The sequence below is a fragment of the Pseudophryne corroboree genome, chromosome 5 (genome assembly GCF_028390025.1).
Source record: "Pseudophryne corroboree isolate aPseCor3 chromosome 5, aPseCor3.hap2, whole genome shotgun sequence".
Taxonomy (NCBI): domain Eukaryota; kingdom Metazoa; phylum Chordata; class Amphibia; order Anura; family Myobatrachidae; genus Pseudophryne; species Pseudophryne corroboree.
Window position 1 is genome coordinate 331,961,879 of NC_086448.1, and position 144,179 is coordinate 332,106,057.

Consider the following 144,179-nt stretch of genomic DNA (forward strand, 5'->3'; position numbering starts at 1 on the left):
GTCCGTGATCCTGCCGATTACGCCAAATATGAGAGTGGTGGTGCGGTGTAGTGCTTTCTGCTGTGCAGCTGCAGACTCACTACTTACCAGGCGCCACACCCTCTCACCTTAAGGTCGTGGAAACTCTGACAGACCTGGAACTCCAAATGGACCCGGACACGATGACCTTGGGGGAAGGAGATTGCTGAGTGCTGTTCCTCCTAACTGCGGACCTAAACACCCTCCGACAAGAGAAAAAAAATTTTCAGGCTAGGTGAAGGTCATCCTCAGAGCCCGAATTTCTGTACTCTCGCACCAGGTGTAAATTCACCGTTCGCCCTGAAGGAAAGGAGAAGGATAGGGACAAACACACACAGAAAGGGACACACGGACAGAGATGTTTCTCACCGTCACAAATCTTGCACTCAGATCTTCTCCACTTACAGGTCCCTGTAGAGAAAACAACTCCCTTTTTACACTGGGCCTAATGCCCCCTAATTACGCACAGGCCAGGGGCCTGACATCACCCACGGGCCTAGCGCCTGCCTAACAGAGGTCAGATGGGTGACCTGGGCCTAATGCCCAGGGTCACCTTATTCCCTAATCGGACACACTTTGAACTAGGGCCTAATGCCCTCTAAATGTAGCTACAGGCCTAATGCCTGATATTACCCCACAGGCCTAGTACCCGCCTGCTGCACCACAGGCCTGTGGCCTGACTGTCCCCACGGGCCTAATGTCTGAACCCTGATGGTCTAGGGAGGGGGGTAGGTGACAGGTGCCCTCACTGAGGGCCTACCTGTCTGTTGGGAGAGGCACCAGGGGGGAGCTTCATTAGCTCTTTTGCATATCTCCTCTGGTGGCCCCTCCGGGTCCTTAGCCGTGCTCTTCTGCCGCTGGCCCATCCTGGCCAGCAGCGCCGCCACCTCGTCTCGGTGTCCAGCTGCCGCTGGACATCTTCTTTCAGGAGCCCGGCATCTTCTGGCCTCTTCCGCGGCCTCTGGAACTCCTTCCGCGGCGTCCTCTTCAATCCGGCGCCACCCGACTCTTTACCGTTCTTCGGAGCGGCATCCCGTCTTCTTCTGGTCTCGGCGGCGTCTGACGTCACTTGCCGGGGGCAGGGTCTGTGGCGAGCTCCGATTGGCTCACCACGGCCGCCCGTGATTGGCCAGCGCCCCTCGAGCCATGATTGGCTCACTGAGGGCGCCGGATTTGAAAAGACATGGCCACCGCTTCTCATTGGCAGCCAAATTGGCGCCAAGTTTAAAGCGCCACTGCAGCGGCGCTCCGTTGCCGCTGTAAGTCTGGTACAGGGAAACAACCGGTCCCTGCACCGGACACCCGCCGCTGCCACTCACTGACAAGCACTGGGGACAGACACACTGTCCCAGCGCCGTCTGACATGTTGTCCCTCAGGAGACACAGATCCCCTGCGTGCTGCTGCTGGGATGTGTCCTGTGGTACAGGGGCACATCTCCACAGATGTACATCACGGAAGGGCTTTGTATTGGCATTCGCATAAAGTCACAGAAGTGTGACGTACAAAAGACGCAGCCCCAACCACATCTGCATCCCCAAAGTGTTATACTGTATATCCATTCGTTATGAATGCTAATGTATTATAGTCCAAGTGTAATATCTCTATAAAGTGGTTGGTACCTGAAGCTCGGTCGTCTTCGTGGTCGGCAATACCCACTCTTCAACGATGTCGAGACCAGCGACTATCCTTCTCGTCACCTGTGAGGCTGGGGCAGAAGGACAAGGAGAACCCCGGACAGGCAACCCAAACGCACTATACCCAAGAACCACTACACGTGGAGGCGGTGACAACCATTTATTGCACTGAAGATATCAGTCACCGCTATAACGCAATTCTCATAAAACACAGTGGCATAGGTTGAACATTATTACAATATCCTGCTTCTTTCCCTGCCTCTAACAATGCTCACAGTTTAGCTATCTCAAAAGTATAACTACGGCTGGATCAAACAATCAGATACATTACATGTAGGAACATTCATTTAGACGGCAACAGTGACAGATCCAGGGGGGGCACTCGGGCCCGTGCCCCCCCTGTCATTTGTGGCCTCCGTCCCCCCCAGTGCCGGCACCGCACAGGGAGATGACGGGCGCCCACTGAGATTGTGTTACCAGCGGGCGCCCGTCTCCCTGCACAGCGGCAGCCGAAGGCAGGAGCTCAGTACTGAGCTCCGGCTTCCGGCGCTGTCACTGTGCGGCGTGCGCTATGGGAGAGACGTCAGTCATGACGTCTCTCTCATAGTGCTGACTGAGGAGCGGACGCCCAGGGAGGAGGAGGATTGCAGCGGTCTGGAAGCGGGAACGGGGCTTGGTAAGTATGTTCTGTTTTCTCTTCCTCATTGAAGCGGGGGCATCTACTGGGGCAAACTACGGGGGGGGGACATTACTACTGAGGGGCATCAACAAGGGACATTACTACTGGGTGGGGGGGCATTACTACTGGGGGCATTGTTACTGGGCGAGCATCTACTGGGGGCATTACTACTGGGGGGCATCAACAAGGGGCATTACTACTGGGGGGCATCAACAAGGGGCATTACTACTGGGGGGCATTACTACTGGGGACAAACTACTGGGGGCATTATTACTGGGGGGCATCTACTGGGGGCAATACTACTGGGGGGGCATTACTACTGGGGGCATTATTACTGGAGGCAGTGGCGGAACTAGAGAATGGTGGGCCCAGGTGCAACAATATGCATTGGGCCCCCTCCCATATTAAAAACAGGGAAATGGCGTCGCCCAAAATATGGTGTTTTATCTAACTAACAAGGGGTGTTGCCACACAGTAGTACTCCCAATTCACAGTAGAGAGCCTTATACACAGTACACCACACAGTAGAGAAGCTTATACACAGTACACCACACAGAAAAGAGCCTTATACACGTTGCGCCACACAGTAGAGCGCCTTATACACGTTGCGCCACACAGTAGAGAAGCTTATACACGGTACGTCACACAGTAGAGAGCCTTATACAGGGTTCGCCACACAGTAAAGAGCCTTATACACGTTGCACCACACAGTAGAGAGCCTTATACAGGGTACGCCACACAGTAGAGAGCCTTATACAGGGTACGCAACACAGTACAGAGCCTTATACAGGGTACGCCACACAGTAGAGAGCCTTATACAGGGTACGCCACACAGTAGAGAGCCTTACACAGGGTGCGCCACACAGTAGAGATCCTTATACAGGGTGCGCCACACAGTAGAGAAGCTTATACATGTTACAACACATAGGGGGGTATTCAATTATTGCCGGATTTTTCATCCAGTCTAAAAATCGTCAATTATTGGTAATTTTTAGGGCGAATGACATTCCCCCTATTCAATGCCTGTGCAGGATTTTTCAACTGGTCAAAAAATCCAGCACTAACGAAAACCACGTGGATCTGTGAATTTCCTGGTGAGCCATGTGTTTTGACGAATTTGCAGGCATTTTCACCCGTTTTTTGGGTCTGTTTTCTCCCATGCCAATTCAACAAAAAAAGTAAAAAGTCATGGGTGAAAAGGGATTCAAAAATGGGCGAAAACACCCGCAATTAAATACCCATGGTCGAATTATACAGTTTTTTCGGCTAGCCGAAATTGAATACCCCACATAATAGAGAAGCTTATACACGTTACGCCACACAGTAGAGAGGCTTATACACATTACACCACACAGTAGAGAGGCTTATACATGTTACGCCACACAGTAGAGAGGCTTATACACGTTGCGCCAAACAGTAGAGAAGCTTATACACGGTACGCCACACAGTAGAGAGGCTTATACACGGTAAGCCACACAGTAGAGAGGCTTATACACGTTACGCCACATAGTAGAGAGGCTTATACACGTTACGCCACACAGTAGAGAGGCTTATACACGTTGCGCCACACAGTAGAGAGGCTTATACATGGTACGCCACACAGTAGAGAGGCTTATACACGTTGCACCACACAGTAGAGAGGCTTATACACGGTACGCCACACAGTAGAGAGGCTTATACACGGTACGCCACACAGTAGAGAGCCTTATACACGGTACGCCACACAGTAGAGAGGCTTATACACGGTACGCCACACAGTAGAGAGCCTTATACATGGTACGCCACACAGTAGAGAGCCTAATACATGGTACGCCACATAGTAGAGAGCCTTATACATGGTACGCCACATAGTAGAGCGACGCACACGTCAACATTTACAACCAGGAATGTGAGACAGATACAGATGAAGACAGCCTTATCGTTGCCGCGATGTGTTGGAACTGGCGTACGCATCACAGCAAGCTGCAGTGAACGCCGTGCTGTGGCTAGTCGCTGCCTCCGTTCACTCCATAGAAGTCTATGGCTTGCATGCGTACACATACACGCACTTCATAGACATGGGCACACTAGTCGCGCCATCCATGCCGTGATGTGAACTCATTGCGGGTTGGATGAGTGTGGCTACATCTATAGATATGGATATACACACACACACACACACACACACACACATAGTAAAACATACGCAAAGCAAGACACATATACACAGACACATCCACAGAAAACACACACACACACACACACACACACACACACACACAACAGATAAATACAGCTAAACACACATAGCAAAATACATATACAGTATTTACACAAAAACACACACACCCATAGCTAAACACACACACACACACACCTAAACAGACATAGCAAAATACACAGTATATACAGACACACACACACACACACACACACACACACACACACACACACACAGCAAAATACATATACAGTATATACAGAGACACACACGCACACAGCAAAACAGACATAGGAAAATACATATAGAGTATACACTGAAACACACACACACACCCATAGCTAAACACACACATTGCCAGCAAAACACACACTCTTTACTTTACAAATGTTTTCATTTTCCACAAGTTGCACACTTTCCACCTCCCAGGCTAGTTCTGGCTCCGGCAATGCTCCTCACTGTGCAGGGGCTGAGTGCACTGACGTGACGTCTCCTCAGTCCTCACTCTTCTGTATAGACACACTGCTGCCGTGACTCCCCTCTCCCTCCCCCTCCCTCCCTCTCCCCCCCTGTCCAGTATGCAGTGACTCCAGTCAGTCCAGGAAGCTGAGAGCTGCAGCCGAGATGAAGGGTGATGAGATCACCCTTCTCACATCACTGGTGCCGGGGACCGCGTACAGGCTTCCTCAGCAGCAGCAGCTCAGCGGTGGCAGCGTGTAATGAGTCAGTCTGACTCATTACACGCTGCCGGCTATGGGCCCCTTCACAGCGCTGGGCCCCAGCGCACTGCACCGCTTGCACTGGCGCAAGTTCCGCCTCTGACTGGAGGGCATCTACTGGGGGCATTACTACTGGGGGGTCATCTATTGGGGGCATTACTACTGGTGGCAGCTACGGGGGGACATTTTTACTGGGGGGAATCTACTGGGGGCAAACTACTGGGGGACATTATTACTGGTGGCATCTACTGGGTGTGTTACAACTGGGGGCATTATTACTGGGGGGCATCTACTGGGGGCATTACTACTGGGGAGGTCATCTATTGGGGGCAAACTCCTAGGGGGCATTACTACTGGGTGACATTATTACTGGGGGTCATCTACTGGGGCACACTAATGGGGGACATTATTACTGGGGGCCAACTACAAAGGGGCTAACTACTGGGGGCAAACTACAGGAGAGCATTACTACTGGCGGTGTAACTACAGGGGCATTACTACTTGGGGGCTAAACTACAGGGGACAAACTACTGGGGGATAACTACAGGGGCCAACTACTGGGGGCTAAACTACAAGGGGGGCATAACTACAGGGGCTAAACTACAATGGGGCAAACTACAGGGGGGCATTACTACTGGTGGCTAAACTACAAACAGGCAAACTACTGGGGGCATTACCACTGGGAGGCTAAACTAAAGGGGGGGGGTAAACTGCTGGGGTCATAACTGCAGGGGCAATACCACTGGGGGCATAACTACTAGGGCGCTAAATGACTGGGGGCATTACTACAGGCAACATTACAACTGGGGGCAATACGGGCATTGCATAAAGGGGCACCACTACTATGGGGTCTATATAAGGGGCACTACCAGTACAGTAGACATTGCATAATGAGCGCTACAACTGTGGGCATTGTATAAGAAGCGCCACCTCACATGCACCGAAGCCGCGCGCAAATGTACTTGCCCCTTCCATGGTGCCTCCCCTATCATTTTCTTCTGGATCCGCCCCTGGATGGCAATAATACCTGAGGGTAAGAAATATCTTGACAGTGATCTGAAAGCACTTCCTAAACTGTCCATAAGATGGCGTTGTACGCCAAGCACTTATGTTCAGTTCCTGCCTCAGTGGGCGTTTGCGGTCAATGTCTCTTTTATAAGGCGCTTGCACTCCAGCAGAGAACTCCTGGGAGACGTCAGTGGACGTAAGGTAGGTATTCAGAGAACAGTGTGCGGAACTAACTGTAGGTGATATAACGTAGCAGCAATGGTTAACGGTACTAACCGTATTTGTATCCACATAAAGGTAAGTCCATAAACTGGATTATCTCCAATAAGAACTCAGCATAAGTAAAGCTATCTCTCTCCAAGGCTTATGACATTGTCACTTCTAACATGCAGCCTCATTATAGAAGCTGGTGGGATGAACAATAGCTCTAGCTGGCAGGAGGCAAACGGGGGAGTTTAAAACAACTGTGCCTGAAATATTTAAGACCAGGGGCGTCCCCCTTCTTACTCAGGGGACCCTGTTGGTGACAGGCCCCACAACATATAAATCAGTGGAAATAGAGGGGAGACCTGGTACCTGCTCTGGTGGTGAGTGTCCTTATTGCCTCTGGACTGTTGTTGCAGCAGCAGCCTCTCCAAACTGCTGGCCGCGGTTATTCTCCTCCCTGGTTCTCCCCCTGTCTGTGGTGGATATCAGCGCAGCGGTTTGGGCACCGGGGCGGCTGCCGGGAGGCTTCGGCTTCTCCGTCCGTGAATGCAGCTGTGATGGGTGGCTGTACGCTGCCGCCAGCCGCGTCTCCGCTCCTTCACACACCCGGCTGCTGTCAGCTCCACGCTCACCGCGGCTCTCTTCTCCCTGCCCGGCGGCTCTCAACAGCTGGCGACCTCGGGCTCTCCCGTGGCTCCCTCTCCAACCGCGCTCAGACACGCTTCTCCTCTGCTCCTCCTTCTCCCCTTTTGGCGCGCAGCTTCCTCTCGGCCAATCCCCGTCCCCGAGGGCTTCCCGCTCTCAGGAAGGATGGCCAGACTGCCCTGGGTCCCAGTGCCCGACTCCCAGGGGGGGGGGGGGAATTAACCCTGTCAGTGTCAGTTATTCCCCAGTCTCTTCAGGCAGCACTCGCTACCCTTATGGCCACAATAGCATACAGCAGGGGTACCCCGAACGCGGGTACCACACCTGCTGATCATAAATCTGAAATGCAGTTCAGTATGATTGACAGTCACACACGTCAGAGCACTGTGTAACTGGTGAAGTGACTATTACAGTTTAACCACAACTACATGAAGACTTTAGGGGAAATCAAATGTTTGAAAAGTCGGTTGGGTGTCTGGTTTTTACTGACTTTTCAAACAATTGAATATCCCCTTTTGAGTTTTAATCCTAACAATCTAATCTGAGATATCAACCCAAAAAAACAGAAATCTGCTTTAGATGTGTAGATTCCTGCACTCTGCCTGATTATGTCATCTTCCTTAGTCCAATCAGTAATTGAGCACTATGAATACCTCCTCAGTCGTAAGTCTTACACGCCCATAACTACACATCCTGTTGAAAGGCTTAACAAGTTTATTATTTCAAGTTGTTCTTCTTACTGCTGTAGTGTACCGACTTCAATTCATGTCAAAGAGTCTCAGTTCCATATGCTACCTTGCATGAGGAAATCGCTTCTAAGTTTACATATACAGGCCAGTTTTGACATCTGGCACCTTAAATCCTTTTAGCCACTTGCTTTGAATCTAATTAGAAATATTCCTTAATCACATTTCACTAACGCAGCTTTAACATTGGTGTTCTACAGGCTGCATACTACAGTATGCCTGATACAAATGAACGTATTAGGGAATACAGTAGGCAATACTTTGCAGCTTCTGAGTAGGTTTACCCCAATTAAACAAGATAAATATGAAATAGAAATTTATTGTGAATTTTATTTAATATCATTTTTTGTATAAATAATGGTGCAGAAATGCTATTAAATCTTATTTATTTTTTCTGTGCTTCTCAGACAATTTCCCTGATTGGCACATCCAATCTGAAAAAGTAAGCAAAAAATTATGTTTTAACTGACATTAGAAATGACTATTAATTAATATTTTGTAAAAAAAAAAATTAATACCGAATGCTCCTCCGACATATGCAGTGAGAGAAAGGAGAGTGCTGATGCTTATTATCTGTAACCCTACTTGACCCTGTTGAGCCCAGCAAACAGCAGCATGTGCTGGGCTGGGGAGAGAAGAGCCTGGGCCAAGGGAAAGAGTGTCCCCTCCTCGCCCTTTCGGCACCACTGTGCACTACAATGTTAGATCACTTACAGTGGAAAAAAAAATGTATGCCATAACTGTCACCCTTAGTTATTTTTTAGCTAACCCATAGATTTTTTTTTATGGGGATCCCTATAACAAGTCTTTGTTACTTGGATGTCCCATATTTTGTTTTGTTTGTTTCAACCTCTGTGCACAGGCAGCAATGGGGTCAGTGACACACAGAGCAGCAAATATTCCTCCTCACGCTTAAGAGGCACACATGCCAAAAAAAGGGGAGTGGTCTCACTGAGAGGAGCCGTCATTTTGGAGTCACCCCTAGGAGGATGGGATCCTGGTGCGTTCGACATCTCTGCACTCTACTGGTGCTGCCTCTGACTTTATTTATCTCCTGTTCTTGAGAGTCTTAACTTACCTATATGTATATGGTGGTTTCTCAGCAATGGGGAACTTGTGAAAAAATTGAGCCTCCCTGGGCAGACAGTGGGGTATATTTACTAAGCTCCCGATTTTGACCGAGATGCCGTTTTTACTTCAAAGTGTCATCTCGGGCATTTACTAAGCACAAATTACGGTAGTGATGAGGTAATTCGTATTTTTTTGGAAGTTCAAGTAAAAAAATACGAATAAATACACCATCGGTCAAACGCGGCTGTTTAGGTATGAATCTCAGTAATTTACTAACCATTCGTATTTGTATTGTGTACCGTGAAAATGCCTTTGCGGTCGTGAAAAATTACAAATCGTAAAAAAGTGCTAAAAAAAAGTAGACCTGCTTTTGATAAGCGTGTTTACATGTGTATTCAATTATCCATTAGTCACACCTGAATGTTTGGCCCTATAAAACAGTCCCAGGCACATTTTGAAAATCTCTCACTCTGAAATGGCTGCTGTTGTGTGTGCTACAGATTTTCTGGTTGCTGGTGGATACCTGAGACTGCTCCATGAGTCTTCAAGTAATCTGGGCCAGGTAAGTCAACATGGTCAGCAGGTTTAACAGGTGCCGCGGAGGCTGCGCCAGCCACGTTTTTTTAGGGGGCGTTTAAACTTAAACGCATTGTCTGATGATAGGGTCATACAGATGTTTCGGCTAAATAGGAACAACATTTTCCGTCTGTATGACCTTGTCAAACTGGGCCTAGACCCTGAGACAGCACGCTCTCGCTCTGTCTCAGGCCTGCACAAACTCCTGGCTGTGTTGCACTTTATGGCTACTGGGAGCTTCCAGGCTGTGACAGGCGACGTCATTGGTATCTCCCAGCCCACCTTTTCCAAATATTTGACTCAGGTGATTTGAAATATACATACACGTCTATGTCTAAGTGTTGCTTCTGTTAGGTCTTACAACACAGTATTGTATTGATTACAGATCATGACACTCACCTTATATTTATTAATGTCCACTCAGGTTTTGGATGTCTTGGAACCCCATATAGATGCCTCTATCTGCTTCCCTACCCAGGAGTCGGAGTGGCATGCAGTCAGGGTAGCTTTCTATGAGCTTGCTGGCATGCCCAATGTGCTGGGTGCCATAGATTGCACACACGTTGAGCTGAGACCACCTAGGGGCAGGCAATATATATTTACCAATCGGCATTCTAGGCAATCAACTAATGTCCAGGTGGTTTGTGATGCAAATCTAAAAATTATGAGTGTGGTTGCAGGTTACCCTGGCGGCTGCCATGACTCCTTCATCCTCAGTCAGTCATCCCTCTTTGATAAATTTGAAGACGGATAAATGCCTGATGGCTGGCTGCTGGGTATGTTCCAAGTGTGTTGTGTGTATGTGTGTTAACTTCAAACTCCTGTTTTTTATTTAGGTAATTAATCATCATACACATGTACTAATGTTGCCTATATCTGTATTTCAGGTGATGGTGGTTATGGCTGCTACTCTTGGCTCCTTACTCCATTGTCCCAACCTGATTCTCCTGCTGAACACAGTTACAATCATGCACATAAGTCTACGCGGAATGTGATAGAAAGATGTTTTGGGGTGCTGAAATCTAGGTTTCGGTGTCTGGATAAATCTGCTGGGCTTTTGTTGTATAGTCCCTCAAAGGTGACTAGGATTGTGTTCTGCTGCTGTTTTCTTCATAATTTGTGTTTGAACCAACATCTTCCACATGTTGCTGAAGAAAACAGCCAGCAAGCAGAGGAGTTAGAAACATCTGGTGACAGTGTGAGTACAGATGTAGGGAGGCAGGTAAGGCAAGAAGTTATTTTGCGTTATTTTTCCGGTAAGTATTTTTTTTTTAAACTAACCTTGAATAACCACTTTTATTAAATGTATTGTATTTGTGAATGTTTGTTTTGTTGCGTTACTGTTTTTTCTTTATACTGGTCTGCACATTTATACTGTAATTTGAATTACTTACAGTGTCACTCATTACCCCATTAAACCATACATTGCGTCTTTTAAAATGATTTGCACGGACACAGGGATTTCTGGGAATACAATTGCTTAAAATTTATTGTGTTCCAAACATTTCATGCAGCCTTCCTTATTTTTTTTTGTGTGTGCTGGGTGCAGAGGTTTGACCAGGGTCGTTGGCCCGTGTTCTGCTTGAGCGTCGAACAGGGGAGGTAACTGGGGTCTGGCTTGGGGTAGTCGTTCCGGAGCTTGAGCTGACTTGTTGGGCTGCCATCACAGTAATACTTTGGCTGAGGTTATGTATGCTCGCATTAAGTTGGATATTTGTGGCAGTGTGGCTGGCAATAATTTGCGACAAACTTTCGTTCACCACTTGGTTATGCTGTATTACTTGTATTAGGGTTTGTTGCTGCCGCTGTTGCTCATCGATTATTCTTGTCAAATTTGCAAGCATTTGAGTGTTGTCCGCCCAGATCTGCTCCATTGAAGTTGCTATTCTGCCAACCTGAACAATCAGTCTGCCCGAGTTCCGACTAATGCGAGGAAGATGATGGGGCAGACTAACAAGGTGTTGTGTGTGTGTGTTCAGGTAGGCAGAATTTTGTACTTGTTTTGTGGCCCAACTGTTCCAAAAGTCAGGGGACATTTCTTGCTGCGGTGGAGTTGGAATTAATTGGGGACTAACGGATGCTTGTGGTATATCCTGCTGCGGGGTTGGCTGGGTAGGATCAACGGGCTGCAGGTGTAGTGTGAAGGTAGGCTGTTGGTCAGGTTCCTGCTGGGCGTCCTCGGCCATGATGGGTGGTTCTGTATGGGGTTGAGAGCAGCCACTATTTAGTATAAGTAACAGTTTTTTGCTTGTCCTAAACATGGCTTACTTAATAATACTCATGTTGAAAATGTGTCCGATTTTGTGTGTTCAAATTAACTAGGAATCTTTCCAATAGAAACACATATGTGCATTCACAGGCGTGCGCAGAGACTGACTGGCGGGTTCCGCTCCGAACTTCCCCCCCTCCACAGCATTATAGTGTTCTCTCACCTCCCCTGTCCTGGATATAGACTGCTCACCTGGACGGGCCAGAGGTGCGGACCAGGTGAGCAGTCTTTATCCAGGACAGGGGAGGTGAGAGAACACTATAATGCCATGGAGGGGGGGGAAGTCCTGTGCGGTTCCCGCAATTCAGTTTCTGTGCACGCCTGTGTGTGCCTTCTAAATTTCAAAACTGATTTTTTTTTTTAAATTTGTTTGTTCACAGACTCTAAGCCATAATGATATGGGAAACACGAATTTCTTTCGCCATTTTACATTAATGCATTTCAAGATTGTGTATGCCCCTTCCTTTTGAGAAACACACACAATGCATTAAATGTGGTTTGTTACACACTCATTAATTGATTAAGCCAGTCAGTGTTTTTTTTAAAATATTAGTAAACAATATTTTAATTTAGTAATCTTCAAGAACCATGCAAATGTCTTAAGGTGGCCTATGTTTCTAAATGGAGATGTTGGCCATGGCAAACATTTGTATTAAACATTACATTTTTTTTTTCTTGTGGATTTCATTTTTAAAGCACAAAATGGTTTCTATGGCGAACATCACATCTGAAAATGGTTTACCAAATTTATTTATAAAAAAACATGTGCTTGTTGTTTGACATTATGGGCAGGAATAATAAATTACACAAATATAATTGTATTGACACTACACAAACAGTGGTGCAGCAGAAATAACCAGGAGAAGACCTAAGGATTTGAAAAGACAATCATATGTGCAAGGTGATAAAGGCACAAGACAAACAGAGACGTTTTACATTTCTAAAGATTAATATTATTCTTTTTATGCATATAACACCTTGCACATATAATTGTATTTCAAAAGCATTATGCCTTATCCAGGTTCATTCATAGACCACACTGTGTAAAACTTATATTTTTTTTTTACATTTTGTATACTCACCAGACAGCTGATGTGATTGTGGCTCATCTCTTTGCGGACTTGCCAAAATTGCCTGTGGTGGCTGGGGCAACACTGAGGAGATGCGCCGCCGGGGTGGTGATGATGGAGCCGCAGACTCAGGCTCAACGCGACGTGTCTTGCTTGGCCTCCTAGGCACACTCACCGAGCCCTGTGATGGTCGCCTTAATGGAGGGCGGCTTGCAGAAGAAGAACCTATGTGAAAAGAGAAACATTAATATTTGGAACTTCTATGTGTTTGCTGAATATGTGATTTCAGTGACTTCTTACCTGCTTCGCCAGCATCTGCATCACTTGGCAGTGTTGGCTGGGGCCTGGCTGTGGTGCTTCTCTGGCGTACTGTTGAAAAATGTGACAAAACCAAATCAACATACTTTGAATACTCATTGTTATCTGAAAATCCTTATTGTGATGTAAACATCTGGAACATAATGATAAGTAAACTATTTTATGTTTAAACTATTCTGGATTACTTAATTGGATGTGTATTATTAAAATAAGATTGTATTGCACTAAATAATCCATATTCAAACCCAAAATCAGCACAATATTGTGTTTTAATTTTGTTTAAAAAATAGCATTAAAAAAAAAAACATTTCCAAAAAAAAACAGTTATGGACAAGCAGGAAGTATGATTATGTATTAGAACTACACATACCAGCATGCACTGCAACAGATGTAGCATTCACTATTTACAAAACTGAGGCAATGCATGATGGGACTTGTAGTTTGGCAACACCTTTAGAGCTACAGGTTGCACAGGCCTGCACGACATCACCAACACAATGTAACAATTTAAAAAATGACAATCACAACTAGCAGGATTAAATGTAATTTAAAATAACAAAAAAAACAAAAAAAATTTAAAAAATAAACTCACCATCCTGCCTTGGCTGGTCAGAATCCCGCACATGAGTGGCACCAACCACTTCGGGTGGAATAAGAGAACGCACAGGCTCCTCCCAATCCCGATAAGAAGCACGGAAGGGGTGTCCACCCACGGTTTGGCGGGCTGATTTGGCCTCCTTGGCCATCTTGGCCTTGACACGGCGCTTTATGTCATAAAAGCGCTTGCGACATGTGTCCTCAGTCCGCCTCACCACACCCTCACTATTAACTGCCGCAATCACTTTACCCCACAGCACAGACTTACTACGTGTGGACACCTTGGCAGCCTCCTGCCCAAACAATTGCCGATGATGCCTCATCAGCTCCCGCACCAAAGCCATGTTTTCAGCATAGCTGAACTTCACATTGCGCCCAGTCTTGGTAGTGGTGCGTGGCTGCGGAGCCACAACACCATCACTATCACTGAAAAACGCAACAGGCACCCCCTCCTCCTCACTAACCTCCTCCACATCACTCACCTCCTCCCTCTCACTAACCCCCTCCACCTCACTCACCTCCTCCCTCTCACTAACCTCCTCCACCTCACTCACCTCCTCCCTCTCACTCACCTCCTCCACAACACTGACCTCTGACTGAGACATAATCCAAACAAACGACAAATAACACAGAGAAAAAAAAACAGAAAACACACTCCTCCACTACCACTACACACCACACACCCAGCACACACACACACACACACACACACACACACACACACACACACACACACACTCACTCACAAACAATGACAATAGACTTTGAAAAAAAAAACAAGGACAAAAAAGTATACAAACTTTGAAAAAACTACACAACAAGTATGACAAGACTACTTACACACACAGTACAGCACTCAACAATCGCAATGATCCGCACAAAATCCACCAAAAACTCCACCAAACTCACCAACTCCTAATACACTTCCTCTCTCCTCTCCACTAGCTAAACCCACGAGGTGCGGACGGTTTGGGGCGTTTTTATAGTAATGTGCACAGACACTCCTCCATCACGAATACAACCAATCACGGACGAGTGACAAAAACGAAACTTAGGAAAAAAAATGCGGCCGGGAACGGACAAACACTGCCGTAACCGACATGTGACGCAGTCGTAACAAAAAGCTCAGAACACGGCCGACAAACCACAAAATCGGCCGCATTCTACCTTACAAAACCACGAATGACATCGACATCGGAACAAAATAAAAATACAAATACGACAGCTTAGTAAATTAGTCGTACTAAATTCAAAAAGTTGCACCTTTACACTTTCGATGTCATTCGTGATGGTACTTTGACCACAAACGGAAAATTACGAATCTTAGTAAATTTACCCCAGTGTCTTGAGTCTTTATTCACTATGCATATGGGAGATCACATGGTACAGAGCTAGCTGTTTTGTGTCATAATATAACAATGTCATCATCATACAACAGAGTTTCAACAAGATAATATATAGTAACACAAGTTTTGGGAAAGGGCAAAATGTAAACTTGCCTGATCAATTTTATATTTATAAATCATATTTGCTAATTTCATGCCATTCACATTAAAAATATGATTTGTGTAGAATTGATATAATTTTTTTACAAGCAACGCTGCTCAGCACCCAAAATAAAATACAAAGATGGTGAACAATCACAATATAATAAATATAAATCACATATTGCAGTATGGATCACACAAATAAGCAACAGTCACATAAAAAAATGCAACAAAAGTATTACATTCAAAGAATACCAGAGTCTAAATGGCAAGTCAGGCACTTATCATACTGTATACTGTAAAGCACTCTTGTAAATATCAAACATGATATACTCTTTTAAATTTGTTCATATTTAGAGCGCCATGCTCCACATAGATATGAGATATGATGGCCGTACGAATACACGATATTGGGGGTCATTCCGAGTTGTTCGCTCGTTATTTTTTTGTCGCAACGGAGCGATTAGTCGCTAATGCGCATGCGCAATGTCCGCAGTGCGACTGCGCCAAGTAAATTTGCTATGCAGTTAGGTATTTTACTCACGGCATTACGAGGTTTTTTCTTCGTTCTGGTGATCGTAATGTGATTGACAAGAAGTGGGTGTTTCTGGGCGGAAACTGGCCGTTTTATGGGTGTGTGCGAAAAAACGCTACCGTTTCTGGGAAAAACGCGGGAGTGGCTGGAGAAACGGAGGAGTGTCTGGGCGAACGCTGGGTGTGTTTGTGACGTCAAACCAGGAACCAAACTGACTGAACTGATCGCAGTTGCCGAGTAAGTGTGGAGCTACTCAGAAACTGCTAAGAAGTTTCTATTCGCAATTTTGCTAATCTTTCGTTCGCAATTTTGATAAGCTAAGATTCACTCCCAGTAGGCGGCGGCTTAGCGTGTGCAAAGCTGCTAAAAGCAGCTTGCGAGCGAACAACTCGGAATGAGGGCCATTGATGCATCCATTGATGCATTGTGTGCACATCGTGCATGTTTTATGCATGATTACGATGCGCACGTTCCAACAAATCATCATACGTGCAGCCCATATTATCTGTCATAATCATATGCACATCTTACCATGTTCTATGTACATACTGTATGATGCATCCTACGATTTTGAGTGACATTTCCCTAAATGTTTTTGGGGGGTGAGGCAAACCATCGATACTTAGATAGATAGATAGATAGATAGATAGATAGATAGATAGATAGATAGATAGATAGATAGATATTATTTATTTATTTATTAACAGTTTCTTATATAGCGCAGCATATTCTGTTGTGCTTTACAATTAGAACAGTATTAGAACAAAACTGGGTAAAAACAGACAGAGATAGGAAGGCCCTGCTCGCAAACTTACAATAGATAGATAGATAGATAGATAGATAGATAGATAGATAGATAGATAGATAGATTGGACACTGCAAGGAGCAACCACTTTGCTTGCTACTATTACTGATTACTGTCATTTCTGGGATGCTGGCTCCCATACCCCGAATTTGTTACAGCCGGCAAATTAAATGGATCCCATGCCCAGATACTGTATATTAAGGCAAACCCTGATATTGTCCTTTCAGGGTTAGAAATATAGTTGCTGATAGTCTAATATAAACTTCCTCATAGAGGTAAGAGTAGAATTCATCTTACTACACATGTACTCCAGGGCCAGTATTTACTAAAAATCCGAGTTTGGTCGATTTGTGTTTTTTTTTCTAAGTCCCAATCCGGGAATTCACTAAGCACCAATCTCGGCAGTGTCTGGTCTATTCGTAATGGTTTGACTGACAACGTCCCGAAATACGAATGAATAGACCATCGGTCAAACGCGGCTGTTATTTCATAGAATACGGGAATTCACTATTCAATCGTATTTGGGTGTTAGTCTCTGAGGGCTCAAATGCGGTCGTATTTTTTTGCGATTCGTTAAAAAAAGCGGCAAAAAAATAGACCTGCTTTTTTCAGTCGTGTTTACATGTGTTGGCAATAAAAAATCACTCACACCTGAATTAGGATGCCTATAAAAGGATGTTAGGCCCATTTCAATACACCTACACTCAGAAATGTTAGCAGGACTGTGGGCCAGTGATATTTTGTGTGCTGTGGGATTCCTCAGACTCAGACATCAGCCTGTAAGTACCCAGGGCCAAGAAAATGAACATGGTCAGCAGGTTGTACCGGTTCCGCGGAGGCTGCGCAGGCCTCGTTTTTTTAGGGGGCGTTTAAACTTGAACGCATTGTCCGATGATAAGGTCATACAGATGTTCCGTCTAAATCGTAACAACATTTTCTGTCTGTATGATCTTGTCAAACTGGGCCCAGACCCTGAGACAGCACGCTCTCGCCCTGTCTCAGGCCTGCACAAACTCCTGGCTGTGTTGCACTTTATGGCTACTGGCAGCTTTCAGGCTGTGTCTGGGGATGTCATAGGAATCTCACAGCCCTCATTTTCAAGAATCTTAATACAGGTGATGTATACCTAACAACCTCTTCTGTTTTGTGTTTGTTTTCATTTCTCGGTGGCCAGTTCTGTCATAAAATATCAAGTTTATTGTTCGTTAAAATGTTCACACAGGTTTTGGCTGTTTTGCAGCCACACATCGAGACCTCAATCTGCTTCCCTACCCAGGAGTCTCAGTGGCATGCCGTCAGGGTAGATTTCTATGAGCTGGCTGGCATACCCACTGTGCTTGGAGCCATAGATTGCACACACATTCAGCTGAGATTAGGGGCAGGCAGCACATATATACTAGCCGCCATTTTCAACACTCCACAAATGTGCAGGTGGTTTGTGATGCAAATCTCAAAATAATGAGTGTTGTTGCTGGTTACCCTGGGGGCTGCCATGACTCCTTCATCCTCAGTCAGTCATCCCTCTTTGATAAGTTTGAGGATGGACAAATGCCAGATGGATGGCTGCTGGGTATGTAATTGGATATGTGTAGGCCTGCGTATACTTGGTCCAAATACAGGGGCAGATGTATTAACCTGTAGAAGGCATAAGGAAGTGAGAAACCAGTGATCTGTGCAAGGTGATAAAGGCACCTGCCAATCTGCTCCAATATGTAAATTAACATTTAGGAACAGATTGTCTGCTGCCTTTTTTAGCTTGCACATATCACTTGTTTTTCACTTCCTTATGCCTTCTACAGGTTAATACATCTGCCCCACAGTGTGCTACTTATGTGTTGCTGTATCTTAACATGATTCACGTTACTATATCTGTCTTTTAGGTGATGGAGGATATGGCTGTTACTCTTGGCTTCTAACTCCATTGTCCCGACCTGATACCCCTGCTGAACACAATTACAATAATGCACATAAGTCCACGCGGAATGTGATAGAAAGATGTTTTGGTGTGCTGAAATCTAGGTTTTGGTGTCTGGATAAGTCTGGTGGACTTTTGTTGTATAGTCCCTCCAAGGTGACTCAAATTGTGTTCTGCTGCTGCTTTCTTCATAACATGTGTTTGCAACAACATCTGCCACACATTGAGGAGGAGGAGGAGGAGGAGGAAGAAAGCAGCCAGCAAGCAGAGGAATTAGAGACATCTGGTGATACTTGGAGTACTGATGTAGGGAGGCAGGTTAGGCAACAGATCATAAATTGCTATTTCTAAGGGATGCTTGGTTTGCTTATTTCATTTGTTGTGTCTTCATAAATAGATGTTTTGTGTTTTTTGCCAAAATCCATTACTCTGAATGTGTCTGTCTCCTTGACACATACAAACATACCTTCGCTATATGCTTAAAAAAAGTTGCCAGTGTATTGTGTGTTTTTTTAATATCAAAACAACAGATTATGAGTGGCATGCATTAAGTCTGGATAAGTGTTCAAAATCTTGCAGTGCTAATTTCTTACAAGCCAACATCAACCATTTAGTATTTTACTTTATCATTGTGTGTAATGTCCTAATGCACAGGTTCACAAACTCGGCCCTCAGGACCACACACAGTGCATGTTTTTCAAGTAACTCAGTAGAAGCACAGGTGTATGAATTACTCACAGACATATGTTAAAAGGTTCACAGGTGGAGCTAATTATGTCACTTGTGATTCTGTGAGTAGACCTGCAAAACATGCACTGTGTGGGTTCCTGATGGCCGAGTTTGAGAACCTGTGTTCCCAAAAAACACTCCTCAACATATAATATGTTAGCCTTGAGGAAAACATGTGTCCCTATGTGTGATGCACCATCATATTTAAGACTCACAAACTTACTGTAATCTTGAATATTTTTTTTACTCATGTTTGATGCTGTAAACTTGATGATGTGTAAGTAAATACACAGTTTTCCACACATATACATTATTGTTCAATTTTTTTTTAAAAAGTAAAAGTACATATTTGTTTGTTTATGCATCATGTGTAAAAACATGCTTAATAATTTTTAACACACACAAACATGTCCCAACAATACCGACATTCATTTGGACAATGTTTTATAAACAAAACAAAGGCAACATATTACAAGCTTTTTACGCCACTCAATTGAGTTCATCTTGTAATGTTGTTTAGATAAGATAGCTAAGATATGTATCACTAACATTGTAATTTGGATTATCTGCAGGCAAAGAGAATGATTGGAATCTAGAAAGAGTAATGATTAGAAAAAAATCAAGTGGTCAGTTTACTTCCTGCTAAAGACATTCAGCCTGGCAGGCAATTATTGTATCTGCAGGCAAAGAGAATGATTGGAATCTAGAAAGAGTAATGATTAGAAAAAAAATCAAGTGGTCAGTTTACTTCCTGCTAAAGACATTCAGCCTGGCAGGCAATTATTGTATCTGCAGGCAAAGAGAATGATTGGAATCTAGAAAGAGTAATGATTAGAAAAAATTCAAGTGGTTAATTTACTTCCAGCTAACATGTATGTGTGGCTACATCAATTTTTTCCTCCTCCAATACCCTAAAAAAAAGAAAAGGAATAAATGTGCGTAATATTTTTTTCTATTATTTTGGCCCACTTATAATTAATTATGTTAAAAAAAGGGTCAAGGAGCTAAGTGTGATATTTTGAAAACCATAAAAAACACTTGCAAACTATTTTGTGTTAATTATCACAAATGTCTAACTTGTTTTTTTACGTTTTTTTGGGTGGCTACTTGTCCTGGCCTTTTCCTTTAGCACTGTCATGTTGGTGTGCTCTGGTGGACCGTCTTGGTGGTGATGAGACTGGCGTGATATTTGGAGTAGTCGTACCAGAACTGCTGGTTGTTTGCTGTTGGTGCATGCATCTGAGAGTTTCATTCAGGTTAGTGAGGGTGGCATTGAGTTCACGTGTAGCAGCATTTTGATTGTCTACTATTCTGATTAAACTTTCATTAATCTTTTGACTGTTTGGAAAATGTTCATATAACTTTGCTGTTGTCTGTGCTGTTCTTCCATTAGTCTGTGCTGTTCTTCCATTATGCGCTGTAAGTTGCCCATGACCTGTGTAATATCTGTACTCATGACTTCCATGGTATTGCCTATTCTGGTTGTTTGCTCATTTTGTCGCCTCAGATTTCTTGAGATTCTTCTGAGGTGAGATGGTAGGCTTGCAAACATTTGTGTCTGCTTACGCAGGCAATCTTCATTAGTGGCCTGCTGTCTAGCCCAAATGGTCCAAAACACCTGATCAGGACCTTGTGTTCCTGGTGTTGTTGGGCTGTGTTGTGGTGGTGGTGTGGTTTGCTGTGGTGGTGTACTCACAGGTGCTGGGGGGCTCATTCCTTGCATTAATGGCAGCATTTCTAAGATGTTTGTCTCCTCCATGCCACTGTGTTGGTGTTGTTGCGGAGGGATGCTGGTCCCAGGACTCGAAGCTGAAATATTAAACATATCTACGTTAGCTATCCATATGTTTGTGAAATGATTAAAAAACACTACACATGGAACACATATCATTCACTGTTGCTTACAACTATTCTGCCTAGCAACATCATCACTCATAGCTTAAATGCATACATATGCCTGTTTGTGGCAAATGTGTCTGGTTACTTAATTGTGAAAGCAAACACTTTAGTTTTATTGGAGCTCACACATACTCCACCATAAAAAAAAACATTGGAATACATAATGTGTTACCTTATAGCTTTGTTCCAACAAACATAGTAATGTTTTTGAATGTATTTTGCAATGCTACCTCATGCACACATGAGAGTTTCTGAACAAAAAAAAACTTGTTAAAAAAAAACATGCTTTTTTGTTGCAGCATCTTATACCCAATGTCATACTGTATGACTCAAGTGGACATACATATCTTTACTGGATGTGGACAAGGACATTTAGTTTGGATTCCATTTCAGCTTTTACTTACTACGGTAAGTATTTTTGTTTTGGAAGTGTTTTGACTTAATGCGGTTATGACTGATTATGATTATGTTGTGACATTTTTCACTTTGATTCCAGTTTGATACTCACAATCAAGATGAGGGGAGTGTGGATGACGTCTTGGAGGTGTGTCCATAATTTGGAGTGGAGGCACCGAACATACGGACGATAATCTTCGTGGCGGGGTAGCCTGCTGTGTTTGTGCCGGGACAGACGACCTTGCTTTCTTTTCCGCCACAGGTTTCTGGTGGTGATGTCTTCCAGAAGAGCCACTTCTGCTGCTCCATACTTCTTTTGATGGACCTTTTAATGAAAGTGCAATTTTGTTATGGCCATTCCTTTACAAGCATACCCTATACTACAATGGATACTTTACCTGCTTCCGCAGCGTCATCATCATCAGATGTGTTAGGATTTACTGGCCGACGAGTAGTACTGCTTTTTTCAGACACTGTATAAAATGAGATATATTCATAAATCATGCTATTGTGTATACATCCACCCATTATGCTTATAAACAGTTTTACATTTAGTAATGCTTGGTTTTGAATTCAAACAAACATTAGGACCAGAAAGCCAAAAATTAAACACAAAAAACACCCAAAACACATATGCACTATGGCAACATCAAGACAGCCAAACATGTACAGGACACTGACATAGGCCACAAGTTCAAGGAAAGGTTTTGTTTTGCTCTTTAAAAAAAACAACTTCATTTTGTATTCATTTAAAAAATATTACAGATGCAATATCTAATTTGCTCTGTGATGTGGCACTCCAAAGACACATTACCAGTATATGTTCCAAAAAATTTTAAAACTAATTTTTTGCCAAAAAAATATGCAGTATGGTGTCACGGTACAAATACAAGCCAAATAAAAAAAATAAAAAATAAAACATTCTCTAAAGATGACATTACACATGTAAGTGGTTTAAAAACAACTTTCCAGTACTCCAGCCTCTAACATGACAACGAATTTGTAAACGTAAAAAAAACATGGAACACATATATAAAACATAGTTATAATGTTTTAAAAATAAAAAAACCCAAAAGGAACACATTATTGCAAGACAAATCAGAGACACACCAAGTCCAAACTACACATGGAAAATATCTGTTTGAAAAACACATGACATACAATAAAGTAAGATGTTACATTGGCTTTAAGCTAACAAATGACCCAAAACAATGAATTTGCAGACACACACTTGAAGATGGGAGTAATATGCAACGTCACATGACACAGATTACCAAATTAAACATTTTAACACAAAAAAAATGCTCACCATTCTTCCTTGGCCTATCTGAATCCCGGACATGGGTTGCAGAGACAACTTCAGGAGGTATTACACTCCGCATGGTCTCCTCATACTCCAGATAACTTACTATATAGGCTGGCCACCACCGGTTTTCCGAGCAGACTTGGCCTCCTTGGCCATTTTGGACTTGACACGTCGCTTTATGTCATATTACCGTTTGACGTGTGTCCTCCGTCCGCTTGACCACCCCCTCACTATTGACAGCAGCAACTACTTTCGACCACAACACCGTCTTCATCCGTGTTGGCACCTTGGCAGACTCAGGGCCAAATAGCTGCCTCTGATACTTCATCAGCTCACGCACCAATGCCACATTTTCTGCAAAACTAAACTTAACATTCCGCCCAGTCTTAGTAGTGGTGCGTGGCTGCGGAGCACTCTGACTGTCACTGTCACTTGAGGCTGCTGCAGCAACCTCACCCACCTCCTCCACCTCTCTAACCTCACTAACACTCACCTCCTCCACCTGACCGACCTCCTCCCCCTCACTCACATCCTCCACCTCTGAGTCACACATAATTGTGTGTCTACACAGTTAACACAGGGAAAAAAAACAAAAAACAACACACTCCTCCACTACCACTACACAACTCACACACACACACACACACACACACACACACACACACACAAACAGTGACAAGGGACTGTAAAGAAAAATAACTTGGACTAAAAATGAGACAAAACCACAAAATACAAGACAACAAGAATGACAAGACGACTTTCAAACACAATACCACACTCAGAAATCGCTACCAACACTCCTCAACAAACCACAAATTCACCTACCTCCACAGCACAACCTCCCTCCTCCTCACCACTAACTAAACCCACAAGGTGCGGACGGTTTGGGGCATATTTATATGGTTGCGCACAGACACTCCTACCATCTGAAACACAACCAATCACGAACGGGGATGAAAATCGAAACTGAAAGTGAAAATGCGGCCGCGGGAAAAAAAAACCCTGCCGCGTTTAACTTATGAAAAAAAACTGCTAATCCAACAAAAACACGTACGCAAACGACAATGACGGCCGTAAATGTGCCAAAAAAAAACGACTGGCATCGACATCGGAAAACTCGAAAAGCATAAAGTCGACTGCTTCGTAACTTTGCGTATATGGATTCAAAAAGTTGCATGAAAATGCACCCGATACAAAACGAGTTTAAACACTACACAAACCGAATCAAACACAAATATTAGTAAATATTGGCCCATGTGTATTTCTGTACCCCTCTTGTATGTGTGCCTCTAATTTCTCTGTCGGCCTTTTTCTCACTCCCTCTCTGTGAGTTTGTCTCATATTTGGTGTATACATCTCTGTCTATCCATCTATTTCTCCCTCCCACCACCACCTTTGTGTGTCAGTTTCCTTTAACCCCACTTATTGCATCTATTCCCATTTACTGCCTCCATTCATTATAAGACATAACTTCCTAGCCCCTGTGCCCCTGACAACCTATTAATCTCATGCCACCCTGTTTTTCCTCCATTTCTACCCTCTTCACACCTTACCATCCTATTCCTCTTCTGCTGAAGTTGCTGGAGTCCTGCTGATGGGTTGGCTATGGCTGACTGGCGCTGGTGATCCCGGCAGCAGAATGCCAGCGGGGAGTGGGGGGGGGACTCAGTGGAACACCCACAGGTGGGAATAGTCCCTGTTAGTCGGCATGCTGACTGTCGGGATTTAGAGGGGCCTAGATGTAGCTGTCCCCTGCTGCCACCTAGAAGCTGTCTGCCGCATGTGCACATCTGCTAAGACCAGGCCAGCAAAGTGGTAAGTTATCCCTTCCCACTTCTGACAGTATTGTTTATGGCAGCCGACTTATGTTTGCAAAATTTTGTCGATAAGGGTTTTTATTATTGCCATGGAAAGTGACGACAGTAAAATCTTACATATCACCTTGAAAGGGCCTACTCATGTTAAATAACCCTTATATCTCAGAACTGGATCTTGATTGCCTTCGATTAGCCAAAATCAGTATTCATACTATTCATATGTTACAATAAAAATGATATTTTTTTAATGAAGTTAATATAAAAGGCCATAAAATATCAGCAAAGCAAGCTTCCCAAGTAAATGGAATCCACTTCCTTCCCTGCTCCAAAGAAGCAGCAGAGGTGATGCAGACTGGCCAGAATACAAAGTAGCTGTCCTTCAATCAATGACACTTTACTTTTCTCTAACGTCCTAGAGGATGCTGGGGACTCCGTAAGGACCAAGCTGGGGACTCCGTAAGGACCATGGGGAATAGACGGGCTCCGCAGGAGATAGGGCACTTTAAGAAAGCTTTGGATTCTGGGTGTGCACTGGCTCCTCCCTCTATGTCCCTCCTCCAGACCTCAGTTTTACACTGTGCCCAGAGCGAGATGGGTGCACTGCAGGGAGCTCCCCTGAGTTCTCTGCCTAGAAAGCATTTTTGTTTGGAATTTTTCTACATTTTTACAGGGAGCACTGCTGGCAACAGGCTCCCTGCATCGAGGGACTGAGGAGAGAGGGGCAGACCTTCTTAAATGATAGGCTCTGCTTCCTCGGCTTCTGGACACCATTAGCGCCAGAGGGGGTGAACACAGGTTCTTACTGGGCGTCCACCCCCAGAGCCGCGCCGCCGTTCTCCTCACAGAGCCAGAAGAAACGAAGTCAGAAGACGTCTCAGGCGGCAGAAGCCTTCAGAGCTTCACTGAGGTAACGCACAGCACTGCAGCTGTGCGTCATTGCTCCCATAAACCTCACATACTCCGGTCACTGTACGGGTGCAGGGCGCAGGGGGGGCGCCCTGGGCAGCAATATAACACCTCTCTTAAGGCAAAAGACAATATACATGTACAGGTGGGCACTGTACATGTATATAAAAGAGCCCCCGCCATTTTTCAATAACTTTGAGCGGGACAGAAGCCCGCCACCGAGGGGGCGGGGCTTCTCCCTCAGCACTCACCATTGCCATTTTTCTCTCCACAGAACGCTGAGAGGAAGCTCCCCGGACTCTCCCCTGCTTACACACGGTGAAGGGGTGTTTAAAAGAGAGGGGGGGGCCACATAATTGGCGGATAAGATATTATACAGTGCTGCTGGGGGGAAAAACATTTTGTGTTGGTCTCCAGGGTCATTGTGCTGGGGTGTGTGCTGGCATACTCTCTCTCTGTCTCTCCAGAGGGCCTTAAAGGGGATACTGTCTTCAGAAAAGAGTTTCCCTGTGTGTGTGAAGTGTGTCGGTACGTGTGTGTCGACATGTTTGACGAGGAAGGCTCGCTTAATGTGGAGGGGGAGTGTTTGAATGTCAGGTCGCCGTCGGCAACGCCGACACCGGACTGGGTGGATATGCTGAATGTCTTAAATGCAAATGTGAATCTCCTGCATAAAAGGTTAGACAAGGCTGAAGCTAGGGATCAGTCAGGTAGCCAGACCGTGCCTGTCCCTGTGGCGCCAGGACCTTCAGGGTCTCAAAAGCGCCCCATATCCCAGGTCACTGACACAGATACCGACACAGATACTGACTCTAGTGTCGACTATGAGGATGCAAAATTACAGCCCAATGTGGCAAAGGGTATTCGATACATGATTATTGCCATAAAAGAGGTTTTGCATATCACTGAGGAACCCCCTGTCCCTGACACGAGGGTTCACATGTATAAAGGGAAAAAGCCTGAGGTCATGTTTCCGTCCTCATTTGAGCTAAGCGAATTGTGCGAAAAGGCTTGGGAGTCTCCGGATAGGAGACTACATGTTCCCAAAAGGATTCTTATTGCGTTTCCTTTTCCACAGAAGGATAGGATACGATGGGAATCTTCGCCTAAAGTAGACAAGGCACTGACACGCTTATCCAAGAAGGTGGCACTGCCTTCTCCGGATACTGCTTCCCTCAGGGATCCTGCTGATCGCAAGCAGGAAATTACCATGAAGTACATTTACACACATTCAGGAACTATCGTTAGACCGGCCATGGCGTCGGCCTGGGTTTGTAGTGCTGTCGTGGCATGGGCAGACTCCTTATCTACGGAGATTGACACCTTAGATAGGGATACCAGTCTAATGACCATTGAACATATCAGAGATGCTGCCTTGTATATGAGGGATGCTCAGAGAGACATTTGTTTGCTAAGCTCCAGAATAAACGCTATGTCTATTTCTGCTAGGCGACTCTTGTGGACCCGACAGTGGACGGGAGACGCCGACTCAAAGCGGCATATGGAGTCATTGCCTTACAAGGGGGAGGAGTTGTTTGGAGAAGGCCTCTCGGACCTTGTCTCTACTGCTACGGCCGGTAAATCAAATTTTTTTACCTTATGTTCCCCCGCAGCATGCTAAGATGGTACCGCATTATCAAATGCAGTCCTTTCTTTCCAATAAAAGCAAGAAGGTACGAGGATCGTCCTTTGTTGCCAGAGGTAAAGGCAACGGAAAAAAGCTGCACTCGGCTAGTTCCCAAGAGCAGAAGTCCTCCCCTACTTCCGCAAAGTCCACCGCATGACGCTGGGGCTTTCCGGGGGGAATCAGATCAAGTGGGGGCACGTCTTCGTCTTTTCAGCCACGTCTGGGTTCTCTCACAGGTGGATCCCTGGGCAATAGAGATTGTTTCCCAGGGATACAGACTGGAATTCGAAGACATGCCTCCTCGCCGGTTTTTCAAATCGGCTCTGCCGGCTTCCCCGTCGGAGAGGGAGCTGGTTTTAGCTGCAATTCACAAATTGTACATTCAACAGGTGATAGTCGAAGTCCCTCATCTCCAGCAAGGAGAGGGTTATTATTCATCCCTGTTTGTGGTACCAAAACCGGACGGTTCGGTCAGACCCATTTTAAATCTGAAATCCCTGAACCTGTACTTGAAGAGGTTCAAGTTCAAAATGGAATCGCTCAGAGCGGTCATCGCCAGCCTGGAGGGAGGGGATTGGATGGTGTCCCTGGACATAAAGGATGCGTACCTTCATGTTCCGATTTTCCCTCCTCACCAGGCATTCCTGAGATTTGCAGTACAGGACTGTCACTACCAATTTCAGACTTTGCCGTTTGGTCTTTCCACGGCCCCGAGAATTTTCACCAAGGTAATGGTGGAAATGATGGTGCTCCTGCGCAGGCAGGGCGTCACAATTATCCCGTACTTGGACGATCTCCTCATAAAGGTGAGATGTCGGGAGAAGTTGCTGGACAACGTGTCTCTGTCCGTGAAGATGTTGCAGAGGCACGGCTGGCTTCTCAATTTACCAAAATCTTAGCTAGTCCCTGCAACGCGTCTGGCCCTTTTGGGCCTGATTCTAGACACAGACCAAGTGGAGCCAGTGGAGAAGGCTCGGGAGCTCGTAGCTCTGGTCAGGAACCTATTGAAGCCAAAAAAGGTTTCAGTGCATCATTGCACAAGGGTTCTGGGGAAGATGGTGGCTGCATACGAGGCCATTCCCTTTGGCAGGTTCCATGCAAGGACCTTTCAATGGGACCTATTGGACAAATGGTCCGGGTCCTATCTACACATGCAAAATCGGATCACCCTGTCTCTCAGGGCCAGGGTGTCTCTCCTGTGGTGGCTGCGCAGTACTCACCTCCTGGAGGGTCGCAGGTTCGGCATTCAGGACTGGGTCCTGGTGACCACAGACGCGAGCCTCCGAGGTTGGGGAGGCTGTCGCACAAGGAAGAAATTTCCAGGGTCTCTGGTCAAGCCTAGAGACTGGTCTCCACATCAATGTCCTGGAGTTGAGGGCCATATACAACGCCCTACGCCAAGCGGAGGAATGGCTTCGGAACAAACCGGTTCTGATTCAGTCAGACAATGTCACGGCAGTGGCTCATGTAAACCGCCACGGCGGCACAAGGAGCAGAGTGGCCATAGCAGAGGCGACCAGGATTCTACGCTGGGCGGAAGGCCATGTAAGTGCACTATCAGCAGTGTTCATCCCGGGGGTGGACAACTGGGAGGCGGACTTTCTCAGCAGGCACGACCTGCATCCGGGAGAGTGGGGACTTCATCAAGAAGTCTTCACACAGATCACGGATCGGTGGGGACTGCCTCAGATAGACATGATGGCGTCCCGCCTCAACAAAAAGCTAAAGAGGTATTGCGCCAGGTCAAGAGACCCTCAGGCGGTTGCGGTAGACGCTCTGGTGACACCTTGGGTGTTCAGATCGGTCTATGTGTTTCCTCCTCTACCTCTCATACCCAAGGTGTTGAGGATAATAAGAATAAGAAGAACAATCCTCATTGTTCCAGATTGGCCAAGGAGGACTTGGTATCCGGATCTGCAAGAGTTGCTCACAGAAGATCAGTGGCCTCTTCCTCTAAGGCAGGACCTGCTGCAGCAGGGGCCCTGTCTGTTCCAAGACTTACCGCAGCTGCGTTTGATGGCATGGCGGTTGAACGCCGGATCCTAGCGGAAAAAGGGATTCCGGAGGAGGTCATTCCTACCCTGATCAAGGCTAGGAAGGACATGACGTTGAAACATTATCACCGTATATGGCGAAAATATGTTTCTTGGTGTGAGGCCAGAGCTGCTCCTACGGAGGAGTTCCAGTTGGGCCGTCTGCTTCACCTCCTTCAAACGGGAGTGAATTTGGGCCTAAAATTAGGGTCCATAAAGGTTCAAATTTCGGCCTTATCCATTTTCTTTCAAAGAGAATTGGCTTTTCTTCCTGAAGTACGGAGTCCCAGGGCCGGATTAAGCCCTTGGGGGGCCCAAGGCACCCAAGACAGGGGGCCCCCCACCAGCAACCACACCCCGCAGGGGCAAAAGCAGGATTCGGAAGGGGGTTTCCTTTGATGCACGCACGTGTACGTGTGTGTGTGTGTGTTGTCAAAGTCAAAAATATTACATAGAGAGACCATATAAACTGCACACATATAAGTCGCTATACTTGCAAATATGCGCAGCGAGCACAGCAATATATGGAAACACACGCATTTGCTCGGACATGGCACAGAGATGGATTCGGCACTTGTTTCATACAGTACATGGTTATAATAATGAACAGCACCAGACATCATGGAGATTTAGAATTGGCTAATGAATTAATGTCATGGATGTGTATCATTCGAACCGAACCAGATAAACACATCATGTTTGGTATTGAAGCAAGCAGAATAAGGTGTGGTTTAGTTTGAGACCTATTGTGTTGTCGTGGGACATTGCAGCGGATAGATATGATTATATGTATAAAAGTTAAGATCAGCTTTGTTGGGAACAATGGATGATCAACTAAGTTTTCAGGGCTGAACCTGATTAGCATATACAAAGAGAATGGTGACTCAATACAAAGGAGAAAGAAAGACCCCTCCCCCAGGTACTGGTCAGACAGGAATGTGTTGGTCATCACCCATTGTGTTACATAACCAAGGCCACTGATGCAGCTGGCTCACATGCTGGGAGGGACACACACTTCTTGTGGTTGACACACCCCCACAGCTGGAATGCAGGTATGATATACCCACTGGAGATCACAGGGCTGACTCTCTCACTCAGAACTAAGCTAGCATCAAGCAGCATGGCGGCTACATCCCCAGGACAGAATTCCTTCCCAAAGGCTAAGTATAGAATCACATGGCTATAGAAGGAAATATAGACATATTGCTTTCTGGTTTAAATAGGATATTGTAACTTGGCTGGGATGATTGTTGGGTGTTTGTGTTGGTGCCCTGTGGAATCTGTGATGGTAGCTGGGATCTTGTTAATCATAAATACCACCATGCAGTACTTTTGAATATGTGCTGGTAGCAATGGCAGGCTGATACTTGTGAGTACCTGGTGGTCTGGTCTTGTGATAACTCATATGCTCTGGTTATAGAGATACTGAAGTTGTTTGGGATGTGAAATTATGAGATGGTTCTAGGAAGTTGGATTACATTGTGAAAGGTGTTTTAGATGGTTTGGAATTGTAAAATCAGAACATATGCATTGTTTTGAGGCTTGGACATTTTGGAAGAAAATGGAGTCTTGTGTTTTCTGCTATGTGATTGTGGTTTAGTATAGAGTGCCATGTGTTTGGACCTGCAAATATAAAATGGCTGCTGCTGGATGTCTTCCCCTCCCCCCTTTCAGCCATGTGGTGTGGTCTTTGGAATCAAGTGGAGGTTTCTCAAAATGGAGTCTAGCTTCCATCCCATGCTGTATTCAGCATTGACTAACTGCGCAGCGATTGTCTCTCACATGTGTAGTTTTATCTGCAACCATGTTGTCTCTTATTTAATGTAATCATTGTCTTTCTGTGAGCCAATCTCTCTCTCTCTCTCTCTCTCTATCTCTCTCTCCTCTTTTCTCTTATATATCTCATAGTATTATAGCATTGTATTGTATTGCATTTAGGTCAGTGTAGTATTGTCTTTTTGTATTTATTGTTTAGTTCTGTGGTTAGGAAGTCTTTGTTATACTGTAGTGTATCATATGTACTGTTATCCCCTTTTACAAGTATATTAGATATAATACAGTTAATAGGCCTTGGAACCTAAACCAGTATCTGTGTATTTACTATAGTGTTAAGTGTTCACTTGAGCGTCGGTGACGCACAAGCAGCTTTGTAGATAGTCAGGTTACACAAGGTTGCACTTACACCCTGTATTCACATTAAGGTATTCTGTGTATTTCATTGGTATAAGGTTTTAACATAAAGGTATAGCGTTGTAAGCGTCTGCATCGCTGGTGACCTCCTCGTGGTCTCGAGCGTAAGCTACGCTACAGCGAATCTTTCCCCTAGACATAGCCAATAACGTGTCCTGTGATCACTGGGCCGTGAGCGAACGTGACGCTTGAGCGTCTCGCCTACGGCTGAGCGATCGCTACGCCAATAGCGTACCATTACGGTACTTCTTGAGCAAACAGCGTACAGTGTTCTTAGCTTCATAAAGGGTTGTTTATACGACAAGGAATTTAGCATTGTCAATTGCGGGCTCGTCCTATACTTCTCATATCTGCACTAGGTAGATCAGCAGACATTATCCCTCCAGCAAAGGGTGGGAGGTTGTCTCACAGTGCTGACGGGATAAGCGTCTGCTTCGCTTAGATAAAGAGTGCTGAAGGAACCCGGTAACCGGAGGTAAGAACAGTACGCTATTGTCTTTGAAAATCTGGTTTTTATTTCAATTTGGTGCCAACTACACACTCAGGCCTAGAATAACTTTAGGAGTTTTGAATGATGACTTTCTTTGTGACAAGAGGCCGCATGGTCTGTCCACCATTTTGTGTGACCCTCATGGAGGTGGAAGGGGGAGGAGCAGCGGCCATTTTGGGAAGGTCAAAAAAAAAAAAAAAAAATTTTTTTTTTTTCTGAGCGGCTGGTTTTCAGTTGACTCAGGAAACAATCAGCCATCCACTGTCAAAAAGAAATCATCATTTAATGAGGTTTTTTTTTTTATGCATTTATTTAATCTATATCATAGTCAATCATAAGTAATAGTGATTGGTACTTATATGTAATTTCATATGCGTGTGCTTACATCAATGTATGTTATTAGATTAAATTTAGAATTGCATTTTCATCTGTGTAAGTTTCACATCTCACATTCCTGTTTGCCAAATTTTATAGTTGATAGAAAGTGCTAAAAAAGAGATTTGCTGTTATTTAATAGTAGAGGTAATAGTTAAAGTATAGAACAACACACGATTTGTCTAGGAGATAAGGCAGTCAGTGTGGATTGCGGTAGATGATCAGGGATCATCTACATTGATAAAATATATATTGTGTTACGGTGGATCCTTTGCATTGCGTACACGTGTCACTAACAAAGACTAGCGTACGCAATCCGAAAGGCAGGACGCACGCAGCGTACATTACGCAACGTAGCGTCTGGTTACGCCCATGTAGCCCAAGTCACGAAAAGTTGAATTAGCGCAAAGCGATAATTAGCGCAAAAGCGATAGATAACGCGAAGCGGTAAATAACGCAAATCTATTTTTGGAAAATCTGAAATTTAGTTTAACAGATCCTGCTCCTAATTGGTAACACTCTTGGCCTGAAGACAATTTCTGCGCAGAAATAGATATAGAAACAAAGTGTACATGTGTTGAGTGAGTGTGTTTTGTATACAAAAGTTTATATAACTTTAAGGTGGAACCAAAAAGAAAGCCGGGTACTCGTCAAGGGACATACGTGTAAGTGACATATACGGTGGCCAGGGAGGCATCCCTGGTTAAATAATATTTGAGCATTAGAGTATAGCGGACCATAAGGTAACAAGACCAGGAGGTCATAAGGAACAAGACCAGGAGGTCATAAGGAACAAGACCAGGAGGTCATAAGGAACAAGACCAGGAGGTCGTAAGGTAAAAGGTCCGCTATAAAAGTCCAGTGGCACAACGCCTGGGGTGTTGGTGCAGAACCCATATAGGCCATAAGCTCTTGCTGAAGGAATCGCGGCCGGAAACATCGATTCCATTGGTCTTTCAGTACATGACAAGTAGTGCTCGTGTACTGAACGATTGGACCGCACGTAATTGTGTGCAGTAGTTAGTAATCTGACCTAATACCATTAGAGTAAAGTGGTCACAAACGCTATTTGTACATTCTGACGTGATTTGTGTAATTTTTTATTTTTGGAAGGGAAGTTCGCTGGTCACTCAGGAACTATCTAACAACCCCACCTTTACTGGAAAGAGTAAGTGTCCTGCGGGTAACCCTCATATGTTCCAGTAAACTGAAGGTTCCATAGGGGCCCTGTATCGAGTACGCCAGCACCACGTCGGTGTGATCAGGTCGTATTGGTCGAGGTGGGCGAGTGAGTGGGGTACTCGGTAAACCGCCACCGCCGGCCTACTGTGGAGTAATTTGGTTGTCTGAAAAGGCTTGCTGAAAACCTTGATACAGAGATCCAAGGAGGACTAAGCAACACCTGCAGACTATGGGGGCCAGTTGCTCAGGTAGGGGGCGATCAACCCTGGTTCAGGTTGATTCTGTGAACCGACCAGTTGGGTCGGCACGATATGTAATGTGTGAAAAATATGGAATTCACACCGAATCTTTATGTGATGAATGGGAGAGAATGACTGTACAAGACAGGGACAAGTTCCCAAGAATAGGTAGCTTCAGTCCAGAGGTGTTACAAAATTTAAGGAGGAGGATATGTCTCGTAAAATCATCAAAGAGACGAATTCAACATCATGATTACTTACAGTTATGGCACCAGGAAGGTGAGATACAGAGAGGTTTGGCTCTGGCGGCAGGATCTGGGGCAGTCAGGAAGTTGATTGCCACAGCTCCTCCCCCACCATACATTGCAGGAGAGGAGTTGATTGCGGAGAGAAAAGCACAAAAGTGGAACAATAAAAATGCTCTTAGCAACTGTAGTATAGATAATAAGAATAAGTGTAATGAATGTAACAATGATTATTGTAATACTGTTGAATGTACAACTATTAACCCATGCAAGTCGCACCCCATGTTAAACTTTCCTCAGGAATACAAACAAGAAAGTGAGCCCAGAACGATGTCGGCACCTCTTCCAGAAGCCATCCTACAAGACATCCAGGTGGACACGACCAAATTGGTAAAGGCAATAATCAAACCCCCTAACGGAGGGTCAGGTGAGGTCGTGTCCACAGGTACGTACAATGTTTTATATCACGCACAAACAAATGTACCCCATATTGTAAGACCAAAACAAGGTGATGTAATTGAGTTTAGTCCTGTCAGGGTGATCACAGTCCCCAATGGGAAGACTGACGATCAGGGAACCATTCCCGTCAAGGACAGTGCAATGCGCCATCCCTGGTCCCGGACAGAATTGAGATCAATCATGTCTGATTACCCAGATCCTAGGAAAGATCTAACTGTATGATCAAAGATTCACAGAAGGTATATCAACTCCCTAGACAACGACATAATCATGGTATCCAAGGAATCAGGTAGGTACAGGGAAAGCGGTTGATGGTGATGAGCATCCAAACGTTTGAGGAGGCATCAAATCAGCCAAGACCCCATTTCACTGACACTTGGAGGAAGCCCAGGGTTTGTTATCATTGTAGAAGAGAAGGGCATTATGCCAGTAACTGTAATAACCCACATAAAGTTAGACCCCCTAGACATGAAAATGAGCATGAATATGACACACCAAATTACAAGCAGGGATCATATAGGAAGAATTTTGGGCCACACCTATAATATATAGTCAGGAAAGGTGATTATTAGGAATGGAGGCAAGCCTGAGGTAACGGTTAATAAATTGGGAGGTCATTCACTGAAGACACAGGAATGACCAGGTTAAACGTTGTAAATGTATTTGTGAAAAATGTTTTTTCTTTCTCTCTCTATCCCCATCTCTGACGATTATTGGTAAGAATTCAAACATTGCATATTCGCTTGGTCCTTGCAGAAGTCTACCAAACCCCAGCATGACCTATCCACCACAATGTATTCTGGCCAGATACAGACAGTGGAATAATGCAAGTGCTGGTGGGGAGGGACTGCTCAAGGAAACCATTAGACACGTAGATACGACAGCCAAATAGTCTGACAATGTTTTCTTAATGTTGACAATGTTTAAAAATGCTTTGTTTCTCTTCTCTTATTGGTGGTTATTGTCGGGTTATGTAATGTATATATGCACATGAATTGTTCTCTATCTCTTTTGTTTTTTATTTTCGCTCTCTCCTCACTCATGTTTCCATGATTTAAAGATGGTATGCCACCCCTAAGTGTTAACCAATGGTAATGCCAGATTTTGCTCCACACAGAAAGATCGCTAGTTAGGAAGAAAGATTACATCACCAGAAGGTTCATTCGGAAGACTGAAGAGACAGCACCTTTTGAGAGGACAGCAGAACAAAAAGAACAACAAAACGAGAGAACTTATTATCGTAACGAGTTCTCTCCCCCTCAAACTGATTTTCTTATACCCCCTTTACAAATTTCTTCTTTTCTCCTCCTGTAAGATGGACTTGCCCCAAGAGACTGTGACATGGATTTTCCCGCTAACCATGATGTTGACCAGAGCAGTCTGTTTCGGTGAGAGTACCAGTGAGGTCGAGAAAGGATCCAGAAAGGTCCTGATGACTGAGACGGAGGTGTAAATTTCCAATAGCAACCCAATCACCAAGCAAAGGCGAGTACCGGGCACGATCTAACAACCATGTTATTTGTAAACAACTGTGAAGGAATGTTAGTTCAAAAAGAAAGTTGTATCTGTAGGCTCTGTAACAAAGTAATGCCAATCCAGTTTTAATATCCATATGGACCGGCATCCATTGAGTGACTATCACTCCTTAGTGGGTAATGTGTTAAATAAGACCGATTGTTGGGTATGCTCTCAAGTACCTCAGGGACACAGCAAATCAGGGCTAGTACCATTTCCTTTAACGTTAGGGGAGGTACTTGAGCTAAGTGGTGGGAGACCGGTGGACCGGAGGTTTAACATCTCCAGCCCTCCTAGTTTGAAGCTCCACCAATACCATGTGGATAGGTCCCTCTTATGTTTTAACATCTCCAATCCCAGAAAACCGGGAAATTGGGAAGTGTCATGGAGCAACCTTACCATGACCTTTTCACACAGAGCAGATAGAATGCCTACAGATACAGAGCTCGTACGCCACATAGTCAGTAGAGGAAAATCTTTCCGGTATCGATATACCTTAGGAAATAGGATTACTAGAGTTGGAGAGGTATCACCAGGATACTGTGCACATATCGTACAAACCGATACGTGCATTAGGCAGATGGAAGAATTAGGGTCAGGAGATTTCACCTGGAAGGTTTGTAACATGGTCATGTCCTTCTCCGTCCCCTATGTTCTCCCCGATGATGCATATTTCATATGTGGGAGAAAGGCGTACAAGTGGCTTGCCCCAAACTCTGAAGGATTGTGTTATATTGGAAAAGTATTGCCTGAAGTGATGACTGTTACACATGACAAAATGAAGGACATACACCGTGGTGCCCAAGCTCCTTATACTCACACTCATTACGAGCACCGAGTTAAAAGACAACTGTCAGAAAGGTTAGAGCATCCGGCCTCTGATCTTATCCATGAATCCACCGGGATTTAGGTTCTAGTCGCGTTAGATTTCACTCGTACCGCTCGAGGAGTGATGAATTATAAATACATTTCCGCACTCGCCAATTTGTTAGATAATATCACTGAAATGTATGATGACACGTTTAGATACACTGGAAGAGAACTTCAAGCTTACAAAACAGAACTAGTTCAGCATAGAATGGTTCTTAATTATCTTACAGCAGTAACAGGCGGATATTGTGTTACATTGGCAACACAGTACGGCATAAAGTGTTGCACGTATATCACAAATAGCACCGAGGATCCGGTAGAGGTCATAGACCAAAAGATGGACGATATTCTCCAATTGAAGTGGGAATTTCGTCGAAAACACAATCTCACCCTTGCTGCTGTAGGTAATGAGCTGACTGGTTGGGTGTCATGGTTGAACCCGCGAAATTGGTTCTCCGGTTTGGGAGAGTGGGCTCAAGGAGTCATAATGGATGTTGGAAAGTTTCTACTGTGTATTTTGGGTGTCGTTATATCGATTGGATTGATATTTAGATGCGGGCAGGCTTTAATGAGGTGTAAACAAAGTACGAAAGTGATGAGCTTAAGGAGTGAGGAAACTGTAATTAACCTGGATTTGATTTATGACCCAATGATAGAAACCAGAATGTGATGAAAATGCGATTATACGGTCCGTTTCTTTCACCTGTTTTTCTGCTTTTCTCCAAGATACAAAGACCCCCTTGGACGAGGAAGTTGACGAGACGGTATACAGACAAAGACCACAGACAAGACCAAAGATGAAGAAGATTTGACAACTTTAAATATGGACACTTGATGAACTTTGCCATGGATCCCCAGTTTCCCTAGTACTTTTAAATTCACGCTAGCCCAACATTTTTTGTAAATCTGATGGCTTAGACAAAGCTATTTGCTCATGCTTAAGGAGCAAAACAGCGCAAAGAAGACGACTCTCAACAGATACCGAAAACGACTTCGACGACAGATGTACATTTCCCTGACATAGAATATTATTGCATTTTTCGTAAGTGTTCTTTATCTTCATCTCTACAACCCTCAGGTAACGACACACATAGACGATAGGGAATACAGGCACAGATATCAGCAACCACATACCTCCCCCATTCATGTATCATCAACTAAAATGTGCATCCCCATTTTGTTACAACTGAAAGCCGAAATGAGCTCGGTAAAGTTTGACAGCCCATCCACAGACCTGTACCACAGGATAAGAAGGAATTCAAATGTATACTTCGCAATACCTCGAAGCTTGATTTACCACACGTACGGCACGATGATACATGACCCTCCAAACATGGACTCATACACACATGCTTCTACTTTCTCACTAGGTCATACCCTCTTCACACCTTCTCCTCTCTCCTCCCTTACCCAACCATGGAAATGTATTAACCCCTGACATATATTTTTCTCTTTTTGAAATGTTTTAGGAAGTGGCAGTTATTGGTGACTGCCAAAGGGTGGACTGTCAAAGTCAAAAATATTACATAGAGAGACCATATAAACTGCACACATATAAGTCGCTATACTTGCAAATATGCGCAGCGAGCACAGCAATATATGGAAACACACGCATTTGCTCGGACATGGCACAGAGATGGATTCGGCACTTGTTTCATACAGTACATGGTTATAATAATGAACAGCACCAGACATCATGGAGATTTAGAATTGGCTAATGAATTAATGTCATGGATGTGTATCATTCGAACCGAACCAGATAAACACATCATGTTTGGTATTGAAGCAAGCAGAATAAGGTGTGGTTTAGTTTGAGACCTATTGTGTTGTCGTGGGACATTGCAGCGGATAGATATGATTATATGTATAAAAGTTAAGATCAGCTTTGTTGGGAACAATGGATGATCAACTAAGTTTTCAGGGCTGAACCTGATTAGCATATACAAAGAGAATGGTGACTCAATACAAAGGAGAAAGAAAGACCCCTCCCCCAGGTACTGGTCAGACAGGAATGTGTTGGTCATCACCCATTGTGTTACATAACCAAGGCCACTGATGCAGCTGGCTCACATGCTGGGAGGGACACACACTTCTTGTGGTTGACACACCCCCACAGCTGGAATGCAGGTATGATATACCCACTGGAGATCACAGGGCTGACTCTCTCACTCAGAACTAAGCTAGCATCAAGCAGCATGGCGGCTACATCCCCAGGACAGAATTCCTTCCCAAAGGCTAAGTATAGAATCACATGGCTATAGAAGGAAATATAGACATATTGCTTTCTGGTTTAAATAGGATATTGTAACTTGGCTGGGATGATTGTTGGGTGTTTGTGTTGGTGCCCTGTGGAATCTGTGATGGTAGCTGGGATCTTGTTAATCATAAATACCACCATGCAGTACTTTTGAATATGTGCTGGTAGCAATGGCAGGCTGATACTTGTGAGTACCTGGTGGTCTGGTCTTGTGATAACTCATATGCTCTGGTTATAGAGATACTGAAGTTGTTTGGGATGTGAAATTATGAGATGGTTCTAGGAAGTTGGATTACATTGTGAAAGGTGTTTTAGATGGTTTGGAATTGTAAAATCAGAACATATGCATTGTTTTGAGGCTTGGACATTTTGGAAGAAAATGGAGTCTTGTGTTTTCTGCTATGTGATTGTGGTTTAGTATAGAGTGCCATGTGTTTGGACCTGCAAATATAAAATGGCTGCTGCTGGATGTCTTCCCCTCCCCCCTTTCAGCCATGTGGTGTGGTCTTTGGAATCAAGTGGAGGTTTCTCAAAATGGAGTCTAGCTTCCATCCCATGCTGTATTCAGCATTGACTAACTGCGCAGCGATTGTCTCTCACATGTGTAGTTTTATCTGCAACCATGTTGTCTCTTATTTAATGTAATCATTGTCTTTCTGTGAGCCAATCTCTCTCTCTCTCTCTCTCTCTATCTCTCTCTCCTCTTTTCTCTTATATATCTCATAGTATTATAGCATTGTATTGTATTGCATTTAGGTCAGTGTAGTATTGTCTTTTTGTATTTATTGTTTAGTTCTGTGGTTAGGAAGTCTTTGTTATACTGTAGTGTATCATATGTACTGTTATCCCCTTTTACAAGTATATTAGATATAATACAGTTAATAGGCCTTGGAACCTAAACCAGTATCTGTGTATTTACTATAGTGTTAAGTGTTCACTTGAGCGTCGGTGACGCACAAGCAGCTTTGTAGATAGTCAGGTTACACAAGGTTGCACTTACACCCTGTATTCACATTAAGGTATTCTGTGTATTTCATTGGTATAAGGTTTTAACATAAAGGTATAGCGTTGTAAGCGTCTGCATCGCTGGTGACCTCCTCGTGGTCTCGAGCGTAAGCTACGCTACAGCGAATCTTTCCCCTAGACATAGCCAATAACGTGTCCTGTGATCACTGGGCCGTGAGCGAACGTGACGCTTGAGCGTCTCGCCTACGGCTGAGCGATCGCTACGCCAATAGCGTACCATTACGGTACTTCTTGAGCAAACAGCGTACAGTGTTCTTAGCTTCATAAAGGGTTGTTTATACGACAAGGAATTTAGCATTGTCAGTGTGTATATATATATATATATATATATATATATATATATAGAGAGAGAGAGAGAGAAAATGTCCACGAAGTGGGGATGCACTCTCGCTGTATAAATACCAATCAATCAAAGACAATCACATGTCACCGTAGTTTTTAATGTCGACGTTTCGGCCTATAAATAGGCCTTTCTCAAGACCGGTGATACAGCATGTCAGATGTTCAATAATAACAGTCGAAAAAATAAATATCTGCAAAGACAATAATCACAATCAGATTTACAAGCCTCACCGGTCCCTGGGAAACCACACACCACAGTGGGGAAAAATTTTTGCTTTAAAATTTGAATAAAATTGGGTGTATATACTATATTAGGTTATCACCCAGGTGAATCACCTCCACCTAATCAGTACCTGATGACCCATACCTGTAACATATCGTCCACATCTTACAGTATCAGTTGCATATGACACTGGACCTGGACAACTTAGACAGGCCCACAGGACTTATTGTCCATACCACTAAAACACATAAGAAATACAAATGTGATTTGAAATTATCACTCTACCAACACCCACTGGTGTATTGCCAAATTTATATATAAACCAAGGGACTAAAGATTACCTATTAAGTGGCCATCCTCACACCTGGATGCAGCTAGTGATGTAGCCATTCAAAATGCTGTAAGGGGGTCCAAGGTTAATTCATATCCAAAGCTCGTCATCAAAACAGCCCATAATGCTATAATCTACTTACTTATAACCGGAGACATCATGTGTGCAGCTGCATAGCTTCCCTGACTATGGAATGAATTTAAATAGCATGCCGGCCGGAAGTGACGCGGTGCTAGGGGAAAAGAAACCATCTAGTCCGCCGGGCTATATACACCAACAACTCACAGCTATGACCCCCTCCACCAACAAGGGCCGAAGGCCAGCCTGAGTTGCGTTGTCCCCATACATCAAACATCGCCGGCAACGGCACCCGCAGGACAGAGACCGACAGCCGCGTCACCCTGCGTTCCACCAAGGCGGAAGTGACGTGGCGGTGCGGTCCAAGGCCGTGAGTACGAGACCGGAAGTCGCGTCGCCGTGCGTTCCATCTAGCCGGAACTTTGCCTCCAACCCGCAGGACAGAGACCGACAGCCGCGTCACCCTGCGTTCCACCAAGGCGTGCTATTTAAATTCATTCCATAGTCAGGGAAGCTATGCAGCTGCACACATGATGTCTCCGGTTATAAGTAAGTAGATTATAGCATTATGGGCTGTTTTGATGACGAGCTTTGGATATGAATTAACCTTGGACCCCCTTACAGCATTTTGAATGGCTACATCCCTAGCTGCATCCAGGTGTGAGGATGGCCACTTAATAGGTAATCTTTAGTCCCTTGGTTTATATATAAATTTGGCAATACACCAGTGGGTGTTGGTAGAGTGATAATTTCAAATCACATTTGTATTTCTTATGTGTTTTAGTGGTATGGACAATAAGTCCTGTGGGCCTGTCTAAGTTGTCCAGGTCCAGTGTCATATGCAACTGATACTGTAAGATGTGGACGATATGTTACAGGTATGGGTCATCAGGTACTGATTAGGTGGAGGTGATTCACCTGGGTGATAACCTAATATAGTATATATACACCAAATTTTATTCAAATTTTAAAGCAAAAATTTTTCCCCACTGTGGTGTGTGGTTTCCCAGGGACCGGTGAGGCTTGTAAATCTGATTGTGATTATTGTCTTTGCAGATATTTATTTTTTCGACTGTTATTATTGAACATCTGACATGCTGTATCACCGGTCTTGAGAAAGGCCTATTTATAGGCCGAAACGTCGACATTAAAAACTACGGTGACATGTGATTGTCTTTGATTGATTGGTATTTAAACAGCGAGAGTGCATCCCCACTTCGTGGACATTTTTTCTAAATTAGTGGACCTTATGGTCTATTGGAAGCACCCGCGGCCTTGTCTCTACTTTAGGATGTAAGTGCAGGAGCACCCTTGGATATATATAGATAGATAGATAGATAGATAGATAGATAGATAGATAGATAGATAGATAGATAGATAGATAGATACATACATACATACATACAGTGGTCGAGGTGGAAATTTTGAAGTGGGGGTATGCAAAAGTCAAGGACACAATTATGCGCGCGCAGGGGGTGCGGTCACACAAAAGGGGGTGTGGTAACACTAAAGGGGGCATGACCAGTGTAGTAGAACCCCTTAAACTATCTAGTACTGGTGCCCCTTTCACCTTATAGCACACGGTACGAACTGAAATTCACATTATAGCACATGGTACGAGCCGAAATTCACATTATAGCACACTGAATGAGCCGAAATTCACATTGTAGCACACTGAATGAGCCGAAATTCACATTGTAGCACACTGAATGAGCCGAAATTCACCTTGTAGCACACTGAATGAGCCGAAATTCACATTGTAGCACACTGAATGAGCCGAAATTCACAGTGTAGCAGATTGAATGAGCCGAAATTCACATTGTAGCACACTGAATGAACCGAAATTCACATTGTAGCACACTGAATGAGCTGAAATTCACATTGTAGCACACTGAATGAGCTGAAATTCACATTGTAGCACACTGAATGAGCCGAAATTCACATTGTAGCACACTGAATGAGCTGAAATTCACATTGTAGCACACTGAATGAGCTGAAATTCACATTGTAGCACACTGAATGAACCGAAATTCACATTGTAGCACACTGAATGAGCTGAAATTGTGACAGCAGGGAAAGAGAGAGTGACGACCGGGAAAGAGAGAGTGACGACAGGGAGAGAGAGAGAGTGACGACAGGGAGAGAGAGAGAGTGACGACAGGGAAAGAGAGTAACGACAGGGAGAGAGAGTGACAACAGTGACAGCAGGGAGAGAGAGAGAGTGACGACAGTGACAGCTGGGAGAGAGAGAGTGACAGTAGGGACAGGGAAGGTAACGACAGGGAGAGAGGTGACAGCAGGGGAACATTACCACATTTGTTGCGGGTGAGCGGCGGGTGGCTGGCGGTGGTGAACGGTGGGAGGCTGGCTGCGGTGAGTGGCTGGCGGCGGCGGGCGGCTGTGAGCTAGTACAGCGCTCTACACAGCCGCTGGCCGCCGCGCAGGGACGTGGAGCAACATGTGCAGCAGGATGGCCACTTCCTTCGCCTCCTGCTGCACTTTAATTTCCTAATTTCGTATACCGCCCCACTTCGACCATTGTATATATATGTATATATATATATATATATATACACTCCAAAAGTATGTCACTCAGCGGGCTTCTTAATCACATATCACAAACGCCAGCTAGTTCAGCAACGTTTTGGGTTTTATTTACCCTTTGTCAAACAGCACATATACGACAAAAGGGTAAATAAAACCCGAAACGTTGCTGAACTAGCTGGCGTTTGTGATATGTGATTAAGAAGTCCGCTGAGTGCCATACTATTGGAGGTTATGTGAAGGCAGTTTAAAGAGAACCACGGCTGCTGATTAAGGAGAGGGAGTGCCGGCCAATCGATTTGTAAATTTATATATATATATATATATATATATATATACACGTTACATAGAACTCATACCCCCACATACACACAAATACATAACATACACATAAAACACATACACACACATAGAAAATATACACATATACATACTGTATACACTAATAGAACATATATACACATACATACCGTATACACATATAGAGCACAAACTGTGCACACACTTACATGGAAGCCTGCCCTGAGTAAAGGGGTGAGAACTGAGGATGCCACAGCCAGGAGATATTGCTGGGTGCCAGGGACACAGTTCACCATTAGGCCCCGCCCCCACGGCAAAAATGCCGTGATTCGCGGGTCGCCGGGGAGGGGGCGGAGCCAATATGACGTGAATCTATAACAATGATCTCATATTAGCTCCTCCCCCTCTGCTCCGACCCCCAAATAGCGGTATACAGCTACAAGGGGGCGGAGCTCCGAAAGCCTGCCGTAGGGCCGGACAGCGGGCATTGAAAACAAAAAACATTTGGGCCACCCCTCTATTCTCTCTCTCTCCCCCCCCCCTCCGCCCCTCTCCAGCCCAGCACAGCACAATGCCAGCCAACGGAAACACAACAGGAGAAGTCGGGGTCAAGGCTCCATGCTGCAGCAGGGAGGAGAAGACTCCCGGCTGCTGGGGAGGGAGGATTCCGAGCTGCCAGCGGGTGTGTGATGTCCCGCTCGCGGCTGTTTCATGTGGCTCCCTCCCCACTCCTCACGGGTCAGCGGCTGATACAGGGCAGAGGGAACAGCAGCACCAGAGCGGTGCAGAGCAGCTTCGGCTGGGGGGCCCCTTATGCCAGGTGGGCCCGTGGTACTGACCCCCTTGGCACCCCCCTTAATCCGGCTCTGCGGAGTCCCCAGCATGGTCCTTACGGAGTCCCCAGCATCCTCTACGGACTACGACAAATAGATTTACAGGTAAGTAAAATCTTATTTTTTTCAGTGCCTCTGGCTCTACAGTGTTATAAAAATACAAATCACAGAATGCCCTGCCAGTATACAAGATGGAATGTTTGTAAATAGCTGGAGAGCCATAGGTTATACTGGCATACATCCAGCCACATCATACCTCCCAACATTTGTGGATCCAAAAGTGGGAGTCCTGTGCCCGAAAAGGGGTGTGGCCTAAATGATACGGTGTGGCCTAACGGAAAGGGGCGTGGTATCACAGCGGTGCCACAATCTCAGGTAACGCCCCCCGTTTGTCATCACTAAAGGGGGCATGACCAGCGCTCTGTGAGCCGCTGGCATGCTCCCTCTCCCTTCACTCTATTCACTCTCTCTATTCACTGCTACTCTGCTAAGCAGGGCAGCGATGACCGGAGCCTCCCAACTGCCCCCCCGACAGGAGCTTCCCAACTGCCCCGTCCCCACCGCGGGACACTGTGGCCCTCGGGTTGGACAGCGGGACAGTCCCCAAAAAATGAGACTGTCCCGCGAAAATCGGGACAGTTGGGAGGTATGGCCACATAATACATGTGATACAATTACTGTATGTTAGAGATAGGTTGCTGTTCATGCATTATGGGCAGGTGAGGTGTGCTCACCACCCAGCCCCTGTATACAAGCTATAGAAATATTACTGCGTATACAGTCATCATATCCGGGAAAGCAGAGCCAGCTTAAACACAAAGGTTCAGTCCAACTGTTGAAAAGGGAGAGACGAGAGAAAGTAAGAGCATATGAGGGGAGACTGTAAGAGCTTACAATCTATAGCATATAATGAGTGCACATGCAGCATCAGACAAATAACAAGAAATGTATAGATAATTTGATTCATATATAGTGTAGTTCATGGCACATAAAATAATATTGACATACATAATAATATAAGCCCCCTCTTACCTTCACACCTTTTTCTATACAGTGACTGACTCCTCTGTGCACATCTTTCCCATGCAGACAACACAGCATGCCATCCCATGTGTAACATGTAGTAAGTGGGGAAAATATGGTCAGGCACATTGGGAGGGGGAGATGATGAGAATGCATTAAGTGGATTGGTCTGAATTTGGTCTTCAACCAACCCAGTCCTAAGAGAGGAGAAGGGATTCTGGGGGATCTGGCTGTTGTGGCTGCTCAGCAACTGGAAACAACAAGTCCAATCTGCAGGGCCGGAGCAATGCGCTCATCAAAGTCTACAAAACAGGAAGGCGCCAGGCTGGAGAGGCACTCTCACCACTCTGCTACTCTGCTGCTGAGTGCTGTTGCTGCTGTTTTTCACTGCGCTTGCCACACTGTATGATAAGCCGCAGAGCCGACAGCAGAGGGCAGGAGGGGGGGTAGATCGGATGCTTTCTAGAGCACTATGCTACGATTCTGAGAGAGCAGTAGGGGAAGTCCCTGCAATTCACTCACTGCAGTGTCGAGCCTATCCTCCCTGATCTCAGCAAAAGAGTCAGAAGAGCATGAACCAAGCTTTGATTGGAGAATCTTGGCACATGCTGATTAGAAGAGCCCCTGATTGGAGGAGATTGTCACATGCTACTCTGACCCCTGGAACACTGAGAATCTCACAGCATGGCCTCCCATCTGCATAGCCAGATTAAGGGGGGGGGGGGGGGGGGGGCAGGGCATACAGTACCCCGGGCCCCCCTTTGTTAGGGGTTTCCAAGCCAGAGCACAGCGACTTGCTAGATTTCCCTCTCACACAGTAACAGAACCAGAAAGCCAGAATGCGAGCAGGTCAGTATAGAATAAGAGCAGGTCAGTATAGAATACGAGCAGGGCAGTATGCATTGCAGGCAGAGTATCAGGTTTTATGAGCTACCGATTGAGCTTTCTGATCAGAGAAGAGATAGGAGGGTGGAGAGAGCTGTAAGTGATAAGGATCCGAGCTTCTCCTCCTCTCTGCCTGGGTGTCTGGGTCCTATGTAACCTGTCATTATTCAACTAATAGTTTAAATCTAATATACCACATTGGATTAAATTTAATATACACAATCCATACATTCTAACATGGGGGGTCATTCCGAGTTGATCGTAGCTGTGCTAAATTTAGCACAGCTATGATCATTCACACTGACATGCGGGGGGGATGCCCAGCACAGGGCTAGCACGCCCCGCATGTCAGTGCCGCCCCCCCCCCCCCCCCCCCGCAGAAGTGCAAATGCATCGCACAGCGGCGATGCCTTTGCACGTCAAGAGTAGTTCCCAATCAGCACAGCTTTAGCGTGCTAGCCGGGATGCTACTCGTCGCTCCCCGGCCCTCAGGGCTGCGTGTGACATCACGCAGCCGCCGAGGCCCGCCCCCCCAATGGTACAGCCACGCCTGCGTTGGCCGGACCGCGCCCCCCAAACGGCGGCTTAACTCCGCCGTCCAGCCCCCTCCCGCCCAGCGACCGCCTCTGCTTCAGAGGCGGTCGCTAGGCAACGATGGATGGCATGTGCCGGCGCACTGCGGCGTCGGCGCATGCGCAGTTCCGACCCGATCGCTGCACTGCGAGAAACTGCAGCGAGTGATCGGGACGGAATGACCCCCATGACCCAGTCCTAGAGGGATAATATGCTATCTTAAGTTATGATTGCAATCACCTGTGGTGAAACACCTTACTTACTGTATCTATTAAATAGTTCAACACAGGTGACACCAATCATATTAATAGGGAAGTCGGGGTAGAGAGCATTTTGTCCCTCCAGGAATGGGTCATGTTGGAGGGTATGCACAATCTAATATACACTCCCCGGCCTTCTACCGAGGGCCCCCTTGTCTTAAGTGCCCCAGGCACCCCCAAAGCTTAATCCGACCCTGCCCATCTGTGAGTATTCAGCCTGCCTACTCTGCCTTCACAGTTCTTGTGCCTGTCTCCATAGTTCCTAACTATATCTGCCACCCTCTCTATGCTTCTATCTTCTTCATGTTTCATTCATCTGCTTCTCTATATTCTGTACCCAGTATCTGTCTCCTTCTCCTCTCTCTCTCTCTGCCCTGCATCTGCCACTCCTCCCCTCTCTGCCCAGCATCTGCCTCCCATCCCTTTGCCCAGCATATGCCCCCCCCCCCCCCCTTCCCGATCCCCAGCATCTGGCTGTCCCACCCTCTATCTGCCCAGCATCTGGCTGCTCCCCCTCTCTATGTCCAGCATCTGCCCCCTATCTGCCTAGCATTTGCCTTCCTCCTTCTCTCTGCTCAGCCTCTGTCTCCTCCTCTCTCTGCCCAGCGTCTGACTGCAACCCCCCTCTCTGCCCAGAAGCTGGTTGCTTTCCAATTTATCTGCTCAGCATCTGGCTGTCTTACCCTTTATCTACACAGCATCTGGCTGTCCCATACTTTCTCTACCCAGTATCTATCTCCCATCCTCTCTCTGCCCAGCATCTGGCTGTCTCCCTCCTCTCTGTTTCCTTGTTTATCATATCGATACTCCATCCTTCTTCCACTATTTTACAACAACACCCACTTTTCTGTTGTTTCCCTCATAACTCACTGTTCCTCTTACCTTTCACCTTCTCCCGCCTCCGCTTTCTTATTCCTTAACAGCTGTCTTCATACCTTTCACACACGTTACGTCACTACTACTGTGGGCATTATGTGTATAAGGGGCATTACTACTGTGGGCTTTATGTACAAGGGGCACTACTGTGGGCTCTATGTGTTTAAGTGGCACTACTGTGGGCGTTATGTATAAGAGGCACTACTACTGTGGGCATTGTGTGTAAGGGACACTACTACTGAGGACATTATGTGTATATGGGTCACTACTGTGGTCATTGTGTATAAGGAGCACTACTTTGGGCTTTGTGTATAAGGGGCACAACTGTGTGATGTAACGTGAATAAGGGTCTGTACAGTGTGTTTTAGCATGATTAAGGGGCACTACCATGTGGTGTAATGTGAATTAAGGGCACTATGTGTGATGTAATGTGAATCAGATTGTGCTACTGTGTGGTGTAATTGAATTGAGGGTACTTTTGTGTGCCATGCCACTCCAGTGCATGCCATAGGCATGCACTGTCCCTTTATTAAATATGGGAGGAAGATGAAATTTATAGTTTGCTGGGGGACGCTGTACACCCTAACACCGGCCCTTATTGTCTTGGTCCGGCTGCAGGTTCAAGAAAGTAAGAGATATGCTCAAGCTGAACAGTCCTGGCAAGGAGATCTATTGTTCTTGTCACTATTGGGGAGATAAGTCAAGCTATGGAGAGAAATAAAGTGGAAAAGCAACCAATTATTCCTAACTGTCATTTCTATTACGTCCTAGAGGATACTGGGGTCCACTTAGTACAATGGGGTATAGATGGGTCCACTAGGAGCCATGGCCACTTTAAGAATTTGATAGTGTGGGCTGGCTCCTCCCTCTATGCCCCTCCTACCAGACTCAGTTTAGAAAATGTACCCGGAGGAGCCGGTCACACTGAAGGAAGCTCCTGAAGAGTTTTCTGTATTTATTTTCTATGTTTGTTGTTTTCAGGCAGGGCTCGTTGGCACCAGCCTGCCTACTTCGTGGGATTTAGGGAGGGGAACAGCCGAACCTTTTGAAGGGTTAATGGTCCCGTTCCCCGCTGACAGGACTCTGAGCTCCTGAGGGAACTATTCACAAGCCCCACCATGGCGAGCATACATTCCCGCAGCACGCCGCCACCCCTAACAGAGCCAGAAGAATGAAGAGTGGTAAGTACTGAGCCAGCGTCCCAGTTAGAGGGTGCTGGCCATTATGGCGGCACGAGGGTATGGAGACGCATGGCTTCTAAACGGGGTGGAATGCGTCTCCAAACTCAGTACACAACTGCGTCTCAGTACACTGTACACAGTACCCAGGCTGGCAACGCAGCCTTAAAATGGTTTCTCTCCATTTTAAGCACCAGATTTCTCAGCTAGTATAAAAAAAGCGGTAAAACTGCGCGTCATTGAAGGGGCGGGGCTTCGCTTTGAGAGGATCCAGCAGCTCACCAGCGCCATTTTCCCTCTGCAGTGGACACAAACACTGACAAGGCAGGGACGTGCAGCTCCTCCGGTGTGGCTCCAGATTACCTCAGCAATACCAAAGCAGGGGGGAGCGACTATTAGTGTACTAAGTCCTCTATCAGGGTACTTAGTCTGCAACCTGGCTAAGTCTGGCATTAGTGATAAGGGCGAGGTGGGGACTGGCTCCAAACAACTCTGTGTCTCCCTGAAGGGCTCTTTGTGGGTTAACTGTGCTTAACCTTTTCCTGTGTGTGTGCTGTCACATTTACATTATGTCAGGCAAAGAGTGTGTTTCTTGTACAGTGGAGTGTTGCTCTTCACCAGGGGGCACACTACTGGGTACTCAGGGTTCACAAGCTAGCGGGGCTGAACCGGAGTGGGTTAATTCTCTCGAAGGAATGACTCTTTCTACAAAACTGTCCCGCAATGAGAAAGAGACGCAATACTTAAAACAAACTGTGGATGAGTTTATGAACAGAGACTCAGTCCCCCAAAAAGTGTCAGTCCCCTCCCATTTGTCCGCAAAAGCAATCTCTAGGCCCATATCCCGCAATCTGACTCTGACACTAATGGGTCAGACTTGGACGAGGGTGAGGTAGACTTGGAGGGGGAATGTGGCTCTGTCACAGGTAATAGAGGCTCTTATAGAGGCTATCAGAGATGTTCTGCATATTCCAGATAAGGTCGTTGCAAAAAAAGAGAAGGGGTTGGGGAAAGGTCTAGGAAGGGCCGCACAGGATTAATTATTAGACAAATTATAACTACCTCAGAAAAACTGACACTCTTGGGATATTTTTCCCTTTTATTGGTCAATTGTATACCTATAACCCAAATGATATAATTGGTAACAATGAATTTTGATGGTCAGTGGTGCTCCCAAGGGTATAGAAGCACAAATCATGAAGAAGACTACAAAGAAGACAAGATAACCCTGGTAGGAAGCACTCTTATCTGAGGTAACAGGATAAATTAATGGATAAAAATGAAATAATCTTAAAATTACAAATTTTATTAGATATGCCTTAAAAATGGTTTTTCATAGTCCATGTGAATTCACTAATAAGTATGTGATCTTTTGCGAAAATATGTTGAAAAATATGGTCTCATCTATATGACCTCAGTCAGAACAATTAAATTCAGTCCGTCTGCGTGATGATTCCCTTACCATTGTTGTGTGGCTAAATCAGAATGTGTCAAAAATTTGATAATGTGACCATCATCTTTATCATTTATATAGCCCATATGTGGATTCTCAGGGCAATAATTTTGAATCATAGGTCACTGATGGATTGTTTTTAGTTGGGTCACTTATACATCAGTATGGGGCCCAGTTAGCAAGGAGAAGTGTCTGTGAAGCCGTTTCTTAAAGATATAGCAGGCATGCGCATGCCATCAATTGGACATGAGATGGTGTCACCTGTGTGCAGAAATGATGATATTCAGTTTTTGTTAGTTTACACGCATACACAAATTGAAAGAATATGAGGCACCCGTACTTGAAAAACCCTTATGTTCTATGCCAAATAATCCTATATTAATCACCCAGAAGGAAATCAATTTACCTTTGATATGGATCACAATCGCTGCTATGTAGAGGTATGAGGTGCATATGCCTCCATTTTCAGCAGTTGTCAACCATTACACTTGCTGGGTTAAGGAAGGAGTATGAGGTGTGAGTACTCAAAACAGTTATCTGTATAAAACAGTCATGTAGTAATTGCACCAAAGGGGTTATGACTCAATTATCAGCAGCTAATTACATCCATGTCTTGAGAGACAATTCTTTTCTGTAGGAAATCCCCGCCGTGTCACTCCAAAACTCTTTGCCATTAATTCTTCCACATATATCCCAGCAGTTTGTACAAAAAGACTGTATTGAATTAGTCAATGCTTGATAACAATTATCTAATGAAATTTAGTTGTTAAGTACACTCATGCTTGACCAGAGGTGTGAGGCACATATATCTCAATTTGTTCAGTAGTAGCTTAACAATTTCAAAATACTGAATTCAAAAACAGATATTGATTATAGTCATGTCCCAACTGAGGTATGAGGCACCAATACCTCAGTTTTTATCAGTGGCTCTCAGGCGGTTTAAAATGCTTTACAGAGGTATGTGGCACAAAAAATCTCAGTTCTTTTCAGCGGCTACCAAGCAATTTCAAATACTGAATTCCTATACTAATTGCCATCTACTTTAACAGAGGTGTGAGGCATATATATCTCTCAATTTCTTCAACAGATGTCAGCCAGTTTGAATGCTGAATTATTAACTTAGTATTCTGTTCTTTAAACACATAAAGGTGTGTGAAGTGGCCAAGATACAGATAGACCTCCCTTCTGCTGTTCTCCCGTCTTTCCAGCAGGTATAGGACGAGGAATGAGAGAGGGTAGGTGCACCCAAATTGGCCAGAAGGAAGAAAGAGGAGGTATCAAGCAAGGAGACTTAGGCGGGTACTCTCTGGTGCCTTATAACAGGTAGTGCAGAGGTTTGAACCTGCTAATTTGCCTCTAATGCGGTACACTCCCGAAGGGTTAGTTTTTAATTGGTGAGAGACATAAAGAGTAAGAAAATTAACAGCCAAGGAGAACTGATCACTATTGACTATTGCCAGTAATGAAACAGATTGGTTTCTGTTATATATAATAGTACCTCATCTCTCTTTATACCACAAAATTTGTCTTCCTACATGCACCCCAACTGAGAAAAAATGGTAGAGAAAATCACAATCACAATCAGAGCTCATTAAGTATCATAATCAGCTGTTCCCTCCTATTCAGTTTTGCTGCTGCTGCCAATAATTGCAGCCACTATTAGAGCTCACTAGGTATAGCAATCAGTTATTCCCTATTGAGTATTTCCAGCTATTGCCTGCATCTTAGTAACAAATTATGATTTGAATATAAATCCTATATCAAGAGAGATGATACATTGTCACAGGACATGTTGCTGTTTTTTTAAGATAACCCTTTGGGAATAGCACTGAGTTAATTTTAAACAATTTGTATCCACATGACTAGTATCCTGGTCTATTGAAATGAAAAAACAGGGTATTTACAGCGTCGTGGAAGAAATCTATGGATAAATTCACCGGCCACCACTGTGTCTGTATAGTTACCACTCTTATGATAAATTGCAGAGAGAAAGGGGGGATACTGCCCCAGAGTCCCACTGGTAGGCGTCTTTAGTTAGAGATGATCCCCGCCGCCCATCAGCCACGCGGGGTCTCGTCCGCTTATGGCCGCTCCGATCAGCGGCAACCAAACACTCCCTCCGTTTTCTGCTGCCTCACTGCTATTCCGCTGACGGACCGGTGGGTCACGTGTGCGCACCACGTGACTCACCCACTTAGACCTGACGTACGTTTCACAAGTCTTGATCACAGGTCTAAGTGGGTGAGTCACGTGGTGCGCACACGTGACCCACCGGTCCGTCAGCGGAATAGCAGTGCGGCAGCAGAAAACGGAGGGAGTGTTTGGTTGCCGCTGATCGGAGCGGCCATAAGCGGACGAGACCCCGCGTGGCTGATGGGCGGCGGGGATCATCTCTAACTAAAGACGCCTACCAGTGGGACTCTGGGGCAGTATCCCCCCTTTCTCTCTGCAATTTATCATAAGAGTGGTAACTAACTAACTATACAGACACAGTGGTGGCCGGTGAATTTATCCATAGATTTCTTCCACGACGCTGTAAATACCCTGTTTTTTCATTTCAATAGACCAGGATACTAGTCATGTGGATACAAATTGTTTAAAATTAACTCAGTGCTATTCCCAAAGGGTTATCTTAAAAAAACAGCAACATGTCCTGTGACAATGTATCATCTCTCTTGATATAGGATTTATATTCAAATCATAATTTGTTACTAAGATGCGGGCAATAGCTGGAAATACTCAATAGGGAATAACTGATTGCTATACCTAGTGAGCTCTAATAGTGGCTGCAATTATTGGCAGCAGCAGCAAAACTGAATAGGAGGGAACAGCTGATTATGATACTTAATGAGCTCTGATTGTGATTGTGATTTTCTCTACCATTTTTTCTCAGTTGGGGTGCATGTAGGAAGACAAATTTTGTGGTATAAAGAGAGATGAGGTACTATTATATATAACAGAAACCAATCTGTTTCATTACTGGCAATAGTCAATAGTGATCAGTTCTCCTTGGCTGTTAATTTTCTTACTCTTTATGTCTCTCACCAATTAAAAACTAACCCTTCGGGAGTGTACCGCATTAGAGGCAAATTAGCAGGTTCAAACCTCTGCACTACCTGTTATAAGGCACCAGAGAGTACCCGCCTAAGTCTCCTTGCTTGATACCTCCTCTTTCTTCCTTCTGGCCAATTTGGGTGCACCTACCCTCTCTCATTCCTCGTCCTATACCTGCTGGCAAGACGGGAGAACAGCAGAAGGGAGGTCTATCTGTATCTTGGCCACTTCACACACCTTTATGTGTTTAAAGAACAGAATACTAAGTTAAAAATTCAGCATTCAAACTGGCTGACATTTGTTGAAGAAATTGAGAGATATATATGCCTCACACCTCTGTTAAAGTAGATGGCAATTAGTATAGGAATTCAGTATTTGAAATTGCTTGGTAGCCGCTGAAAAGAACTGAGATTTTTTGTGCCACATACCTCTGTAAAGCATTTTAAACCGCCTGAGAGCCACTGATAAAAACTGAGGTATTGGTGCCTCATACCTCTGTTGGGACATGACTATGGCCCTCATTCCGAGTCGTTCGCTCGGTAAATTTCATCGCATCGCAGCGATTTTCCGCTTAGTGCGCATGCGCAATGTCCGCACTGCGACTGCGCCAAGTAAGTTTGCTATGAAGATAGTATTTTTACTCACGGCTTTTTCATCGCTCCGGCGATCGTAGTGTGATTGACAGGAAATGGGTGTTACTGGGCGGAAACTGGCCGTTTTAAGGGCGTGTGGGAAAAAACGCTACCGTTTCCGGAAAAAACGCGGGAGTGGCTGGAGAAACGGGGGAGTGTCTGGGCGAACGCTGGGTGTGTTTGTGACGTCAAACCAGGAACGACAAGCACTGAACTGATCGCAGATGCCGAGTAAGTCTGGAGCTACTCTGAAACTGCTAAGAAGTGTGCTAATCGCAATATTGCGAATACATCGTTCGCAATTTTAAGATGCTAAGATACACTCCCAGTAGGCGTAGGCTTAGCGTGAGCAACTCTGCTAAAATCGCCTTGCGAGCGAACAACCGGAATGAGGGCCAATAATCAATATCTGTTTTTGAATTCAGTATTTTGAAATTGTTAAGCTACTACTGAACAAATTGAGGTATATGTGCCTCACACCTCTGGTCAAGCATGAGTGTACTTAACAACTAAATTTCATTAGATAATTGTTATCAAGCATTGACTAATTCAATACAGTCTTTTTGTACAAACTGCTGGGATATATGTGGAAGAATTAATGGCAAAGAGTTTTGGAGTGACACGGCGGGGATTTCCTATAGAAAAGAATTGTCTCTCAAGACATGGATGTAATTAGCTGCTGATAATTGAGGCATAACCCCTTTGGTGCAATTACTACATGACTGTTTTATACAGATAACTGTTTTGAGTACTCACACCTCATACTCCTTCCTTAACCCAGCAAGTGTAATGGTTGACAACTGCTGAAAATGGAGGCATATGCACCTCATACCTCTACATAGCAGCGATTGTGATCCATATCAAAGGTAAATTGATTTCCTTCTGGGTGATTAATATAGGATTATTTGGCATAGAACATAAGGGTTTTTCAAGTACGGGTGCCTCATATTCTTTCAATTTGTGTATGCGTGTAAACTAACAAAAACTGAATATCATCATTTCTGCACACAGGTGACACCATCTCATGTCCAATTGATGGCATGCCCATGCCTGCTATATCTTTAAGAAACGGCTTCACAGACACTTCTCCTTGCTAACTGGGCCCCATACTGATGTATAAGTGACCCAACTAAAAACAATCCATCAGTGACCTATGATTCAAAATTATTGCCCTGAGAATCCACATATGGGCTATATAAATGATAAAGATGATGGTCACATTATCAAATTTTTGACACATTCTGATTTAGCCAAACAACAATGGTAAGGGAATCATCACGCAGACGGACTGAATTTAATTGTTCTGACTGAGGTCATATAGATGAGACCATATTTTTCAACATATTTTCGCAAAAGATCACATACTTAATTAGTGAATTCACATGGACTATGAAAAACCATTTTTAAGGCATATCTAATAAAATTTGTAATTTTAAGATTATTTCATTTTTATCCATTAATTTATTTTGTTACCTCAGATAAGAGTGCTTCCTACCAGGGTTATCTTGTCTTCTTTGTAGTCTTCTTCATTATTCCTGATAAGGTGTCAGAGGAGAGTGAGGAATCTTATTTTAATGTAAAGAAGAAGTCCTCAGTCACTTTTCCTGTGTCAAAGGAATTGAATACCCTGTCTGAAGAACCATGGGTTAATCCTCATAAGAACTTTCAGATCCCTAAAAGGTTGCTCTCATCTTTTCCTTTTCCTCTGGAGGATAGGAAAAAATGGGAAAATCCACTGATAGTGGATGCATCAGTCTCTAGGCTGTCACGTAAAATTGTATTGCCTGTTCCTTTTGTAGCCTCCCTAAAAGACACGGCTGATCGTAAAATTGAGACTACACTCAAATCATTGTACAGAGCTGCTTAGGTGGCCCAAAGATCCACTATTGCATGTGCATGGATCACTAAAGCCATTGCGAAATGGTCAGGTAACCTAATTGAGGGGTTAGATTCCTTACCTAGGGGGGATGTTGTCTTACTCCTGCAGCATATACAGGACTCTGTGAACTTTGTGGTAGAAGTCATAAAGGAAATAGGTGTACTTAATGCACACACCACCGCTATGGCAGTGTCGGCACAAAGGGGCTTGTGGCTACACCAGTGGACTGCTGAAGCGGATTCCAGGAAAGGTGTGTAAGGACTACCATTCACAGGAGAGGCTTTGTTGGGGGATGAACTAGACAAATGTATCTCCACAGCTACTGCGAGTAAGTCTACGTATAGTCCTTCCGCAGCCTCCCCAACCAAGAAGACTTATTCAGCTTCTAAGTTACAATCCTTTTGGACGGCCAAGTTCAAGAGCAAATCCAGAGGTGCTTCTACGTCCACCAGCGGTGCAAGAGGTAAACCACGCAAACCAGCAACTGCAGGTATTCAGGAACAGAGCTCTGGCTCTGCTTCCTCAAAGACTTCAGCATGATGGTTGACCGCAATGCCTGGAAGGCTGTCAGGTGGGAGCCCGACTACAATTCTTCAGTCAGATCTGGTCAAATTTGTGCAGGATCCTTGGGTCATAGGTAGAGATGAGCGGGTTCGGTTTCTCTGAATCCGAACCCGCCAGAACTTCATGTTTTTTTTCACGGGTCCGAGCGACTCGGATCTTCCCGCCTTGCTCGGTTAACCCGAGCGCGCCCGAACGTCATCATGACGCTGTCGGATTCTCGCGAGGCTCGGATTCTATCGCGAGACTCGGATTCTATATAAGGAGCCGCGCGTCTCCGCCATTTTCACACGTGCATTGAGATTGATAGGGAGAGGACGTGGCTGGCGTCCTCTCCGTTTAGAATAGATTAGAGAGACACTTGATTTACTAATTTTGGGGAGCATTAGGAGTACTCAGTACAGTGCAGAGTTTTGCTGATAGTGACCAGTGACCACCAGTTTTATTTATAATCCGTTCTCTGCCTGAAAAAAGCGATACACAGCACACAGTGACTCAGTCACATACCATATCTGTGTGCACTGCTCAGGCTCAGGCCAGTGTGCTGCATCATCTATTATCTATATATAAATAATATTATATATATCTGTCTGACTGCTCAGCTCACACAGCTTATAATTGTGGGGGAGACTGGGGAGCACTACTGCAGTGCCAGTTATAGGTTATAGCAGGAGCCAGGAGTACATAATATATTATATAGTGAGTGACCACCAGACACACAGTGCAGTTTATTTAATATATCCGTTCTCTGCCTGAAAAAAGCGATACACACAGTGACTCAGTCAGTCACATACCATATCTGTGTGCACTGCTCAGGCTCAGGCCAGTGTGCTGCATCATCTATATATATTATATATCTGTCTGACTGCTCAGCTCACACAGCTTATAATTGTGGGGGAGACTGGGGAGCACTACTGCAGTGCCAGTTATAGGTTATAGCAGGAGCCAGGAGTACATAATATTATATTAAAATTAAACAGTGCACACTTTTGCTGCAGGAGTGCCACTGCCAGTGTGACTAGTGACCAGTGACCTGACCACCAGTATATATAATATTAGTAGTATACTATCTCTTTATCAACCAGTCTATATTAGCAGCAGACACAGTACAGTGCGGTAGTTCACGGCTGTGGCTACCTCTGTGTCGGCACTCGGCAGCCCGTCCATAATTGTATATACCACCTAACCGTGGTTTTTTTTTCTTTCTTTATACATACATACTAGTTACGAGTATACTATCTCTTTATCAACCAGTCTATATATTAGCAGCAGACACAGTACAGTGCGGTAGTTCACGGCTGTGGCTACCTCTGTGTCGGCACTCGGCAGCCCGTCCATAATTGTATATACCACCTAACCGTGGTTTTTTTTTCTTTCTTTATACATACATACTAGTTACGAGTATACTATCTCTTTATCAACCAGTCTATATATTAGCAGCAGACACAGTACAGTGCGGTAGTTCACGGCTGTGGCTACCTCTGTGTCGGCACTCGGCAGCCCGTCCATAATTGTATATACCACCTAACCGTGGTTTTTTTTTCTTTCTTTATACATACATACTAGTTACGAGTATACTATCTCTTTATCAACCAGTCTATATATTAGCAGCAGACACAGTACAGTGCGGTAGTTCACGGCTGTGGCTACCTCTGTGTCGGCACTCGGCAGCCCGTCCATAATTGTATATACCACCTAACCGTGGTTTTTTTTTCTTTCTTTATACATACATACTAGTTACGAGTATACTATCTCTTTATCAACCAGTCTATATATTAGCAGCAGACACAGTACAGTGCGGTAGTTCACGGCTGTGGCTACCTCTGTGTCGGCACTCGGCAGCCCGTCCATAATTGTATACTAGTATCCAATCCATCCATCTCCATTGTTTACCTGAGGTGCCTTTTAGTTGTGCCTATTAAAATATGGAGAACAAAAATGTTGAGGTTCCAAAATTAGGGAAAGATCAAGATCCACTTCCAGCTCGTGCTGAAGCTGCTGCCACTAGTCATGGCCGAGACGATGAAATGCCAGCAACGTCGTCTGCCAAGGCCGATGCCCAATGTCATAGTACAGAGCATGTCAAATCCAAAACACCAAATATCAGTAAAAAAAGGACTCCAAAACTTAAAATAAAATTGTCGGAGGAGAAGCGTAAACTTGCCAATATGCCATTTACCACACGGAGTGGCAAGGAACGGCTGAGGCCCTGGCCTATGTTCATGGCTAGTGGTTCAGCTTCACATGAGGATGGAAGCACTCAGCCTCTCGCTAGAAAAATGAAAAGACTCAAGCTGGCAAAAGCAGCACAGCAAAGAACTGTGCATTCTTCGAAATCCCAAATCCACAAGGAGAGTCCAATTGTGTCGGTTGCGATGCCTGACCTTCCCAACACTGGACGTGAAGAGCATGCGCCTTCCACCATTTGCACGCCCCCTGCAAGTGCTGGAAGGAGCACCCGCAGTCCAGTTCCTGATAGTCAGATTGAAGATGTCAGTGTTGAAGTACACCAGGATGAGGAGGATATGGGTGTTGCTGGCGCTGGGGAGGAAATTGACCAGGAGGATTCTGATGGTGAGGTGGTTTGTTTAAGTCAGGCACCCGGGGAGACACCTGTTGTCCGTGGGAGGAATATGGCCGTTGACATGCCAGGTGAAAATACCAAAAAAATCAGCTCTTCGGTGTGGAGGTATTTCACCAGAAATGCGGACAACAGGTGTCAAGCCGTGTGTTCCCTTTGTCAAGCTGTAATAAGTAGGGGTAAGGACGTTAACCACCTCGGAACATCCTCCCTTATACGTCACCTGCAGCGCATTCATAATAAGTCAGTGACAAGTTCAAAAACTTTGGGTGACAGCGGAAGCAGTCCACTGACCAGTAAATCCCTTCCTCTTGTAACCAAGCTCACGCAAACCACCCCACCAACTCCCTCAGTGTCAATTTCCTCCTTCCCCAGGAATGCCAATAGTCCTGCAGGCCATGTCACTGGCAATTCTGACGAGTCCTCTCCTGCCTGGGATTCCTCCGATGCATCCTTGCGTGTAACGCCTACTGCTGCTGGCGCTGCTGTTGTTGCCGCTGGGAGTCGATGGTCATCCCAGAGGGGAAGTCGTAAGCCCACTTGTACTACTTCCAGTAAGCAATTGACTGTTCAACAGTCCTTTGCGAGGAAGATGAAATATCACAGCAGTCATCCTACTGCAAAGCGGATAACTGAGTCCTTGACAACTATGTTGGTGTTAGACGTGCGTCCGGTATCCGCCGTTAGTTCACAGGGAACTAGACAATTTATTGAGGCAGTGTGCCCCCGTTACCAAATACCATCTAGGTTCCACTTCTCTAGGCAGGCGATACCGAGAATGTACACGGACGTCAGAAAAAGACTCACCAGTGTCCTAAAAAATGCAGTTGTACCCAATGTCCACTTAACCACGGACATGTGGACAAGTGGAGCAGGGCAGGGTCAGGACTATATGACTGTGACAGCCCACTGGGTAGATGTATGGACTCCCGCCGCAAGAACAGCAGCGGCGGCACCAGTAGCAGCATCTCGCAAACGCCAACTCTTTCCTAGGCAGGCTACGCTTTGTATCACCGCTTTCCAGAATACGCACACAGCTGAAAACCTCTTACGGCAACTGAGGAAGATCATCGCGGAATGGCTTACCCCAATTGGACTCTCCTGTGGATTTGTGGCATCGGACAACGCCAGCAATATTGTGTGTGCATTAAATATGGGCAAATTCCAGCACGTCCCATGTTTTGCACATACCTTGAATTTGGTGGTGCAGAATTTTTTAAAAAACGACAGGGGCGTGCAAGAGATGCTGTCGGTGGCCAGAAAAATTGCGGGACACTTTCGGCGTACAGGCACCACGTACAGAAGACTGGAGCACCACCAAAAACTACTGAACCTGCCCTGCCATCATCTGAAGCAAGAAGTGGTAACGAGGTGGAATTCAACCCTCTATATGCTTCAGAGGTTGGAGGAGCAACAAAAGGCCATTCAAGCCTATACAATTGAGCACGATATAGTAGGTGGAATGCACCTGTCTCAAGTGCAGTGGAGAATGATTTCAACGTTGTGCAAGGTTCTGATGCCCTTTGAACTTGCCACACGTGAAGTCAGTTCAGACACTGCCAGCCTGAGTCAGGTCATTCCCCTCATCAGGCTTTTGCAGAAGAAGCTGGAGGCATTGAAGAAGGAGCTAAAAGGGAGCGATTCCGCTAGGCATGTGGGACTTGTGGATGCAGCCCTTAATTCGCTTAACAAGGATTCACGGGTGGTCAATCTGTTGAAATCAGAGCACTACATTTTGGCCACCGTGCTCGATCCTAGATTTAAAGCCTACCTTGGATCTCTCTTTCCGGCAGACACAGGTCTGCTGGGGTTGAAAGACCTGCTGGTGATAAAATTGTCAAGTCAAGCGGAACGCGACCTGTCAACATCTCCTCCTTCACATTCTCCCGCAACTGGGGGTGCGAGGAAAAGGCTCAGAATTCCGAGCCCACCCGCTGGCGGTGATGCAGGGCAGTCTGGAGCGACTGCTGATGCTGACATCTGGTCCGGACTGAAGGACCTGACAACGATTACGGACATGTCGTCTACTGTCACTGCATATGATTCTCTCAACATTGATAGAATGGTGGAGGATTATATGAGTGACCGCATCCAAGTAGGCACGTCACACAGTCCGTACTTATACTGGCAGGAAAAAGAGGCAATTTGGAGGCCCTTGCACAAACTGGCTTTATTCTACCTAAGTTGCCCTCCCACAAGTGTGTACTCCGAAAGAGTGTTTAGTGCCGCCGCTCACCTTGTCAGCAATCGGCGTACGAGGTTACATCCAGAAAATGTGGAGAAGATGATGTTCATTAAAATGAATTATAATCAATTCCTCCGCGGAGACATTGACCAGCAGCAATTGCCTCCACAAAGTACACAGGGAGCTGAGATGGTGGATTCCAGTGGGGACGAATTGATAATCTGTGAGGAGGGGGATGTACACGGTGATATATCGGAGGGTGAAGATGAGGTGGACATCTTGCCTCTGTAGAGCCAGTTTGTGCAAGGAGAGATTAATTGCTTCTTTTTTGGGGGGGGTCCAAACCAACCCGTCATATCAGTCACAGTCGTGTGGCAGACCCTGTCACTGAAATGATGGGTTGGTTAAAGTGTGCATGTCCTGTTTTGTTTATACAACATAAGGGTGGGTGGGAGGGCCCAAGGACAATTCCATCTTGCACCTCTTTTTTCTTTTCTTTTTCTTTGCATCATGTGCTGATTGGGGAGGGTTTTTTGGAAGGGACATCCTGCGTGACACTGCAGTGCCACTCCTAGATGGGCCCGGTGTTTGTGTCGGCCACTAGGGTCGCTAATCTTACTCACACAGTCAGCTACCTCATTGCGCCTCTTTTTTTCTTTGCGTCATGTGCTGTTTGGGGAGGGTTTTTTGGAAGGGACATCCTGCGTGACACTGCAGTGCCACTCCTAGATGGGCCCGGTGTTTGTGTCGGCCACTAGGGTCGCTAATCTTACTCACACAGCTACCTCATTGCGCCTCTTTTTTTCTTTGCGTCATGTGCTGTTTGGGGAGGGTTTTTTGGAAGGGACATTCTGCGTGACACTGCAGTGCCACTCCTAGATGGGCCCGGTGTTTGTGTCGGCCACTAGGGTCGCTAATCTTACTCACACAGCTACCTCATTGCGCCTCTTTTTTTCTTTGCGTCATGTGCTGTTTGGGGAGGGTTTTTTGGAAGGGCCATCCTGCGTGACACTGCAGTGCCACTCCTAGATGGGCCCGGTGTTTGTGTCGGCCACTAGGGTCGCTAATCTTACTCACACAGCTACCTCATTGCGCCTCTTTTTTTCTTTGCGTCATGTGCTGTTTGGGGAGGGTTTTTTGGAAGGGACATCCTGCGTGACACTGCAGTGCCACTCCTAGATGGGCCCGGTGTTTGTGTCGGCCACTAGGGTCGCTTATCTTACTCACACAGCGACCTCGGTGCAAATTTTAGGACTAAAAATAATATTGTGAGGTGTGAGGTATTCAGAATAGACTGAAAATGAGTGTAAATTATGGTTTTTGAGGTTAATAATACTTTGGGATCAAAATGACCCCCAAATTCTATGATTTAAGCTGTTTTTTAGTGTTTTTTGAAAAAAACACCCGAATCCAAAACACACCCGAATCCGACAAAAAAAATTCGGTGAGGTTTTGCCAAAACGCGTTCGAACCCAAAACACGGCCGCGGAACCGAACCCAAAACCAAAACACAAAACCCGAAAAATTTCAGGCGCTCATCTCTAGTCATAGGTCTTATTTCCCAGGGCTACAGACTGGAGTTCCAAGAGCTCCCACCTCACAGATTCTTCAAATCAGGCTTGCCAGTTTCACAAGAGGCAAGTACAACTTTACAGCATGCCATCCAAAAACTGGTACAATGTGGTGCTGCAGTTCCTTCAATCAGAGTGGTTTCAACCATTACAGGAGGTGAACATAAAATATCTTACATGGAAGACAGTCACACTGTTGGCCTTGACTTCAGCAAGACGTTTGTTGGAGCTAGGGGCTTTGTTTCACAAAAGTCCCTATTCAATTTTCCATGAGGACAAAGCTGAACTCAATTTCTTCCTAAAGTGGTGTCCGCATTTCACATCAACCAAACTATTGTGGTTCCAGTTGTCACAGACACCTCTGCTACTTCAAAGTCTTTGGATGTTGTGATGGCTTTGAAGGTGTATGTGAAAAGAACAGCTTGTCACAGAAAGACGGACTCGCTGTTTGTTCTTTATGATCCCAATAAAATTGGGTGTCCTGCTTCAAAGCAGACGATTGCACGCTGGATCAGACTTACTATCCAGCATGCTTATTCCATGGCAAGTTTGCCATGTCCAAAATCTGTACAGGCCTACTCTACTAGGTCAGTGGGTTCTTCCTGGGTGGCTGCCCGGGGTGTCTCGGCTTTACAGCTCTGCTGAGTAGCTACTTGGTCAGGTTAGAACACGTTTGCTAAGTTATACAAGTTTGATACTTTGGCCTCTGAGGACCTTCAGTTTGGTCAATCAGTTCTGCAGGAACCTCAGCACTCTCCCACCCGGATTGGGAGCTTTGGTACATCCCCATGGTACTAAATGGACCCCAGTATCCTCTAGGACATAAGAGAAAATAGTATTTTAATTACCTACCGGTAAATCCTTTTCTCGTAGTCCATAGAGGATACTGGGTGCTCGCCCAGTGCTTCGTTCTTCCTGCACTGTTACTTGGTTAAGTAATGTTGGTTCAGCAGTTGCTGTTCCTGTTTCAAGTTTGGTTAGCTTGGCTTTCCTCTTGTTGTGTGTGCTGGTTCGGATTTTCACCACTATCCTTATCTATCCTTCTCTCAAGGTATGTCCGTCTCCTCGGGCACAGTTTCCTAGACTGTGTCTGGTAGGAGGGGCATAGAGGGAGGAGCCAGCCAACACTATCAAATTCTTAAAGTGTCTATGGCTCCTAGTGGACCAGTCTATACCCCATGGTACTAAATGGACCCCAGTATCCTCTATGGACTACGAGAAAAGGATTTACCGGTAGGTAATTAAAATCCTATTTTTTCTATCACAGTCTATGCAATTACAGAAGCCGATAGGTTGCTTTGGACAGCTATTCTACTTTATCTCTCTCCAGGGTGGTTTACTTTGACCTTTTTATGTGTTTTGAATTGGATAATATATTCATATATCCAAGGCTGCAGGAAGCAGAACCTTACATCCACCAGAAAAGAGAATTTATCCTTATATGGGGCAGATGTACTAGATTTGCAGAGTGATAAAGTGGAGAGAAATAAACCATCAACCAATTAGCTTCTGTCATTTTACAAATACAGCCTTGAGGTTAGGAGCTGATTAGCTGGTACTTTATCTCTTTCCACTTCGTCACTTTCCAAGGCTAAGTACATCTCGTCTTTTTTGATTGTTTGTTTGTTTGTTTGTTTGTTTGTTTTTTCATTCATTATATACATGTTTTTGGTGAAGATAATTTTTGGTAAATACAGAAAGAGCAGATTGTAATGTGATAAGGATAATTAAACTTACACACTGAGGTACTTTACTGACTTCATCAGTTCCTAAGCAGAAAAGAGAGAGAAAATGCAATTCATTTGCTATTGACAAGGGTTGTTTTGATGTGATTCTTACATAATCCAACTCAATATTTGGATATAGACTAATGTACTTTTTATTTCTTCTAATACTGTTTTTTCTTTAAACTTAGCAAAAAATACAGTTTTTTATTTGTTTTCATCAATGTTCTGTGTCTTTGTAATATTATAAAGTATACAAAGATGCATAGATCACAAAATACACAGCACAGATTAAAGAGCCCCAACTATGGGGGTAATTCAGACCTGATCGCTGCTACAAATCGCATCGCAAGCTACGTTTTTTGCTGAATACGCATGCGCAAAGTCACAAGTGCGCATGTGCCGGCCTCGCCTTGTGACAAATGTGCAGGCATACACATGAAATTTGTGAACTCAGACAGGCAACTACGAAGAGGTGTGGTGAGGGCGGTGCGGGGGTACGGCTTCGCAGGCTAGCGAAAAGGGGCGTGAAGGTGGGTGTGTTGTGGGGGAGTGCACTATGGGCTGCAGGCGTGGTTTTAGCACAGCTGCAAAGCAAATCACTGGTAGTGCACACTTGCCGTTCACAGCTGCCGAGTAAGTCTACGCATGCGCACAGCATGTGAACGCTCAGAACAGGTGTCCGGTCAGGGCTCTCCCAGCAAATAATTGCAAATCAAACACACCTGTTTTCAATGCAAGTGCCTCAACATCTCATTGCATCTCTAGCTTTCTCTGAAATGGTATGTAGTCTCTCACTCCCTGGATATGTGCAACACGCCATCTACACACATTTGTTTACAACTATAAGGCGCCCATAATTTTATTGCGATTGACATAAACACTTCTTTAAGCTAGCTTATCACTAAAATAACGACACACTAAAATAACGACACGGACACGGTTAGCTGTAGTTAAAGGTCAGACGATATTTATTGATCGCTGACCTGTTCTTTAAACTATAATTGTAATTTAATTGATTTTATATATGGCTGTCAAGAGCCCACCGAGAAAGACAAGATGTAGGAAAAATATAGTCAGGGCGGGCGGGAGGGCATTCCAAAATGGCAAGAGGAAGTCTGAGGCACATGACCACGTCTTATATATTATTCCAAGACCAACCCCTAAACCCTTGATGGACAGCCCTATAATCCTATAGGAAAAATACCCAAGAACACACTGATCTGCCTAACAACTGCTTAGTCACAAACAACCAATCACAAAAAATTGGGCTCTTATATGGCCTCAGGCTTATGCAGCCTTCAGCTTATCCTAGGCGCCCATATTTTTATTGCGATTGACATAAACACTTCTTTAAGCTAGCTTATCACTAAAATAACGACAACACTAAAATAACGACACGGACACGGTTAGCTGTAGTTAAAGGTCAGACGATATTTATTGATCGCTGACCTGTTCTTTAAACTATAATTTTAATTGAATTGATTTTATATTGGAGGATGGCACAGGACCAGTCGCTACCAGACACCAGCTCCAGTCCCTTGGATGAAATCCAACCACCAAGGAGGGGAGTACCCAAACTCCGCCCCTGCATAACCCGCATTGTGCAGGACTCACCACTCTTTTCTCTGGCAAATGTTCGGTTCCCGCAGGGGAATGTCTAAATGTCCAACCGCAAGGTAAGGACACACCTGCCGTCCTTCTAAAGAGGGTGCCCCACAATGACCACTTATGCCCAACTGACCGCTGGTTGGTAGCGACTTCCCGCCACAAAGGTTTAACAAACCGCCCCGCCATCCAAACCAATAAAAACCAAGAAAACAAGAAAGCTAACTGAAAGGACCAAAACCCCAGGTAAGAAAAACCTACAACACTCCAGCCGAAGAAGACGAACCCCTTCCCCCTTGTCGAAACTGCGGCTGACGCAGTACAAGCAGAGGATGCCTGACCACCTAAAAGCCATAACCCAGAACATCAGCTGTCCTACGCGCCAAGTAATGCCCTGCCGCCCAAAAAGGTAAGAGTGGCCAAACCAGCCATTCCTGTTCAAAACATCGACGGCTGCAAAAGAAAAACACCCTAAAATCATCACACAGACATACATCACATAGGAAAACCAAATGACCGAAAACCGAATTAACCCAAGTGAAGGAGAAAACTCAAAAACCTCCCGTGGACCTTTGATGAGCCAATTGTAATTAGGCCCCCTCGGAGGAAAATTTAAAAATTCACTTCACACCCTCGATTCCTGAACGCTACCTGTTCAAAAACTGACGGGTAAACACGTTTCACAGCAGCCACCCCAATCCGCAAGGAATAGGACCTATAAGGAGTAAACCTCCAACGCCCCAGCTCCTGAACAGCCGCCGTGGAGGACCCTGTGGCTGCCACATGGCAGACTCCCCAATCCGCAAGGAACAGGACCTAAGAAGTATACCTCCAACGGCCCAGCACCGGAACAGCTGCCGAGGGAGACCCTGTGGCTGCCGCATGGTAGCCACCCCCATCCGCAAGTAATAGGACCTAAAAAGTATACCTCCAACGGACCACCTCCTGAATAGCCGCCGTGGAGGACCCTGTGGCTGCCGCATGGTAGCCACCCCATCCGCATGGAATAGGACCTAAGAAGTATACCTCCAACGGACCACCCCTTGAATAGCTGCCGAGGAGGACCTTATGGCTGCCGCGTGGCAGCCACCCCCATCCGCAAGGAATAGGACCTAAAAAGTATACCTCCAACGGACCACCTCCTGAATAGCTGCCGCGGAGGACCCTGTGGCTGCCGCATGGTAGCCTCCCCAATCCGCAAGGAATAGGACCTATAAGAAGCATACCCCCAACGGCCCCGCTCCTGAACCGCTGCCGTGGAGGACCCTGCGGCTGTCGCATGGTCAGCCGCCCCAATCCACAAGGAATAGGACCTATAAGAAGCATACCCCCAACGGCCCCGCTCCTGAACAGCTGCCGTGGAGGACCCTGTGGCTGCCGCACGGTAGCCACACCCATCCGCAAGTAAAAGGTCCTAAGACGTATATCTCCAACGGCCCAGCTCCTGAATAGCTGCTGTGGAGGACCCTGCGTCCGCCGCATGGCAGCCTCCCAAAACCGCAATGAATAGTAACTAGGAAGAATACCGCCAACGGCCCAGCTCCTGAACAGCTGCCGTAGAGGACCCCGTGGCTGCCGCATGGTAGCCACCCCAATCCGCAAGGAATAGGACCTAAGAAGTATACCTCCAAACGGCCCAGCTCCCGAACAGCTGCCATGGAGGACCCAGCGGCTGCCGCCTGCTCAGCCGCCCCATTCCGCAAGGAATGGGTACCAACCCCAAACACAGTACAAACTGTCAATTAGTGAGAGGACCAGTGAGCGCCTGTATCAACAACTGGTCGCACCCCCGGAGGCCCAGCTATACTCATGCGCCAGGCGCAGCGGGCAGCCACCCGCCACCTCCTGGGCCTCCAGGGACACCCAGCGACCCCCAGCCGCTTGAACCGATGTGGATCACACCATCCTGCAGAGCAACCGACCATCCTGCAACCCGCGTTACAGAGGAGGCCCCGGGATCCCGAACTGCCTGCTGCTCGCCACCCCTCGCTTACCTGCAAAACCCAGAAGAAAGCCAGAGCAAAGGTTAATCCAAACAGGGGCCACCTCCGCACCGAGTCGGCGACAGGAGGCAGCACACCCAGCAACTCCGCAAAAAGTTGCCACGGAGCAGGCCTACGGGTATCCACAGGCGCGGGGCGCACCCTAGCCCAACCCTAACTCGCTCACGAAAGGGACAAAAGACCCGGCGGGGTCCCCAGCCCGCGCAGCCCAGAACGGAAGGAAATGCCCGCAAAGGCAGGATACATGGCCGCCTCGGACCTACCTCCCAGATAACGCTCGAACACGAAACCCACCGAACCGTCTACCAGGGACACACCAGCTGTATCCAACCTACTGAAAAAACACCAGGACGCAGCAGATGCCCCAAACAAGGGAGGAGCCAACACATGCCTAGTCCGAGTAGCCAACCCCCTGTACTATCCGCCCGACAAAAGACGGGCATGAGAAACCCTATGTCCCCACCCCAGGACCCACTCACGGCACTTATCAAACCAAAAATGAGATAAAGCATCCGCAAACCCAGTCCGACTCCGGAAGCGCGATGGGAAAACCGCGCCGCCAGCAGACAAGCAGATGTCGCAACAGTCGCAAAACCTGTGGAGACCGGAGGGACCAAGGAGGAGGAGGCCCAAAAACCTCCCCTTAAAAAGACCATGGGAAAGAAGACCAAATCCACCAAAACATCCCTGATCTTGCGGGAAGGGAAACTGCGGGACGCTACCCGGATGACCCCGCAGCGGCCCCTAGGTGTCCTGCAAACTATGCCACCCATGGGGGAAAATCCTGCTCGCAAAAGGGGAGGAGCTAACAACGACTGCACCCGCTTAAGCCGAACGTTGCGTTACCCCAAGCAGGCGTTACTAAAACCCAAAAGTGACGGTACCTCGTCAGCGGGAAGGCGACAGCAACCCGCAATTGTGCCCAGCGCAAAACCCCTGAAAAACCCAGGCAACCAGTAGGGCCCAAGCAGTGTACCGGGGCAACGGGAACACCCAGGACCCCTAACAAAGACCCGGCAACCTACATAAGGATAACTGCAAACCAAAATGCCTCCCAATACCTCAAAAAAAAGGCACATGAGACAGAAAACCCAGGGGCACCCACCTATCAGCATAAAACTGGCACCTGATCGAGGCCCGACAACTCGCCGGGGATAGGGGTGCAGGAGAAGAGGGGAAAACACGACCCGACGTATAAGTCAGCCAAAAGGGAGGTACCCGGCCCATATTCCCGAAACAAAACGCAGAGTCCATAAAAGACCGACACTCACCCCGCGCACGGCCTCGGAAATGGAGCATAAAAAGAAAACCTCATGAAGATAATACCAATATAGGATAAGGCGGAACTAGCCCGGGGTCCCTGAGCACTAACCCCACGGGGAAGATCAAGGAGCGCAAAAAAGAAGCGTAAAATCCAAAACCGGAACCACAGATGAAAGTACGGAAAGCCGTCACCACCATGCCCCCCCCCCCCCGTCTGCCTTCTCCGCAAACCGCAGGGGGCAGAGGGAACAGCAGCCGCCGGCGCCTTGCCTTTCCGAGACGCCCAACGCCACTCGCTGCGCAAGGAGCCTAGCCAACTACACGCGGGCGCCAATGAGAACCAGAGGAACACTACAGAAGGTTAAAGAAGTACTGTAACAATAAGAAAAACAACAGCATGCTCACCGGTGCCTGAAGGACCTGGAACACCATCAGCCGCCTCCACCGTCACCGACCCCGGCGATGCGTCTTCCGCTGCAGCCGCACCCCTCCTCGACCTCCGGTCCTTCCGCAATGAATGCCAGACTCCCCCGGACCCGCAGACACCAGCTCCAGAAGGACCTCCCACCTCTCCGGAAGCGTCAACGTGGCCGGACAGCTCCTCTTCGGGGACCCGACTCCTAAAGGGGAAACAGAAGAAGGGGGCAGGGGAGGAACAAACCCGGCGGGAGCCGGGGGGGGGGGGGAGGCAGGAGGTAAAGGACGGGGGAGAACCGGGGAAGCTGGGCAGGGGAAACTGGCCCGGTCACGAGGCCTGTGATTGCCGCGCTAACGGCCGCACCCAAGGCGGGAGGACAGGGAGCCTGCGCGACGTAACCCGTGTGCCATGCGGAAGGGGCGTGCTGGAATGGCGGTGACCAATAGGGGGTCTGTGGAAGGGCCCCGTGGGAAAATCTGTCGGCCACTTGTGTCGCTTAGCTTAGTCACACAGCGACCTTGGTGTGCCTCTTTTTTTCTTTGCATCATGTGCGGTTTGGGGACTATTTTTTTGGAAGTGCCATCCTGTCTGACACTGCAGTGCCACTCCTAGATGGGCCAGGTGTTTGTGTCGGCCACTTGTGTCGCTTAGCTTAGTCACACAGCGACCTTGGTGTGCCTCTTTTTTTCTTTGCATCATGTGCTGTTTGGGGACAATTTTTTTGAAGTGCCATCCTGCCTGACACTGCAGTGCCACTCCTAGATGGGCCAGGTGTTTGTGTCGGCCACTTGTGTCGCTAAGCTTAGCCATCCAGCGACCTCGGTGCAAATTTTAGGACTAAAAATAATATTGTGAGGTGTGAGGTGTTCAGAATAGACTGGAAATGAGTGGAAATTATGGTTATTGAGGTTAATAATACTATGGGATCAAAATGACCCCCAAATTCTATGATTTCAGCTGTTTTTAGGGTTTTTTGAAAAAAACACCCGAATCCAAAACACACCCGAATCCGACAAAAAAATTTCGGTGAGGTTTTGCCAAAACGCGTCTGAATCCAAAACACGGCCGCGGAACCAAATCCAAAACCAAAACACAAAACCCGAAAAATGTCCGGTGCACATCACTAATATTCATGTTTATAAGTGTGTGTTGTGGGGTTTTTTCTTTGTGTTTGTTTATTCCAATTACTTCTATCTTTCCTGAAGGAAGCAGCATCTTTTTTTTTTTTTTTTTGAGGCAAAGTAGACAGTTTTCTTTTCTCTTTGTGGCCTTTTGCCTTTTTTGAGTTTACTATTCATCTGTGGGTAAGTATATGCATGTCGGTTTATCTTAGTGTGTTTATTAAGTGTTTGTTTCTCTTTTCTTCTCCAGGCAGATTTTTGTTTTATCAATTTTTTGTCCAAAGTAGCCTTTGGTTTTTTTATTTCTGCATTTTGCTGTTTTTTTTTTTTTTTTTTTTTACTTGTATAGTTTTTTTGCCAAATTTTTTTTACTATGTTCCTTTCCTCCTGTTGTGCACAATTTAGAGATGGATTACATCACATCTGTAAGTGGTTTAAAAAAAATAGTTTCTCAAGAATGTTTGGTAACAATCTTTGGATAATGATTTAACACACTGTTAATTGTGTCTTTCAGTTGGCAACGGTGGCAAACCTGTACACGTTATATGGCCAACCCTAACCTGCCCCTCATCCACGAGGGCAAAGGAGGCATGCAAGGCCTAGTATCTTTCAAACCCGTGTCACCCTTTTTGGAATGCCAGATGATGAAGTGGTGCAGCGCTATAGGCTGCCCCCTCATGTCATCCTAGAAACTCTCTCAATAATAGAGAGTGATCTAGAGAGTACAATTTGCATCCTACAGCAATTCCACCACTGAAACAATTCATTGCTGTCTTACATTTTTGTGCCTCAGGGTCCTACCAGCATATAGTTGGAGTCCTTGTAGGCATCTCCCAGGCTGCATTCTCAAGGATCCTAAAGCGCATGATTGATATGTTCCTCAAAAGAACTAAGCAGTTCATATCAATGCCATTGGATGTGGAGTCCCTAGCTGTGTTGAAGCGGCAATTCCATGAAGAGGGTCGCTTCCCACATGTAATTGGGGTAGTGGATGTTCCACTTGTGCCACCAACACATAATGAAATAATCTTTGGGAATAGAAAAATGTTTCACTCTTTGAATGTGATGGTTGTTTGTGGCCCATACCTCCAGATCCTTTCCCCGAATGCCCAGTACCCAGGAAGTGCCCATGATTCCCACGTGATTCGGCAATCAGGGATATGGCAAAAATTAAGCATGTTGTAAGGCCAAGACGCATGGATCTTGGGTGAGTTGGAGACACATCATGTATTAAAGTTTCATTTGTGTTGTTGTCTAATTGTTCAACATATTTATGTAGGTTTTTATTATGTGTTTTTGCAGGAGATCGTGGATATCCTTGCAACCCCTGGCTCATGACTCCTTACAGCACACCAACACCAGGACCACAATCGGCATTTAATTCCACACTTACAGCCACCGGACAGGTGATGGAGCGCATGATTGGGCTCCTAATAGGCCTTTTTCGTGTGCCCCACCGCACTGGTGGCTACCTCATGTATTCTACAGAAATGGCTAGTAAGATAGTGGTCCTGTGTGCAATACTGCACAATATTACTGTAAGGAGGCATGTGGAGCTGACCCAAAACCAAATTTTGGTTCCAGGGGATTAGGAGCCAGGGGTTGGCTGTACATGAAGGCACGGGTTGGAGAACAGATGGCCATGCCCTTAGGGATAGAATAGTCGCACAATATTTTAGGTATATTTGAGATATTAGCACGTCTGACAAGTGCTTATTGTTGTGGTTCAATATTATTTCCACACAAATTTGATAACAGTTTTTTTTTTAAATAAAAAACAATAGTACTGCATTTGTGCATAACAATATCCTATTTACAACAATGTTAGTGGCTGTACATAAAACATACTGTAATGTAGTAAAATTAAAAAAATAAGCATGTCAAGAGTTAATGCACAACATCACTGTAGAAGTAGTGTTGTGCTGGCAACATATATATTTTGTATAATAACAATGAGGTTATGTGTTTCTTTACACTTTACCATGTTTTAATTTTAATTTTAAATGTTGCTGCATATGTGTTGTTTGTTTGTTGTGCATTGATGTGTCTTAAGTGATATTTACAAATTTGTTTTTGTTTCCATGTTTAAACAAACACATAACAACAAACCAAAAACAATAATCCTGCAATGTTCAGTTGATTGAACACTTGCAGTAGCATACACTCGCAATTGCTTACGCAACCGAGGGCACGGACCATACTGTTAATGTGCATTAATAGCAATAAAGCTTATTTGTATTTATGAGCATCACAGCTGTCGACCAATCAACAGCAGGCAGACAGTATAAATATTTGCAAATTAGATTAATACGCCTATGGCACCATGCGAGCTGCCGCATTCACCATCAAGGAGCTGCAGCGCCTTACCTCAGTGATGGACCACCACGTAGGCAGCATGGGCCCATATGTATCAAACGACCATAAGCGTGCGGCCTACAGGGAGGTACGCCAGAAGCTGCGTGTGAAGCTCCGCAGCAGGCGGACCATTGTCCAATTAAAAGGCGGTGGTCCGACCTGCGCCAAAGGCAGCCGCAGTTGCTCACTGAATTAGGGCAGCAAATTTGGGACCGTAAGTAATGCATACTGTAGTATTTGTGTGCGCATGAGTGTGTTTGCAGTTTATAGTTGTGTAATATTTGCATGCATACAGTAAGTTTAGCCAGAAGATATTGAAAATGTATGTTGGTATGCATAGATGTTTGTATGGGTGTGTAGAGTATGTGTGGGTTGTATGTTGAGTAAAGTACAAACATTAGCATAGCAGTAATAATTGTGTGTTTATTTGTAGTATAATAAAGTTTGAGTTTTTTTTAGTTTTTAAAAAAATGTAGGTTTCATGTTGATTATTGAGTAGGGTTTGTTGCTTTTTAACAAATGTTTATTAAAACACATAAACTGTGTTCCTCTCTCCTTAGAAAGAGCTGAAAGAAGGGCCCAACAATGCCAACCTCGTTCACCCACTCAACCTCCCTCTCCCTCTCAAACTCTCTCTCCCCCTCAACCACCTGCCCCCAATCAACCTCCCTCTCCCTCTCAAACTCTCTCTGCCCCTCAACTACCCTCCCCCATTCAACCTCCCTTTCTCTCTCAAACTCCCTCTTCCCCTCAACCACCTGCGCCCATTCAACCACCCTCTCCCCCTCAACCACTTGCCCCCATTCAACCACCCTCTCCCCCTCAACCACCCTCTCCCCTTCAACCACCTGCCCCCATTCAACCACCCTCTCCCCCTCAAACACCCGCCCCATTCAAGTAAACAGATACTTCAACATGTGTCTTCAACCTTTGGCTATCCAGCTGCTGTGGAACTACACAGCCCAGCATGCCTTGCAACAGTTGTGCAATTTGGGAATGTGTAAACTTTTGCAGGGCATGCTGGGATGTGTAGTTAAACAACAGATTGGGAGCCGCAGTTTGCTGACCCTGGACCTAGACCAGTGATGTTAAAACTTTTGTCCTCCAGCTGTTGTAGAATGACACATCCCAGCATGCCCTGCTACAGTTTTTACATGGGTAATTTGCTCAACTCTTGGAGGGCATTCTGGGCTGTGTAGTTCCAGGTCAGCTGGATAGCCAAAGGTTCACTATGACTGACCTAGAGAGTGAGGTATTGAAGTGTGCTTTGTACATTTTTTCTATATTGCATAAGGATAGAATTATTTTAGGCTACATTATTAAACATCTTTTTCAGATGCTGAAATTGGAGTTTACACTGCGGACATACCGTCACCATCCCCCGGTGGTCATGAGGAGGAGAATGGCCCTATGGAGGAGAGTAAGGATTATTTTAGTTTTTTTATCATAGTTTTTAGTTTCAAAAATTAAAAACTATACAGTTGCAAGAAAAAGTATGTGAACCCTTTGGAATTTCATGGATTTGTGCATAAATTGGTCATAAAATGTGTTCTGTTCTTCATCTAAGTCACAACAATAGACAAACACAGTCTGCTGAAACTAATACCACACAAAAAATGATATGTTCTCATGTTTTTATTGAACACACCATGTAAACATTCACAGTGCAGGGTGGACAAAGTATGTGAACCCCTATGTTAATGACTTCTCCAAGAGCTAATTTGAGTCAGGAATCAGCCAACCTGGAGTCCAATCAATGAGACAAGATTGGAGGTGTTGGTTAAAGTTGCCCTGCCCTATAAAAAACACACACCAGTTTTGAGTTTGCAATTCTCAAGAAGCATTGCCTGATGTGAACCATGCCTCGCAGAAAAGAGCTTTCAGAAGACCGACAATTAAGAATTGTTGACTTGCATAAAGCTGGAAAGGGTTACAAAAGTATCTCTAAAAGCCTTGATGTTCATCAGTCCATGGTAAGACAAATTGTCTATAAATGGAGAAAGTTCAGCACTGTTGCTACACTCCCTAGGAGTGGGCATCCTGTAAAGATGACTGCAAGAGCACAGCGCAGAATGCTTAATGAGGTGAAGAAGAATCCTAGAGTGTCAGCTAAAGACTTACAGAAATCTCTGGCACATGCTAACACCTCTGTTGACGAAGCTACCATACGTAAAACACTGAACAAGAATGGAGTTCATGGGAGGATACCACAGAGGAAGCCACTGCTGTCCAGAAAAAAACACTGCTGCACATTTGAAGTTTGCAAAAGAGCACCTGAATGTTCCACGGCACTACTGGCAAAATATTCTGTGGACAAATTAAACTAAAGTTGAGTTGTTTGGAAGGAACACACAACACTATGTGTGGAAAAGAAAAAGGCACAGCACACCAACATCAAAACCTCATCCCAACTGTGAGGTATGGTGGAGGGGGCATCATGGTTTGGGGCTGCTTTGCTGCCTCAGGGCCTGGACAGATTGCTATCATCGATGGAAAAATGAATTCCCAAGTTTATCAAGACATTTTGCAGGAGAACTTAAGGCTATCTGTCCACCAATTGAAGCTCAACAGAAGATGTGTGATGTAACAGGAAGTAGATCAACAACAGAATGGCTTCAACAGAAGAAAATACGCCTTCTGGAGTGGTCCAGAGTCCTGACCTCAACCCAATTGAGATGCTGTGGCATGACCTCGAGAGAGTGAGTCACATCAGATAACCCAAGAATATTGCTGAACTGAAACAGTTTTGTAAAGAGGAATGGTCCAAAATTCTCCCTGACCATTGTGCAGGTCTGATATGCAACTATAGGAAACGTTTGGTTGAGGTTATTGCTGCCAAAGGAGAATCAACCAGTTATTAAATCCAAGGGTTCACATACTTTGTCCACCCTGCACTTTGAATGTTTACATGGTGTGTTCAATAAAAATATGAGAACATATAATTGTTTGTGTGGAATTAGTTTCAGCAGACTGTGTTTGTCTATTGTTAGATGAAGATCAGAACACATTTTATGACCAATTTATGCACAAATCCATGAAATTCCAAAGGGTTCACATACTTTTTCTTTCAACTGTAAATAGACTACAACATGTGTATACAACCGGCGGCCCTCCAGCTGTTGTGGAACTTCACATCCCAGCATGTCCTGCAACAGTTTATCCATTTGTCCAAGCTAAAACTGTGGCAGGGCATGCTGGTATGTGTCGTTCAACAACAGCTGAAGGGCTGCAGTTTGCTGACCCAGGACCAAGACCAAGGATGAGTAAACCCTGGCACTCCAGCTGCTGTGGAACTACACATCTCAGCATGTCCTGCAACAGTTTGTCCATTTGTCCATGCTAAAACTGTGGCAGGGCATGCTGGTATGTGTCATTAAACAACAGCTGGAGTGCCAAAGATCACCATCCCTGATCTAGACAGTGAGCTGTTGAAGTGTGCTTTGTACATTACTTCTATATTGCTTAATTTCTGACATTAATTATAATAATTTTTCAAACATTCTTTACAGATACTGAGGTTGGAGATCAGAATACGCCAATATGTTTGGTACTGGGCCGGTTCTAGCCCTTTTGGCACCCCGGATGGAAAATAGGGGCGTTGCTTCATACAGGGGATGTGGTCAGTTATGACCCCTGTAGAGTTGTGCCCCCATTTGTGCCCCCTGTAGGAGTAGCGCCGCTTACACACAAAAAAATAATTAATACTTACTATCCCCGCTCCTGATTCCTGACCGCTGCAGACCTCCGCCGGCGCCGCTCCTCTCCTCGGATCTATGGGACAGATAGACACTAGAGGTCAATTATGACCCCTAGCGTCTGTGTCAGTCCCACAATGCTGTGCGGTGCGCGATGACGTCATCGCGCACCGCACAGCAAAGGTCCTCACCACGAAGGGAAACTAGACAGGTAGCGTCTAGTTCCCTTCACAGCGGGGGACACAGCGGACACAGCGGGGGGCACAGTAGCACAGTAGCAGATCTTGCCATGGTGCGGCGCCCTCCGGAAGGCGGCGCCCCGGGCAAAAGTCCTGCTTGCCCGTGGCAAGATCCGCTACTGGTTTGGTACAGCAGCGGATGGAGCAGCATGTTCTGGGCCTACTTGAGGAAATCAATGTTTTAAAAAATATTTTTGGTAACATTTTTGTTTTCTAAAAAAACTTTAGAAAAATTGTTATTTTGTTAATAAAATTGTATACCAACATTTTTGTGTGTTGTGTTTATTAAGAGGGAAATATCATATATGTAGAGATAATTTTGAAAGTGAAAAAATGGAGAGTGATAAAGTACCATCTAAAAAACTCCTAACTGCCATTTTAAATACACAGCCTGTTAAATGGCAGTTAGAAGCAGATTTTTTGGAACTTTAACACTCCCCTTTAAAACACTTTAAAAAATATGAAGCATATATGCAAAAGTGTTTAATGTGTATATAATGTATGTCATACATTCACGGTTTTTACAAACATGAATTTGTACCATATGTCATTTTTTATGAGTTTGTGAAAACCGTGAATGTATGACATACATTATATACACATTAAACACTTTTACATATATTCTTCATATTTTTGAAAGTTTAAAAAAAATAAATGACATGGTACAATTGAATTACCTTTTTTTAATTTGAAATGTAATACATTTCTGGGTATTGTGCAAATAGGACAACAAATATATTAAACTGATATGTTTGTTGCCTTAATTGCTAAATGTTATTGAGTAATTAGGATGTCAAACTCTTCATTTTGCAGTGTTTGATCACTTAATTGTTCAGTCACTTTACAATTCCTTAGGGTGATTGTTTTTTTTAGAATAAAAAAAAAACCATTGTGCGATTATTTGCAAGCTAGCGAATGCAACGTACATGTACGACAAGCTCCATGTTGCAAGCGATGCGAATGGCAACCTTGCGAACGCATCGCTCCCATGCGAAGAAAAATAGTAAACACCCCTTTTGTGCACTTTTGCACATTTTTGTGCACTCGTGCATGGTGGGCGTGATTTCTGTCTGATCGCACTCTTTCGTTGCGGTCACACACTTGCAAACGCTGGTTGCGTACGCATTGATTAGCAATCAGGTCTGAATTACCCCCTACGTTCTGATTGTACAGCACATCTGCGTTAGAAGTAATGTTTGTTAAACACTATACAGTGGGTGGCTAAAAGGCACTATTGAAGTTCCCACAAAAAAAATGCATCCCGGTATGACTTATGCAGAACGTATATTTGGGGCAGACAATGACAAGTAATAGTAGATGAAAGCAAGAAAAAAAATATACTCACAACTGCTTTAAAGGTACAGTTCCTTTCCAACTTTGTTTTGGAAATCCACAGGAAGCCGGTGTCCGTTATAATCCTTCTTGGGATATCATATTTAATATGACAGGAAACAAATGCTGCAAAACTATAAATTACATTCTCTCTCAGCATAAATAAACCCAAGGGAACTATACAGTGTGATTCAGCATGAGACTGTCAGTATAAATATTACCTGTTATTAGTAGGTTCATGTTTAACTCAGAACAGTACTGTAACGCATGTTTGTGTCTTTCATTATCTGTAACTTCATTGTCTCTACTTAAATTGCACTATGACACAATGTAAGATTGTACGTCTGTTACGGTATTATAGAAATTGCCAATTATATTAAGATTTTAAGTACAGATATTTTAGATGCATTTTTATTTTATGAAATATTTACATTTACTAATGACATGAACTGAAGTTAAATTCCAGACAGCTAAAATAAGTGATTTCATCAAAAACGACTGCTAAAAATAAATAACACTTGACAATTCTACACTGAATTAAATGTCCCAAACAGAGAGGCTTTCATCTTATACGAGCTGTTTTTGTTGATACATATGGAAAAAATGAAGTCCAATTATATGTTGTGTTTTGGCTGGGGTGCTCCTGCTTCTCCACAGGCTTATTTTATTCACAGATATACCATTACACTCTGCTCTGCTTCTGAACATTTGAACTCAAACCTTTGAACACTAGTATTTTTGTTGCCTGATCGCACATAGTCTTGGTTAAACACTATAAAGACACTCATAAGACACTCTGGTTCAGAATGAAAAGGTTACAGAAAGGTTAGCATTTAGACACCAATAAAAAAAATATATATAAGCAGGGATTCATTTGCAAGGGGCCAAAAGTTGTGTAAAACCACAAAAGATGCCACCTAAATCATTTTTATGTTAACAATGAAGCGTGCCAAGTAAAATAATAGTAACTGTAAAATAATATAGAATAAAACATATTTTAATTATATATCATTTACAATGTACGGTTACTGTAATTTATAATGTTGTACTGAATTATTATTGTTTTAAGGCCCAATAATAACAGACTGAAAATGTAGAAAAAAACAACAGCAAATGCTGACACTAGACACGTGACAAAATAAAGTTACAGGAGCAAGCTCAATGTTTGGGATTGAAGCTTGATGACCTTGAAATATGTCCAGAAGGAGAAATAGTTACCAGAGTATGTGATGGATCACTACAACTAAATGTATCCACTACTCACTGCCATTCAATTGGGCAAGTTGAAAGGAGAATGTATTAGGACTTGTTTGCATTACATTCAGTATTTAGGGATGTATTCCTTTCTTGCTGAACCTATGAGATATAGGTGGTCATTCCGAGTTGTTCGCTCGCTGCCGATTTTCGCAGTGCAGCGATTAAGAAAAAAAACGGCTAAAATGTGCATGCGCATGGTACGCAGCGCGCATGCGCTAAGTACTTTCACACAAAACTTTGTAGATTTACACAAGGTCGAGCAACGTTTTTTCATCGCTCGAGTGATCGTAGTGTGATTGACAGGAAGTGGGTGTTTCTGGGCGGAAACTGGCCGTTTTCAGGGAGTTTGCGGAAAAAACGCAGGCATGCCCGGTAAAAACGCAGGAGTGGCTGGAGAAACGGGGGAGTGGCTGGCCGAACGCTGGGCGTGTTTGTGACATCAAACCAGGAACTAAACGGACTGCGGTGATCGCAGTCTAGGAGTAGGTCTGGAGCTACTCAGACACTGCAGCAAATTATTTAGTAGCAGTTCTGCTAATCTTTCGTTCGCTATTTTGCTAAGCTAAGATACACTTCCAGAGGGCGGCGGCCTAGCGTTTGCAATGCTGCTAAAAGCAGCTAGCGAGCGAACAACTCGGAATGAGGGCCATAGGCGGATGAATAGGTGCATTCTTTTGTGTCTGCAGCACTGGGTTCCGCCCTGTTGGGGACCAATTATCTGTGGCCAATAGCTGGGACTCTGTGGAACTCTCAGCCAATCCCTGGCAGTTTCCTCTTTAAAAAGGGGGCAGCTCAGTCTTTAATGTTGCCAGTGCTTTAAGTTACTGCCCAGTGAAGAAGCTCCAGTTCTGAGCTCCCTCAGGAAATTCCTGTGGCTATTTCTTCAACAGTGTTCTTCAGCAATGACTCTTCAGCATTCATTCTTTAACAGCATTCTTCAGTGTTCTTCAGCCGCGACTCTTAATCATTCTTCCACAGTATTCTTTAACCGCAGCAACTCTGCAATAACATTCCTTGGTCTCCAAGTATTTAATCCCCAAAGTCAGCTGGTTCCATCCACCTATCTCAGTCCACTAGTTAATTCTACCACTAGCTTCTCCTTGAATCTCATGGTATATGAGAAGGAATTACCTCTGACCTCCTCATTTCCTTCCTGCTGTTGCGACCAGTTCTTCAACGAATGCCCAGTTTTCGGATCCTCATCATCTGCCCATTGTGACAATTCCTCAAAAATACAAGGCTACAGAGATCTTTTACACATTGGGAGTACTCCTTTACATTACTATTTCACAGTGATGGATTTAAGGGGCATTATTGTTCCTCCATCCACACCTGATCTCCCCACTGGTGCTGCTATTGCTATATAAAAAAGGGATCAGTAGCTGGTCTGATGCAGAAGAAAAGCATAGCTGAAGAGTTGCCCAATAGCTGTGACAGATGGCTCTGCATCAACAGCCCTCTTCTGTCTCTCCAGCTTCAGCTCCTTGAGTCTCTCCATCCCACTTCTGTCTCCAGCTCCAGCCCCATGTGTCTCTCCAGACAGCTTCTGTCTCTCCAGCTCATTCCCCTTGTTTTTCTCCAGGTCCCTTCTGTGTCTCTCAGGTTCCTCCTATCTCTCCAACCCCCCATGTGTCTCTCCAGCCCCCTCCCATCTCTCCAGCTTCAGTTAGTTCTGTCTCATCTGCCTTATGTCTCTTCTGCCAACTTGTGTCTCCCCCCAGCCCCCTTCCATCTCTCTCTTTTCCATCCTCCCGCAGATGATTTAATGCAGTGTCCTAGGATGCAGCTCGGATCACTAATGCAAGCAGGAGGCATGATGCCTCCTGCTGCATTAACATTTAAGTGCTATTGCTGATTCTTCCATGTAAGCAGCAGCAATACTATCTGACTGTAGCTACTCCAAACACACCTGAATCAGGCCCATTGCGCATAAGCTTGCTTTGTGTTAACAGAAGTTAACATGACTAAAGAAATTAACATAATACTGATCAATAAATCATTATATGAAATACTATTGTATACTAATGCCAATCCTGATAACAAGTGCAGTATGGACACATATTGTTGCTCATCTGCCAGCCTACAAAAGAAATTGGCATTTTAGAATATTATAAAGCACAGGAGATTAAGAACATATATGTATGTGTAACACCCCTGGGGTTGGCAGGGTATGTATTTGGAATTATTGATTAATCAAAGAATGTTGCTTGAGTGGTACATCCCGAAAATAAGAATATGCCATTTTTCTACATTTCACACCACAAACTTTCATCCAGTTTGCAAAAGACAAGTTATTAGAATCACAAAGAAGAAGAATTATAATCAGGATGAGAAGCAATTGGAATCACAAAATTAACATAAAATCATTGGAATCAGGAAAATCAAATTAGACACTGTTCATTCTATAATGTGATCATAACAAGAACAATGACAATACGTTTCAGTAATCCTAAATACTGACTTTCTAACTTCCCTAGCCAAGGTAGCAAGTATCTTCACAGGCAGTGTTCGTTGGAGCTCTTATTAAAGTTTGTTGTGCCACAGCATGGCAATGGGGGAAATGGGCACACAGTAATTAAGAGGATCCTGGGATGGGAAATGCCAATGGAACGCCGTACTTTATCTCAAAGGGGATGTACCTAGTGAAGGAAAAGTAATGTCTCTTAACCACGGCACTTATGTCACAATAAAGGGACTTTTGTATGGAACAATCTCAGTCTCTTTAGTTGCAGGGCTTGGTTAACACTTACATAATTAGCTCAGTCCTTCCAGCAATAACTACAGTATCTGTCTGCTCTGCACAAACTCAGGCCCAGATTTATCGGCTCCTAACTATCATTTTTCAAACTCTGTGGCAGATGTATTAACCTGGAGAAGGCATAAGGAAGTGATAAACCAGTGATAAGTGCAAGGTGATAAACAAACCAGCCAATCAGCTCCAATATGTAAATTAACAGTGTAAATACCAAATTGCTTTCTAACAAATATTTAAAATGCCCGCTCTAATATATACTGCAGACGCCAGGTGCATCTTATTACCATATACGATAAAAGTGCGCTGTACATCTCAAAACACTACATCCCTTAAGAGAAAAGAATACACCCACACATTATCTGAGTTCAAAAGCTCATTGATGTATATATTTGTTATTAAAAGGATATGTATGCAATATATCACAATGTACAGTATACATATAGTTACATGGTTACAATTTATACAGTAATCAGTTAATACAAAATACATACAGTTACAGGCCAGCATACAATACCATTCCCTCAATGCATCCTCCTCTTAATGTATCTCTCTCTCTCAGCAAATAAATACAGGAACTGGTATGGTAACATCTCCACCATCGTCTGGGACAAAACAGCAACTAACTCCTGTGTGTGTCTGATCAGCAATGTGTTATCTAGTTTGGGGGAGTGCACACATCTAGTCTAAGGGAGGGAACTTTCTCATTCATGATGAGTCACTGGTCTGTTCGTATGCTAACCAGGTTCAGCCTTGAAGACATCAAAAGGGCTGGCTGAGTTTCCTGTCCACCACCTGTTTGGAATGTCTATTGTCCTAATAAGAGTGATTTTAGCTTTCATACATTTAATCATAACTACTTGTTGCAATGTCCTACAACTTAATAACAAGTATCAAATGAATCTACACATTAATCTGGTTGCTTTAATACCAAATATGACATGTCTATCTGGCTGCACTCCAATAATACGCATACATGACGTTACTCCATTATATAATTTTAAATCATTATGATGTCTGGCGCTTGATATGTTATAATTATGTGCTGTATGAAATATGTGTCGAATCCATCTCTGTGGCATGTCCGTGTAAATGCGTATGTTACCATATATTGCTGTGCTCACTGCGAGTATTTGCAAGCATAGCGACTCATAATGTGTGTAGTCTGTATGTTCTCTCTATGTAATATTTTTGACTTCGACAACAGTTAGGAGCTGATTGGCTGGTGCGTTTATCACCTTGCACATATCACTGGTTTATCACTTCCTTATGCCTTCTCCTGGTTAATACATCCGCCCCACAGTCTGTAACATGGCAGTTATGAGCTGGTTGGTTGGTACTTTATAACTACTCAATGTATCACTCTGCAAGGCTTGATAGATCTGGGCCTCAGTCTGTTTGCTCGGATATGTCTCTTATCCTTGCGTTTAAACTCTGCTCTGGAGTACAAACATTTTTCTTGAGTTGTCCTGGCTTAGCTCTCCTTCTATGGGTCTTAGTTGGTACAATGTGGCGCTGCTGGCTGCACCCTTCTTAATCACTGGCTAGTTTGTAACACAGGTGGTGGAGGCTGAAAAAAACACTTTTCTGTGGCTGGCTGTCAGTTTCAAACAGTACTCACTCAGACCAAGGGAATGGAATTTCAAGCTTGTTGTTCCACTGTAATGGCTGCTCACTCTCTGTCAAGATGGATACAGCGCCTGGCCAACACCCAATGCTCTTCTTAATAGTGCTGCTCTCACCACCCAGCGTCCTGCAGCTCTCTCCAAACTACAGCTACCGCTCTGCTCCGCATTCCTCCATTTTCAGCACACACCACGCTCTCCACCTTCTTCTTCATAGCAGGTTCAGCTTCTACCAGCAGCCTCTCGTCAATCAGCTTTCTCTTCTCACACCACGTGACCGGACCAAGGGCTGCAGATAACTCCTCCTTCCCAAGCACTTTTCCTTCTGCTGTGAAGCTCTACAAAAGATCTTAAAGGGGCACACACACACACAGTTCTTGGGTGCCATATATGCAGTGGGTAAATTTTACATATTCCCTAAATATTTATCTAATGTATTTTAGAGAGAGTTACATGTTTATGGAAAACCTTTTTACATTATTATACATCAACTGTTCTCAGTTCTTGTATGAGCAGGATTCTGATTTATTTTTCAGTTTTAGTCCATAATAAAGCAGCAAAACTAAGATAAACATATGTTCACATGCTTCAAATTATGGTACATATGTTCAGCACTTAACAGACAATTTGCAGTAATATGTCCCAATATGGGACACAAAGCACTTTATTGAGCTTTTACTCTGTCCTTTATGAGACGAGGAATTTTCTGACATAAAGTAATTTGCCTCCATATAGATCCTGAACAGTAGCGGATCTTGCTACGGGCAAGCAGGATTTTTGCCCGGGGAGCCGCCGTCCGGAGGGCGCCACTGCCGTGCAAGATCCGATACTGGTGCCGCCTGGTGCTGTGTAGATGCGGTGCTCTGTGGTGCGCGATGAAGTCATCGCGCACCACACTGCATTGTGGGAGCGGCACATAGACACTAGAGGTCATAATTGAGCTCTAGTGTCTATGCAGTGCTATGGGAGAGACGTCATGTCGTCTCTCCCATAGATCCGAGGTGCGGCGCCGGCGGCTGGAGGTGGAGGGCAGCAGCGGTCGGGAAGCAGGAGCGGGGATTGTGAGTATTCATTTATTTATTTTTTATTTTTGTATTTTTTGTAAGCTGCGCGACTAGGGGGCACAATTCTACAGGGGGCACAGTACTGAGGGCAATACTACAGGGGGCACAACTCTACAGGGGGCACAGTACTGGGGGCAATACTACTGTTGGCACAACTCTACAGTGTGCACAGTACTGGGGGCAATACTACTGTGGGCACAGCTACATGAGGCACAGTACTGGGGGCACAAGTACTGAGGGCACAGCTACAGGGGGCATAACTGACCACGTCCCTTCTCCATGAAGCTACGCCCCTATTTTTCACCCTGGGCGCCACAAGGTCTATATCCGGTCCTGATCCTGAACTCATAGACTTTACTAAACAACATTAACATATTTTATCTAACGTCCTAGTGGATGCTGGGGACTCCGTAAGGACCATGGGTATAGACGGGCTCCGCAGGAGACATGGGCACTTTAAGAAAGAATTTAGGTTCTGGTGTGCACTGGCTCCTCCCTCTATGCCCCTCCTCCAGACCTCAGTTTGATACTGTGCCCAGACGAGCTGGGTGCTGTTCAGTGAGCTCTCCTGAGTTTGCTGAGAGAAAGTATTTTGTTAGGTTTTTTATTTTCAGGGAGCTCTGCTGGCAACAGACTCCCTGCATCGTGGGACTGAGGGGAGAGAAGCAGCCCTACTCTCTGAAGCTAGGTCCTGATTCTTAGGCTACTGGACACCATTAGCTCCAGAGGGATCGTACGCAGGATCTCACCCTCGCCGTCCGATCCCAGAGCCGCGCTGCCGTCCCCCTCGCAGAGCCGGAAGCCGGGTGAGTATGAGAAGGAAAGAAGACTTCACAGGCTGCAGAAGACTCCATGGTCTTCACTGAGGTAACGCACAGCACCGCAGCTGTGCGCCATTGCTCCCACACACCTCACATACTCCGGTCACTGTAAGGGTGCAGGGCGCAGGGGGGGGGGGGGGGGCGCCCTGGGCAGCAATATAAACCTCTTATTTGGCAAAAGGGGCATATATACAGCTGGACACTGTATATATGCAGGAGCCCCCGCCAATTTTACACTTTTAGCGGGACAGAAGCCCGCCGTCGAGGGGGCGGGGCTTCTCCCTCAGCACTCACCAGCGCCATGTTTTTTCTCCACAGCACCGCTGAGAGGAAGCTCCGCGGTCTCTCCCCTACTTATACCACTGTAGAAGAGAGGGTTTTAAAGAAGAGGGGGGGGGGGGGGCACATAATTCGGCGCAGATAATAACATTAAATTGCTGTGTTTTTTCCTGGGTCATATAGCGCTGGGGTGTGTGCTGGCATACTCTCGCTCTGTCTCTCCAAAGGGCCTTGTGGGGGAATTATCTTCAGATGAGCATTCACTGAGTGTGTGGTGTGTCGGTACGTGTGTGTCGACATGTCTGAGGTAAAAGGCTCCCCTAAGGAGGAGATGGAGCAAATGTGTGTGTGAGTGGTGTCTCCGTCGACAACGCCGACACCTGTTTGGATATGTGAAATTAAGTGCTAAGGTAAATTTATTGCACAAAAGATTAGAGAACAGACAGGGAATCTACCCATGTCTGTCCCTATGTCGCAGAGACCTTCAGAGTCTCTCAATGATCACTATCCAAAATAATAGACACTGATATCGACACGGAGTCTGACTCTAGTGTCGACTACGATAATGCAAAGTTACAGCCAAAATGGCAGGAAAGTATTCAATATATGATTATTGTAATAAAAGATGTTTTGCATATCACTGATGACTCATCTGTCCCTGACACAAGGGTACACATGTTTAAGGGGAAGAAAGCTGAGGTAAATTTCCCTCCTCTCATGAAGTAAAAGAGCGGGAATCTCCAGACAAGAAGCTGCAGCTTCCCACAAAGATTTCTCAGGGAGTATCCTTTCCCTACTAGGGCCAGGATACGATGGGAATCTTCCCTAGGGTGGACAAAGCTTGTCACGTTTACCCAAAAGGTAGCGCTGACTTAACAGCTATCCTCAGGGATCCTGCAGATAGCATGCAGTAAAAGTACTTTGAAGTAGAGATGAGCGGGTTCGGTTCCTCGGAAACCGAACCCCCCCGAACTTCACCCATTTTACACGGGTCTGAGGCATACTCGGAATCTCCCGTATGGCTCGGTTAACCCGAGCGCGCCCGAACGTCATCATCCCGCTGTCGGATTCTCGCGAGATTCGGATTCTATATAAGGAGCCGAGCGTCGCCGCCATTTTTCACTCGTGCATTGGAAATGATAGTGAGAGGACGTGGCTGGCGTCCTCTCACTTTGTTTCAGGGGGCTGCATATCTTTATTCTGGGGACCAGCAGTATTATAGGAGGAGTACAGTGCAGAGTTTTGCTGACCAGTGACCACCAGTATTATACGTTGTCTGCCTAAAAAACGCTCCATATCTGTGCTCAGTGTGCTGCATATATCTGTGCTCACACTGCTTTATTGTGGGGACTGGGGACCAGCAGTATTATATAGGAGGAGTACAGTGCAGAGTTTTGCTGACCAGTGACCACCAGTATACGTTGTCTGCCTGAAAAACGCTCCATATCTGTGCTCTGTGTGCTGCATATATCTGTAATCACACTGCTTTATTGTGGGTACTGGGGACCACCAGTATATTATATAGGAGGAGCACAGTGCAGAGTTTTGCTGACCAGTGACCACTAGTATTATACGTTGTCTGCCTGAAAAACGCTCCATATCTGTGCTCAGTGTGCTGCATATATCTGTGCTCACACTGCTTTATTGTGGGGACTGGGGACCACCAGTATATTATATAGGAGGAGTACAGTGCAGAGTTTTGCTGACCAGTGACCACCAATATTATACATTCTCTGCCTGAAAAACGCTCCATATCTGTGCTGCATTGTAGTATATAGTAGGAGTACAGTGCATAATTTTGCTGACCACCAGTATATAATATATAGGAGTACGGTACAGAAGGCCACTGCTCTACCTACCTCTGTGTCGTCAAGTATACTATCCATCCATACCTGAGGTGCATTTCAGTTTTGCACAGTTTGCTGACCACCAGTATATAATATATAGCAGTACGGTACAGTAGGCCACTGCTGTACCTACCTCTGTGTCGTCAAGTATACTATCCATCCATACCTGTGGTGCATTTCAGTTTTGCAGTTTGCTGACCACCAGTATATAATATATAGCAGTACGGTACAGTAGGCCACTGCTCTACCTACCTCTGTGTCGTCAAGTATACTATCCATCCATACCTGTGGTGCATTTCAGTTGTGCGCAGTATATATAGTAGTAGGCCATTGCTATTGATACTGGCATATAATTCCACACATTAAAAAATGGAGAACAAAAATGTGGAGGGTAAAATAGGGAAAGATCCTCGTGCTAAAGCTGCTGCCACTAGTCATGGCCGAGACGATTAAATGCCATCAACGTCGTCTGCCAAGGCCGATGCCCAATGTCATAGTAGAGAGCATGTCAAATCCAAAAAACAAAAGTTCAGTAAAATGACCCAAAAATCAAAATTAAAAGCGTCTGAGGAGAAGCGTAAACTTGCCAATATGCCATTTACGACACGGAGTGGCAAGGAACGGCTGAGGCCCTGGCCTATGTTTATGGCTAGTGGTTCAGCTTCACATGAGGATGGAAGGACTCATCCTCTCGCTAGAAAACTGCAGTGCCACTCCTAGATGGGCCAGGTGTTTGTGTCGGCCAACTGGGTCGCTTAGCTTAGTCACACAGCTACCTCATTGCGCCTCTTTTTTTCTTTGCATCATGTGCTGTTTGGGGACTATTTTTTTGAAGTGCCATCCTGCCTGACACTGCAGTGCCACTCCTAGATGGGCAAGGTGTTTGTGTCGGCCACTTGTGTCGCTTAGCTTAGCCATCCAGCGACCTTGGTGCACCTCTTTTTTTCTTTGCATCATGTACTGTTTGGGGACTATTTTTTTTAAGTGCCTTCCTGTCTGACACTGCAGTGCCACTCCTAGATGGGCAAGGTGTTTGTGTCGGCCACTTGGGTCGCTTAGCTTAGTCACACAGCTACCTCATTGCGCCTCTTTTTTTCTTTGCATCATGTGCTGTTTGGGGACTATTTTTTTGAAGTGCCATCCTGCCTGACACTGCAGTGCCACTCCTAGATGGGCCAGGAGTTTGTGTCGGCCACTTGTGTCGCTTAGCTTAGCCATCCAGCGACCTTGGTGCACCTCTTTTTTTTTTTTTTGCATCATGTGCTGTTTGGGGACTATTTTTTTGAAGTGCCATCCTGTCTGACACTGCAGTGCCACTCCTAGATGGGCCAGGTGTTTGTGTCGGCCACTTGGGTCGCTTAGCTTAGTCATCCAGCAACCTCGGTGCAAATTTTAGGACTAAAAATAATATTGTGAGGTGTGAGGTGTTCAGAATAGACTGAAAATGAGTGGAAATTATGGTCATTGAGGTTAATAATACTATGGGATCAAAATGACCCCCAAATTCTATGATTTAAGCTGTTTTTGAGGGTTTTTTGTAAAAAAAAACACCCGAATCCAAAACACACCCGAATCCGACAAAAAATTTTCAGGGAGGTTTTGCCAAAATGTGTCCGAATCCAAAACACGGCCGCGGAACCGATTCCAAAACCAAAACACAAAACCCGAAAAATTTCCGGTGTACATCACTACTTTGAAGTCCATTTACACACATGCTGGTACACTACTCAGACCGACGTTTGTGTCGGCATCGGTTTATAGCGCTGTAGCAGCGTGGACAGATACCTTATAAGGCAGACATTGAGACCCTAGTATGTGTATACATATGTATATATATATATATATATATAAAAGATGCTGTCTTATATATTAGAGATGAGCGGGTTCGGTTCCTCGGAATCCGAACCCGCCCGAACTTCAGAACTTCAGCTTTTTTTACACGGATCCGAGCGACTCGGATCTTCCCGCCTTGCTCGGTTAACCCGAGCGCGCCCGAACGTCATCATGACGCTGTCGGATTCTCGCGAGGCTCGGATTCTATCGCGAGACTCGGATTCTATATAAGGAGCCGCGCGTCGCCGCCATTTTACACGTGCATTGAAATTGATAGTGAGAGGACGTGGCTGGCGTCCTCTCCGTTTAGAGAAGAAATAGATAGGAGAGTGAGAGTGAGACAGTGACACTTCATTTACTGGAGCTTAGGAGGAGTACTCAGACAGAGAGTGCAGAATTTTGCTGATAGTATTAGTTAGTTATACTAGTGACAGAGTGAGACAGTGACACTTCATTTACTGGAGCTTAGGAGGAGTACTCAGACAGAGAGTGCAGAATTTTGCTGATAGTATTAGTTAGTTATACTAGTGACTGACCAGTGACCACCAGTGCAGTTTTATATTATTTAATATAATCCGTTCTCTGCCTGAAAAAACGATACACAGTGACTCAGTCACATACCATATCTGTGCTCAGCCCAGTGTGCTGCTGCATCATCTATGTATAATATCTGACTGTGCTCACACAGCTTAATTGTGGGGGAGACTGGGGAGCAGTTAGGTTATAGCAGGAGCCAGGAGTACATATTAAAATTAAACAGTGCACACTTTTTTTCTGCAGGAGTGCCACTGCCAGTGTGACTGACCAGTGACCTGACCACCAGTATATAGAATACTATATTGTATTGTGAATGTCTGCCTGTAAAAGTTAAACACACGTCGTGTGACTTGTGTGGTGTTTTTTTATTCTATAAAATAAAAAACTCATTCTGCTGACAGATAGTGCCCAGCAGGTCCGTCATTATATAATATATACCTGTCCGGCTGCAGTAGTGATATATATATATTTTTTATATCATTATTTATCATCCAGTCGCAGCAGACACAGTACGGTAGTTCACGGCTGTAGCTACCTCTGTGTCGGCACTCGGCAGTCCATCCATAATTGTATACCACCTACCCGTGGTTTTTTTTTTCTTTCTTCTTTATACATACTACATCTCATTATCATCCAGTCTATATTAGCAGCAGACACAGTACAGTACGGTAGTCCACGGCTGTAGCTACCTCTGTGTCGGCACTCGGCAGTCCGTCCATAATTGTATACCACCTACCCGTGGTTTTTTTTTTTCTTTCTTCTTTATACATACTACATCTCATTATCAACCAGTCTATATTAGCAGCAGACACAGTACGGTAGTCCACGGCTGTAGCTACCTCTGTGTCGGCACTCGGCAGTCCATCCATAATTGTATACCACCTACCCGTGGTTTTTTTTTTCTTTCTTCTTTATACATACTACATCTCATTATCATCCAGTCTATATTAGCAGCAGACACAGTACAGTACGGTAGTCCACGGCTGTAGCTACCTCTGTGTCGGCACTCGGCAGTCCGTCCATAATTGTATACCACCTACCCGTGGTTTTTTTTTTCTTTCTTCTTTATACATACTACATCTCATTATCAACCAGTCTATATTAGCAGCAGACACAGTACGGTAGTCCACGGCTGTAGCTACCTCTGTGTCGGCACTCGGCAGTCCATCCATAATTGTATACCACCTACCCGTGGTTTTTTTTTCTTTCTTCTTTATACATACTACATCTCATTATCATCCAGTCTATATTAGCAGCAGACACAGTACAGTACGGTAGTCCACGGCTGTAGCTACCTCTGTGTCGGCACTCGGCAGTCCGTCCATAATTGTATACCACCTACCCGTGGTTTTTTTTTTCTTTCTTCTTTATACATACTACATCTCATTATCATCCAGTCTATATTAGCAGCAGACACAGTACAGTACGGTAGTCCACGGCTGTAGCTACCTCTGTGTCGGCACTCGGCAGTCCATCCATAATTGTATACCACCTACCCGTGGTTTTTTTTTCTTTCTTCTTTATACATACTACATCTCATTATCATCCAGTCTATATTAGCAGCAGACACAGTACAGTACAATAGTCCACGGCTGTAGCTACCTCTGTGTCGGCACTCGGCAGTCCGTCCATAATTGTATACCACCTACCCGTGGTTTTTTTTTCTTTCTTCTTTATACATACTACATCTCATTATCATCCAGTCTATATTAGCAGCAGACACAGTACAGTACGGTAGTCCACGGCTGTAGCTACCTCTGTGTCGGCACTCGGCAGTCCGTCCATAATTGTATACCACCTACCTGTGGTTTTTTTTTCTTTCTTCTTTATACATACTACATCTCATTATCAACCAGTCTATATTAGCAGCAGACACAGTACGGTAGTCCACGGCTGTAGCTACCTCTGTGTCGGCACTCGGCAGTCCATCCATAATTGTATACCACCTACCCGTGGTTTTTTTTTCTTTCTTCTTTATACATACATACTACATCTCATTATCATCCAGTCTATATTAGCAGCAGACACAGTACAGTACAATAGTCCACGGCTGTAGCTACCTCTGTGTCGGCACTCGGCAGTCCATCCATAATTGTATACTAGTATCCATCCATCTCCATTGTTTACCTGAGGTGCCTTTTAGTTTTGCCTATTAAAATATGGAGAACAAAAATGTTGAGGTTCCAAAATTAGGGAAAGATCAAGATCCACTTCCACCTCGTGCTGAAGCTGCTGCCACTAGTCATGGCCGAGACGATGAAATGCCAGCAACGTCGTCTGCCAAGGCCGATGCCCAATGTCATAGTACAGAGCATGTCAAATCCAAAACACCAAATATCAGTAAAAAAAGGACTCCAAAACCTAAAATAAAATTGTCGGAGGAGAAGCGTAAACTTGCCAATATGCCATTTACCACACGGAGTGGCAAGGAACGGCTGAGGCCCTGGCCTATGTTCATGGCTAGTGGTTCAGCTTCACATGAGGATGGAAGCACTCAGCCTCTCGCTAGAAAACTGAAAAGACTCAAGCTGGCAAAAGCACCGCAAAGAACTGTGCGTTCTTCGAAATCCCAAATCCACAAGGAGAGTCCAATTGTGTCGGTTGCGATGCCTGACCTTCCCAACACTGGACGTGAAGAGCATGCGCCTTCCACCATTTGCACGCCCCCTGCAAGTGCTGGAAGGAGCACCCGCAGTCCAGTTCCTGATAGTCAGATTGAAGATGTCAGTGTTGAAGTACACCAGGATGAGGAGGATATGGGTGTTGCTGGCGCTGGGGAGGAAATTGACCAGGAGGATTCTGATGGTGAGGTGGTTTGTTTAAGTCAGGCACCCGGGGAGACACCTGTTGTCCGTGGGAGGAATATGGCCACTGACATGCCTGGTGAAAATACCAAAAAAATCAGCTCTTCGGTGTGGAAGTATTTCAACAGAAATGCGGACAACAGGTGTCAAGCCGTGTGTTGCCTTTGTCAAGCTGTAATAAGTAGGGGTAAGGACGTTAACCACCTCGGAACATCCTCCCTTATACGTCACCTGCAGCGCATTCATAATAAGTCAGTGACAAGTTAAAAAACTTTGGGCGACAGCGGAAGCAGTCCACTGACCAGTAAATCCCTTCCTCTTGTAACCAAGCTCACGCAAACCACCCCACCAACTCCCTCAGTGTCAATTTCCTCCTTCCCCAGGAATGCCAATAGTCCTGCAGGCCATGTCACTGGCAATTCTGACGAGTCCTCTCCTGCCTGGGATTCCTCCGATGCATCCTTGCGTGTAACGCCTACTGCTGCTGGCGCTGCTGTTGTTGCTGCTGGGAGTCGATGGTCATCCCAGAGGGGAAGTCGTAAGCCCACTTGTACTACTTCCAGTAAGCAATTGACTGTTCAACAGTCCTTTGCGAGGAAGATGAAATATCACAGCAGTCATCCTGCTGCAAAGCGGATAACTGAGGCCTTGACAACTATGTTGGTGTTAGACGTGCGTCCGGTATCCGCCGTTAGTTCACAGGGAACTAGACAATTTATTGAGGCAGTGTGCCCCCGTTACCAAATACCATCTAGGTTCCACTTCTCTAGGCAGGCGATACCGAGAATGTACACGGACGTCAGAAAAAGACTCACCAGTGTCCTAAAAAATGCAGTTGTACCCAATGTCCACTTAACCACGGACATGTGGACAAGTGGAGCAGGGCAGGGTCAGGACTATATGACTGTGACAGCCCACTGGGTAGATGTATGGACTCCCGCCGCAAGAACAGCAGCGGCGGCACCAGTAGCAGCATCTCGCAAACGCCAACTCTTTTCTAGGCAGGCTACGCTTTGTATCACCGCTTTCCAGAATACGCACACAGCTGAAAACCTCTTATGGCAACTGAGGAAGATCATCGCGGAATGGCTTACCCCAATTGGACTCTCCTGTGGATTTGTGGCATCGGACAACGCCAGCAATATTGTGTGTGCATTAAATATGGGCAAATTCCAGCACGTCCCATGTTTTGCACATACCTTGAATTTGGTGGTGCAGAATTTTTTAAAAAACGACAGGGGCGTGCAAGAGATGCTGTCGGTGGCCAGAAGAATTGCGGGACACTTTCGGCGTACAGGCACCACGTACAGAAGACTGGAGCACCACTAAAAACTACTGAACCTGCCCTGCCATCATCTGAAGCAAGAAGTGGTAACAAGGTGGAATTCAACCCTCTATATGCTTCAGAGGTTGGAGGAGCAGCAAAAGGCCATTCAAGCCTATACAATTGAGCACGATATAGGAGGTGGAATGCACCTGTCTCAAGCGCAGTGGAGAATGATTTCAACGTTGTGCAAGGTTCTGATGCCCTTTGAACTTGCCACACGTGAAGTCAGTTCAGACACTGCCAGCCTGAGTCAGGTCATTCCCCTCATCAGGCTTTTGCAGAAGAAGCTGGAGACATTGAAGGAGGAGCTAACACGGAGCGATTCCGCTAGGCATGTGGGACTTGTGGATGGAGCCCTTAATTCGCTTAACAAGGATTCACGGGTGGTCAATCTGTTGAAATCAGAGCACTACATTTTGGCCACCGTGCTCGATCCTAGATTTAAAGCCTACCTTGGATCTCTCTTTCCGGCAGACACAGGTCTGCTGGGGTTGAAAGACCTGCTGGTGAGAAAATTGTCAAGTCAAGCGGAACGCGACCTGTCAACATCTCCTCCTTCACATTCTCCCGCAACTGGGGATGCGAGGAAAAGGCTCAGAATTCCGAGCCCACCCGCTGGCGGTGATGCAGGGCAGTCTGGAGCGACTGCTGATGCTGACATCTGGTCCGGACTGAAGGACCTGACAACGATTACGGACATGTCGTCTACTGTCACTGCATATGATTCTCTCAACATTGAAAGAATGGTGGAGGATTATATGAGTGACCGCATCCAAGTAGGCACGTCACACAGTCCGTACTTATACTGGCAGGAAAAAGAGGCAATTTGGAGGCCCTTGCACAAACTGGCTTTATTCTACCTAAGTTGCCCTCCCACAAGTGTGTACTCCGAAAGAGTGTTTAGTGCCGCCGCTCACCTTGTCAGCAATCGGCGTACGAGGTTACATCCAGAAAATGTGGAGAAGATGATGTTCATTAAAATGAATTATAATCAATTCCTCCGCGGAGACATTGACCAGCAGCAATTGCCTCCACAAAGTACACAGGGAGCTGAGATGGTGGATTCCAGTGGGGACGAATTGATAATCTGTGAGGAGGGGGATGTACACGGTGATATATCGGAGGATGATGATGAGGTGGACATCTTGCCTCTGTAGAGCCAGTTTGTGCAAGGAGAGATTAATTGCTTCTTTTTTGGGGGGGGGTCCAAACCAACCCGTCATATCAGTCACAGTCGTGTGGCAGACCCTGTCACTGAAATGATGGGTTGGTTAAAGTGTGCATGTCCTGTTTATACAACATAAGGGTGGGTGGGAGGGCCCAAGGACAATTCCATCTTGCACCTCTTTTTTCTTTTATTTTTCTTTGCGTCATGTGCTGTTTGGGGAGGGTTTTTTGGAAGGGCCATCCTGCGTGACACTGCAGTGCCACTCCTAGATGGGCCCGGTGTTTGTGTCGGCCACTAGGGTCGCTTATCTTACTCACACAGTCAGCTACCTCATTGCGCCTCTTTTTTTCTTTGCGTCATGTGCTGTTTGGGGAGGGTTTTTTGGAAGGGCCATCCTGCGTGACACTGCAGTGCCACTCCTAGATGGGCCCGGTGTTTGTGTCGGCCACTAGGGTCGCTTATCTTACTCACACAGTCAGCTACCTCATTGCGCCTCTTTTTTTCTTTGCGTCATGTGCTGTTTGGGGAGGGTTTTTTGGAAGGGCCATCCTGCGTGACACTGCAGTGCCACTCCTAGATGGGCCCGGTGTTTGTGTCGGCCACTAGGGTCGCTTATCTTACTCACACAGCTACCTCATTGCGCCTCTTTTTTTCTTTGCGTCATGTGCTGTTTGGGGAGGGTTTTTTGGAAGGGCCATCCTGCGTGACACTGCAGTGCCACTCCTAGATGGGCCCGGTGTTTGTGTCGGCCACTAGGGTCGCTTATCTTACTCACACAGTCAGCTACCTCATTGCGCCTCTTTTTTTCTTTGCGTCATGTGCTTTTTGGGTAGGGTTTTTTGGAAGGGCCATCCTGCGTGACACTGCAGTGACACTCCTAGATGGGCCCGGTGTTTGTGTCGGCCACTAGGGTAGCTTATCTTACTCACACAGTCAGCTACCTCATTGCGCCTCTTTTTTTCTTTGCGTCATGTGCTGTTTGGGGAGGGTTTTTTGGAAGGGCCATCCTGCGTGACACTGCAGTGCCACTCCTAGATGGGCCCGGTGTTTGTGTCGGCCACTAGGGTCGCTTATCTTACTCACACAGTCAGCTACCTCATTGCGCCTCTTTTTTTCTTTGCGTCATGTGCTGTTTGGGGAGGGTTTTTTGGAAGGGCCATCCTGCGTGACACTGCAGTGCCACTCCTAGATGGGCCCGGTGTTTGTGTCGGCCACTAGGGTCGCTTATCTTACTCACACAGTCAGCTACCTCATTGCGCCTCTTTTTTTCTTTGCGTCATGTGCTGTTTGGGGAGGGTTTTTTGGAAGGGCCATCCTGCGTGACACTGCAGTGACACTCCTAGATGGGCCCGGTGTTTGTGTCGGCCACTAGGGTCGCTTATCTTACTCACACAGTCAGCTACCTCATTGCGTCTCTTTTTTTCTTTGCGTCATGTGCTGTTTGGGGAGGGTTTTTTGGAAGGGCCATCCTGCGTGACACTGCAGTGCCACTCCTAGATGGGCCCGGTGTTTGTGTCGGCCACTAGGGTCGCTTATCTTACTCACACAGTCAGCTACCTCATTGCGCCTCTTTTTTTCTTTGCGTCATGTGCTGTTTGGGGAGGGTTTTTTGGAAGGGCCATCCTGCGTGACACTGCAGTGCCACTCCTAGATGGGCCCGGTGTTTGTGTCGGCCACTAGGGTCGCTTATCTTACTCACACAGCGACCTCGGTGCAAATTTTAGGACTAAAAATAATATTGTGAGGTGTGAGGTATTCAGAATAGACTGAAAATGAGTGTAAATTATGGTTTTTGAGGTTAATAATACTTTGGGATCAAAATGACCCCCAAATTCTATGATTTAAGCTGTTTTTTAGGGTTTTTTGAAAAAAACACCCGAATCCAAAACACACCCGAATCCGACAAAAAAAATTCGGTGAGGTTTTGCCAAAACGCGGTCGAACCCAAAACACGGCCGCGGAACCGAACCCAAAACCAAAACACAAAACCCGAAAAATTTCCGGCGCTCATCTCTATTATATATATATATAAATAACATGCTCAAAGAGACATGTCTACTGGGTTCTAGAGTCAACGCTATGTCGATTTCTGCTAGACGTGTCCAGTGGAACATGCAATGGACAGGTGATGCCGACTAAAAGAGGCATATGCAAGGTTTACCTTACAAGGCTGAGTAAATTGTGTGGAGAAGGGCTCTCGGACCTGGTCTCCACAGCTATAGCTGGTAATTCTGCTTTTTTGCCTTATATTCCCGCACAGCCTAAGAAAGCACGACATTATCAAATGCAGTCCTTTCGATCACAAAGCAAGAAAGTCCGAGGTGCGTCCTTTCTTGCCAGAGGCAGGGGCAGAGGAAAGAAGCTGCACAACACAGCTAGTTCCCAGGAACAGAAGTCCTCCCCGGCCTCTACAAAATCCACCGCATGACGCTGGGGCTCCACAGGCGGAGCTAGGCCTGGTGGGGGGGCACGTCTTCTAAATTTCAGCCACAAGTGGGTTCACTCCCAGGTGGATCCCTGGGCAATAAAAATTGTGTCTCAGGGATACAAGCTGGAATTCGTAGAGATGCCCCCTCACTGATACCTCAAATCGGCACGACCAGCTTCCCCCCACGAGAGGGACATAGTGTTAACTGCAATTCACAAATTGTATCTTCAACAGGTGGTGGTCAAGGTTCCCCTCCTTCAACAGGGAAGGGGTTATTATTCGACCATGTTTGTAGTCCCGAAACCGGACGGTGCGGTCAGACCCATATTGAATTTAAAATCCCTGAACATATACCTGAAAAGGTTCACGTTCAAGATGGAATCGCTGAGAACGGTCATCGCAAGCCTGGAAGGGGGGGATTTTATGGTGTATCTGGACATAAAGGATGCATACCTTCATGTCCCCATTTATCCACCTCATCAGGCGTACCTCAGATTTGTGGTACAGGATTGTCATTACCAATTTCAGACGTTGCCGTTTGGTCTCTCCACGGCACCGAGAATATTTACCAAGGTAATGGTGGAAATGATGGTACTCCTGAGGTAGCAAGGGGTCACAATTATCCCATACTTGGACGATCTCCTCATAAAGGCGAGATCAAGAGAGCAGTTGCTGATCAGCGTAGCACTTTCTCTGGAAGTGTTACGGCAACACGGCTGGATTCTAAATATTCCAAAGTCGCAGTTGGTTCCTACGACTCGTCTGCCTTTCCTGGGCATGATTCTAGACACAGACCAGAAAAGGGTTTATCTCCCGATAGAGAAAGCTCAGGAACTCATGACACTGGTCAGGAACCTATTAAAACCAAAACAGGTGTCAGTGCATCACTGCACTCGAGTCCTGGGAAAGATGGTGGCATCATACGAGGCCATTCCCTTCGGCAGGTTCCATGCGAGGACCTTTCAATGGGACTTACTGGACAAGTGGTCCGGATCACATCTTCAGATGCATCGGTTAATCACCCTATCCCCCAGGGCCAGGGTGTCACTCCTGTGGTGGCTGCAGAGTGCTTACCTTCTCGAGGGCTGCAGATTCGGCATTCAGGACTGGGTCCGGGTGACCACGGATGCAAGCCTCCGAGGTTGGGGCGCAATCACACAGGGAAGAGATGTCCAAGGTCTGTGGTCAAGTCAAGAGACTTGCCTTCACATCAACATCCTGGAACTAAGGGCCATATACAACGCCCTGCGTCAAGCGGAGAACTTGCTTTGCGACCAACCGGTTCTGATTCAGTCAGACAATATCACCGCAGTGGCTCATGTAAACTGACAAGGCGGCACAAGGAGCAGAGTGGCGATGGCGGAAGCCACCAGAATTCTTCGCTGGGCGGAGAATCACGTAAGCGCACTGTCAGCAGTGTTCATCCCGGGAGTGGACAACTGGGAAGCAGACTTCCTCAGCAGACACGACCTCCACCCGGGAGAGTGGGGACTTCATCAGGAAGTCTTCGCACAGATTACAAGTCGGTGGGAACTGCCACAGGTGGACATGATGGCATCCCGCCTCAACAAAAAGCTACAGAGGTATTGCGCCGGGTCAAGAGACCCTCAGGCAGTAGCTGTGGACACCCTGGTGACACCGTGGGTGTTCCAGTCGGTCTATGTATTTCCTCCTCTTCCGCTCATACCCAAGGTGCTGAGGATAATAAGAAAAAGAGGAGTGAGAACAATCCTCATTGTTCCAGATTGGCCACGAAGGACTTGGTATCCAGATCTGCAAGAAATGCTCACAGAGGACCCGTGGCCTCTTCCTCTAAGACAGGACCTGTTGCAACAGGGGCCCTGTCTGTTCCAAGACTTACCGCGGCTGCGTTTGACGGCATGGCGGTTGAACGCCGGTTCCTAGCAGAGAAGGGTATTCCAGATGAGGTCATTCCTTCGCTGATAAAGGCTAGGAAGGACGTGACAGCTAAACATTATCACCGTATATGACGAAAATATGTTTCTTGGTGGGAGGCCAGGAATGCTCCTACGGAGGAATTCCAGCTGGGCCGTTTCCTTCACTTCCTACAGTCCGGAGTGAATTTGGGCCTAAAATTGGGCTCCATTAAGGTCTAGATTTCGGCCCTATCCATTTTCTTCCAAAAGGAGTTGGCTTCTCTACCAGAAGTTCAGACGTTTGTAAAGGGAGTGTTGCATATTCAGCCTCCTTTTTTTGCCTCCAGTGGCACCTTGGGATCTTAACGTGGTTAAATCCCGCTGGTTTGAAGTAGTGATGAGCGGGTTCGGTTTCTCAGAAACCGAACCCCCCCAAACTTCACCCTTTTTACACGGGTCCGAGCCATACTCGGATTCTCCCGTATGGCTCGGTTAACCCGAGCGCGCCCGAACGTCATCATCCCGCTGTCGGATTCTCGCGAGATTCGGATTCTATATAAGCAGCCGCGCGTCGCCGCCATTTTCACTCGTGCATTGGAAATGTTAGGGAGAGGACGTGGCTGGCGTCCTCTCCGTTATTGTTGAACTTGATTGTACATTATTGCTTAATTGTGGGGAGGGCTGGGGAGCAGCTGTATAATATAGGAGGAGTACAGTGCAGAGTTTTGCTGATCAGTGACCACCAGTTATCCGTTCTCTGCCTGAAAAAAACGCTCCATATCTGTGCTCAGTGTGCTGCATATATCTGTGCTCACACTGCTTAATTGTGGGGACTGGGGAGCAGCTGTATTATATAGCAGGAGTACAGTGCAGAGTTTTGCTGACAGTGACCACCAGTATACGTTGTCTGCCTGAAAAACACTCCATATCTGTGCACAGTGTGCTGCTTTATTGTGGGGACTGGGGACCACCAGTATAATATTATATAGGAGGAGTACAGTGCAGAGTTTTGCTGACACAGTGACCACCAGTATACTATATATAGCAGTACGGTACGGAAGGCCACTGCTGTACCTACCTCTGTGTCGTCATTAAGTATACTATCCATCTACACTCTATACCTGTGGTGCATTTTAGTTTTGCAGTTTGCTGACACAGTGACCACCAGTATACTATATATATAGCAGTATGGTACGGAAGGCCACTGCTGTACCTACCTCTGTGTCGTCATTAAGTTTACTATCCATCTACATTCTATACCTGTGGTGCATTTTAGTTTTGCAGTTTGCTGACACAGTGACCACCAGTACACTATATATAGCAGTACGGTACGGAAGGCCACTGCTGTACTTACCTCTGTGTCATCATTAAGTATACTATCCATCTACATTCTATACCTGTGGTGCATTTTAGTTTTGCAGTTTGCTGACACAGTGACCACCAGTATACTATATATAGCAGTACGGAACGGAAGGCCACTGCTGTACCTACCTCTGTGTCGTCATTAAGTATACTATCCATCTAGATTCTATACCTGTGGTGCATTTTAGTTTTGCAGTTTGCTGACACAGTTACCACCAGTATATATAGCAGTACGGTACAGTAGGCCACTGCTCTACCTACCTCTGTGTCGTCAAGTATACTATCCATCCATACCTGTGGTGCATTTCAGTTTTGCAGTTTGCTGACCACCAGTATATAATATATAGCAGTACGGTACAGTAGGCCACTGCTCTACCTACCTCTGTGTCGTCTCGTATACTATCCATCCATACCTGTGGTGCATTTCAGTTGTGCGCAGTATATATAGTAGTAGGCCATTGCTATTGATACTGGCATATAATTCCACACATTAAAAAATGGAGAACAAAAATGTGGAGGTTAAAATAGGGAAAGATCAAGATCCACTTCCACCTCGTGCTGAAGCTGCTGCCACTAGTCATGGCCGAGACGATGAAATGCCATCAACGTCGTCTGCCAAGGCCGATGCCCAATGTCATAGTAGAGAGCATGTCAAATCCAAAAAACAAAAGTTCAGTAAAAATGACCCAAAAATCAAAATTAAAAGCATCTTATAAGAAGCGTAAACTTGCCAATATGCCATTTACGACACGGAGTGGCAAGGAACGGCTGAGGCCCTAGCCTATGTTCATGGCTAGTGGTTCAGATTTACATGAGGATGGAAGCACTCATCCTCTCGCTAGAAAAATGAAAAGACTTAAGCTGGCAAAAGCACAGCAAAGAACTGTGCGTTCTTCTAAATCACAAATCCCCAAGGAGAGTCCAATTGTGTCGGTTGCGATGCCTGACCTTCCCAACACTGGACGGGAAGAGCTTGCCCCTTCCACCATTTGCACGCCCCCTGCAAGTGCTGGAAGGAGCACCCGCAGTCCAGTTCCTGATAGTCAAATTGAAGATGTCACTGTTGAAGTACACCAGGATGAGGATATGGGTGTTGCTGGCGCTGGGGAGGAAATTGACAAGGAGGATTCTGATGGTGAGGTGGTTTGTTTAAGTCAGGCACCCGGGGAGACACCAGTTGTCCGTGGGACGAATATGGCCATTGACATGCCTGGTCAAAATACAAAAAAATCAGCTCTTCGGTGTGGAATTATTTCAACACAAATGCGGACAACAGGTGTCAAGCCGTGTGTTGCCTTTGTCAAGCTGTAATAAGTAGGGGTAAGGACGTTAACCACCTCAGAACATCCTCCCTTATACGTCACCTGCAGCGCATTCATCATAAGTCAGTGACAAGTTCAAAAACTTTGGGTGACAGCGGAAGCAGTCCACTGACCACTAAATCCCTTCCTCTTGTAACCAAGCTCCTGCAAACCACACCACCAACTCCCTCAGTGTCAATTTCCTCCGTACCCAGAAAAGCCAATAGTCCTGCAGGCCATGTCACTGGCAAGTCTGACGAGTCCTCTCCTGCCTGGGATTCCTCCGATGCATCCTTGAGTGTAACGCCTACTGCTGCTGGCGCTGCTGTTGTAGCTGCTGGGAGTCGATCGTCATCCCAGAGGGGAAGTCGGAATACCACTTGTACTACTTCCAGTAAGCAATTGACTGTCCAACAGTCCTTTGCGAGGAAGATGAAATATCACAGCAGTCATCCTGCTGCAAAGCAGATAACTCAGGCCTTTGCAGCCTGGGCGGTGAGAAACGTGGTTCCGGTATAAACCGTTAATTCAGAGGCAACTAGAGACTTGATTCAGGTACTGTGTCCCCGGTACCAAATACCATCTAGGTTCCATTTCTCTAGGCAGGCGATACCGAAAATGTACACAGACCTCAGAAAAAGAGTCACCAGTGTTCTAAAAAATGCAGTTGTACCCAATGTCCACTTAACCACGTACATGTGGACAAGTGGAGCAGGGCAGACTCAGGACTATATGACTGTGACAGCCCACTGGGTAGATGTATTGCCTCCCGCAGCACGAACATCAGCGGCGGCACCAGTAGCAGCATCTCGCAAACGCCAACTCGTTCCTAGGCAGGCTACGCTTTGTATCACCGCTTTCCAGAAGAGGCACACAGCTGACAACCTCTTACGGAAACTGAGGAAGATCATCGCAGAATGGCTTACCCCAATTGGACTCTCCTGGGGATTTGTGACATCGGACAATGCCAGCAATATTGTGCGTGCATTACATCTGGGCAAATTCCAGCACGTCCCATGTTTTGCACATACATTGAATTTGGTGGTGCAGAATTATTTAAAAAATGACAGGGGCGTGCAAGAGATGCTGTCGGTGGCCCGAAGAATTGCGGGCCACTTTCGGCATTCAGCCACCGCGTACAGAAGACTGGAGCACCACCAAACAGTCCTGAACCTGCCCTGCCATCATCTGAAGCAAGAGGTGGTAACGAGGTGGAATTCAACCCTCTATATGCTTCAGAGGATGGAGGAGCAGCAAAAGGCCATTCAAGCCTATAAATCTGGCCACGATATAGGCAAAGGAGGGGGAATGCACCTGACTCAAGCGCAGTGGAGAATGATTTCAACGTTGTGCAAGGTTCTGCAACCCTTTGAACTTGCCACACGTGAAGTCAGTTCAGACACTGCCAGCCTGAGTCAGGTCATTCCCCTCATCAGGCTTTTGCAGAAGAAGCTGGAGACATTGAAGGAGGAGCTAAAACAGAGCGATTCCGCTAGGCATGTGGGACTTGTGGATGGAGCCCTTAATTCGCTTAACCAGGATACACGGGTGGTCAATCTGTTGAAATCAGAGCACTACATTTTGGCCACCGTGCTCGATCCTAGATTTAAAACCTACGTTGTATATCTCTTTCCGGCAGACACAAGTCTGCAGAGGTTCAAAGACCTGCTGGTGAGAAAATTGTCAAGTCAAGCGGAACGTGACCCGTCAACATCTCCTCCTTCACATTCTCCCGCAACTGGGGGTGCGAGGAAAAGGCTAAGAATTCCGAGCCCACCCGCTGGCGGTGATGCAGGGCAGTCTGGAGCGAGTGCTGACATCCAGTCCGGACTGAAGGACCTGCCAACGATTACTGACATGTCGTCTACTGTCACTTCATATGATTCTCTCACCATTGAAAGAATGGTGGAGGATTATATGAGTGACCGCATCCAAGTAGGCATGTCAGACAGTCCGTACGTATACTGGCAGGAAAAAGAGGCAATTTGGAGGCCCTTGCACAAACTGGCTGTCACAACTGAGGGCTGATGACCGTGACTGGGAGCCTCAGTTGTAGGGGTTGACGGGTACTTGAACTTAGGAGGAGCCATGTGACTCCTGGACATGCGTAGAGACAGTAGCAAGGATGCCCGAAGGCGTGACCACGACAACTGGAAATATCTTTCAGTGATTTTATTAAATGAAAAGTCATAAAACTTGCAAAAACAATAGAAAGTCACAAGTGGAAATTTAGGCGTGCAACTGGTTAATACCAGTAACCTGGAATGTAGAGAAAAGTTCTGTAAACTGTAAATGAAGCTAGGGTTCACTGGAAAATTGAAATAGAAACTGGAGTGCGCTGGAAAACTGTAGTTGTTGAAGAGTGGCTGCTGGAAAGCCAGAATACAGACACAGATGAGTAAGGTGATGTTGTAGAGGGTTAATCACAGAGGTGTCGTGTTACACCACAGAGTGTAACACAGAGGAGTCAGGCTTGAATGCAGGAGAGTTCACTGGAGAATCTGTAGAAGACTGCACACAGAAACCACTGGAGACAAATGAAGCACTGCAGAGAAAGTCCATGGAAGAACTGCTCACTGGAAACACTGAAGACCATTGAAGCACTGACATCCTTCAGTGCTGGGACAGGCTATTTAAACCCACAGGTTAGCAGGGATTGGTGGGCAATTAACCAGAGACCAGAGTGCAGCTGCTGTGTAATCAGGCTGGGAGCAGAGTGCAGCTGATTGGCTGAAAAGTAACATGTGATGAAAACAAACATGGCTGCGCCCATGTTTGAACTTGGAGGGAAAGACTGTTTGTAACTTGCAGGTGAGTTTAACCATGAAGCTGCCAGAATCACAGTAAAGAGATTTGAGACAATGAGATGCAGAGTGCTGCACACAGACAGTGCAGATGGAATCCAGGCTTGGGACACTGGGACAGTCTCAGGAGGCATTTGGAAGGTAAATACTAATAAGGAATTACCTGGATCGTGACAGTACCCTCCCCTTTAGGAGTGGCCCCAGGACACTTCTTAGGCTTGAGGAGGAAATCTGGCGTGGAAAGCCTGAAGCAACTGGATTGCTAGAAGTCCTCCCAATCTTCTTCATCTGAAAGGACTGAGGAATAACCTGTAGAAGGTCCCTTTCCTGGATTAGAAGTACAAGAAAATCGTGCTTTTGAAGCTAGCACTCCAATAAGTCTTAAATTAAATCTTGTTCTAGAACGAGGACTTTTCATACAGAGACCTGTAGAGCTTTTTGGTAATTCTGGAACCTCTTCATGCGTGAAAGCGTAACAGGAAAGAGCAGGACCTCCCATAATGTAGCTTGAGTCATCAACAAATTCACCTTCGGAACCTGAATTGAATCCTGATGAACTTGAACTGGCTGGAACCAGAGGAGTCTTCGGACTGACGGATAGGACTTGATTATATTCGAAGGTGCTGGAATCGGCTGGAACTGAAGGAGTGTGAATCCGGTTGGAACCGGAATGAGTGGTATCCAAGTGTTCAGTTAGACCATCCTGGACCAGGTCCATGCTGGATGCCAACAGGGTGGTGCTCTCTGAAAACGGCAAACAGGAGTTCATAACTGCATCTGTAGCACAAAAATTTCCATCTGGGAACTCGGCTCTGGATACTTCCCTTGGGGCTGAAATTTCGGTGACCCCTCCTGGGGTTGACGAATCAGACACCTCTCTCAGGGTTGTTTTGTCCAGCACCCCTCCTGGGGTTGACAGATCAGAAACTCCTTTTTGAGAAGACTCATATGCCCCTAGTAGAGCTTGAACATTGGATACCTTTCCTGGAGCTGTAGAAACAGACGCCCCGTCTTGGGTTGCAGAATTAGTTTTTCCTTTGGTGAAGAAAGTCTCATTAAATCTCTTTTGTTTCCCGGAATTGGAAATGGGGCTCCTGGACACAGGACCCCAATTGTAGAATTGGGTTTTTCTTTGATCAACTTTTATATTTTTCTTGACCGGCTCAGAAGGAGCTGAAGATTCCACATAGGAAGGTTTGTAACTATGAATGCTGTGATGTGGAGATCTATCCCACTTCCTCGGCTTACGGAGAGAACAGTCTTTAATAAAGTGATCAGAACCCCCACAGTAGAAGCAGAGTTGAAACTGCATGCGACGCTTGCGTTCCTCTTCAGAAAGTCTAGACCGTGGCTTACTCCGGAACTTATCTTTACTTGGAGCAAGGGGAAACGACTTGGACATAGAGAGATTGGCAGCTGTTGCATCTGTGTTCTCAGCAGACTGTGGGAAGGCTTTCGTGGAGACGGGAGCAGAGATAATAGGAGTATCACAGAGACACTTTGAAATAACTGGAACGATGCTAGAAAGAAGGTCTTGTAACTGAACCAACAGTTGACTGAGAGTCAGGACACTGGATGCCCCTGAACCATTAAGGGTTACTTGGATTCCATCCAGCCGGGTGGAAAGGCCCTGGAGACAGCGAAAAACTTGACCCTGTGCAGCCTCCAGAAGTTCTAAGCGTGCTGCAAGTCGTTGCATCGGGTTAAACGCTTGGGCCTGGTCTCCGGCCAGATCCATTAGGTCAGTGCTTACTGTCACAACTGAGGGCTGATGACCGTGACTGGGAGCCTCAGTTGTAGGGGTTGACGGGTACTTGAACTTAGGAGGAGCCATGTGACTCCTGGACATGCGTAAAGACAGTAGCAAGGATGCCCGAAGGCGTGACCACGACAACTGGAAATATCTTTCAGTGATTTTATTAAATGAAAAGTCATAAAACTTGCAAAAACAATAGAAAGTCACAAGTGGAAATTTAGGCGTGCAACTGGTTAATACCAGTAACCTGGAATGTAGAGAAAAGTTCTGTAAACTGTAAATGAAGCTAGGGTTCACTGGAAAATTGAAATAGAAACTGGAGTGCGCTGGAAAACTGTAGTTGTTGAAGAGTGGCTGCTGGAAAGCCAGAATACAGACACAGATGAGTAAGGTGATGTTGTAGAGGGTTAATCACAGAGGTGTCGTGTTACACCACAGAGTGTAACACAGAGGAGTCAGGCTTGAATGCAGGAGAGTTCACTGGAGAATCTGTAGAAGACTGCACACAGAAACCACTGGAGACAAATGAAGCACTGCAGAGAAAGTCCATGGAAGAACTGCTCACTGGAAACACTGAAGACCATTGAAGCACTGACATCCTTCAGTGCTGGGACAGGCTATTTAAACCCACAGGTTAGCAGGGATTGGTGGGCAATTAACCAGAGACCAGAGTGCAGCTGCTGTGTAATCAGGCTGGGAGCAGAGTGCAGCTGATTGGCTGAAAAGTAACATGTGATGAAAACAAACATGGCTGCGCCCATGTTTGAACTTGGAGGGAAAGACTGTTTGTAACTTGCATGTGAGTTTAACCATGAAGCTGCCAGAATCACAGTAAAGAGATTTGAGACAATGAGATGCAGAGTGCTGCACACAGACAGTGCAGATGGAATCCAGGCTTGGGACACTGGGACAGTCTCAGGAGGCATTTGGAAGGTAAATACTAATAAGGAATTACCTGGATCGTGACACTGGCTTTATTCTACCTAAGTTGCCTCCCTCCAGTGTGTACTCCGAAAGAGTGTTTAGTGCAGCCGCTCACCTTGTCAGCAATCGGCGTACGAGGTTACTTCCAGAAAATGTGGAGAAGATGATGTTCATCAAAATGAATTATAATCAATTCCTCCGTGGAGACATTCACCAGCAGCAATTGCCTCCACAAAGTACACAGGGACCTGAGATGGTGGATTTCAGTGGGGACGAATTAATAATCTGTGAGGAGGGGGATGTACACAGTGAAAGGGGTGAGGAATTGGAGGATGATGATGAGGTGCACATCTTGCCTCTGTAGAGCCAGTTTGTGCAAGGAAAGATTGATTGCTTCTTTTTTTGGTGGGGGCCCAAACCAACCAGTCATTTCAGTCACAGTCGTGTGGCAGACCCTGTCGCTGAAATGATGGGTTCGTTAAAGTGTGCATGTCCTGTTTATACTAGAGATGAGCGGGTTCGGTTTCTCTGAATCCGAACCCGCCAGAACTTCATGTTTTTTTTCACGGGTCCGAGCGACTCGGATCTTCCCGCCTTGCTCGGTTAACCCGAGCGCGCCCGGACGTCATCATGACGCTGTCGGATTCTCGCGAGGCTCGGATTCTATCGCGAGACTCGGATTCTATATAAGGAGCCGCGCGTCGCCGCCATTTTCACACGTGCATTGAGATTGATAGGGAGAGGACGTGGCTGGCGTCCTCTCCGTTTAGAATTAGAATAGATTAGAGAGACACTTGATTTACTAATTTTGGGGAGCATTAGGAGTACTCAGTAGTGTACAGTGCAGAGTTTTGCTGATAGTGACCAGTGACCACCACTTTTATTTATAATCCGTTCTCTGCCTGAAAAAAGCGATACACAGCACACAGTGACTCAGTCACATACCATATCTGTGTGCACTGCTCAGGCTCAGGCCAGTGTGCTGCATCATCTATTATCTATATATAATATTATATATATCTGTCTGACTGCTCAGCTCACACAGCTTATAATTGTGGGGGAGACTGGGGAGCACTACTGCAGTGCCAGTTATAGGTTATAGCAGGAGCCAGGAGTACATAATATAATCCGTTCTCTGCCTGAAAAAAGCGATACACAGCACACAGTGACTCAGTCACATACCATATCTGTGTGCACTGCTCAGGCTCAGGCCAGTGTGCTGCATCATCTATTATCTATATATAATATTATATATATCTGTCTGACTGCTCAGCTCACACAGCTTATAATTGTGGGGGAGACTGGGGAGCACTACTGCAGTGCCAGTTATAGGTTATAGCAGGAGCCAGGAGTACATAATATATTATATAGTGAGTGACCACCAGACACACAGTGCAGTTTATTTAATATATCCGTTCTCTGCCTGAAAAAAGCGATACACACAGTGACTCAGTCAGTCACATACCATATCTGTGTGCACTGCTCAGGCTCAGGCCAGTGTGCTGCATCATCTATATATATTATATATCTGTCTGACTGCTCAGCTCACACAGCTTATAATTGTGGGGGAGACTGGGGAGCACTACTGCAGTGCCAGTTATAGGTTATAGCAGGAGCCAGGAGTACATAATATTATATTAAAATTAAACAGTGCACACTTTTGCTGCAGGAGTGCCACTGCCAGTGTGACTAGTGACCAGTGACCTGACCACCAGTATATAATATTAGTAGTATACTATCTCTTTATCAACCAGTCTATATTAGCAGCAGACACAGTACAGTGCGGTAGTTCACGGCTGTGGCTACCTCTGTGTCGGCACTCGGCAGCCCGTCCATAATTGTATATACCAGTGACCTAACCGTGGTTTTTTTTTCTTTCTTTATACATACATACTAGTTACGAGTATACTATCTCTTTATCAACCAGTCTATATATTAGCAGCAGACACAGTACAGTGCGGTAGTTCACGGCTGTGGCTACCTCTGTGTCGGCACTCGGCAGCCCGTCCATAATTGTATATACCACCTAACCGTGGTTTTTTTTTCTTTCTTTATACATACATACTAGTTACGAGTATACTATCTCTTTATCAACCAGTCTATATATTAGCAGCAGACACAGTACAGTGCGGTAGTTCACGGCTGTGGCTACCTCTGTGTCGGCACTCGGCAGCCCGTCCATAATTGTATATACCACCTAACCGTGGTTTTTTTTTCTTTCTTTATACATACATACTAGTTACGAGTATACTATCTCTTTATCAACCAGTCTATATATTAGCAGCAGACACAGTACAGTGCGGTAGTTCACGGCTGTGGCTACCTCTGTGTCGGCACTCGGCAGCCCGTCCATAATTGTATATACCACCTAACCGTGGTTTTTTTTTCTTTCTTTATACATACATACTAGTTACGAGTATACTATCTCTTTATCAACCAGTCTATATATTAGCAGCAGACACAGTACAGTGCGGTAGTTCACGGCTGTGGCTACCTCTGTGTCGGCACTCGGCAGCCCGTCCATAATTGTATATACCACCTAACCGTGGTTTTTTTTTCTTTCTTTATACATACATACTAGTTACGAGTATACTATCTCTTTATCAACCAGTCTATATATTAGCAGCAGACACAGTACAGTGCGGTAGTTCACGGCTGTGGCTACCTCTGTGTCGGCACTCGGCAGCCCGTCCATAATTGTATATACCACCTAACCGTGGTTTTTTTTTTCTTTCTTTATACATACATACTAGTTACGAGTATACTATCTCTTTATCAACCAGTCTATATATTAGCAGCAGACACAGTACAGTGCGGTAGTTCACGGCTGTGGCTGCCTCTGTGTCGGCACTCGGCAGCCCGTCCATAATTGTATATACCACCTAACCGTGGTTTTTTTTTCTTTCTTTATACATACATACTAGTTACGAGTATACTATCTCTTTATCAACCAGTCTATATATTAGCAGCAGACACAGTACAGTGCGGTAGTTCACGGCTGTGGCTACCTCTGTGTCGGCACTCGGCAGCCCGTCCATAATTGTATATACCACCTAACCGTGGTTTTTTTTCCTTTCTTTATACATACATACTAGTTACGAGTATACTATCTCTTTATCAACCAGTCTATATATTAGCAGCAGACACAGTACAGTGCGGTAGTTCACGGCTGTGGCTACCTCTGTGTCGGCACTCGGCAGCCCGTCCATAATTGTATATACCACCTAACCGTGGTTTTTCTTTCTTTCTTTATACATACATACTAGTTACGAGTATACTATCTCTTTATCAACCAGTCTATATATTAGCAGCAGACACAGTACAGTGCGGTAGTTCATGGCTGTGGCTACCTCTGTGTCGGCACTCGGCAGCCCGTCCATAATTGTATATACCACCTAACCGTGGTTTTTTTTTCTTTCTTTATACATACATACTAGTTACGAGTATACTATCTCTTTATCAACCAGTCTATATATTAGCAGCAGACACAGTACAGTGCGGTAGTTCACGGCTGTGGCTACCTCTGTGTCGGCACTCGGCAGCCCGTCCATAATTGTATATACCACCTAACCGTGGTTTTTTTTTCTTTCTTTATACATACATACTAGTTACGAGTATACTATCTCTTTATCAACCAGTCTATATATTAGCAGCAGACACAGTACAGTGCGGTAGTTCACGGCTGTGGCTACCTCTGTGTCGGCACTCGGCAGCCCGTCCATAATTGTATATACCACCTAACCGTGGTTTTTTTTTCTTTCTTTATACATACATACTAGTTACGAGTATACTATCTCTTTATCAACCAGTCTATATATTAGCAGCAGACACAGTACAGTGCGGTAGTTCACGGCTGTGGCTACCTCTGTGTCGGCACTCGGCAGCCCGTCCATAATTGTATATACCACCTAACCGTGGTTTTTTTTTCTTTCTTTATACATACATACTAGTTACGAGTATACTATCTCTTTATCAACCAGTCTATATATTAGCAGCAGACACAGTACAGTGCGGTAGTTCACGGCTGTGGCTACCTCTGTGTCGGCACTCGGCAGCCCGTCCATAATTGTATATACCACCTAACCGTGGGTTTTTTTTCTTTCTTTATACATTCATACTAGTTACGAGTATACTATCTCTTTATCAACCAGTCTATATATTAGCAGCAGACACAGTACAGTAGTTCACGGCTGTGGCTACCTCTGTGTCGGCACTCGGCAGCCCGTCCATAATTGTATATACCACCTAACCGTGGTTTTTTTTTCTTTCTTTATACATACATACTAGTTACGAGTATACTATCTCTTTATCAACCAGTCTATATATTAGCAGCAGACACAGTACAGTGCGGTAGTTCACGGCTGTGGCTACCTCTGTGTCGGCACTCGGCAGCCCGTCCATAATTGTATATACCACCTAACCGTGGTTTTTTTTCTTTCTTTATACATACATACTAGTTACGAGTATACTATCTCTTTATCAACCAGTCTATATATTAGCAGCAGACACAGTACAGTGCGGTAGTTCACGGCTGTGGCTACCTCTGTGTCGGCACTCGGCAGCCCATCCATAATTGTATACTAGTATCCAATCCATCCATCTCCATTGTTTACCTGAGGTGCCTTTTAGTTGTGCCTATTAAAATATGGAGAACAAAAATGTTGAGGTTCCAAAATTAGGGAAAGATCAAGATCCACTTCCACCTCGTGCTGAAGCTGCTGCCACTAGTCATGGCCGAGACGATGAAATGCCAGCAACGTCGTCTGCCAAGGCCGATGCCCAATGGCATAGTACAGAGCATGTCAAAACCAAAACACCAAATATCAGTAAAAAAAGGACTCCAAAACCTAAAATAAAATTGTCGGAGGAGAAGCGTAAACTTGCCAATATGCCATTTACCACACGGAGTGGCAAGGAACGGCTGAGGCCCTGGCCTATGTTCATGGCTAGTGGTTCAGCTTCACATGAGGATGGAAGCACTCAGCCTCTCGCTAGAAAACTGAAAAGACTCAAGCTGGCAAAAGCACCGCAAAGAACTGTGCGTTCTTTGAAATCCCAAATCCACAAGGAGAGTCCAATTGTGTCGGTTGCGATGCCTGACCTTCCCAACACTGGACGTGAAGAGCATGCGCCTTCCACCATTTGCACGCCCCCTGCAAGTGCTGGAAGGAGCACCCGCAGTCCAGTTCCTGATAGTCAGATTGAAGGTGTCAGTGTTGAAGTACACCAGGATGAGGAGGATATGGGTGTTGCTGGCGCTGGGGAGGAAATTGACCAGGAGGATTCTGATGGTGAGGTGGTTTGTTTAAGTCAGGCACCCGGGGAGACACCTGTTGTCCGTGGGAGGAATATGGCCGTTGACATGCCAGGTGAAAATACCAAAAAAATCAGCTCTTCGGTGTGGAGGTATTTCACCAGAAATGCGGACAACAGGTGTCAAGCCGTGTGTTCCCTTTGTCAAGCTGTAATAAGTAGGGGTAAGGACGTTAACCACCTCGGAACATCCTCCCTTATACGTCACCTGCAGCGCATTCATAATAAGTCAGTGACAAGTTCAAAAACTTTGGGTGACAGCGGAAGCAGTCCACTGACCAGTAAATCCCTTCCTCTTGTAACCAAGCTCACGCAAACCACCCCACCAACTCCCTCAGTGTCAATTTCCTCCTTCCCCAGGAATGCCAATAGTCCTGCAGGCCATGTCACTGGCAATTCTGACGAGTCCTCTCCTGCCTGGGATTCCTCCGATGCATCCTTGCGTGTAACGCCTACTGCTGCTGGCGCTGCTGTTGTTGCCGCTGGGAGTCGATGGTCATCCCAGAGGGGAAGTCGTAAGCCCACTTGTACTACTTCCAGTAAGCAATTGACTGTTCAACAGTCCTTTGCGAGGAAGATGAAATATCACAGCAGTCATCCTACTGCAAAGCGGATAACTGAGTCCTTGACAATTATGTTGGTGTTAGACGTGCGTCCGGTATCCGCCGTTAGTTCACAGGGAACTAGACAATTTATTGAGGCAGTGTGCCCCCGTTACCAAATACCATCTAGGTTCCACTTCTCTAGGCAGGCGATACCGAGAATGTACACGGACGTCAGAAAAAGACTCACCAGTGTCCTAAAAAATGCAGTTGTACCCAATGTCCACTTAACCACGGACATGTGGACAAGTGGAGCAGGGCAGGGTCAGGACTATATGACTGTGACAGCCCACTGGGTAGATGTATGGACTCCCGCCGCAAGAACAGCAGCGGCGGCACCAGTAGCAGCATCTCGCAAACGCCAACTCTTTCCTAGGCAGGCTACGCTTTGTATCACCGCTTTCCAGAATACGCACACAGCTGAAAACCTCTTACGGCAACTGAGGAAGATCATCGCGGAATGGCTTACCCCAATTGGACTCTCCTGTGGATTTGTGGCATCGGACAACGCCAGCAATATTGTGTGTGCATTAAATATGGGCAAATTCCAGCACGTCCCATGTTTTGCACATACCTTGAATTTGGTGGTGCAGAATTTTTTAAAAAACGACAGGGGCGTGCAAGAGATGCTGTCGGTGGCCAGAAAAATTGCGGGACACTTTCGGCGTACAGGCACCACGTACAGAAGACTGGAGCACCACCAAAAACTACTGAACCTGCCCTGCCATCATCTGAAGCAAGAAGTGGTAACGAGGTGGAATTCAACCCTCTATATGCTTCAGAGGTTGGAGGAGCAGCAAAAGGCCATTTAAGCCTATACAATTGAGCACGATATAGTAGGTGGAATGCACCTGTCTCAAGTGCAGTGGAGAATGATTTCAACGTTGTGCAAGGTTCTGATGCCCTTTGAACTTGCCACACGTGAAGTCAGTTCAGACACTGCCAGCCTGAGTCAGGTCATTCCCCTCATCAGGCTTTTGCAGAAGAAGCTGGAGGCATTGAAGAAGGAGCTAAAAGGGAGCGATTCCGCTAGGCATGTGGGACTTGTGGATGCAGCCCTTAATTCGCTTAACAAGGATTCACGGGTGGTCAATCTGTTGAAATCAGAGCACTACATTTTGGCCACCGTGCTCGATCCTAGATTTAAAGCCTACCTTGGATCTCTCTTTCCGGCAGACACAGGTCTGCTGGGGTTGAAAGACCTGCTGGTGACAAAATTGTCAAGTCAAGCGGAACGCGACCTGTCAACATCTCCTCCTTCACATTCTCCCGCAACTGGGGGTGCGAGGAAAAGGCTCAGAATTCCGAGCCCACCCGCTGGCGGTGATGCAGGGCAGTCTAGAGCGACTGCTGATGCTGACATCTGGTCCGGACTGAAGGACCTGACAACGATTACGGACATGTCGTCTACTGTCACTGCATATGATTCTCTCAACATTGATAGAATGGTGGAGGATTATATGAGTGACCGCATCCAAGTAGGCACGTCACACAGTCCGTACTTATACTGGCAGGAAAAAGAGGCAATTTGGAGGCCCTTGCACAAACTGGCTTTATTCTACCTAAGTTGCCCTCCCACAAGTGTGTACTCCGAAAGAGTGTTTAGTGCCGCCGCTCACCTTGTCAGCAATCGGCGTACGAGGTTACATCCAGAAAATGTGGAGAAGATGATGTTCATTAAAATGAATTATAATCAATTCCTCCGCGGAGACATTGACCAGCAGCAATTGCCTCCACAAAGTACACAGGGAGCTGAGATGGTGGATTCCAGTGGGGACGAATTGATAATCTGTGAGGAGGGGGATGTACACGGTGATATATCGGAGGGTGAAGATGAGGTGGACATCTTGCCTCTGTAGAGCCAGTTTGTGCAAGGAGAGATTAATTGCTTCTTTTTTGGGGGGGGTCCAAACCAACCCGTCATATCAGTCACAGTCGTGTGGCAGACCCTGTCACTGAAATGATGGGTTGGTTAAAGTGTGCATGTCCTGTTTTGTTTATACAACATAAGGGTGGGTGGGAGGGCCCAAGGAAAATTCCATCTTGCACCTCTTTTTTCTTTTCTTTTTCTTTGCATCATGTGCTGATTGGGGAGGGTTTTTTGGAAGGGACATCCTGCGTGACACTGCAGTGCCACTCCTAGATGGGCCCGGTGTTTGTGTCGGCCACTAGGGTCGCTAATCTTACTCACACAGTCAGCTACCTCATTGCGCCTCTTTTTTTCTTTGCGTCATGTGCTGTTTGGGGAGGGTTTTTTGGAAGGGACATCCTGCGTGACACTGCAGTGCCACTCCTAGATGGGCCCGGTGTTTGTGTCGGCCACTAGGGTCGCTAATCTTACTCACACAGTCAGCTACCTCATTGCGCCTCTTTTTTTCTTTGCGTCATGTGCTGTTTGGGGAGGGTTTTTTGGAAGGGACATCATGCGTGACACTGCAGTGCCACTCCTAGATGGGCCCGGTGTTTGTGTCGGCCACTAGGGTCGCTAATCTTACTCACACAGTCAGCTACCTCATTGCGCCTCTTTTTTTCTTTGCGTCATGTGCTGTTTGGGGAGGGTTTTTTGGAAGGGACATCCTGCGTGACACTGCAGTGCCACTCCTAGATGTGCCCGGTGTTTGTGTCGGCCACTAGGGTCGCTAATCTTACTCACACAGCTACCTCATTGCGCCTCTTTTTTTCTTTGCGTCATGTGCTGTTTGGGGAGGGTTTTTTGGAAGGGCCATCCTGCGTGACACTGCAGTGCCACTCCTAGATGGGCCCGGTGTTTGTGTCGGCCACTAGGGTCGCTAATCTTACTCACACAGCTACCTCATTGCGCCTCTTTTTTTCTTTGCGTCATGTGCTGTTTGGGGAGGGTTTTTTGGAAGGGACATCCTGCGTGACACTGCAGTGCCACTCCTAGATGGGCCCGGTGTTTGTGTCGGCCACTAGGGTCGCTAATCTTACTCACACAGTCAGCTACCTCATTGCGCCTCTTTTTTTCTTTGCGTCATGTGCTGTTTGGGGAGGGTTTTTTGGAAGGGCCATCCTGCGTGACACTGCAGTGCCACTCCTAGATGGGCCCGGTGTTTGTGTCGGCCACTAGGGTCGCTAATCTTACTCACACAGCTACCTCATTGCGCCTCTTTTTTTCTTTGCGTCATGTGCTGTTTGGGGAGGGTTTTTTGGAAGGGCCATCCTGCGTGACACTGCAGTGACACTCCTAGATGGGCCCGGTGTTTGTGTCGGCCACTAGGGTCGCTAATCTTACTCACACAGCTACCTCATTGCGCCTCTTTTTTTCTTTGCGTCATGTGCTGTTTGGGGAGGGTTTTTTGGAAGGGACATCCTGCGTGACACTGCAGTGCCACTCCTAGATGGGCCCGGTGTTTGTGTCGGCCACTAGGGTCGCTTATCTTACTCACACAGCGACCTCGGTGCAAATTTTAGGACTAAAAATAATATTGTGAGGTGTGAGGTATTCAGAATAGACTGAAAATGAGTGTAAATTATGGTTTTTGAGGTTAATAATACTTTGGGATCAAAATGACCCCCAAATTCTATGATTTAAGCTGTTTTTTAGTGTTTTTGGAAAAAAACACCCGAATCCAAAACACACCCGAATCCGACAAAAAAAATTCGGTGAGGTTTTGCCAAAACGCGTTCGAACCCAAAACACGGCCGCGGAACCGAACCCAAAACCAAAACACAAAACCCGAAAAATTTCCGGCGCTCATCTCTAGTTTATACAACATAAGGGTGGGTGGGAGGGCCCAAGGACAAATCCATCTTGCACCTCTTTTTTCTTTAATTTTTCTTTGCATCATGTGCTGTTTGGGGACAATTTTTTGGAAGTGCCATCCTGCCTGACACTGCAGTGCCACTCCTAGATGGGCCAGGTGTTTGTGTCGGCCACTTGTGTCGCTTAGCTTAGTCACACAGCGACCTTGGTGCGCCTCTTTTTTTCTTTGCATCATGTGCTGTTTGGGGACAATTTTTTTGAAGTGCCATCCTGCCTGACACTGCAGTGCCACTCCTAGATGGGCCAGGTGTTTGTGTCGGCCACTTGTGTCGCTTAGCTTAGTCACACAGCGACCTTGGTGCGCCTCTTTTTTTCTTTGCATCATGTGCTGTTTGGGGACAATTTTTTTGAAGTGCCATCCTGCCTGACACTGCAGTGCCACTCCTAGATGGGCCAGGTGTTTGTGTCGGTCACTTGTGTCGCTTTGCTTAGCCATCCAACGACCTCGGTGCAAATTTTAGGACTAAAAATAATATTGTGAGGTGTTCAGAATAGACTGGAAATGAGTGGAAATTATGGTTATTGAGGTTAATAATACCATGGGATCAAAATGACCCCCAAATTCTATGATTTAAGCTGTTTTTTAGGGTTTTTTGTAAAAAAACACCCGAATCCAAAACACATTTGAATCCGACAAAAAAATTTCGGTGAGGTTTTGCCAAAACGCGTCCGAATCCAAAACACGGCCGCGGAACCGAATCCAAAACCAAAACACAAAACCCGAAAAATGTCCGGTGCACATCACTAGTTTGAACCACTTAAAACGGTGGAGTTTAAATATCTCACGTGGAAGGTGGTCATGCCTTGGCTTGGCTTCGGCTAGGCGTGTGTCAGAGTTGGCGGCTTTGTCACATAAAAGCCCCTATCTGGTTTTTCCATATGGATAGAGCAGAATTGCGGACCCGTCCACAATTTCTGCCGAAAGTGGTTTCATCTTTTCATGTGAACCAACCTATTGTGGTGCCTGTGGCTACTCGTTACTTGGAGGATTCCGAGTTGCTTGATGTGGTCAGGGCTTTGAAGGTTTAGGTAGCCAGAACGGCTAGGGTCAGGAAAACAGAGTCGTTGTTTATCCTGTATGCATCCAACAAGCTTGGTGCTCCTGCTTCAAAGCACACTATTGCTCGCTGGATCTGTAACACGATTCAGCAGGCTCATTCTGCGGCTGGATTGCTGTTGCCAAAATCAGTTAAGGCCCATTCCACTAGGAAGGTGGGCCCTTCTTGGGCGGCTGCCCGAGGGGTCTCGGCATTACAACTTTGCCGAGCGGCAACTGGGTCAGGTTCAAACACTTTTGCAAAGTACTACAAGTTTGATACCCTGGCTGAGGAGGACCTCTTGTTTGCTCAATCGGTGCTGCAGAGTCATCCGCACTCTCTCGCCCGTTTGGGAGCTTTGGTATAATCCCCATGGTCCTTACAGAGTCCCCAGCATCCACTAGGACGTTAGAGAAAATAAGATTTTACTTACCGGTAAATCTATTTCTCGTAGTCCGTAGTGGATGCTGGGCGCCCGTCCCAAGTGCGGACTTCTTCTGCAATACTTGTATATAGTTATTGCTTCAATAAGGGTTAAGTTGTGGTTGCATCAGGGTTTGACCTGATGCTCTGTTATTTGTCATACTGTTAACTGGTTGTTATCACATGTTATACGGTGTGATTGGTGTGGCTGGTATGAATCTTGCCCTGGGTTACCAAAATCCTTTCCTTGTACTGTCAGCTCCTCTGGGCACAGTTTCTCTAACTGAGGTCTGGAGGAGGGGCATAGAGGGAGGAGCCAGTGCACACCAGAACCTAAATTCTTTCTTAAAGTGCCCATGTCTCCTGTGGAGCCCGTCTATCCCCATGGTCCTTAAGGAGTCACCAGCATCCACTACGGACTACGAGAAATAGATTTACCGGTAAGTAAAATCTTATTTTTTTTACAACATAGGGCCTAATTCAGATCTGTTTGCTCGCTAGCTATTTTTTGCAGTGCTGCGAACAGATAGACGCCGCCTGCAGTATAGGGGAGTATATTTTAGCTGTGCAAGTGCGCGAACGCATTTGCAGCCGAGCAGTATAAAAACAGTTTGTGCAGTTTCTGAGTAGCTCTGACCTTACTCAGCCGCAGCAATCACTTCAGCCTATTCAAGCCCGGAATTGACGTCAAACACTCGCCCTGCGAACGCATCGACGCGCCTGCGTTTTTCCAAACACTCCCAGAAAACGGTAAGTTGCCACCCACAAACGCCCTCTTCCTGTCAATCTTCTTGCGATCGGCTGTGCAAATGGATTCTTCGCTAGAACCAGTGCACAGTAACGATCCGCTTTGTACCCGTACAAATGCATGCGCAGTAGTTACCTGATCGCGTCTTTACTAGAGATTGCAGCTGAATTCTCTCAATCCACTAATTAACATGATACAAACCTCTGCTAGCTTCCTATTGCCTACAGCAGTGGATTCCAAACTTTTTTGAATCACAGCGCCCTAGAATATCAGAATTTTTTTCACGGCACCACTAGGCCAAAAATTTCTTATTGAGAAATTTAGAAAGAAATATTACATTAAGTAGATCGGATTTTTATGTCATCCTTAGGGTCAGTTGTGTGGTGAGGGACAAGATTTCCTTCTGTTTGGCCACATATTTTATGACTGGCAGCCACCAGCACTGGTTTTGCCTAGTATATTGACCATGAATAATTTGAATTGGTCCTGGACCACCAACCCAGGGCACTCCTGCAAGTGTCCCGAGGCACCCCAGGGAGCCACGGCACACAGTATGGGAACCTCTGCCATTAGGAATTGTAAAGTGAGATTTACCTTTTTCCAGGATGCTTGGTCCCACTAGCTGAGATCTACTTTCCTTACAATTTAATGGGAGATGGTTCCATATGATCAATGGCTGCTAGCACATGCGTCGTCTGATGACTGCACATGTGCAGTAGTGCGACTGGCCCCTGAAGGAATTAGCATTAGCGATCACTTTACTTTTACACATTGCAGGGATGGAAACCCTGTCTCTGCATGTCTTTTTTAATACGTTCCAGTGATACATATCTAAAGATCCATACACACTGGGCGTTTTTGCCCAGCGTGTATTAACAGCTATGATCGCTGACATCGCTGGGCTGAAAAGCGCTCAGTGCATACACACTGAGCGCTTTTCCCCACTGCATACACACTGAGCGCTTTTCCCACTGCATACACACTGAGCGCTTTTCCCACTGCATACACACTGAGCGCTTTTCCCACTGCATACACACTGAGCGCTTTTCCCACTGCATACACACTGAGCGCTTTTCCCCACTGCATACGCACTGAGCGCTTTTCCCCACTGCATACACACTGAGCGATGTCAGCGGGGGTGAGTAGCTTTCCATAGCAGGGCGCTATGGAAAGCCGCTCACCCCGCCGTTCATCTACTGGTAATACCAGTAGATGAACGGCGGCTGTCAGCGATGAAGCGGGAGCGCGCATCAGCACTCACCGCTCATCGTTTGCCCATACACACTGGGCGGCTTTGAGCTGAAAGCAGCTCAACACACCAAAAGTGACCTGCTTTCAGCTCAAAACGGCCCAGTGTGTATGGGCCTTTTCTCTTTACTTTTGTTTCTTTTTAACATAGCAAACTCTTTCTATCACAATTTTCTAATTTGCCAGACAGATTGAGGCAAGCCAAGGACTATTAAACACATAAGATGGAAATATACATATATTACATCAATGTTCCAGTGTTTTACTCACTGTTTACTATTATTATTCTTCTAGTGAGTTGCCAGTAACTCTAACCCTTCACATGAAATATATGATGACAGATCTTCTCATACTGCAATGTTGACAATATATTTTAAAATTTTGTCTGGAAAAATATTATTTTATTTTCATGTTATTTAGCATAAATTTTTTTAATAGTGACATTGCATAATTTACCTATTTTATTTATTATCTTCTTTTTGGAGCTACTGATGCTACCATGTCCAGTTTGCTGACTAGAGGTACATCAGTATTTTTGTTGTTAAATAAAATTTTGCTTAATTTATGGTGTCATTATTGGTTAATTTATGGTGTCATTTGAAGTGTAAGTTACTTTTTTATTAATCTCTGTTTTAATTTTTTTCTAAACCTGTATATCTGTATTCAAATACATTGTAAAATACCTTTAAATGTTATAATTTCAATTACATTTTTTAACTTAATATATATTAATATAATTTTTTTTTTCATTTCTACTTCATTTGCTTTTTCTAGTTCTTAACTTCTTTATATTTGTCTTTCTTGTACAAACACAATGAGACAGTAAAAATGACTAAAGGGGGATACTGACGGGAGAGATGTGTGCTGAGCGATCTTAACACAGACCGCTCAGCACACATCTCTCACCCTGCTCAGCACAGCGCAATGTGCCGAGCGAGGAGGGGGGACAGACAGGGGGGCGCTCTCTTCACACAGCGGCGAAGTGAGCGACCCGCTAGATTGAGCCTGCATGCAGGCTCAATCTAGCACCGGCGATAGCGATGCACGGGGCATACACACGGCAGATCCGTGCTTAAAATCTAAGCTTTCTAATTACCCATGGTAAATTACCGTGAGTAATTGTTTCACCGGGGGCTACCTAATTAGGCAGGCGAAACCAAATCCCCGAAAGCAGCGCTACAGCCAACAAAAGAACACAGGTTTCACTGACACTGTGTGTTTTTTTCCGCGTGATCCTAATAGGATAGCTAAAAAAAAATCGGAGAAACATCAGGAAAAATCATGAAAAACATCAGTTATTCACTCCCGATGTTTCTTCGCAGCTAATTGGATACCTTCCTATGTATTTTAGGAGGTTACTGTATTTGATTCAAATTGCATTTCATATATTTACTTTGTCTTCTTATCAAAGCTACAACTTTGTCCTTGAAGCCTTGTACATGTATAGTATATAGTAAATTGACGCCTTTGTAAATCGTGCTTATGGCTACTAATAGAAAATGAACTTTACTTGACATGTTGGGTAACGGTTCTCCGCAAAGTGCATTGCTTTGACCTTGATTCTTATCGGTCTCAGTGTCTTAAATGTGAGGGGAAATTGAATAGGAAAAGGAACTAAAAAGACAAACACACATGCAATGCCAACAGTTTTTATTTCAGGTAATTGCTCTTTGGTATCTGATTTTGGCATCACATTCAGGACTTATATAGTATACCAAGTTGTAAAGCCGAGAGAATTTCAAATGAAACTAGGGTCTCATTCCTAGTTATTAATCCATTCCTTGAAAAAGAATAATTCTCAAGAATGTGAACAATGTAAATCACCAAAATGATTGAAGAGATTTTTGTTGTGAAGATGACTTCAAATTACTGAAATAAGGATGAGCCTGGTTCAGACATCTTGAAAGGAATTTAGACATCCATGAAAGTACGTTTATGTTAATAGTTCTTTAGCTTCCTGTCTTTCAAGTGGAAATATTGTCAGAGGCTCTGATCTTGACAGTCTGTATAGACAATTACTGATAGCATCAAATTGTCTATTCTGTTCATTTGTCTTGTTCTAAGTCTGCTGCTAGCATTCTGCTACAACATAAACAATGAGTTGGGATACTGAGTATAGTGTACTTTTCATTTACAAAGCAGTGTCTAAGTTCAGGTGCCAAACAAAATGAAAAGAAAACTTTACTAAACACTGTAAAATATGCAAAACTTAAACCTTTGTCAATGGAAGCATCATAATAAGGAACTCATATGGGGAGTACACACAGTGAGTTTCGTGCTTAAATTCTAAGCAATCTGACCAGATTTCTTAGAAATTAAGCAAGGATCACTCCGTGTGTATGCTCATCGCCGATACTAGATTGCCCCCCTCGCTCAGCACACATCGCGCTGTGCTGAGCGGGGGAGAGATGTGTGCTGAGCAGTCTGTGCTAGATTGCTCAGCACACATCTCTCCCTGTGTGTATGCTCACATAAAAGCACAATGACCGAGTATTACATTTATGTGCCGGGATATTTAAAACTACCTAGGACATTTAAGCCATAATGTAATACATCAGAAAAAAAATAATTTGACCAAGTCTGCTCATCATTTCTAGCTGTAGTATTGTATTGTCCTTAATTATCCTCAGACATCAAAGGTATATCTAGAAACTTGTAGGCCCTATTGGCTGTAAACCATAGCATCAGCATATTATTATTACTATTATTATTATTATTAATTTTATTTATAAGGCGCCACAAGCGTTTCGCAACCCCGTACATACAACACACATTAGAATAATACAGGGTATACAGAACTAATCAGCAAACTACTGTGGGCGGGCAGCCATTGGAAGAGATGAACAGTCACAAGCAGAAGGAAATGCAGGTATAGACAGTCACTGAGTAGGAGAGAGCTGTAATTGAGGTGCAAGAGAAGAGGGCTGTGAGAACAGGAGGGAAGGCGCTGCTCCAAGGAGTTTACAATCTAGGGGAAGAGGGAGACAGACAGGTGACATGAGGTACAAGCAAGTGGAAGGTGGCCTGGTGTCAGGAAGTAAGTGAGGCAGAGATGGCCAAGGCATGAGGATGGGAGAGCGGCCTCAATAATGGGTTATGTGGAAGGGTAGGCTTTGATGAACAGAGGCAAGCAGATGGGTGGCCTCCCATACATCCTTAGTTACTATCAGCCAGTCATGTTTACCAGGATTCTGGAGTGGACTAGGACTGGAGATCTCAAGCTCTTGGTGAAAACGGAGGAGGAATACCTTTTAGTCCCAGCACTTTATTAGACCTGGCATGCTATTGAACCCTTTTTACAATACCCCCTTATTAGTTCCACCCTAGCATGATGGAGCAAGCTGAGAACCCAGACTCATAGCCCATCCAAATTATTCCTTCTTAACACCATTGTTTTGGGAACACCATTCAGTGTGCTTTGGTTATGCTCCCCTCTTTTTGGCCTGTCGCAGCTGCTCTGTCTCTGTCTTCCATACTTTTTTGCCCTATAGTTTCTGGCTCATATATTGGCAGCTCACAAGAAGAGGCTTCTATGGTCTTAAATCCCATGAGATGTTGGCAGTTAAACAGAAGGGTGCTCATTAATCTCTCTGGCGGCCATACACACACCACAGAGGGGAGCAAGGTCTCAGGCTTGACTTCTACTCTAATTACACCTACAGTATATTCAGGATCCATCATTTTCCATTTATATTTGTTTTTGCTTTCCACATTTCTGATTAGCAATGTACAGAAGACAGAGTGGAAAAAACTTAATGTTGACTTACCATTTAATATACTTTTTTTGTGCTTGGTCTTAAGAAACAATATTTATTGTCAAATGAAAATAATGGAGAACAGCTTGTTGGAGGGGCATGAGGATGTTGGTGTACAATTACTAATTGATGGTGTATTTATTCACAAAGCCAATGTCATTCCTTTGAATATAGGTCTTGTATTATTGACAATATGCTGCTCAGAATATTAAAGGATTTATTTCTGGATCTTTCTTTCATTTGGAGTTATTGTCCCATCCTCTTTAATATTCATCTCCCGGCAAAACTGTTTTGTGGCCTTCTATTATAAAGACTTTCATTATGAATTATCCACCTATTCAGAATGTTAGCTGCATAGGATAAAATAGGTGCTGTATCATGGATGGTGTAATAATTTTGGGGGTAATTCAGAGTTGATTGTAGATGTGCTAAATTTAGCACATCTACGATCATTTACTCTGACATGCGGGGGGACGCCCAGCAAAGGGCTAGTCTGCCCCGCTTGCCAGGCCCTACCCCTCGCACAGATACAAAACATTGCACGGCGTCGATGCTTTTGTATTTGACGAGTAACTCCCTGCCAGCGCAGCCCCTGTGCACTGGCAGGAAGCTACTGGCCGCATCCTGGCTCACAGCAGCTGCATGTGACATCAAAAAATTGGTAATAGCTCCAAAAGAACCAACAAACTGTATCTAACAGAACCATTCTTATTTAAAATGCACTTAGAATGCAGGCTTTGACCTGCCTTAATCTCAGGTTTCATAGCCAAGTATGCACTGTGAAATACATTGTAATTGTTTTCTGTTTTCATTCCCTTGTGTTCTCAACTGCTAACAATGATGTAATGCTGGGTACACACATAATGCCAACGGTAGTTGTGCCGCTTACACACATAATACCCACTGTAGTTGTGCTGCGTACATACATAATGCCCACAATAGTTGTGCCACTTACACACATAATGCCCATGATAGTTGTGCCGCTTACACACATAATGCCCACAGTAATTTTCCCCTTACATACCAGGCTGACAGCCGCATGGGTGTGGCATAACTGTGGCAGCCTGGAGATTGTAACCAGTGGCAGAAACTGGCCACACAGGAATGGAACCTGGAGGAGAGAAAGACAGTGTGCAGCGCCACCGCCCACCATTGGGACAGGAGGTGCTGGGAGGCGGGAAGGAGGCTGACATCACTGGACAGCTCAGCACCACACTAGACAAACTTAAAATATTACAGCTCCCGAGAGCCCTTGCTGGAGGAGGAGGCATCACTGCTGCTTCCATCGAAGGTGTCTGATATAAGTAGACACCTCCTGCTTGCATTAGAGAACTGTGCTGCATCCTAGGACACCATCAGCTGGCTGCATGACCCATGGGTCACGCAAGCTTGCTGCCAAAGTTCCTACAGAGAGGTCAGGAAATCTCTATCGTCTGATGGCCTCAGCACTCCCCGAAAAACAGCAATGACACACCTCTGTTTTGGGAAACAGCTACAGACTTTCAATCACTGACAGTCTGCAGCTGAAGTGCATCCAATGACGCAGGACCCGTACAGCACATTATATCCCGTACCAGTAACAGAAGTAGTGTCTACATTAGAAATAAGAATTGAAAACAAGAGTAAGACATGTAATTTGTACCAGAGGGTATGAAACCTTAGAAGAAATTACTTACAAGGCTGACTTGTGTGGACGTTTTGGGGAGCCTGGGAAGGATCCATAGACGGACGTTTAAGGTGCTGGGGACGCCTGGTTTATGTTTACAACTGCCTTATATCTGTTCCTATAAGGTGAGAGTCCATTCACTCCTCTGTTTTTAATATTTTTTTAATAAACAGTATTACACTATACTTGTTTTCATTTTTATGATATCCATCTAACGTGGAGACGTGTACAAGAAAAAGTGGAAATCCTGTGATGAGATTTATCTTCCCCTGTATATGCGTCATTTGTCTACAAAGGGTAGACTTCACATATGGTGAGAGTCCATTTATTCCCTCTGCTTTTTAAGAATTAGATTTCAAACAGTATCACACTATATCTGTTTTCATCTTGTGTATGACAATCAAATATTGTAGAGACGGGTGCCAGAAGAGGTGGGAATTCTGTGAAGAGATCCATCCTTCTCTGTAAACTTGTCATTTGTCTACAAAGGGTAGACTTAATTCATGGTACGTATCTCATCTGTAGTTTTTCTATAAAAGAATTGGTGGATGTAGCGGTGTTACACTATTGTGTGTTTTCCTTTAAATTTGTTGCATGTTGGAAGAAGATCAGGAACACAATCTGGGTCCGGAACATACAATTCATTTGTGAAATTGTGGGGCGCCTAAGGACGGTTTGATGATATAATTTTTAACTGTTTCTGTATGTTTGGATGTGAGGTGACATCTTGTCTATCATTAAATAGTCCAAGTGGGCTGCCTATCAGCGCATGTGGGTATCTTCATCCTATAAAAAAGATATTCTCCTTCTGACAAGGCAGAAAACCATATTGTGAAGCATGGTGGTACAGTAGTTAGGAGGCAAGGTCATGGGCTCCATTTAAACAAGGGTCTTATTGATGTGGAGTTTGTATGTTCTCCCCGACTAATTAATTTCTGTGTTTTTTTTATGCAAATGAAAATATAGATTTTAAGCAGGACTGATATGAATGATTAAATATTCTTTGTAAAGCATGGTACTATACAGTATTAAAAAAACTGTTAAAGATGAATAAATTGTCAGTAACATTTAATACATATAAATACATCATCTACTTATTCTATAAAATATATTAATACTTTCTCTGGTATTAGGCTAAAAATTTGTAACTAGCCTTTAGGTTTAATAATCGCTTTTGCTTGCAGTGAGAAATGATTTTCTGAAGAGGGTTTATGTAGAGAAGGGCGGATCAGAGATTTGATTTAGGTTTACCAGGAAGTGCTGAGTGAAGTGGGATTAGAGGAAGTCTGAAGAAATCCTTTGCAGCTTGTTTTATACAAGTGTTGCCAAAGTGTCGAAAATTCAACACCTATCTGTCCCTAGATCTGGAGAGACTTTATGATGTGCTATGACCTGCTTTAGTTCGTTAAAAGGTCATTAAATATCATTTGACAGTATCATGCTTTCTGATCATTACACAATAGAATTTTAATATTGGTTTCAATGCCCACACAAAAACTGTAACACATATGTATATTAACTGGCTGCACAATACAGCCTCAGTACTGAAAGCCAGTTGGTAATGCTTATTATATGAAATGCAATAGGTTTGTATCACTGAGAACTCTTCTTTAATAAGTCACCATGAACTTGAAAAAAGTTTTATTTAATGAAATAAAAGTTTCAGAATTGCTTTGCCAAGCCCATAGAATCACTTCATGCAGAGCAGCGCAAAGTATTATAGCTATTTCATAAGTATTAGAGAGCCTGGGAAATTTTATACACAAATAATGAAGCCTCTATAGAATCTCACCATGTGTCCAGGCTTAAATTTCCATAAAAATATTTACATCAGTCTTTAAATTTGGCCAATGCTATTTTCTAGTCAAATAAAAATATATCTCTGCTTCTTATCTTCAATAACATATCGTTTTATTCTTTGTCAGCAGTAAAAAGATCCTTGTAGGAATCACAATATTTTGTAAAATAGTGAAGGCTGGTCCTTTGTGCTGTGAGTACATAGGCATAATGACACGGCCAGGCGCAAGTCAAAGCTACAGACAATTTAAAGGAACATTAATCTCAAATTATTTTCTTGGTTGCATTTAAACATTCTGTTTATCTATTTAATATTTTTTGATGAAAACTAATACTAGGCCTACGGATTACTTCCTCCCACTCCTATCTCCAAGATTTTTCACGTGCTGCACCACTTCTCTGGAATTCCCTACCTCTCCCCCTCAGACTCTCCACCTCTCTACAAAACTTCAAACGGGCTCTCAAGACCCACTTCTTCACCAAACCCAGCCAAATCTCATCCTAAACCTCTGTTCCATGCTCTCTATGTACCCCATCTGTCTCACCCCTGTCTGTCTACCCCTCCCCTTTAGAATGTAAGCTCTCACGAGCAGGGCCCTCTTCCCTCATGTGCTTATCCTTTTCTTACTCTAATAATATTCAACTGCACCAAATCCAGCAGTCTTCTGCCACCTGATACTTATTCCAGTGTCATCTGCTGATGTAGCTATGTTTATTTACCCTGTACTTGTCCTATATTGTCGTCAACTGTAAGTTGCTGTTTTCCTGCTTGATTATTTGTTTATGTACTCTGTAATTGGGCGCTGCGGAACCCTTGTGGCGCCATATAAATAAAGGATAATAATAATAATAATAATAATAATAATAGGCAGTCAGTACTTATCTCAAACCAAGGCTCAAAGTGATCAATCTGTGCCCATCAGTACTGGGGCTTGGCTGACAAATCTTCACTGGAGGGCAAGCACACAGCAGTGGTCCCTGAGCAGGTACTCAAGGTTGCAGGTAACAGGTATACCCTCTAACACAGAGATTGATTTATCAGACAGAGAAAAACAGCTTGCTGGAGAAAACAGCTGTATTTATTTACAAGGAAAAATTTACAGTCCAAGGACTGTGTTAGATAAACGTCTGTTAGAAGTTATAGTTGCTCTGCAAAACTTCTTCACTTTATCTCTCTCCATGGCTGGATGCATCTCGCACATAGGGGGTCATTCCGAGTTGATCGCATGTAGAAACTTTTTGCTGCTCGTGCGGTCAACTAGACGCCGCCTATGGGGGAGTGTATTTTAGCATAGCAGGGCTGCGATCGCTTTTGCAGCCCTGCTATGCTAAAAAGTTTCCTGCAAAACAAGACCAGCCCTGCAGCTACTTACCTAGTACAACGGATACAGCGATGAAGGTCCCGTCTGTGATGTCAGACAGCCACCCTCCAAACGCCTGGACACGCCTGCGTTCGCCTTACCACACCCGGGAAATGGTGAGTAGACGCCCTAATCCTCCTTCCTGCTGTCAATCTTCTTGCGATTGGGCCTGCGATCGCTTTCTTCGGTCGCTGGGCTATGATGTGCGTGCGCAATGTGGCCGCCGCACAGCCGCAGTTCCGACCCGTTCGCACCGCAGCGAAGAACCGCTGCATGCAAACGGGTTGGAATTACCCCAATAGTAACTTACAGTGAGCATTCTACTCAGTCACTGATTATTAGAGCACGCTGCTTGTTAGTGTAACCCTCTGTGACTTGGGAGGTTTTTTAGATTTATTAGCAAACCAAAAAAAGTTAGTAACTGGGCGATACCATGTTGCACTGCAGGAGGGGCAGATGTAACATGTGCAGAGATATTTAGATTTGGGTGGGTTATATTGTTTCTGTGCATGGTAAATATTGGCTACTTAATTTTTACACTGCAATTTAGATTTCAGTTTGAACACACCCCACCCAAATCTAACTCTCTCTGCACATGTTACATCTGCCCCACCTGCAGTGCAACATGGCTTTACCCAGTTGTATCACTTTCAAATAGAAATCCCGGCAATCATCCAGCATTTCAGTGCTGGACCATGTTGCAGGGCTCTGTCTGACCCCCCTTTCACACAGAAAAGCAAATTACCGGGTCGAGAATTTCGACCCGGTAATTTGCAGATCACCACAGGTATTTTGTCTGTATGAAAGGGTCAACCCGGGTCGAAATTCCCAGGTCTCGAACCCTGGTAAATTCCAGGGTCGAAGTCCCAGGAACTTGAACCCAGGGTGACCCGTTCACATAGAAAAAGGTGTTTTTCATGAAATTACCGGGTAGAACTGCTATACCTGGTAATTTCAGTTTCTGTGTGAAAGGTGTATTACTAACTTACTTGGTTTGCTAACCAACTTGAATAAGGCCCTTGCTGTATTTGTGCGCACTTTCTAGCACATACCTCTCAAGATCTCAGAATGAAGATACCCTTTCAATTGCCCCTAAAAGTATTTTCACCTAAACCAAACTTAGCAACATCCAACCGGGTTATTTTAAATTTTAGTCTTTATTACACACTAGGTGATTCATCACGCCCTACGGGCACTCTTCCCACCGTCGTAAGGGGCTATGCCCCTGTGGGGTGAGGGATGGTGGAGGGGGCAGGAGGTGTTGGTCTTGTTGGAGTTGTGGGTGTGTGGGGCAGCGGGATTGGGGAGGGTGTGTCCGAGGCTGCAATGGGTGGTGGAGTTCCACATGGGGTGTGTGGGTGGATGGTGAAGGGTATGGGGGGCGTTGTAGTGTTCATGGGAGGGGTGTGGAGTGGGGTAGGGGGAGGTTGATGGTTTTGTTGAGGATTTGTGTGAGCTGCAGGGGTGGTGTATTTGAATATGCTGTGTGTCAAGTATTGGGCTACAGTGTTTGGTGGATGTTATTGTGAGGTGTTGTGGGTGTTGGGCAGGTGTGTGTTGTATGGATGTGGGGTAAAAGTGTACATGGTGTGTTGTTTGTATGTGAAAGGGGGTGGGTGTAGTGAGGTGGAGGTGTGTGTGTGTGTGTGTGTGTGTGTGTGTGTGTGTGTGTGTGTGTGTTGGCATTGCCCTGTGATTGAGGTATTGACTGTTTGTGGTGTAGGTGGTGCGTGTGGTGGATGGTTGATTTTAAAATGGCCTTGTGGATGGGGATGTTGGTGCAGAGGTGGTGGTGTACATGGGGTATGTGGATGTTGTGAGTGGTGGAGGGTTGGCAGTGGGGGGGTATGGAATTTTTCAAGGGGAAACGGATGTGCTGTGTATGAGGGAGGAATGTATGGTGTGTAGGTGGGTTGAGAGGGGGTGTTGCATTTGTCAGGGTGTTCATAGGTGCTTAGGGGGTTTTGTGGGTGGGGTGGGGAGGTTAGGTGGGTTAGGGTTTGAGGATGTATGTGTTAGGGAGTGTGTGGGTTGGCTTTGGATTGTTGATGGTGGTGAAGGTAATGTGTTTGGTGTAATGGTGTGTGTGAGTGTTAGTAGGTTTGGCCTGTGGGCCTGTAAGATGCTGAGGACGGTGAATGAGCATGTATGGGCTGAGCCATGGATGGTGGACGGTGACTGCGTATACAGGGGCAAGGGGTAAGGGATGGTGTAGGTGGTAGGAGGTGTTGTACTTGTTGGATTTGTGTTTGTGGGGTACACAGGGACAGGGGAGGGTGTTGGAAGGTGTCATGGGTGGGGGAGCTGCACATGGGGAGTGTGTTGGGAAAATGGAGGGTATTTGGGGTGGGGTGCTGTAAGTATGGAAGCGGGGGTGGGGAGTGGGTTAGGGGATGGTGAATGGGGAGTGGGTTAGGTGGATGGGGCTGTTCAGGTGTATGGGGTAATGGTTGGGTGGTGTATGTGTGGACGGTGGGTGTTAGGTATGGGGTTAGCTTGTTTGGGGAATGTGCTTGTGAGGTGCAGCTGATGTGGTGGAGGTGGGTGAATTGGAGTTGCGGGTGGGGTTGTTTTGAGGGGTAGGGGTTTTTGGGTGGTGGTTGTGTTTTATGATGTAGGTAGTGACAGCATGCAGAGAGTTGGTGTTGGGTGCGGTGCATGTGGAGGATGGTTTTATGTGAAAGGGTTGTGTGGATGGGGGTGATGTTTTAGAGTTGTGGGTGGAAATGTGTATACATGATGCAAGTGGTGGAGGTTTTGCTATGGGGGATGGCCAGTGAAGGCAAAGTGTGTGTGTGAGGGAGGAAGGGTTGGTGGACAGGGTGTTGAAGGGAATGTGCGTGGTGGAGTGTTTATTGTGAGGGGTATGTAGTTTGACGTGTGGTTTTCTGAAATGCTGTGAGTAATGATTTATGGTGCTTGGGCAAGTGCGTGGAGAGGGGTGGCTGCCTGTATATGTTTTTGCGTATGGGTGAGGGATGGGGGTGGTGATAGGAGGTGCTGTGTGGGATGGAGTTGGGTGTCAGGGGGATGGGGGAGGGAGTTTGAAGTTGGCATGGGTGGAGGAGGTCCACATAAGATGTGTGGATGGTAGAGGGTTTTGTGGGGTTTGTGGTGTGTGCATGGGAGGGGAGGGGGATGGCAGGATTAGTCAGATGGGTAAGGTTGTGCTGTGGTTGTGGTGGTGATGGATGGGTGTTGTATTTGTGGTGGCTGGGTGGGAGGTATGGGGGTATTGCGGTTGTGGGATGGGCTTGTGGTGTGCGCGGTGGTGTTGGCCAGGTGGTTGCGTGGGTGTGGGTTTGTTTGTTAAATGTAGTGTTGGGTGTGTTAGGGTTTTGTTTCCCCTAGTGGTGTGAGGGTGATGGGGGCAGGGGTGGTTGTTGGGTGGTGGTGTGGCAAAGATGGGTATGGTGTTTTGTGTGTCTAGGGGGGAAGGAGGAGGGGAAAGGGAAGTGGAGGGTGCGTGCGTGTTGTTAGGAGTGAGTGTGTTTGTGTGTGTGTGTGTGTGTGTGTGTGTGTGTGTGTGTGTGTGTGTAAGGTAGAAGTGGTTGCAGTGTTTGTGTGGTGATTGGCGATGGTATATTTGGGGCCATGAGGCTGCTACTTGTTTCCCCCCTTGTGATGGATGGGGTGCGAGTGGGGATTGGTGCACGGGCGCTGGCCGTATGTGAGTGTTTGGCTGAGGTCGCTGTCAACATTGTGGGATGTGTGCAAAATGGAGCAACAGTAACACAGGCCATTGGTGTACATGCGGTGCAGCATCACCCAGACAGCACGCCGCACCTGACACTGTACCAGCGTTAGCTCTCTCACCGCTGCTGCCCCCAGACCCGCGAATCTGTCTGTTTCCAAACATCCATTGGTGTTGTTTAAAAACAGTCAGATTCATCGGGTCTGGGGGCAGTAGCGGCGAGAGAGCTAACGCTGGTACAGAGACAGGTGCGGTGTGCTGTCAGGGTGATGCTACGCCGCATGTACACCAATGGCCTGTGTTGCTGTTGCTCCGTTTTGCGGTTCCCGGTCTGCGTGTCCCGGCGGGTCCTGGCCAGCGTGTCAGTGTCTACATGTGGGAGCTGGTGACGGGGTGGTGCGGAAGGAGGGTTCCATGGTGTGAGGTGTGGGTGTCAGTCGGCTCCCATCCAGCATGTCCCATCAGTGACTGGATGTGGGAGCTGGTGATGGGGTGTTGCAGAGGCAGGGTTTCATGGTGTGGGGTGCTGGTGTCTGTGGGCTCCCGGGCAGTGTGTTCCAACAGTGGCTGGATGTGGGAGCTAGTGACAGGGTGTTGAGGAAGGAAGGTTCCGTGGTGTGGGGTGCGGGTCGTCAGTTGGGGTGTGGGTGGCTGTGTGTTGCGGGGAAACCAAGGGAGGGTGTATGTCGTGGGGTGTGGATGTATATTGTGTTACCATGCACACTGGGGCATCCGTCCAGTGGTGGTTTCCTTAGGTGATGGTGGCCGGATTGTGTGGCTGCTACTGCTGACGCTGTCCACCTCCATACATGTAGGTAGTGTTGTGCTGGCACAGGGCAGAAGCAGGTAACTCTGCCCACCCCTGTGACTCCACCCAGCGTTAGAGGCCCAGGCACAGAGTCACAGATTTGGCCTAATATATAGGAGATTAGTTACATGTGTGCATGCATTGCTGACTATCAGAGCTGTTAGCTTGGTTTCATGTCTCAGGCCTCTAGCAGTTTATGCTGGGTCTTGAGAAGTGCAGAATTTAGGAAGATGTGGTGATGAAATGATCCGAGTATCAGGGGCAGGCAGCAAAGCTGCAGAATCAGATAGGCTCATTTACTGTATGAATGGCAGAAACTGTGGGGGGACGGGATGGGGGGGACTACAGTCCTGCAGCCTATAGGTAAAAACTGCCACTGCCTATGCATACTGCCCATGGTAGTAGTGCCACCCCTTACATAATGCACATAGTAGTGCCGCTTACACACATAATGCACAATGTAGTAGCGGTGCTTATACACATAATGTCCCCATTAGTAGGGCCCCTTATACACATAATGCCCCCAGTAGTAGTGCCCCTTATACACATAATGCCCCCAGTAATGCCATTTATACACATAAAGCACCACAGATGGTGTAATGGTTAGCATTACTGCCTCACAGCACTGAGGTCATTGGTTCGATTCCCACCATGCCCCTAACTGTGCAGAGTTTGTATAATCTCCCCATACTTGCGTGGGTTTCCTCTTGGTACTCCGGTTTCCTCCCACAATCCAAAAATATACTGGTAGGTTAATTGGCTCCCAACAAAAATGAACCCTAGCGTGAATGTGTCGGTGTGTACATGTGATAGGGAATATAGATTGTACGCTCCACTGGGACAGGGTCTGATGTGAATGAGCAAATATTCTCTGTAAAGCGATGCGGAATATGTGTGCACTACATAAATAACTGGTAATAATAAATAATAATAAAGCCTGCCGTAGTAGCCCTCCTTATACTTATGTCCCCAGTAGTAGCGCTGTTTATACACATAATGCCCACAATAGTAGTGCTGTTTATACACATAATGCGCACACACACACACACACACACACACACATATATGGGTGGTATTCATGTGACTGGCGGTCAGGAGACCGACAGACACATGACCTCCTCCAGCATCCCGACCCCTCACTATCCCGATGGTCGGCATGCTGACCAACAGGGACTATTTCCACTCGTGGGTGTTCACGACACCCATAGAGTGGGAATAGAACTCGTGGTGACCGCAGGTCGCCACCGAGCCCGCAGTGTGGCGAGTGCAGCGAGCCTGCAAGGGGCTTGCTGCACTCGCCCCTCCCCGCCTGGATCCCGGCGTTGGTATGCTGCCGGGATCCCGGCATCGGTATGCTGACCAGCGGTCTCCTGTCCCTGCTGTGGAGATAGGGCTACGACACCTGCAGCAGTTGAAATCGATAGCTTCAGGTGTTGAAATGATCATCGTTGCTGATCATTCTTACATTGCCCTGCATATCGGTGTTCTATCTAAAAGATAGCAGGGCCAATAATGACAGGGGTGCTGTGGACAAGCTGTGGTGGGCTTAGTGGGGGGGGGATGACATATGCCACCCATGATGGTGCCTCCAGGGCTTCTTGCTGCCCAGCCATTCTGATTGTGAATGACACATAATCAGAGTGGCCAGCCTACAGCCGAACAGTGAATGGCTGTCACAGCATGCTAATTGGTGGATGACTGGAGCTATCCGCCAATCAGAGTGTTGGCTGCCATTTGTTGTATGGAAGTATGTGGCAGTGACATGCAGTGGGGTGAGGCAGAGCCTTTCCTGTCACACTAACATTTGTGGCAGAGTTTTGACTGCGTAAAGTATATGAAAAATACAAAAAATATGTTTGAAATATCTTCTTTACATTATTCTAATCATTTTTATAGCCAAAACTCTGGAGTAAAAAGTCTATGGCAGGTGAGGCAGTGCCTCGCCTCCCTATCTTTTCCGTACATCTCTGATCAAAACTCACCAAATTTCCAGGAGTTTATAGAGTATATGCCCAGATGTACGTTTTGGCTCATATATTGCATATAAATCTGGCTCTGGTGCTAGCCAGTGCCTCCTGAGCTAATTAGCTCACCGCACGTCCCTGGTATGTGGAGAAATGGCATGGGCAGTGGCGTAACTACTGCCCCCGCAGTCCTCGCGGTGGCTTGGGGGCGAGGGGCTGCGGGGGCGCCACTGACTTAGAACAGATTGACATGCGGACGAGTGTCCGCATGTCAATCTGCGGTCTCCTCTCCCTCCCTGCTGTGTTGGAGGGACACGGAACGCACATCGCGCGTCTCTCCTGTGTCCCTCCCTGGCTCTCCCCCGGCCGGTCTAAGGAAGTGCTGTTCGTGAGCTCTGATTGGCTCACGAACCGGCACTTCTTTTATTAGACCAGCCGGGGGGAGAGCCAGGAGGGACACAGGAAAGATGCGCGATGCGCTCTGTGTCCCTCCAACACGGGGGAGAGGGGGGGGGGAAGCAGGGAGCAGGCACTTGGGGCATATACCTGGCAATGTGGGGGGAAGATCTGGCACTTGGGGCATATACCTGGCACTGTGGGGGGCAGATCTGGCACTGGGGGCATATACCTGGCACTGTGGGGGGAAGATATGGCACTTGGGGCATATACCTGGCACTGTGGGGGGCAGATCTGGCACTGGGGGCATATACCTGGCACTGTGGGGGGAAGATCTGGCACTTGGGGCATATACCTTGCACTGTGGGGGGCAGATCTGGCACTGGGGGCATATACCTGGCACTGTGGGGGGCAGATCTGGCACTGGGGGCACATACCTGGCACTGTGGGGGGGGGAGATCTGGCACTGGGGCATATACCTGGCACTGTGGGGGGAAGATCTGGCACTGGGGGCATATACCTGGCACTGGGGGCATATACCTGGCACTGTGGGGGCAGATCTGGCACTGGGGGCATATACCTGGCACTGTGGGGGCAGATCTGGCACTGGGGGCATATACCTGGCACTGTGGGGGCAGATCAGGCACTGGGGGCATATACCTGGCACTGTGGGGGCAAATCTGGCACTGGGGGCATATACCTGGCACTGTGGGGGGAAGATCTGGCACTGGGGTCATATACCTGGCACTGTGGGGGCAGATCTGGCACTGGGGGCATATACTTGGCAATGTGGGGGGAAGATCTGGCACTGGAGGCATATACCTGGCACTGTGGGGGCAGATCTGGCACTGGGGGCATATACCTGGCACTGTGGGGGCAGATCTGGCACTGGGGGCATATACCTGGCACTGTGGGGGCAGATCTGGCACTGGGGGCATATACCTGGCACTGTGGGGGGAAGATCTGGCACTGGAGGCATATACCTGGCACTGTGGGGGAATATCTGGCACTGGGGGCATATACCTGGCACTGTGGGGGAATATTTGGCACTGGGGGGAGCAGGCACTGAGGGGGCATATGTGGCACTGTGGGGGAATATTTGGCACTGGGGGAGCAGGCACTGAGGGGGCATATGTGGCACTGGGGGGGGTATATGTGGCACTGGGGGCATGTACCTGTCACTGTGGGGGAATATCTGGCACTAGGGGCATATACCTGGCACTGTGGGGGAATATCTGGCACTGGGGGCATATGTGGCACTAGGAGCATGGCCCTAGCAACAAGCACTACCCCCTAGCAACGAGCATGACACCCAGTGCATGAAACCCCTGGCAACGAGCATGACACCCTGAGCATGAAAACCCCTGGCACCGTGCATGGAACCAAGAGCATGAAACCCCTGGCAACGAGCAGGTAATTTAAAAGTAATTAGAAGCCTTACTGTAGAACTTAATGTGTAATGGGCATTACGGTGTGTGTCATAATGTATCAGGCATTACGGTGTGTTGTATACTATATCACGGGCATTGTGGTATGTGGTATAATGTCTCAGGATCATTGTGGTGTGTGTCATACTGTGTCACAGACATTGTATGTGCTATAATGTATCAGGGGCATTGCAGTGTGTAGCATAATGTATAACGGGCATTGCGATTCCTGTCATAATGTGTCACAGGCATTACGGTGTGTGGCATAATGTGTCTGGGGCATTACAGTGTGTGCATATTGTGTCATGTGCATTATTGTGTGTGGAATAATGTCTAAGGGCCATTGCAGTATGTGGAATAATGTATACTGGGCATTACTATAAGGAGGAAAAATGACAAATAATGTAAGGGGCATAAATCAGGATTATTTTTCTTTCCTGTGGTGGCCAACGTCTGGGCGTGCAGGTTGCAAAACTGGGGTATAAGGTAGTCTTTTCCTGCAATGCCACGCCCTCCACGCAAAGCCACGCCCATTTCGACAAAGCCACACACCCTTTTTGCCGGCGCGCGCATTTTTCTACCTTTGCTAGTGCCAATTACGGGGGGTATGGGGGGGGGGGGGGGGCGCAGGATTTTTTAGGTTTGGGGAGAAAAATTTCTAGTTACGCCACTGGGCATGGGACCGAAATGTCTTTCCGTGCATGAGTAGACAGGTGCCCCAGTGCATTGCTTTACCTAGGGCCTACAATGCTGTTACGACAGCCCTGGTTGGGTAGACAGAAGGGGGTTGCCAGGGGAGACAGAAGGGCTCAGCCTGGGTGGACACCGGGTAGCTGGAGCCGCAGAAATACGGGGTAATGAGGTTGAAAAAAATGGGTGGGAAGTGGCAGGATTACTGGCACATGACTTCCTCCTTTGTTAGCTGTGCTACTGCATTGATGGGAAGAGGGAGGGTCATCACCATCTATTGTGCCTAAAGCTGCCCTAACACCCCTGCTTCACAGTATTTACATTGCAACTGTATAAGTCAGTGTTTCAACCAATGAATTTATTGAGCATTATGTTGGGCTCAAGACAATACTTCTTAATGCAAGCAGGCTAACAGAAATCTAGAATGACTTCCTTGCAGAAATGCACCATGTACATTGGCAAATTAATACACAGGAACAGAGCTAGTGATGTCACAGTAACTTTTTGACCTGCATCAAACATTAACCTAAAGCATACATAGCTACTTTTTTCTTCTCCTCGCTGGGATTTCCCAGGGGGCAGATGCAGGTGGCCTTCGCAAGGGGGGTTATGATGCAGTAGTAAGAATTGTGGAATCACACTGAGGGGGTAGGGCTATATTAACACGACTCCCTCATAATCATGGCCCTCATTCCGAGTTGTTCGCTCGCAAGGCGAATGTAGCAGAGTTACACACGCTAAGCCGCCGCCTACTGGGAGTGAATCTTAGCTTCTTAAAATTGCGACCGACGTACGCGCAATATTGCGATTACAAACGAGTTAGCAGTTTCAGAGTAGCTCCAGACTTACTCTGCCTGTGCGATCATTTCAGTGCTTGTCGTTCCTGGTTGACGTCACAAACACACCCAGCGTTCGCCCAGGCACTCCCACCGTTTCCCCGGCCACTCCTGCGTTTTTTCCGGAAACGGTAGCGTTTTCAGCCACACGCCCCTGAAACGCCGTGTATCCGCCCAGTAACACCCATTTCCTGTCAATCACATTACGATCGCCGGAGCGAAGAAAAAGCCGTGAGTAAAAATACTATCTTCATAGTAAAGTTACTTGGCGCAGTCGCAGTGCGAACATTGCGCATGCGTACTAAGCGGATTTTCACTGCGATGCGATGAAAAATACCGAGCGAACAACTCGGAATGAGGGCCTATGCCATTACGCCTACCGTCGTACCATCCTTTTCACTAGAAAATAAGATAGATGTGTGAGGGTGACCTGATCTCAAGGCAGTTCTTGGGGACTAGGCAAGTATGTCCTAAATGTACCTAAGGAGTTGAAGTGGTCTGTAATGGAGTAGAAAGGCAATTATTTTCATTTTTAACAGGTACAATGCAGTTACCTTTGCACATGTTTATATATAGAATGTTCAACATTTGGGTGTAGTTATTCTTTAAAATCAATAATGTATGAATATAATCACTTGAAATAAAATAAATATATTTGTAGCAATTTACAGGTGTACATACTGTGCAAAAAAAGTCGCCTTAATTACATCTACGTTATGTCCACAGATATAAATGCTTATATTCACCATACACGGAAATACATGCATCTTTGTGACTGCACACTACACTATCCATATGCCTGGTTTCATAACCAACATCAATATCAGTGCACTATTGGTCCAGCCCTATCCTCGGTGCAAAAGATCCACCTGAAAAGAGATGTATCTTGTACACACAATTCAGCACAGCCCACAATTCCTTTGACATGCCCTCGCTAAGCTTTGCCTATGAGCCTACTTCAGACCTGGATGCTGCTACAACAGTGGTCGCAGGCTGAAGCCCGGTGTGGTGTGCGCATGCACCGCAGCCACACTGCGTGTGTGCACACAGTGAGATGCGAAGGCGTCTCACATGTGCAATCACCTCTGCCTGATTGACAGGCAGAGGCAGTCTTGGGGTGTGTTGGTGGCATTGCAGCATCATTTTTGGGGTGCAGTCCGGACAACACAGGCGTGTCCAGACCATTTGCAGGGCGGGCTGCGGTGGCTGCATTACATCACATGCAGGTGCTGCAGCCAAAAACATGGCGGGTAGCCGCCTACCTTCACAGGGAACTAATCGGCAGGTGCGAAAGCATTGTCGCTGTGCGATGCTTTCGCACGTATGCCGGGGGGGCAGGACCTGGTATGCAGGGCGGATTAGCCCTGTGGTGGGTGTCCCCCCGCATGCCAAAGATTTTGAGGTGTATTCAATTGAAGTCGAAAGCTGCCGTCTGTCGAAAAGACGGCAGTTTTTGACTTTTTTAGGTCGTAAGGGGTTCCAACCTATTCACTATAACCCCAAATTATTCGACAAGTTGAGTAATTCAACTTGTTGAAAAGCACGTGGATCGGCAGAATAGCTGCCAATCCACGTGCTTCTGTCGAAAATGGGGCCAAAACCGACAGGTCCCCCGCCGCCGCTGATAGATCCCCCGCCGCCACTGGCAGGTCCTCCACTGCCGCTGATGTGTCCCCCACCGCCGCTGACAGGTCCTCCACTGCCGATGATGTGTCCCCCACCACCTAGCAGGTACCCCCGGCGCTGCAGTTACCTCTCCCTGGTCACCACTGATGTGTCCCCCGCCGCTGCCGACAGCGTCCCACGCCACCTGACAGGTACCCCCGGCCGCTGCAGTTAAATCTCCCTTGCCGCCACGGATTGGTGTGTGTCCCCTCCCCCTGCCGCCGCTGACAGCTACACCGGGCAGCCGCTAGCAGCAGCAGGACGGGACACCGTGAACAGACAAATCCGACAGTCGGATTTGGCCGCTCATTTGAATAGGGCTTGTCGGATCCATTCCGACAAATGCATGTCGGAATGGATCCGACTTTAATTGAATATACCCCTTGATCGTAGATGTGCAATTTTTTGCACATTTACGATCAGGTCTGAAGTAAGCCCTATGTACGATGCCCCATTTCTGGCCAGAGTTGGAAATTAAAGTGATTACACATAGATGTGTTCTTTCGGCTAAGGAAAATGCTCAGTGGTAAAACACAAAAGATTGAGCCGCAAAACTGACTTGCATCAGACCCACACCGTGTATATACAAATTTAATGTGCTGCTCCATGAATTCCTTTAAATGTAGGAGATGCAACATAATCTATCCCCTGGTCTTTGCATTTATTTCTATATTGAGCTTTCATAACTTCCCACTGATGATGACAGACATGTCTACATCAAATAAAGATGAGCACTTGAAGTCAGTGTATTTCTTTAGCAGCTTGCCATCAGACATGTGTCTTCTGAGATTTTAATCTTAATGATGAAGTTATGAGGGCAATTTACCATTGTACTTTTTAGATTGAGCATATCTAATAATCTCTTACGAATGCCTTGAACTTGCTTTGAACTTCTTGTATCAATCACATAATTATTAGCCACTACCCCGCCCTTAAGGTAATTTTATCATTTCTTTTCTTTTCTTTTCTGTGGTGCCTTGCTCTTAACATGTTATAAAAGCTATATTGTAGAACAGTCTTCATACATTTTCTGTCCTAGGTGTGCAGGTATGGCAATGTCATTTTCACTTATTGTACAGTGTTACGGAATATGTTTGATACATTTGCAATAAATAACACTTTAAAAAAAAATCACATATATTCTTTGCAAACAACGTGTTGTTTTCTAACATTTATATACCCACACTCTGCCAATAATAGCAATAATTTACCATAACATCTAGAATGTTTTATTCTGACATTGACCAGTACATAGAAAGAGTTGATCATAAAATTCCAGCATGCAGGATCCAGACAGTCAACAGAATCCCAACGGACAGAACCCCAACCGTATTTCACCCTACCACTAATCCTAACCTTAATCCACCCCTCCCACAGCGAACCCTAACCTCTCCCACCCCCAGAGCCTGAATCTACAGTAACCATCCCCCTAGTGGAATCCCCCCCCCCCCCCCCGTTGTAATTCATTGGGATCCTGCTGTCGGCCTTCTGACTGTTGGGAACCCGACTGCCGTGATTTTTATTCCCATAGAAAGAGCTTTGGAATGTTGGCAGGAGAGCGAGCGCAACTAAGCCCCTTGCAGGCTCAGTGGCGAGCTTCGCTCACCACAGATTATATTCTCCCTAGGCCATATGGTGCCCCCGTCAGGATCCTGGCGTCTGTATTGTGACCGCCGGGATCCCGATGACCAGTATGCTAACCGCATACTATAAAGCTTACACTGTATGTTTAAATAAGGAGAAACCCATAAAAAAAACCTCTCCATAAATAAAAATAATACAACTAAGTACAGGTTGAGTATCCCATATCCAAATATTCCGAAATACGGAATATTCCGAAATACGGACTTTTTTGAGTGAGATAGTGAAACCTTTGTTTTCTGAGGGCTCAATGTACACAAACTTTGTTTAATACACAAAGTTATTAAAAATATTGTATTAAATGACCTTCAGGCTACAGTATGTGTATAAGGTGTATATGAAACATAAACATAAATGAATTGTGTGCTTAGATTTAG

At 45.8% G+C, this 144,179-nt stretch overlaps 1 protein-coding gene across 1 annotated transcript; it reads right to left on the reverse strand.

Annotated features, from left to right (window-relative positions):
- Window positions 1-11,003: 11,003 nt before the first annotated feature.
- Window positions 11,004-85,047, reverse strand: LOC134929033 (transcription factor SPT20 homolog). Its single transcript, XM_063924893.1, has 7 exons — window positions 84,812-85,047; window positions 79,195-79,315; window positions 65,161-65,192; window positions 45,483-45,544; window positions 13,144-13,212; window positions 12,856-13,068; window positions 11,004-11,701 (listed from the first exon to the last, which is right to left on the reverse strand). Exons 3-7 carry the CDS (start codon window positions 65,184-65,186, stop codon window positions 11,025-11,027), a joined length of 1,047 nt encoding a protein of 348 aa, XP_063780963.1. The 5' UTR covers window positions 65,187-65,192; window positions 79,195-79,315; window positions 84,812-85,047; the 3' UTR covers window positions 11,004-11,024.
- Window positions 85,048-144,179: the final 59,132 nt, after the last annotated feature.

Coding starts and splice junctions, on each gene's coding strand:
- LOC134929033 (XM_063924893.1), bottom strand. CDS start 65,186: ATGAAGTCAGTAAAGTACCTCAGTGT. Junction 45,545..65,160: donor TCAGTAAAGTACCTCAGTGT/GTAAGTTTAATT, acceptor CCTTTTCAACAG/TTGGACTGAACCTTTGTGTT. Junction 13,069..13,143: donor TGCAGATGCTGGCGAAGCAG/GTAAGAAGTCAC, acceptor CTTTTCACATAG/GTTCTTCTTCTGCAAGCCGC.